This window comes from Orbicella franksi, chromosome 6, assembly GCF_964199315.1.
Source record: "Orbicella franksi chromosome 6, jaOrbFran1.1, whole genome shotgun sequence".
Lineage (NCBI taxonomy): Eukaryota > Metazoa > Cnidaria > Anthozoa > Scleractinia > Merulinidae > Orbicella > Orbicella franksi.
In genome coordinates, this window is record NC_138150.1 from 29,958,718 (window position 1) to 30,075,949 (window position 117,232).

General features: G+C 40.2%; 12 protein-coding genes and 1 non-coding gene across 16 annotated transcripts; 2 read left to right on the forward strand and 11 right to left on the reverse strand.

Moving 5' to 3' along the window:
• Positions 1 to 3,998: 3,998 nt before the first annotated feature.
• LOC145490644 (uncharacterized) lies at positions 3,999 to 9,662 on the reverse strand. 2 transcript variants are annotated; one of them, XM_081469724.1, is made up of 2 exons: positions 7,815 to 9,048; positions 3,999 to 6,210 (listed from the first exon to the last, which is right to left on the reverse strand). In XM_081469724.1, the coding sequence occupies exons 1-2, from the start codon at positions 7,843 to 7,845 to the stop codon at positions 5,312 to 5,314; spliced, it is 930 nt and encodes a 309-aa protein (XP_081325850.1). In that variant the 5' UTR covers positions 7,846 to 9,048; the 3' UTR covers positions 3,999 to 5,311. The 2 variants fall into 2 exon arrangements, with proteins under 2 accessions (XP_081325850.1, XP_081325849.1); XM_081469723.1 differs by lacking the exon at positions 7,815 to 9,048 and adding an exon at positions 9,061 to 9,662 and having other exon boundaries at positions 4,000 to 6,210.
• A 5,820-nt stretch (positions 9,663 to 15,482) lies between these two features.
• Positions 15,483 to 16,614, reverse strand: LOC145491416 (QRFP-like peptide receptor). The gene has a single exon (XM_081470602.1). It carries the CDS (start codon positions 16,466 to 16,468, stop codon positions 15,509 to 15,511), a length of 960 nt encoding a protein of 319 aa, XP_081326728.1. The 5' UTR covers positions 16,469 to 16,614; the 3' UTR covers positions 15,483 to 15,508.
• A 1,191-nt stretch (positions 16,615 to 17,805) lies between these two features.
• Positions 17,806 to 21,566, reverse strand: LOC145490837 (putative endonuclease 4). The gene is made up of 2 exons (XM_081469936.1): positions 20,472 to 21,566; positions 17,806 to 18,641 (listed from the first exon to the last, which is right to left on the reverse strand). The coding sequence occupies exons 1-2, from the start codon at positions 21,267 to 21,269 to the stop codon at positions 18,252 to 18,254; spliced, it is 1,188 nt and encodes a 395-aa protein (XP_081326062.1). The 5' UTR covers positions 21,270 to 21,566; the 3' UTR covers positions 17,806 to 18,251.
• Positions 21,567 to 22,650: 1,084 nt separating this feature from the next.
• LOC145490325 (anoctamin-4-like) lies at positions 22,651 to 29,469 on the reverse strand. Its single transcript, XM_081469452.1, has 5 exons — positions 28,925 to 29,469; positions 26,085 to 27,631; positions 25,492 to 25,616; positions 24,166 to 24,586; positions 22,651 to 23,397 (listed from the first exon to the last, which is right to left on the reverse strand). Exons 1-5 carry the CDS (start codon positions 29,258 to 29,260, stop codon positions 23,103 to 23,105), a joined length of 2,724 nt encoding a protein of 907 aa, XP_081325578.1. The 5' UTR covers positions 29,261 to 29,469; the 3' UTR covers positions 22,651 to 23,102.
• Positions 29,470 to 30,490: 1,021 nt separating this feature from the next.
• Positions 30,491 to 35,507, reverse strand: LOC145490327 (anoctamin-3-like). The gene is made up of 5 exons (XM_081469455.1): positions 35,051 to 35,507; positions 32,795 to 34,356; positions 32,273 to 32,397; positions 31,468 to 31,891; positions 30,491 to 31,164 (listed from the first exon to the last, which is right to left on the reverse strand). Exons 1-5 carry the CDS (start codon positions 35,336 to 35,338, stop codon positions 30,933 to 30,935), a joined length of 2,631 nt encoding a protein of 876 aa, XP_081325581.1. The 5' UTR covers positions 35,339 to 35,507; the 3' UTR covers positions 30,491 to 30,932.
• A 7,321-nt stretch (positions 35,508 to 42,828) lies between these two features.
• LOC145489214 (anoctamin-4-like) lies at positions 42,829 to 48,637 on the reverse strand. The gene is made up of 5 exons (XM_081468148.1): positions 48,219 to 48,637; positions 45,533 to 47,085; positions 44,624 to 44,748; positions 43,622 to 44,042; positions 42,829 to 43,189 (listed from the first exon to the last, which is right to left on the reverse strand). The coding sequence occupies exons 1-5, from the start codon at positions 48,504 to 48,506 to the stop codon at positions 42,874 to 42,876; spliced, it is 2,703 nt and encodes a 900-aa protein (XP_081324274.1). The 5' UTR covers positions 48,507 to 48,637; the 3' UTR covers positions 42,829 to 42,873.
• A 3,066-nt stretch (positions 48,638 to 51,703) lies between these two features.
• On the reverse strand, positions 51,704 to 62,613 carry LOC145490326 (anoctamin-4-like). 2 transcript variants are annotated; one of them, XM_081469454.1, is made up of 5 exons: positions 60,860 to 62,613; positions 54,168 to 55,699; positions 53,642 to 53,763; positions 52,837 to 53,257; positions 51,704 to 52,378 (listed from the first exon to the last, which is right to left on the reverse strand). In XM_081469454.1, the coding sequence occupies exons 1-5, from the start codon at positions 61,154 to 61,156 to the stop codon at positions 52,108 to 52,110; spliced, it is 2,643 nt and encodes an 880-aa protein (XP_081325580.1). In that variant the 5' UTR covers positions 61,157 to 62,613; the 3' UTR covers positions 51,704 to 52,107. The 2 variants fall into 2 exon arrangements, with proteins under 2 accessions (XP_081325580.1, XP_081325579.1); XM_081469453.1 differs by lacking the exon at positions 60,860 to 62,613 and adding an exon at positions 57,352 to 57,947.
• Positions 62,614 to 63,140: 527 nt separating this feature from the next.
• Positions 63,141 to 72,985, reverse strand: LOC145489513 (anoctamin-4-like). Its single transcript, XM_081468496.1, has 9 exons — positions 72,892 to 72,985; positions 72,115 to 72,493; positions 70,205 to 70,300; positions 68,361 to 69,461; positions 67,530 to 67,867; positions 66,558 to 66,685; positions 65,152 to 65,560; positions 64,235 to 64,494; positions 63,141 to 63,917 (listed from the first exon to the last, which is right to left on the reverse strand). The coding sequence occupies exons 1-8, from the start codon at positions 72,942 to 72,944 to the stop codon at positions 64,239 to 64,241; spliced, it is 2,760 nt and encodes a 919-aa protein (XP_081324622.1). The 5' UTR covers positions 72,945 to 72,985; the 3' UTR covers positions 63,141 to 63,917; positions 64,235 to 64,238.
• Trnas-uga (transfer RNA serine (anticodon UGA)) lies at positions 66,933 to 67,005 on the reverse strand. The gene has a single exon. It is a non-coding gene; the product is annotated as a tRNA-Ser (tRNA).
• Positions 72,986 to 74,293: 1,308 nt separating the features above from the next.
• LOC145490328 (anoctamin-4-like) lies at positions 74,294 to 85,563 on the reverse strand. 2 transcript variants are annotated; one of them, XM_081469457.1, is made up of 8 exons: positions 85,461 to 85,563; positions 82,084 to 82,384; positions 81,556 to 81,702; positions 79,440 to 80,950; positions 78,949 to 79,076; positions 77,489 to 77,732; positions 76,822 to 76,971; positions 74,294 to 76,275 (listed from the first exon to the last, which is right to left on the reverse strand). In XM_081469457.1, exons 2-8 carry the CDS (start codon positions 82,156 to 82,158, stop codon positions 75,918 to 75,920), a joined length of 2,613 nt encoding a protein of 870 aa, XP_081325583.1. In that variant the 5' UTR covers positions 82,159 to 82,384; positions 85,461 to 85,563; the 3' UTR covers positions 74,294 to 75,917. The 2 variants fall into 2 exon arrangements, with proteins under 2 accessions (XP_081325583.1, XP_081325582.1); XM_081469456.1 differs by having other exon boundaries at positions 81,556 to 81,705; positions 85,461 to 85,560.
• A 33-nt stretch (positions 85,564 to 85,596) lies between these two features.
• Positions 85,597 to 92,614, forward strand: LOC145490331 (pentatricopeptide repeat-containing protein 1, mitochondrial-like). Its single transcript, XM_081469459.1, has 7 exons — positions 85,597 to 86,244; positions 86,805 to 86,939; positions 87,745 to 88,578; positions 89,477 to 89,596; positions 90,055 to 90,150; positions 91,108 to 91,200; positions 91,401 to 92,614. The coding sequence occupies exons 1-7, from the start codon at positions 85,690 to 85,692 to the stop codon at positions 91,641 to 91,643; spliced, it is 2,076 nt and encodes a 691-aa protein (XP_081325585.1). The 5' UTR covers positions 85,597 to 85,689; the 3' UTR covers positions 91,644 to 92,614.
• A 624-nt stretch (positions 92,615 to 93,238) lies between these two features.
• Positions 93,239 to 105,335, reverse strand: LOC145490332 (uncharacterized). Its single transcript, XM_081469460.1, has 8 exons — positions 105,204 to 105,335; positions 103,233 to 103,469; positions 101,794 to 102,108; positions 100,843 to 101,037; positions 98,592 to 98,815; positions 97,192 to 97,546; positions 96,220 to 96,603; positions 93,239 to 95,582 (listed from the first exon to the last, which is right to left on the reverse strand). Exons 1-8 carry the CDS (start codon positions 105,241 to 105,243, stop codon positions 95,260 to 95,262), a joined length of 2,073 nt encoding a protein of 690 aa, XP_081325586.1. The 5' UTR covers positions 105,244 to 105,335; the 3' UTR covers positions 93,239 to 95,259.
• A 97-nt stretch (positions 105,336 to 105,432) lies between these two features.
• LOC145490329 (uncharacterized) lies at positions 105,433 to 109,584 on the forward strand. Its single transcript, XM_081469458.1, has 3 exons — positions 105,433 to 105,816; positions 106,881 to 107,274; positions 107,634 to 109,584. The coding sequence occupies exons 1-3, from the start codon at positions 105,488 to 105,490 to the stop codon at positions 109,152 to 109,154; spliced, it is 2,244 nt and encodes a 747-aa protein (XP_081325584.1). The 5' UTR covers positions 105,433 to 105,487; the 3' UTR covers positions 109,155 to 109,584.
• Positions 109,585 to 117,232: the final 7,648 nt, after the last annotated feature.

Sequence of the window (117,232 nt, forward strand, 5' to 3'; positions counted from 1 at the left end):
ACGCTCCAAAGCTTCCCTCTAAATATCGCCTTCAGCAGTCCGTTAGCAACTGCTCTAACTCTGTAGTTAAGAAGGACCCCCCTTACTCGTCTGCGCGATACTACCTTTAAGTTATTGGTACTTAATTTCGCAGGTACTTTATTTCGCGAATTTGGCGAGACAGTATTTCGCGGGGTTTTATTATCGCGATTTCAACAGGCAAATATGAAAAGAGGGCATTAAATTTCGCGATTTCGGCGGTGTCAACTTCATGTTATTTTTCAAAAGTCTGAACTTTTCAGAATTTCTAGATAATTACTGGAACAAGCAAAAGGCATAACGTTATTTAACAACAGAAGATACAAAATGGAACTTACCAGTAAAACCAGCAATAGTTTGTGTATTTGTCGATACATATCCTGTATATGTTGTTGTTGTTGTTGTTGTTGTTGCATGTTAATCATTTTTTTTCTGTGATTTGAATTTTCTATATGGGTGTTAAATTTCGCGTGTTTAAATTTCGCGAGGATTTTTATTCGCGGGTCTTTAATTTCGCGATTTTCGCGACTGTTAATAAATCGCGAAATTAAAGACCCGCGAATAAAAGACCTGCGAAATTACGTACCTTAGTTTCCTCAGATTTTATGGTGTGATTTGGAGCCTGCCAGATGAATACCATGCAAGAGTAACGAATGACGAGTATTAACTATTTGGTAGCTAGACTATCTTACTTAACTGAATTAAGAGGTAAAACATCGAGAAAAATAAATATCCTCACGGAAAATGGATACTGAATTATTTAACCAGCTTTTATTTCCGACATGCAATGGTGGAACGCTATGACGAAATGGTAACTGATACCATCAGAGCTAGGCGTTATCGCTTCATCTCAGTCATTGGCACCGATACCAGCAGTCTTTGCGGCAGTTCGTCAGATAACAGTTCTCTCGAAAGAGTGTTACCTGGCGACGCAGAGAAATAATTGGTCTTAGTCCTTTCACATGCATATCGAAAGTGACATTGACAATAGGAGATAATTTTTATTTTAATTACTACAATGGAATGTCTGGTCCATTTATACCTATGGCGTGGATTGCTAGCCGTTTTATTAACACTCGGACGTACAAGGGAATGGGACAGTGTGACATAGAGAAAGAGAAAAAGCTAGAGAAGGGCTGAGAGCCATTCTTGTCAATTTTTTCTCCCGATTACATGAAAGTGTTTCACTTTGGGATGCTGATATTTTCAGACGCATTTTGAGAAAGAACTGTTTCTCTATTGCTTTTAACGTTGCTATGGTAACCGTGTTTTGATTTTACCTAAAACTGCAAAGGACCGATTTCCTGGGATAGTGGTTCGTTCCAGTGATATTCTTGTCGCGTATACGCTGCGTAATATGCAACATGGAATAAAAAAACGGCTTTTTAGACTATACCAGGCATAAAACGAGTGTTTGCATCCGGTATAAGGCAATAAGAAACAGCACCAATGTTCATCGTCTGGTTTTCTCGTACGAAACAAAATCAAAGACCCCATGTTCATGAATATAGACTATCAACACAGTTACGCGGATCGGTTCTGACAAAACAATCTTAATATTTATCAATACCTGCCACAACCTAGAGGTTCTCAAGCTATTACAAGCAATTGCACAATACTTCCAAATGGCTGCACTGAATAAATTTTAATGGCCCGGGGTCACAGAGCTGTCTGATGCACAGGTTTTTGTCGTCAAGTCCAACATTATCTCCGCTAATTTAATTTTATTCCGCTTTCAGGTTCATCTAATCTCTATATCACTATCACAGATCAATTGTCATTGTAACCCCAATTGGGTTACGCATTATGCTTTAAGCAAGACGTGTTCGTTGGCATGATTCCATTTATCAAACCGATGTATGTAGAATCAGGTTTACGCGTAGAAATTTCCTCCGCCATCAGCGAATTTGTTGGTAGTGATTGATGGAGGCTAAAACCTTTATTGCCTTCCTTGACGCCTTCTAAAGGATATCGTTCAGCAAATGTGCTAAGGTTCCCTGTACTATAGCTTCTTTTAATCAAGTGTTTTGGTCTCGGTTCAGTTACTTGAACGTTCATGGTATCGATTAGATTTATTCCAGGTTTAATTGCAAATACAGACATTTTTATGGAACTCATTCTCCTCAGCCATTCTTGGGAGATATTGCCATCTGTCCAAGGCACCTTTTGAACTCGAGGGATTGTAGATTTAGCAGCCACTACTTCACCATTTGTTTCACTTTCTTCCGATATACGTGGAAGTGGATTAAAACACTTTGCCATCGTTCTGAACAACACCGGCTAAAAAGTCTGGAAAGAAGTGAAAAGCGAAGCTCCCAGTTCTAAACACCTGTGGTGTGTTAAACTATCTGCAAAATAAAACGAACATAGTTTCAATACACTTAGTTGTAGGCGCTCGATGCTCCCACGTGATTACATTTCTTAGCTTCTTACCAATTTCTGACGAATCTCAGTGAGTCGAGTACAACAACAACCAAACAAACACTGAGAAAAACCCGCAAAAAGTTGACTCAGATGAATGACCTTTCCAATGCAATTACGTAACGACGCTCACGAGGTGAACGCCACAAACATTCGCGCACCTCACTTGTGCCTGGTCTAACAAATAATTGGATGTGAGATAAAGCAAGACAATTACGTGCAAAGCTTATGGGATTATTTTCGATTTGTTCTGCTTTCCGTTACCAGTAATGGACGACCTTTTGATCACTTAAGCATTCCTGTAGTGAATTATAGATAGAACTGTTCTTTGCACTTTTTGTATGAACGTTATTAAAATACCAGCGCATTCTAATCCATTTTCACGCAAATATAGTATCGTTGCTTGTCATTTTTGTACAGCCAATATATTTAAACCTGCTTTTGCAATACATTTGCTTAAAATCTTTAGAGGCATTTTCAGACGTGGAGAAAGCGCCCGCAAAAACATGAGTCATAAAATATCATGTACAAACCTTAGTAAATTAACGTACAACCATGCACATAAACAGATATAACGAATGGTTCTGCTTTTCACGTTGTGGTCAGTATTAAGTTGTTGTTTTGCTGCCTGGATCAACAAGAACGATTGTGGTACGAGGCACGCGTACAGCAAATCTTGCTAAATCTGTAGTAAAAGCAGAAAAAAAGGTCTTAAACTTTTAAGCCGCTCACCCCTCTCAGATATAACTTGGCCGATAACAATCAATCAATCAAAAAAAGTAATGCATACTGTCTCTTAAAGGACTTGGTTCTTTTCAATTTTGTGCTTTACCTCCTGCTGAGAGATAAGTTTCAAAGCAAAGCCGTTATGCTCAATTGGCTGTTTGTACCTTCCATCAACACTTGTTTTGTTTCTTTTGTTCTCGTGTAACTTTAGTTTATCAACTTATCAGCACATACCAACAGAACTACAGGACCTTTTCAGCGACGACTGTTCCCTGTACCTGGTAAAAGAACTACTGAGACTCGTATGATTGTTATTGAACTGCTCCGATAACTAAAGGTGCAATATAATTAACGCTCACATCAATAGCAACCGATATTTTTGGGCTGGAATTCGAAACGACAAAAGAGACGCTTAATAATCCAACCGCATTACTGGACTTCATTGTAGAAATACAATGGCCACACAGAAACCTGCACAGACAGCGAGGAAGCAAACGAACAAAACAAACTATAACTTGGAATTGCACTGCTAAAGTAATCAGCTCATAAGTACTTTAATATCAGCTCACTGATATATTTTGTGCAAACTCTTTTATACTAGCCTAATATCAACTTGTGTTCACTTCGGGATATTGTGATCTACATGAGCATATTGAAAACAATTTGCGTCGTTTATACGAGGGAAAAATGCCATACAGACGATCCAAGCGTCCGCCGGTGAACCTCCGCCCTATCACAGCACAGCATAATTGCTTTATCAAGTTATCAACATTAGATATAAGTTGGATGTCATGAATTGTTTTCGTGACTTTAATATTTGTAAATGAGTATGTTTTTTTAGTTATTTCAAGCGTCCCAATAATTATAATTACTACTTAACTTTTTATTTATTTATTTTTTACAAGGTTAGGTACTTGACACTTCATTAACTTTTTTTTTTCATTTCATGTACTTTCAAAGTCCTTGTCTACACGAGTTAGATGTTCATTCCAATCTGAGGCCGGGACTTGCAGTTTGATTATAGTACATTAGACCGGCTACGCAAGCTTATGATTCTTAATTTTTTTTTTCCAGAGAACGCTATATTCAATTTTATAGATCATGATCAATCCAGTTAACGGATACTCGATATTTTTAAGTTTGATTATAGTTAGAGGAAAGGCATTAAATTAATTCAACGTGACCATACTTCTCTTGGCCACGAAGGGGCTGGAGGAGGCATGGAAACAAGTCAATCACTGCATGGGAAAAAACGTCAAACATTCAACGATGAGGGAAGCAACATGTAAAAAGGCAATCAACGACTACCAGTAAAATGCATGACAAATTCTTATGATTTATTCTTTGGTCAAAGCTTGGCAAACGAACATAGCCGGATCATTTCTTAATATACATTAACTCAATTTGATAAAATCTAAATTTCGTCAGATCTTTAACTGGTTTTACAACATTCGTGTCTCATGTTGTCCATGACTTCTAGATTGTAGCAAAGAACTGCACTTTCACTGAATATATTTGCAACTTAACCCGTAAGGGATATCACACGGCGGTCGACGATACGGAAAATATTGCACTTGAGTCCAGGAGGAGTCTCGTATTTTACGAGTGGTGAATTTTCCACCAAAACACTGGTGCCTGTAATATAATAAATTACAATATTTCACTGAACAAATTATTTGTTTATTTAAATTATATTTCACTTTACTACAGCAAGCATCTAAAGAAGAGATCTTTAGAACTTTATCAACTGCTTCGCATATGTCCATGATTTTTGTCCTGGTGAAAAGGCTTGGCAGGTGCGAACCCATCGGTAGTTTTCTATATTGTAACATGTAAAGAATACCTTTTAATGGAACGACAAGAAAGTTCACCTAGGAAATAATGATCAAAAAAGTAACAGACACCATAAAATCTACCCACACAAAGAAGTCACTGGCGTTGAGGATAGCATGATCACACACTATTCTAGTCCCTGATAATAACACCGTCATTCAAATTAATTCAATGAAACCTTGAGATGATTATGTGAAAATCGTCGTAAAATGAATGAAAAACAAAGGATTTTATCCACTAAATGACCTAAACCATTTCTCACTCTTATTTTACCAGGTTTTAAAACTGCCTGATCGCATTTTACATGTCGGAGCTAGCATCCTAGACTTGCTATTTGTTGAATATATTCGGAACTGTTCGACATTTGACGACGAGTGCTTCTTTGAGAAGAGCAGAAGAGATTTCTTGGAGCAAACATGTTCATTTGTATGCAATTCAAATTCTTACAGTTTTTCTCCTTTTTGGAGTCAGAGTCCTTTGTGTGATTGTGTGCCTCGTCATCATGACTTCTACGCTGTGATTCTTTCTGCGTGAATCCACTAATCAACGAGATGTAAGTAGAATCTGGTTTACGCACGTGATCAGTTTTAGAAATAGGCTTGTTCCTGACACAAGGACGATCGCGAATATGGTCTTCTTTAACAACTCTTCTGAGGCGCTCGATCGACACGCTTTTACACCCTGCAGGCGAATCTTGGTTGGAAGCTTCGAATGCAGCCCGCTTATCAACACTGCTGCGCTTTTCTCCCGGCATCCTCTCGGCGCGATCAGAGCCTTTAGCCCTGGAAGAATCTAACGATGTCAAAGTAGATCTTAGCGTGTTGATTTTGTACAGCCATTCGTCCGAGAGTTTGGTATCCGTCCAATTCAATGTTTGAACCTGAGGAACGCGTGTATGAGGCAGTGCCGGTTTTTCTATTTCTGCCGTTTCGTCTTCCTCTATTACCCGAGGTAGAGGGTTTAACCGCTTTATCAACGGATACGAGTTCGAGCGGGGGCGGTTATATTTGACTTTGGGCCAGGCCACGTTGCTGACTTGCTCCACGTACGCTCTTGACAAGCAGGAGGAACATGTATAGGATGATGCAGATTTCAGAACATCCTTTTGCCGGCGAAAACTTAAGACTTTCTCTGCCAGGGTGTCTCGTCTTAAACGCTGTTCTTCGTTGAGGCTCCTGTCGCCCGCAATATCGACCAGGAAAAGCTCCATCTCTGAAAAGCAAATAGCAGATTAAGTTCTGTACATTAACCATTTGCATCCAGGACTAAAAGCCTAGCTGAGACATGACTCTAAGAAAAGCCGCCTTCAAGAAGCCGTTTAAAGAAAAACCGCTTTCAAGAGGCCGTTTAAAATCACGCTTAACATCTTAGGCTCGAGATAACCTCAGCAGATATAGCCTGACAGACAAGACACAAATTTGACGGTGTGGCCGGTCAACGACTTTGGTTTCATCACCACTTCAGATTACACCATTCCAGAATTGCATTTTTTTCTACAGATAGACAAGGAACTCATTTGACCATGCAGGTAAGGTGGCCTGCCTGTGCAAAGAACAGGTGTCTTTATATATGACTCCAGGGCCTTATTTTGCCAGCACCCAATGAAATCTTCGGTAGTCCGGTAGAGTTTGGCCAACCGTTTAAAATCATTATTTTTTGTGATAATTTGTGGTGTTTACTAAGACTTGAGTCCTAAATAATTATAACCGTGAGACTATTCAGGCATATACAAAATATTATAATAAGGCATTAAAATTATATAAACATTGGTTACGTAATATATAATTGTATAACAACACTGTTATATAATAATGTAATAAGGTTGTCTCGTAACATTTATAATTAAGAGCATTACTAAGGGCGCTGAATTTTTTCGCTCTACTAACATTTTCTGCTGCAAGTTCTAAGCGTCAATTCTCCTCACCGAATTTCATATGCCACTCTTTACAACAATGTAAAACTAGCGCCGATAATTTGCCAGATCTTGACTTTTTCTATAGAGGAAGATTCCACTATTTTTTTCTCCCCATTACGGAAAAAAAACAATCGACATACAATTTTGAAATGTACTTCGGAGTGATTCGCTGACATTACTCCGCTTTGTTTTGAATAACAAACTAGCTCATCTTAACAGCATATTCAAGCCCAAAAACAAATCATGGAAATGTTAAAATGACGTTCGGCTTCAGACCAAAAGTAGGCGTTTTTATTATGGGAATAACAGAGAAAAACAATGACCGGGTTAAGCTTCATTCGGTTTACAATTGTATCAGATGTTTGTCTTTCAAATGAATCTTCCTCGTAAAACATCCATTGTCTGTTCCTAGAAGCACTTCCCCAGGCTAAAAGGAAAAATTATTTTGGGACCTCACCGGATCAAACAAGACTTACTAACCTTTCATTCCCTCCGACGCGGGTTTGGTGGCACTAAGCCAAACCGACGACAGTTAGGAACAAGTGCTCGAGCGAAGTCATTCGAAATGAAGATCCGAGATGGATATCTTAAAATAATTATTGTACTTTAACCTGATTTACAGTTAAGCAAGGCGGTAGATATGATGAGAGCGGTTTATACGGTTGCGTTAATACCGATTAAGAACACAGCGCGATAACACAGCAGACAAGTATGTTGAAGACCCCTCGGTCAAGGTAAATCTGAAATATCTCATATTTATCCCTAGGGCCAGGGTCAAACCACATCTCGGAAATCCATTTTTTAGTTCTGCAAATCCTGTTTCTTGTAAAGAATTTTCCATCAGATTAACGTTTTCATAGTCTAATATTCAGCGAAACCGGCTTGAAGAACATAAATATACCTGTCATTTTGATAAACTTCCTGTTTGGCATAAACCTGTTGGAATATATATCGCGTGAATCGTAGTGAAGCTGTTCTGCCAATGAATCACTTTTGTCCTGTTTTGAACACGCTATGACGAAATATTCACGCAGATCTCGGCAGAAGATCGCTACAACTGAAGACCGGCTTAACGATTGCTGAGATCGAGAAATATACTCATGTGATTTGCACGCATGAATATTTTATGAAGGCTGTTTAGTCCACTGCCAAGGGCAATATGTCACACTTTGACAGGCCGCATAATGGAAAGCCGAAATGTAAACAAAAGCAGAAAAAAGAAATTATAACTTGTTTAGACAAACTTGGCATTGAAGGCAAATATCGACCGTGTCTCCTCTCGCAAATTCAACAATGAAATTATCATGAGCATTATTTGCGTTTAATATAACATAGTGTAAACTTATTTTTCTTTATCCTGGTTTTATAGTTATTTTCCCGATTTTGTCTGAATACGGAAGTTGTAATCTTATGGCATCCTCCCTCCAAAACACTGGAACGAAACTGCGTCCAGTTTCTCTTGAGACCGGCTGGTACGAAACTACAGTGTAATATAAGTTGATCATTCGAGCGATCCTTCTCGATAGCGAATTTTCTGGTATTAAAAACGAGAACTTCGAGTTGATAATTTTATTCCATTTCGCCGACGAAAACATTCGCTATATGACAGGTGAATACATTTCGACAAATGTAGTCGACCGCTCGGAGGCAACCCTTTAAATTCCAAATAAGTATAAATCGGCTGTCTTGCACACGCACACACAAGTTTATAAGTGTCGACTATATTAACTCGTTAAAACCGTGTTCTCTACAATCTCGTGGCAAAATGAACGAAAGGTGTCTGGAACAGACTTAATTAAGTTAACGATTTTCAACACGTCATGTGTCGAAATTTCCAGCTATCCGCCTACACCTCCTAGCAGAAATTCCTAAATTGTTTACCAGATACTTAACGTATTTTCACGTAGAAGACTTGCTGCGATTTTAAGAGTCTTCCTCGCTACGATAGCGGAACAGATTCAAAGACATAAAAGGCTTTGAATAAAAGAAAAGGCCAAAAAATATCTGGGTTAGTTTCGACGATAAGTCACGCGATAGCTGGTTAGTTATGCTTTGTACACAAATACGGCTTAACTTGCGATGACTGCTGAGATATCTGTTCTAAATTATAAACTGAAAAGTCTATCGAGACTTGAGAAATGTATTACCTGCAAAGATATCTTCCACGTCTTTCTCTACAGCTTTCATGTCGACTTGCAATTGCTGTGACTCGCTCGAGCGGCGATCCGATAACGACTGAGGTGAACACTTTGCAACAACTGTTTTCAATTTGAGATTTTGCCGATAGTCAGTTTTGACATCGCAAACAATCGCCAGTGACACGTGTCTATTGAAATAACCCCGCTACTGGCTGAGAAGATTCCGCAGTCAGGAGAGCAAAGTCCTTGTCAGCCTCGAGTAACTTCTGCCCCGCGACGAAACTAATTTCTGTCAAAAAACCGTAAAATTCGTGTTTAAATCCACACTCGGGGAACAGATCCGGAAGCTATAGCGAGAGTGGGTTATATATAACAATGAAATAGTATTTTCGTTCTGTTTGTTTTGGAAACATCCAGCAGTTCACGGGTTTTAAGAATGCACGTTTGAAGTACCTTAACATTAATGCGCTCAACTAAATCTCCATTATTTTTTGATATTTTCTTTCTAGAAATATGAGCAAAGAAAAATAAGTACTAAAACAATGAAGGTGCCGTTAATTACACTTATTTTTTCTCTTTTGTACTTGCTTTGTGTCAGATGTTTAAAAATATAGATGTTAATTTCGGCCCACGCCTGATTGCGTTTTGCGATAAATGAATTTTTTTTAGAATTTCGGTGAATTTTAAAAATTTCAAGTCAGCGGGATATGATATTAGATCACGTACAAGTCGGTATAAAAGAAAAATAATAGCATTTAGCAGATCTTTGGGAAAATGTTGAACAGCACTTCAAAAAATCGTTACAAACAAAGATTTTGGGGTAGTTGTTTCAAAAGCATCTTGAAACGCAAGGCTCAACAAATTGTAAAAAAATATATTGCATCCCTGAACAGCTGTGAAAAAAATATGTCTTTGGTTTGTCAGTGTTCTCATATAATGAAACGGCAAAGATTGAAGCTCTATAAAATGCAAACCAAACGCTTTCTCGTTTTCCAAACTTTCATTTATATATACATATAGTTAAACTTTGTAGTTCTTCTCTCTAACAGTTCTCAATTCCGTCTATAACACTTTCTCAGGGTCTTGAAGTCTTCAAGTGCCGCTGAGAGAAAATAATGCAATACATAAATGCAATAGATATACACAAAGTGGTTTGTAGCTCACGCAATGAAAACCATGTCCTTTGAGTATTTTTTTTTTCTAAAAAATAATTTTTTTCATCGATAGAAAAAAATTTTTGCGACTTTCTTTTCTTTTCGTAAGAATGCGAAAAATGTGCGCGAATGTATGACATGATACGTGACTCATTTTTCGCGCCAATCTCTGTCAACAAAATCATGTAATGAATTGTTTGCCTGTCTCATCGTGGAATAACAAGAATCGGATAATCAAAAGCGCGTATTTCATTCACCTTTGAAATTGGCTGAGAGTTCTGCCTGTGTTGACAATGCGTCAAACTCACCGAGGAACGTGATAAACGCTCAACTGATATCACCGGGATTCAACGTAAACATAACGTAAGACAACCAATGATCAAAATCTGTTGTGATCCAATTTCGGACACACGCGCAAGGATATTTTGCATAGTTTGAAACATAATTCTGCTCATCTTAAAATTTTAAGTGCAAATATATCACACCCCTTGCTTGCGTTCAAAATCTTTGATTTCATGAGAGGAGATGCTATTCGTTAAGAGCATTTCGTGAGAGACAATGCTAAACGTTTGATGAAAGCATTTTCGTTGAATTATATATTCAGCCTGCAAACGCTACGAGTAACTAAATACATATGTAATACCCAGATTTTACTTCTGAATTATGTATATGTTATTTCAGTAAGAAATGAAAAACATGCTATTTAGAATGTTAGGAGGTACATGTTTAAGACTGCAATTCTCCGCTTGTAACTTAAAATTGATGTGTTCTCCTGTTGTTTCTCGTTTATAATAGCAAAATACAACTCCAGGCAAGTCTTTCAAAGGTTCATTTCCCATTTTTGACAGATGGGCTGACAACTATCACGTGCGTACATATTGCCGCTTGGCAGAGATCAATAACTTCAGTGAAAATAACAATTTAAAAATTAGACTTGTACACTGAGGATAAAAATAACTCGATTGAGCTATGATTGTCCCCTAAAAATAACGCGAAGATTATGAAATAAAATCCCTTTAGGTGCTTCCGCTCTGGAAACAAAGAACAAAACAGACAAAATAAAACAAGAGTGAAAAAAAAAAAAAAAAAAATCATCTCGAAAAACATGTCTCATACAAAGTATTTTACAAACTCTTGAACACAAGTGAACGTGTTGAGAAGAACGTTTTTAGTTTTTACTACTTGTCAGGGCATACAGCCAGACCAAGTTAAAGTTTCCTGTTCGGTGAAGGAAATGCGTGGGTCGATCAATTCTGTTTTATTTCAGGTAAATTTCGAGCCGGCTAATTAACGTTCAAGAACAAAATCAATAGCCGAGAGATCTACCATCGATAGTGAAGCGTACAAGGGACGAGTACATCTCCACGACTCTTTTCTCCATCATGCAGAGAAATAATCATATTTCACACCCGCTTCCACGTCCTGTTAGCCGCGTAACATTTCTTTAGAAATGCAACTATTTAGCGCATAAGGGGGCCGTGAAAAGCATGGAGTTCACAGTTTTCAAGAATAAACAGAAACGAACTTCTGATACTGGTAGTAGTGGTATTGCTAGAGTAGATCTGCCTGTCAGTTCTCAATTAAAAGGCGGGCAGGATAGAATTCGGTTTTATAGCAGCACTGAGCGAACCTTTGAGAGGGTTGGAATTCTCACATCATTTCCTTAATTTGCCATAGCGAAAGTCTTAGCATAAATCATAATCCCGCCCTCCTGAGGAGGGCTTAATCAGTGAAGTAAATAATTGCCTGGTTTGGAGTGGCGAAGAAGAGGAACACGAGATGTTTCGTCAGGTTTTCATTCGTACTAAATACACGTTAGACGAGTTTATTATTGTATGCTATTCCCGAATTTTCTAAAATCAATAACTTCCGTTTACAGAGAAACATTAAAAGAACGATTACATGTATGTGATTTCTGGCGAAATGCACCGTTCTATCGAGATTAAGTGTCGTTTTAAAATTCGTCGCTTTTTCTATACTACTTTTGAAAGTAAGCGCCATTATGAAAACTGATATGTGAAAAATTTAACGATTATTTTAGTGGGTCTGAAGAGAAACAGGCAAAAAATAATTGTCTATGATCTTAAATATTTTAATATACAGCCGAACCGTAGTAATTGCTTACTGCTAAATTAGCTCGGAAAGGCTAAGAAAGTTATGCCCCCTATGCATATAAGCCTTATTTTCAAGATAACCTCTCTTAATTATTATTTTAGGTATGGCTATTCGTGCACAGTGGTGTAGGATGAAAAAGCGCGTTAAGCCGCTTGGACCGGCAATCTACGTGGTTAGAAAATTCCCCTGAGAAAATAAGCTACCTGTATTTCTAGACTCTCTTGGGTGCTATAAAAATAACTCTCTTATAAACCCTTCATCCGGCCTCTTCATGTTCTAAATGAGCAACTAACGAAAGCTATCCTTGAAGTACTTGCAGCCCTATGACAAGAAGGTGCTTATGAAACGTTCTACTGCACACTCTTTAGATTGATGTTTGATGTTGTTTATGGGGGGATGGTGCATGGTTTAGAAGGGGAACTAATCGTGAGTGTGTTGTTGTTGTTGTATCTTTGGATGCATTACTTCTGAGAATTTTTTTTTTCTCCATTCAGTAATACGATGCATTGCAATATGAATTATCTAAAATCTTGTGCTGCAATACCTCCCAAAGAAGTTTAAAACTTTGTACCTGTGCATAAAACTTACCGTGAAAGAAGTTTCGTGATATGTGGCTTTCGTCCAAAACTTACAGAAGCTGTTGTTTGGGAGTTCAGAGAATTAACAATAGAAAAACCGATTTTGCATGCAATACTATACGTTACTACGTGACTAAACCATGTCATCAATTAATTACTCGCGTGTCCCATCAAATTTGGAGTTTACGGAAACAAAACAACAGCTGTGATAGGAAAAAATCTTTAATTTAAGGTTGAAAGGTTTGTCAAAATTGTGCGTCATGTTTCACAATCACGTAACAATACCTCAAATATTTTATCCGGTAATTCCACTCAAGCTTTTAAGAAAATTTCTTGCTGCCGGCAAAAATCAGGGTTTCGTGTGTCCAGACTGGCAATTTTAGCAATATGTAGGGCGGCGTGCACACTGCGCCGGAGAAATTCGAAAACCCATCTTTATTTCTACTCCCCGGGCCGTCACGAAAACGAAGATTTTCGAAAACGCTCTTGAAACCGAAGGAATCTGAGAACGCCGGCTTTTCGTTTTTCGTGTGCACGGCAAACAATTTGAAAACGGAACTTTTCGAGAACGCTCTTCAAACCAGAGGAATTTCAAAGCGCCGGCTTTTCGTTTTTCGTGTGCAAGGCAAACATGTTGAAAACGGAGGTTTCCGAAAACGATGGCGTCACGGTAATCCTGCGTTTTTAAATTCATCCGGCGTAATGTGAACGGAAAATATTTGATGCGTTTTCAGAGTAAAACCTCCGTTTTCAAATTCCTCCACCGTACTGTGGCCGGGTCCTAATTTTTCTGTCGCCAGGAAAATTTTGTCAGATTGCGACATAATTAATTAAAAACTTATTTTTCGTGTAGCTAAAGGACAACTTGTGTACGTGGGCATTTTTCATAAACTAGTTAGGGGAAAAGATATAACTGTTTTGCTTTTTTTTTTTTTCCACGGTCTAGCTTTAGGTGGCATGAACAAATGCCAATGGTTATATTCTCAGCCCGCGTTACTAAAATTCGAGATTAGTTTTACGTTATAAGCATGTGAATTGACTATGAAAAGCTCGATCTCTATCTATATATAGATTTTTTTTCTGGAAGCGTTGAGTTGTATCCCTAGCGATGAGGTCCAGGTGATACGATAAGACTATCTCGAAAAATATAAATCGAAAAACACTTAAAGTTATTGAGAAGACTATTTTTTAAAACTTGAATATAACTGGAAGCGTAAGTGGTAGAAGTTGTGATAGAGGAGATAAAAACGGCTTTATAGTACTCAAGCACCTTCACGAAGACTTGAAAGTTTATAAATTTTCACACCATTTTGACCTGCCGCATTATTGGAACTGCCTCAGGTTTCTTGAGATTCTATTGTTGAGCCGTATTAATTACTTTCAAAAGTTAATGATCGGACCTATAATGAAATAGGGACATGTAACAAGTCGTAACGAAAAAGTACAATCAAACATGAAGCAGTGATTGGAATGAATTTAGCCAAGATCCCTAACACAAAGCTCTTCTCTTTATTAAAGTTTTTTTTACTTGTATAGTTTACAAGAGCGTCGGTCAATCCGCCTATTCACAAGCGCTTATCTGAACGGCGGATCTTGACAACATATCCTTGATGATCAGACACTCTTACTACAGTTTTGTTACAAGATATGAACTTCCGCTAAAACTAGAGGTAAATTAACTTTCCCCCGACTGTCTAGTCTACTATTTTCATTAGTTCGTATAATCGTATTTTAAACGCGGCGGTAATGAAAAGAAGATAGCCCAGAGCCTGTTGAACTCAAAGTTTAATCTGATTTTGATTTCCGACTGTTGATTTATCGTAAAATCTCATATTCAGAACGATTGGTGGGGGACGCGGCAGAACACCAAACGGAGATTCGTGGAAAAGTCTGTCTAAAACAACAGGGGTCATTCCTCAAGGGAGAGAGGCACAGGGATCCCAAATAATGTTGTCTAAATAAAGGGTGGACCATTTGACTTTTGAGGGGGGATGGGTAATTTGGTAAAGTCTTTTTTTTTTTTTAGCCCTTTCATGCACTAGGATTTTTTTTTTCTTGTGACGTGTGCATGAAGGGTATTATTTTCTCCGTGTAACGGCCTTTTTAGGCTCACTGAACGTGTGTGAATTTGTTTTCTTGGCAATGGTCGTGAGCATGAATCCTCAGTTCTTTTGGTACAACTGTGCTTACAGGATGCTTTTTTTTTTCGAATCACTCCCCACCCCCTTTCAGTCCTTAAATCATCCACCCCTAATGGGACTTGGCAGACAAGCTCGAAAAGGTTTGCGTTTAATCAATCTCTCAATTATGGTAAAGGTAAATTCTCCTCACTGAAAACTGAAACACCCCTGACATAATGTTTATTTAAAGTATTTGCATTTTTGTCAGTCTCGAGAGTGTATAGTTAGGAAGAACAATTATTTCTTAGATTAAAAAAATACCATCTGGTTGTAAACGATTTTTGAAATGATGTTCAATTGTTGTTTGCTATTACATTAGCTGAAAGGGAGAGCTTAACGCTCGAACTTTTCAATCTAAAACTCTCCGGTAGTTAATTTATTAGAAGAATGCTTGCACTATTTATTTTACGATAATCCGTTCTACTTAAACTTAGTTTACACTAGAATTTTCCAGTCTAGTCGAAGAGCGCAATTCAATGGAATTCTTTTCTTTTGACTTGTTTGTAAGGTGAAAACTTTTGGTTTTCCAGTGTAACAGCCTCTGCAAAGATCGTCTGAATCTCTCGCTGCGAAGACTGTACAAAAATGGATTCACTGTTGAGTTCAAGCAGACCAAAACTGTGCCAACCTTGTACGCAATGGAGCCATACTTGAAGCCAAAGTACGAAAGAACATAAGTGACCGTGTCAGGCAGGAGAAACACTCCGTGAAGAACTGTGACAATCAACAGAAGTTTGGTGACGTTCTTTCTTTGTTGTAGCAGCACTACCTGGGTTGAGCTGGAACTTTGACGGTTCCAAAGCTTATGAATTACTCTTCCGTAGAGAACAGCCATAAAGGTAAACGGGAAAGCGAAGTCAATGAAAAATGTCATCAACGTGTAAGCCTTGGCATATCCAATGTCCGGCCATTCTTCAATACAAATTTCGTGTCGCTTGCTGTACTTCATTACTACAATTGCCGGGATCTCAGACACGACTGCCACTAACCAAATCGCTAAGATTCCTCGTTTTACTTTCTGTGCTGTGAACCTTCGAGTATTGCTATGTGGAAACAAAATGGAGTTGTACCGTTCAAAGGCGATTAAAACCAGTGTAAAGACTGCAGCGGCTGTTCCAATCCAACTCAGGCTTCCTCCAGTCGCGACCTTACATAGAAGGTCACCCAGTAAAGCACTAGGGTGCTGAAGGAATGGACGAAAAATATACTGCGGCGATACGAAGAGGGCGAATGCCATGTCAGCAGCGGCAAGGTTTATCAAGAGATAGTTCATTGGCATTCTCATGGATTTGGTTCGGAGCACAACAACACAAACCAAAGTATTCCCTAGCAGATTTACAGCCAGAAGGATAGAGAAAATTACCATGAGAATAACCTCTGTGTACGACATCCTATCAGAAGGCCCCTGGATAAGGCAAGGATAACTAAAAGCTGCTGCCTTTTCAGCCTTTGAGTTTCGGCTGTGTCACGATTTTCTCGTTCCAGTTGAAACTTTTTGACTATTGATTGTTGAGGCCTTCAGAGAATTAACCAAGGCAAACGCTCATTCTAAATAGTTCATCAGTTGAAACTGCTGATTTCCTACTGAGCAGTATTATAATTTTTCGCATAAGCTGTTCATTGGCTCTCCTTTTCTAGTTTCGATCAGTGATAAAAACGAAAGGCAACTGGACGAAAATGAAAATCTGAACGTTGCATTTATTTGGCCACCAACCAAATTTGAAGTTTTTGGCCAACTCCCTGGTATAAAGATTATTTTCTACCCCAGTGCTGTTTCTACGAGAGGCTTGGATTAACTCATCCCGAGCGCTTTGCGTTATGGCTAACACGTGAATTTTTTCGCCCATTTATTTCTTTTTTTGTTTTCCTTTTTTTTTAACACGCGACCGCAAGGATTCCATTTTCAACAACTAAAAAGGCATTACGGCCATACGCCTACCTTTATAACCAGTTCTTCAACAGGTGCTACCAACTGGAATCCAGTTATCATTGTAGAAAGAGTATGGATGAAGGTATTAACAAGTGAAGTTCCACCCTACCGGGAAGAAAGTAAAATATTTCCCATCGCGGCCAGCACCGTTGTCCAAAATGTTTATCTTACATGTACCTTCCATTGTTTTGAAATGTGACTGTATGTTGTTTGTTATTTTCGTTACATTTACCTTCATTCCTTTATTGCTAAATTTTCTTTTAATTTTCTACAAATTCGTCCTGTTTGGACACACATTTTACATTCTTGACATTAGAAAGCGTGCATCAAATCAAAACACAAACTAAAACCTCAGGCTTCAGTACTACACAGAAACACAAAGTATATATGATGACGTAAAGTTGTAACTTTTCACAATAATTTCAACACGCGAAATCTCTTAGCATGTCTCAATGTACATGTATACGAAATGTCTTAAAAGAATACAGCAATCTTACGTTCAAGGCAATTTGCTTTTATAATCTTGCAGTTCTTTGTTCTTATGACGCACATTACATATGGACCATTATATTTTTGAGGGAGGGGTAGGGGAAGTTATGCAAGCAGCAAGAAAAAAATCCTGCACAATAAAGTAGTAAAAAATGTAACATAAAAAGTGTAAAGAGAGCCACACAAAAGAAAAATATGGAATAAATATAACAAAAAAACAAACAACCACACACACGTGCACACACAGACATTGAACAAAAATAAAAACATAGTTGCTCGAAAACACTGTCCAACTCCAAACCCCCCCCCCCCCCCGGGAAATGTAATGGTCCATCTCTGGTGTTGATAGTAAAATCACTTGCTGATCGCTATCAGAGAAAAAATGATTAAGAGTGCATTAGGGCTGTGCTCTAGAAGCTCCCGGTTGCCACAGGCGACTAACTCTTGTCTTTGGGTGACTGGGAAAACTTACTTTTTAAACTTAAGCTTAAGTGCTGGGCACCCAGGATTTCATGGTTAGGAACCCTTGGGCTCATCGTAATGTTTCTTACACCACAGCCTTGGTGCATGATCTACTTCTAATTTCTCATTTAAAAAGACAGGCAGATTGAGGGATAGTCTTGATCCACCTCTGCATTCTCAGAACTGACATTAAACCAAATGTGTTATGGTCAGTAAGGAGAATTTACACTTTGAATTTAAGATGGAACTGTGAACTTATTTCAACTATGCAGTCCTCAATCCAAGGAACTGGTTACTTCATCATAGTGTACAACTGTTTGATCTCCTTCTTGTAAGTGTCTTCAGATGCACATGGTGTCTCCAAAATCATAGGGATACCATTAAACCTTGGATCTCTCATTAAACGTCGGAATGCCTCAACTCCAATCTTTCCCTTGCCAATATTTTCATGTCTGTCTAAATGACAGCCGATCTCTCCCTTAGAGTCATTCAAGTGAACTGCCCTCAGGTATTTGAGGCCAATGATAGCGTCAAATTCATCCATCGTTTTTGACAAACCTTTCTCTGAAGCAATGTCATACCCTGCGGCAAAGGCATGGCATGTGTCCAGGCAGACAGCCACTCGAGACTTGTCCTGTACACGGTCAATTATGTCTCGCAACTCTTCAAATTTGCCACCAATCTGTTAAAATAGAGGAGAACACTACTTAAACATATTACATACATAAATAAGCAATGTACTGTAGTAATGTTATTTCACACAGTTTACATGAATACTCTGGAGGTTTGACTATATGTTGATATATAAGGGATGTTTACTTGTCTATGGCTTGTAGGCTTTGCACTTGGGTCAATGATAGAATAGATGAAAACAACAACAACAACAACCTCCCCTGTATCATTTATGGAAAAATATTCATTCTGGTATTATGTTGTTCAATTACCCTCCCAGAGAGGTGGAGGGAGGGGGTGACCACCCTGATCTTTTTGGAAATTCTAGATTTGGCTCATACTTTCCTTTACAAATTTTGGCTTTTGAGACCCCCTCCCTCTCAAAATTCCAAATAATTCTCCTTAGGGTGGGTATGGATATTTTCTGAAGCAACAAATTATTTACATATGATGTTTTGTGCCACAGATATAGTTTCAAATCACTAGTATGACCTGCACATGTACATGGTACTGTACAGAGATTATAAAATATCACATGTATCACACCATTGGCAAGACATAGTAAGTCACACTAAAAACATTTACCATTTAACATTTAACTTCAGTCAGTTTCCATTGCAGAAAAATGAGAAGGAGTACAGTGGAGCCCCACCTTACACCCAGTTAATATGGCCACATCATTATTACGGCCCCTTTATTCTAGTCCAAACAGAAGCTCAGGTAGTCAGTTAGTTATTTAAAGAACCCCTTTAATATGGCCATCCCGTTAACATGGCCAAATTTTTGTGGCCTGTTGGTGACTGGATTGACGAGGTTCCACTGTATTGCTACTCCCCCTGTGTGGGACTTAGGGTTTGCAGGCAAGCCAGAGTCATATTTTCCAGGTTGGACAGACAATTCACTTTTACATGTACATGTACTTTATATCCCTGGGTCAAGAGAGGCACTGAGTGGGTCAAGTTACAGGTCAAAGAGAAAACAAAGGCTCCTGCCCAGTTCTAAGACCCACCCACACAATGCCTCTCACCATAGCACTAGAGGGCAGTAAGACAGGGCTGTCCAATAACACCTCCCACCATCTAGGTTAATAATGGAAAACTACTGACAATACTGTATATGCCTGCCTAAATTCTGGCTGGGCTATAAAAGCACTGGGTGCTGCGACAAATAATTGGGGCAATCTGGTAATTATGCTGGAGATTTTGAATTTTTGTAATCCCTTCTGGCAACAGAAATTAGAGTAAGGGCTGAAGTCAGTTTTCCTGCTTTATTGATCTCTAATACTGACCTCCCCTTGAGCAACCCTAAAACACAGAATCTGGAATTCAGAATCCGGAATCCAGAATCCTCATTTGCTAACTTGTTCGGTAGCTACTAGACATGAGGGCCAAATATATACCTCTGGCAAATTGCAGATCACTTAAACAAAATGGCTATTACCAGAAAACTCATTTTAGTCGCTCACAGAGTGCTGAGAATCAAATTTTGACATACGTTAGTATAGATTCTCATAATCATAGCCCTCACAAGAAATAACAGTTGCATGAATTTCCACAGGTGGAGGATCATTGTTTCAAAAGAGGTGAAGTGTGAGAAGTCGTTTTTTTCTTGGTCTCTTAATTTTTCATGTAATTGAAGAACTTGTTTTCTTTGATTTGTGGATTCCGGATTCCGAATTCCGAATTCCGAATTCCAGATTCTAGGATTCCGGTTCTGGATTCCGGATTCCAGTTTCGGGATTCCATGTTTTAGGGTTGCCCCCTCCCCTCACCCCACCCACCTCCTCATGAAGAAGAGAAAACTCTTATTGACTAATGACATAACAAAAGATACTACTCACAGTATTGCCTTGGCAGCTCATATTTTCTAAGACAGTAACAACAAATTTTGTTTCCTTGTGTGCCAAATTGATGCTTTCAGCTATCTTCTCAATGGATTCTTCAACTGTGATTTTGCCACAAGTTGAGCCTGGATGGAAATTGTACAGACAGAGCCCCAGCTTTTCACAGCGTTGCAGCTCATCCACAAGGGTGGATCGGCTTTTAGAGAGCGTTTCCTCGTCTGGAGATCCACAGTTCATGAGGTAAATACCATGTGGAAGAATCGAATGTGGAGAGAAGTTGGCTTTGGCACAAGCTTCTTTGAAGAGTTGGGCTGCTTTGTCTTCCAATGGTTTGCTTTTCCACTGGCGCTGTGATCTCAAGAAAAGCCCAAAAGCTTTAGCACCTATAGCCAGTGCCTCAGCCACTGCATTGTGGAGCCCTCCACCAATAGACACATGAGCTCCAACAAGCTTCTCCTGGTTAAACAATGACTGAATGTCATCTTCATATTTTATCGCCGTGTGCACATCCGAATCGTCTGTTTTCATTCTTTTGATTTTGGGTTTAACTTTTTCTTCAGTGATAGCTGAGCTGTTCAGTGTACTCACTTTCTGTTCATTTTCGTCTTGATCAGTAGTGCTTTTCTCTCGGGTCCGTTTCGTCGCCGTGGATTTCTGGGGCTTTCTCGTTCCCGCCTTTTCCTCTTTTCCCGTAGAGTTTGTTGCCGATGTCGATCCTGAGATTTGCGCAACTTCAGCAGCTCGAGAAGTTATTTCATCGACTGCTCTAGCTGCCAAACGAACACTCCGTCTCATGTTGAATACCTGGTCTCAAAAAGACTCAAAGAAAAGTAGCAGCCTATACAGTTCTGGCCGCCATCTTTTTTCTGCGGACGGCGGAAGATTGGATCGGGGGAGTGCTACAATAGATCCAGTCTTTCCACTGTCGTAATTTTCCGGACAGGATCAGGGAACGAGTTTGAGATCTTGCGTTCTTTCCGCGAATTTTAGGGCAAAACAGGGGCTGCTTGCAGTCTATTTGAGGTATGAAACAGAAATAATGCAGCTTTATGTCGTCATTGTTTGCTATCAAATAATCGATGCATCCGGAGAAGGGGGGATGGGAGGGGAGGAATTTGGCATCAAGGTTTGATACTAGAGTAGGAAATTTGATACTATATAGGGGGGGGGGGGTAGGGGGATTTAAAACAAATTGCCTCGAGATCATGTTGAAGCGTGGCATAAGACATCATCTTTGTATATGTTCTGGATGAAAAACAATGCCTTGAAACAGTTTATACATGTATAACATTTGACGGTCAATATTAACCTGTGAAAATTATTACTCACTTTTATAGTTTGATAAAAAAAATTATTCTTGTAACAGAGGATGTTGAAAGCAGGTTTTCAAGAGATATATTTTGCTCTTTTCCATTACTTATTACGTTTTATCGCGTGGCATGACCTTATAACGGTTGGGTATTTAAGCACTATTTTTGTCCTGGGAGATGGGAATTTGACCATGCAAGTGGAAATTCAAAATCTCGGAGAATACCAGGGGATTAACCAGAGGGGTGCGATGCTGAAGCTTCGAATTGACTTATGCACTAACTATGGTTTTTAATTGCAGTAGAAATTTCAATTAAAGACCAAAAGACCGGCAGTAGCTCACTAAACAGATTTTATTGCCTGTAATCCACAAAACAAGCTAGTTTAGAAGGTTTTGGAGTAGGAAACTGAAACTTCAAACGATAAATTCAGTTCGTTGTATTTGTCCAAACTGGTGCGTTTTCATTTGATATCATGTACATTTTGATGCATTTTCGTGAGTAAACGTATATTTTAAAAAAGTTCTTCAGAATGGAGACATATGAAAACGCTAGCCCTACCTCACCAGTTAGTGTGGAGAACACAAACGGAAGCTGTCGTAGCAAAAACGAACTTAATGTGTCGCGGCTTAAAGTTTCAAACTCCTGAAGTGCACCCACTCACTTATTTTCACACATGTTTTCACGTTCATGGTGCAGACCAAGAGACCTCTTACACCGCAGACTTACTCGGTTCCACTGTCATCATTGACAGAGCCCTATCGATTGAGACCCCGTTTTCACCATGCTCCAGGTGTATAGATAAACCCAAAATTAAATTGCCTCTTATAATGGATAGTATTTTACTACATTGAACCACTGACTATTGCTGGACGTTTTTTTTTTTTTTTTTCTCAGTAGCCTGATGAGTTTAAAGAGGCGTTTGTTTTGAAAGTGCAGCAAAACCTGATATTAAAACGCAGACAAGAAACCCAAATAACCATAAGCTAGGTTAAAGTTTTTCTTTTCCCGGCCTCTGCCTTATCAAAAAGATTAAATCTTAGCTATAATTTCAGTATTTATTGTTCGAAAATATGAAATTTCCGATTATGGTGAAATCCCTCCACTACTGAGCCACAACACTGTTGTGCTGTGTCAATCTACTCTCACTGATATGCAGTACAGTCAATCTACTCTGTATACTAGTTTGACCAACAAATACAGCTGTTACCCTTAGTCTTACGAAGTATTCCAAAGTAGCCGTGATATGCATGTTCACTAGACACCGTTTTGTTATCATGATATGATTAGGGAAAGGCATCGCCGGAGCATTAGGCCTTAACTAAATGTCAGATTTAAGCACTGGTTTTTGCGAAGTTGTACCCGTTTTATCTTCTTCATCTTCACTTTCTTCGTCATCACTGGCGACTCCTAGTTTTTCCTTGACCACTTGCTTCTCTCTTTCCATCTTAAACTTCAGGTTCTCAGGAACATCAGGAACGATCCAAGCTATCATGGCGGTTATTGAGTGTACCACGAAGAAGAACACCACGACGAAGGCGAGTCGAGCAGCAATCAGATTCCAGTACTGCTCGGAGTAGTTGTAAGGGTAGGTGCTGTCGTGGTAACCAGAATACCTGAGAGATGAGTGACACAACAAAGTTTATTTGTATGAAACATCAGATACATTGTTTGGTCAGGAGACACCCTTGGGTTGTACATGTAATTAAGTGATCAATAAGGGAAAACCTGTACCCTCTGTTGCGAGAAAGGCATCCGCATTTTGAGCAGAAAAATATCATACTGATGACACAGCTAAGAATTAAGCCTAGCGTCTTTGATTGGTTGTCACTTCGTACGAAAATTGGCAACCTAGCAACAAACAATGGGAGACACGAAACGAATCTGTGCAGTTGTAGGTCATTGGCACAAAATGTAAGTTAAATAAATATCTTAATTGACCACTCCCCCAGTGGAGCTTTTCAGGGCCAATGAAGCCAAACGATGAAACAAATAATGCGAATGAACATAACATGAACATAAAATCCCAACTGGCAGGAGATAGACTAGTTGGCTACTTCCAAGCGTGGCCGAGGAGTTGAACTGGGGTCTACCGAGAAACAACTCCAGCTTAGTGGTCAGAGTGGTACTTGAACCCGCGACCTCCGGATTTCAAGCTTAGTGCCCCAACTACTCGGCCACGCTGCTTCCTGTCTCAATTGCAGATGTTCTCTGCGTTGACAACAACAACAAACTTGATCGTACCCAGAGCCTCTGAACTGAGATATTTTTAATATAACTCAAGCAATACGAGTCCATTGGAACGTTATCTCTTGAGAATCATGTGGAGTAATGATTGGGGTGTATTACCACCTTGCTAAAGCTTCAGCTTAAACTACTGTTACCTGCAGTAGTCTCTGGTATAATTCACGTTTTCAGTAGGGTTCACAGGTTCTGTTCCAGGCTCCCAAGTGTAAAGGGTCTTAAGATCAATCGCAGCCAGGCTGTTGTTGAGGTATCCTTTTAAGGTGCCTCCTCCCGGTGAATCATGGTCCGGCGCATACTTGTATTTGTAGAGGAGCTTGGGAATGAAATCAGAGGTGAATGCCAATACGAATGCGTTCATTATGACTGCCACTTTGGTCACTGCCTCCAGTACTCCGTACCAGGCCCCTATATCTTCAACGCGAATGGTCTGTGGCCTTCGGTGGTAAGACACAAAGTTGATAGCATCCACTCGAATCTCCAAGACGGCGTTAATGAGTGCGAAGAGTGGTGCGAGCGGGAAGGCGGACACAAACATGGTCACAAAGCCGTACTGGAGAACTGAAAATAGCACCACATTATGTCATGATCACCTACTGATATGTACAGACACATTAATATGAGGGGAATAAATTAAAGGAGTGCTCTGAATGATAAGACAATCACGTGGACTGCTTCCTGTAGAACAAAGAAATTGCAGTCCCATCTTCAACTTCCATGGGGATGCGAACGTCCCATCCGCATTCAGCGGGTGAACATCGCGTCTGGTGCTCTTTAGGCCTTCACAATGTATCCAAATTGAACCCAACAGAACTTTTATTTGAGGAAAATCACAAAGGAAATTTACAATCGATGACGTTAAGATAAGCCAAAAAAAGATAGCTGGGAATGTTGAGTGAACTACCGTTGAGGACCTCCAAGAACAGCCACCTCTCTGCAACGGCCGCTTTTTGTTGTCCCGGCGGACGTTGCATATATTCACGCACCTCTTCACAACGGCAATAGCCACTAAAGCGGGACCCATCTGACCGAATAACTCCTCTACAGCGGCCAGTTAGTCAACGACTGACGAATTGTGGAAGGTCACGACACTCGATTCGTACCGCGCGCCTTTGGTCTCTGTTTCCGTTTCATTGCTGTATCTAGCTTGGATTACGGTTACAATAGACATTTTTTTTTTCAAAAAAATAAAAATGTTGCCATCCTCCTTTCAGAAAATAAAACAGGTTTCATACTACACGACTGCCTCCCAAGAATGGCCACCTCTGCCCCCTGCCCCTAGCGAGGTGGCCGTTGTGGAGGGGTTCGTTATTATGTCTAGCCTTTCTTCTCGTTGATGCCAATTTTAGTACATGTAAAGGTTTTGTTTTTAGCTCATTGAAAAGAAAATAACCAGTACGGTTAGCTGACACAAAACACAGGGTTCTTCTCCAATTAATATGAGTATCTTGACAAGTGTATCTTACCTATTTCAAGGTAGTCCCAAAACAAGAAGTGCTCCTCTAAAGCGCTCAAGTCATAGTCTCTGATGTGCTGTGGCCGATCACTGGAATCTTCTAGCTTTCTTCGTTTGTACCACAGCATAAGTGATCTGTATTAAGAAATTAAGATTACAAGCTAAGTTTTTAATTCTGACTCTAAAATTCCAATGCTGATAAACAGCAACAAAGTTCCGTCTCGTGGCTAGCGATCATGCAGGTTATGATTTTAATGCAGTCCGGTAATGAAGAACGCTCAATGGACCTTTTCGGCGATAAGGCGGCCATTTTGAATTCTACTGTTTCAGTTTGATATTGTGTGATGCCTAGGGTACAAATACGTACTAATTTGCCCCCTGACATGTCCGCCGTATCGCCGAAAAAGTCAATTACTCCTCTACCGCAAGAAAAACAATATTTCTTAAAACAGAATTTATGATCACAGGTGAAATGCTTTGGTATTATTCTAGCCCTAGATAATTACAAAGATTTTTCTTTTGTACGAGCACGAAGCTGAGTGACACGTATATTTGACTCAGCTGTGTATTCCTAACACGACCTTAATTGAGGACGTTACTTACGGAAGGCCAACTTCTATGACGTTTCCAATTATTTGCTGCCCCACCATGATGATGGCGATCTGGATGCAAAGCTCTAGGAAGCAACCCTGCTCACTGCAGCTAGTTAGTCGGTACTTGTCCATAACACGTGTGTATCTTCCAGGGGATCCAACAACCAGTTCGGACTTGAAGAATGCGATGTAAACTATGGAGGCGAAGGTGTTAACAAACTGGAACAAAGCCATTTTCACAGTGAAGCTGTCCTCATACGTACTAAAGGTTGCAGGATTCTCCCAGTTTGTCAACCAAACAGCCAACTTGTTGTAAACGTACTTTAATATCGTAATGGCCAGAAGGTTGATGCAGGCTGCAAGACCTGTTGTAAAAATACGAGCGCGCTTCTGGACAAGGCGATCTGGATTGCTGCTCAGGGTAGCGAAAGTAGCAGCACGGAACACCACCACACCAATGATGGCAGCTATGACTAGGAAAATCATGAAAGCGACTACGCTGAAAACTACAGTATAACGTCGGTACTGCTTCATTTTAGAGGCTCTGAAGATGATCTTGCCGGTTTCTGGATCTGGCTTGAAAGGGTTTCGTTCTTCTTCCGTGAGGCTCCTGACATATTCTGGTCGAAGCGGTTCATCTTCGTCTTCAAAATCCATTGTGTGCCATTGTTGTGCAATGGAGGCCTGCCTGCGCTTCCAGAACTCGAGGAAGAGCGTGGCCCAGATGGACGCGACTAAGGCCAGAATGACAGTGCCATCATTATCAAAGATGTGTGTGATGTATGCATAGAGGCAGGTAGTCGGAGCAAGGTTCCAGTAGCTGCACTGCCGATCACACAGGGGACACATGTACCAAACGCCTTCGTTCTTTTTGTCGCAGATGTCTTGCACTGGAATATATGAGCTTGCCGAAACGACTCCATACAGGAACACGATCAAGGCAACGATGGCAAGTGGAACCAGCATGGCGGTGTAAAACCCAAGCCAAGCAAAGTACAGGCCGATTTGATGACCAAAGTAATCTTTGATAGCATCGTAAGGCTGGTACTTGAAGCTTCTACCGAGTCGGGCCCAATCCCTCTTCAAGCGTTGGCGATCATTTGCAGGGGACTCACCCTCTCTCAGGTGAACAGGACCTTCATGTAAGGGATAGTGCGCGGTGTACGCACCATCCAATACAAGCCTCTTCAACCCCACGCACTGCGGATCTTGCGAAAATCGAGTGGTTTTCAACATCTGCTGAACGATGTACATTCGATCGACTGTACTGAAGAAAATCTCCTTGTCTTCGTGATTCACGTACTTTGTTAAATGCTCTTCTTTGAAGCGACCCATGAAATAATCTGGCTTCTCTCTCACTGTTGCATCATGGACGGTCAGTGGATTCCAGCGTGCCAGTTTCTCTAATCGCTTAGCGCCACAAGTAGTTTGTAAAAATGTTGTAAACTGGACGTCGCTTGGCTGAAGAGGCACTTTTAATCTCATCTCCTCGGCTCGTCTGGCCAGAACTTCCCAAGGTGCGTGAATCAAGACAAAATGTCGAACAACCTCAGGGTCCTATAACAAGTGAGGAAATAAAATGGTAATCATAATTAAGTAAATTATTTGGAAGGCACAACAAAATAATCTTCAGGCGGCTTCACAGGTTAAATTTTTAGCAGGCCTAACAAATTAATAATAATAAGCAAATCCCTGTCCAAAAATTTTGGTCTCGAATTTATCCTTATTTCCAATTCGTAAAAATTATTTGGGAACAGCTGCTATACTACCGCATGTGCAATATAATCTATCTACTATTCTCGTGATCAAATATCGGAAATTTATTTATTTTGAAAGTCCGTTGGCAAACTAACGTGACGTCTTTATGTCTAATCACCTTCAAACTGATTTGCTAGTTTTACAATAAAGACATGTACCGGGCGGGGTCTTAAACATTCCAACACGGTTTATAACCTAGCTACCAATTGAAAGGGTGGGAAATTTCCCATATATGTAACGCATAAATTTCTTGAACATTCCAAATAACATATCAGTGCCTTCAACCCAACCCGTTACGTCCTATGTTTGCTCACTATATGGCACGTCTTTCTGCAGCAATTTTAATAAATGTTCACTAACAACCTTCAGTTTTGTATTTCACATGTTTATCCTGTCAAAATAAACGTTGATATGCAAATCCTGATAACTTATCCTCCGGGTGTAAGGCAGGGTTATCATATCTAAATAATTAATATAGTTTTTGTTTCAATTTGTTTCGTCTTACAGAAATAATTTTAATCTAGGAAACATAAAATTTTGGTGTTTAATAAACGTTATAGGGATTTTTGTTGCTCTGGATGACAGGTACTCTTAATGACCCTCAACCTGGTTAACTCGGGATTAATTATGTTTTCTTACCTTGATATTGCAACTAACGATAACGAAGAACAAAAAATTACGAGTTATATCCATTTGTTACCCAAAATATTTACTGCTTCGTGCAGTACTGCTAGTACCAATTAAAACGAAAGATCTAGAAATTCAATGGGTCTCTTGACGTGTTTCAATAACATTAAAGAATGTTTTTTGGTTTTAATTCTAATTTTAGGTAATATCTACCCTTCTAATAGAAATATCCTATGTATATTGTTGTCAATGATGTCTCTGGCCCTACCATTGAGCAAAACAAACTGCTGATGCACTTATGATTTAAGTTAATATGCTAAGTTGTAATTAGTAAAACAGATAGAGACGACGGCCTTCAATCTGTATTGGGTCAACTCGGTCGCCCATGTAGTTTAGACGACAACCATTTGCAAATTACTCCTGATAATTTCGAGTATCAACTCAATAAGATTGAAGTAGCTGTACCTTTTCTGCAATGACACTATCGTGTTGAAGAACAAGACCTTTCTTTTGTAGTCGCTTTTCAAAAGACCTTCGTGATCGCGTCAGCGTCTTTGCGTCTTTCTTAGCGTCGTCGTCTTTTTCATCTTTCTCTTTACAGGTCTCGTAGACCAAAACGTAATCAATACGCCTGCTGTAGTCCCCATCGCTTATGTACGCCTTATCGGTCGATGATTCTGTTAAAGGCGCTTTTTCTACATCAAGTTCAACAGTCTCGGTTACATCTGTTTGACTCAGTTCCGAATAGGCACTTCTATCCATATTTGGATCGCTTCGTCGTTGCAAGAGTCGTGATAACATAGACACAACTTATGAAGTTTTACTTCTGCGCCTTTAAATATCGTAAACAGTGCTAGCTCTGTGAATCAATTACAGATTACTAGCTTCACCTCTATCCCTTGGGTTTTAATCAGCCACACCGAAAAGTGCCACTGAAAAGAGCGGGTTACGTTTCTCGAATTATCGCCTTGAACGGAGCTTTGAAGTGCTAGAACTACACCCCAATATGTCCCACCTCCTTCAGAATAATCAATTTGTCTGTAAATGATATAAATATTGATGAGAAGCATCTATCACTTACAATAGTGCGCTACATTGTCCAAACAACATATTGCATTCCGTTGTTTTGACACGAACATGTGTTGATGATTTGTGTTTTGACTCCTGAAAAAATATCATCCGTAGCATTATTTATTTATTGTCAGCTACGTTTTATTGCTAGCTCACCGACTAAACAAATGGGCTCTTGTTATTCAGAACTGACACAAATTTTAATAAGCACGTCAAGATTATGAACATTGTGCCTGAATAGTGGCTTTGTCTTCTTTGAAAAAAGTTGTACGTGTTATTGTTTCGCGGCTGAACGATTCAAACCTCGAGCTGCCAACGAATGTGATATGGTTTGAACGTTTACCACGCTATCAATAAAAAATTAAACTCTTTCATCATTTCACCACCACTGAGTTCGCTTAAAATGCGTTATTACACCAAAATTCGTGTTTTCGAGAGCTTAGGATCTCTATCGCAACAGTTTTTCTTTGGCTTGGTAACCAAACCTAGCTTTCCTTCTGGGGGTCAAGGGACGAGAGTAAGTGTTGCCTTGGTTGCCGTAGAGACTCGAGTGATTTTAAAAGACTTATTGCATTTTGTTCTAAAAAAAGTTAACACGGATACGAAATAAATATTTCTTAAAGACGGGCTGATGTTCAGAGGAAATTTATTCTGTAATGTAGGTCACTTATCCACTGAGTGAGGAAAATTTGTCCAAGTCGTTAGTCACGCTTTTATGAGAGGTTCCGTGGCCCAATAGATAGCGGTCTGGGTGCGAAGTGGTCACGAAAAGCATTTACATATGTTGCTCCTTTTCAAGAATAAAAAACAAAGTTCACTTCACTTTCAGTCAGTGTCATCTCCACACAGGTTGACAGGGTCGTTGGAACCCGATTATCACTTAAGGAAATAATTGATATACTACGCGCGCATGACTGATCAAAAGAGTTGGCAAACCTATGTATATATTCTTTAACATGAGTAAATAAACTGGAAGTCATTACCGCTGGTATATTTGTTTTATTACAAAACTCTCAGAATTAACATTTGAAGCAAGATCGATATGCCACAATACTAGGGTCCTGAAGGCATTGTTATTTGGACAGAAACATGGTTTTAAGCCTCACACTGAATCATAGTTTCAGTAACGTGCAGCAGCATCTAAGGATCTACAAAGGCCCAATCCAAATGTACATACACCAGAGTTAGGTTGTTAAAAGAAACTTAACCGATTGATAATGCATAGCCAAATATTTTAATATTGCCCCATTCATTAAATGAAGAGATTTTAAATGAAGACTTTCAAAACCAATCCCATGGGTTACAAAACGTACATGTATAAAACCAGTCAAAGGTCGAAATTTCGATTTAATTTCTTTTGCATGAATTATTTTACCCCAAAAATTGCATGCTGAGGTAAACGTTATATGTTTTCGTTACTGTGATCCTGAAGTAACGCCTTGGCAAGCTCCCTCTCTCGTTTCATCTTGTACTCCAGCTCGTCGGGGGTGTCTGGAACTATCCAGGCGATCAAAGAAGCAATGCCGTACACAACAAACTGAAAAACGAACACGAAGGCGAGTCGAGCGGCTAAAATGTTCCAGTACTCAGTGGAGCGATTGTACGGGTAGTAGTTGTTATGGTAGCCTTTATACCTGAGCAGAAAAAATAAAAACCCAAAATACCTCATCAGAGATAGTGATACCAAAAATCAACTGAGAAACACTATGCAAATTAAATCTATAGTTCTAATGGTTTTATGTTGGTGAGGGATATTGCCAGGTTAAGTTATCGTAGAAATGCTTATCCAAGGCTTCAGCTGTACGTTTGTTTAAGCAATATGTTACCACGGGGAAACGATGCTTTCTTATCCTCTGTTTGATGATTAAGAGTTTCCAGAAAAAATCTCAAATACGCTATTAGCCTACACGGCATTAAAATACTTGTAACTTACTTACCTGCAATAATCCCGAGTGAAGTTAAGATTTTTAGTGGGGTTCACTGGTTGAGTACCGTTCTCCCACGTGTAGAGGGTCTTCAAATCAATGAACGCAAGGCTGTTATTGACGTAGCCATTCAATGTCCCTTTCCAGAAAGAGGGGCCATTTTCTGATGAGTAAACCATTTTGTATACGAGCTTGGGAATAAACTCTGAGGTAAAAGCCAGCACAAACGCGTTCACCAGAACTGAAACCTTGGTGACTGTTTCCAGAACACTGTACCACGCTCCAATGTCCTCCACTCGGGCGGCGTCAGGACGACGGAAGTGGCACAAGAAGTTGATGGCATCCAGGCGAATTTCGATGACAGCATTGATGAGTGCAAACAATGGACCAAGTGGGAAGGCGGCAACAAACATCGTTATGAAGCCGTACTGCAAAACTAAAGGACAATATGATTCTTTTCGTAACTGCGAAGTTACAGGAAACTATCCGTTACAAAGCCGCATTCTATATATCTATGAATTTTTCGCATAACAGCCAACATTTTAGTTACTACAAACATTCTAGTCAAGTGCTAAAGCGCTAATTTCGTGAGTGTTTGTTTTTTTTTTAAATTAAATTTCACTTCTACCATAACTCAGAAATGGCATCATATTCATAATTATAACTTAAAAATAATTATGACTTAAAAACATTTTTCTTTAGAAAGGTAGGTAGACTAATAGAGCCCTTCTTAGATTAAAATGCCGGGACCAAACTAACCACGGAATTCTGATAACATGCCTAGCCCCCCTTATTCTGAATTGGTCAAGAGACTTACCAATTTCGAGGTATTCCCAGAACATGAAATGTTTTTCCAAGGGGCTCAAGTCGAAATCCAATTCAAACTGTGGTCGGTCGCCAGCGCTCTTTTGGTTACGTCTTTTTTTTAACAGCATCAGGTACCTTGAAACAGCTAGTTGTGTGAGTTATCAGTAGAGTCTAGTTTTCATGCTTTACATTACTACAGTAGAACCCTTGAAGGCTACCACTCGAAAAATATTTACTGGCCATTGTAGAGAACTTCCAATAAGGTCTAAGGTGGGGTGAGGTGTATAGTATTGATGGGCAAAGAAATCTTATCCGTGCATGTTAAGCGGTGACAATAGCTCAGATCTCCGATGTATAATTTTATACGCGTTTTAATTTGCCGGAAAAGCAACATCATCATCAACAACAACAAACAGATGATGCGAGTCTGCACCATTACCAAAATTAATTACGTCACTACCTATGATCTTTTCGAGGCGTTTAGAATCGAGAGCTTTTGTGTAACTGACTTACCAAAGTTGTCGATACTTACGGAATGCCAATCTCTGTGATGTTGTAGAAAATCTGCTGTCCAACCATGATAGTGGCTATTTGAATTGTCAGCTCCAAGAAGCAACCCTGCTCACTGCAGCCATCCAGTCGATACTCACCCAACACTCTTCTGTACCTTCCCGGTGAACCAACGATCATCTCTGATTTGAAGAATGCGATGTAGAAGATGGAGGTGTAGTTGTTGACGAATTGGAATAGGGCCATTTTTCTGGTGAAACTATCTTGGTAGGCCGTTTTAGTTGGCGGATTCTCCCAATCAGTCAGAAAAATAGCCAGCTTGTTGTACACGAATTGTAGGATCGTGATCGCTACCAGATTAAGTAAGGCAGCAGTGGCCGTTGTGAGGATCCTAGCACCCTTTTCGATTTTCTGGTCCGAACTGCTGCTTAAAACTGCAAAAACTGCCGCTCGGTACACAACCACACCAATCATAGCAGCTATAACCAGGAAAATCATAAGGGTGATGACACTACACACGAATCCCAGTCGACGAAACCGCTTGATCTTAAAGACGTTTGGGCGAATTTTTCCAGTTTGCGGATCAGGAACGTAAGGATTTTTCTCCCCCTCTGTCAATTTTGCCAAGTACTCGGGGCGAAATTCTTCTTCCTCTTCTTCAAACTCAGATGTGTGCCATTTCTGGGCAAGGGACGCTTGACGTCGTTTCCAGAACTCAAGGAAAAGTGACGCCCAAAGGGATGAAAGAAAAGCCAGGCCGACCGTCCAATCATTGTCAAAGTAATGGGTGATTTTAGCGTAAATGCACGTGTCTGGAGCTAAATTCCAGTAGCTGCACTGGCGATCGCACAACGGGCACATGTACCAGCGATCTCGGTTCTTCTCATTGCACATGTCAAGCACTGGAATATAGGAGCCCGTTGATAGAATTCCATACAAGAAAACGATCAAGGCGACGATGGCAAGTGGAACTAACATGGCGGTGTAGAATCCAAGCCAGGCAAAGTACAGGCCGATTTCATGACCAAAGTATTCCTTGATGGCATCGTAAGGCTGGTACTTGAAACATCTGCCAAATCGTGCCCAGTCTCTCTTTAGCTGCTGGCGCTTGTTAACTGGACATTCACCATCTGATGACCGTTCATGCTTAAGCTTGCCGTCATGCAGGGGATAACATGCTAGGTATGCGCCCTCGTAGACAAGCTTGCTCAGTCCTGCATCATCTGGTTCATCCGAAAACCGCGTGCTGTTAAAGATTTGCTGGATCAAATGTTGTCGATCAATGATCGAGAAAAACGATTCCTGGTTGCAGTTTTGTTGGAAGGTATATGCTGAAAGGCGATCCCTCTTAAACTGCGCCATGAAATGATCCGGAGTTTCTTTGATGAAAGGATCTCGAATGTTAAGAGGATTCTTCTTTCTGATAGCTGTTACTATCTTTGAACCAAGTAAGAACTCTAGCCAAGAAGTGAAGACGGTATCATTGACCTGAAGGGGAACTTTTAGCTTCGTGCATTCAGCGCGTTCTGCAAGTACTTCCCAAGGAGCGTGTATTAAAACAAAGTGTCGTAAGACTTCGGTATCCTTTCATAAAGAACAGAAATCGTAAACCAATTAGTCTGCGAATAACCTTAAGGCAATATAAAAAAAAGATCTTAAATCAAATACTCCAATCCGGATCTCGCCGAATTACTTGTTTCAGTGCAGTTGTTCTTTGGTATTCAGTTAGCATTAGTTTATGGGAGTTCAGTGCTGGGAATTGAAATACAATGGAGTAGGTAAAACAATACATTTGTTCTGGCAGTTTTTTAGTATTGACATAAATTTCTTTAATATTTGACCGCGTTTTTTAAAACCACATTTGCTGACTTCTCGAATTAAGAATATTCACCCGATTTAGAAAAACAGTTGTGAATCTACTTGCAAACAAATAATGTGACATCTTCAGGATTTGTGTCATACCCACGTCACCTAGCCATTTACCAGCATCTGCAAATTTGATAGATGCCATATCCGTATCGTTCAATATTCGAGGTCTGTCCTCATAATTTATACAGTTACTACACTGCGAAGGTGTTGTTAATTTACTGCATGAACAGCTTTGCATTTTGTTTCGTCGGTGTACATGACGTCCGCATAAGAATCGAGCATGAATATAGCCGAAAAATACATAAAACACATTCTTAGTAAAATTCCACCCCGACATTTATGCTAATATGGACGTCAAGCAACACGAGCGTATTACAAAGATGACTCAATAATAAACAGGTTGTTTTACCGTTTGTACCACGCGGGTTTGTCGCTGCAGGATTAGTCCTTGCTCTTCAAGCTGCTTTTCGAAAGTTGTTCTTAAAGATGCCAATCTTGCCACTTCTGCTGCGGATTCCTCGTCAGTGCTTTCATTCTCTTGGCACGTTTCGTACACCAAGACGTAATCTGTTCTACGCCTAGGCTGGTCTGCTCCGCTTAAATAAAGACCCCTGTTGTCCTCCGTACTGAAATTAACAGAATCAAGTTCATTTTCCTCCTCTTCATTCGACAATCTTGTAAACGGTATCTTACTCATTTTACGTTAGCTAATACAGTCAGAGCTCATCAACACCTTGAACGTGTTATTCAATGCTGGGTCCAAAGTATTGCTACGCTTCGCTGCTTTCTGAAGCACTGGTATTTTTGGAACACATAAGTGTATGAATTATTATTGTTTCGAGATCATTCAAGAACAAAAGAAAGCGCAAATATCATGCGTGACCGCGATAAACACAATTAGTTGACCTCACAGACAAATCATTTTGGGACACTAGATTGTTCGAACAGGGGGTACAACGTTTAAATGATATCAAAAGCATAAAAATTTCCAGCATAAGGTGACTCATGAATTTTTAATTTTATTGTAAAAGCTGGTTTTTTCACGACTTTCAGGGCTCAAAATAATTTTCGGACCATGGCCGGTCATGTTGACAGGCCAAAGTAATTTTAGCTCGGTCACGTCTCGTTTCTGAACGGTCAAGATATATATTTACTAAAAGTCAACTTTCAGAATTAGAAACTTGAAGCAGTGTTGAATCTGGTGTTATAACAAAAGTTTCAGTAATGGGTACCCAAGTTTCTTAGAAAATGTCTTAAAAATAGGGACTATTGAGCCACCTTAAGTAATGTTTGCATAATTGAACCCACAAATATAATTTGTTTGCTCGGTCAGTCGTTGCTAGACCGTTTAAAGATCGGTTTAATACAAAGAAAATCTTAAAACTCAACCAAAGATAGCCTTGGCAGGGCTCAGCAGCTCAGTGAAGTAGCACGCTGTCAGTGGAACTTTTACCATCTGCCAAAGGAAAAGCATTGAACGGATGAATTTTTCAATCGGCATATTGAATTCCATGAGCTGTTGTTTTGATGTTCTACAAAGTATTTATTATGTCCATCAAAACGTAAATGAAACCAAACATGCATCAGCAGATCCTAGTTTTGGACTTCAGAAATCATTAGGTAAACAAATATAGTTGAAGAAGAAGTTTCTGTTTCCTCGATTCTCACCCGTGCAAACGCAGAACAAATCAACTCGTTACTACGAAAACGGCTATACAGTTACACAACAAGTGTTGGGAAGTTTTGTAAGTGACTAAAATTAAGTTCTAAAGTGTAAGCCATAAAAAATCTAAACTCTGTTGAAGTCATATTAGAGAGAGTTTTCGTTCACGAAGAACTAATGGCCATCATTCGGTAGATTTTACCACGGATAGTGTTGGCCCGGCCGTCGCTTGTACTTAGACCCTCTCTGAGGGAAACTTCATCTGGACTACCCCGATCTTGTTGTTGTTGTTGTTGTTGTTGTTGTTGTAACGATGTCCTCGTGGTCGACCTTAAGAATAGACTGTGTTCACTTCAGTTCTCGGTATTGTCTGAGGCGTCTGTACCGCCTAACAATAGTGGCTAGATTTTGGTCACCGGCTACGCAAAGCGTTGAGAGTGTCTCAAATTTCATTCGCGAAGAAAATAGCTTTACAGATGCAGATACTGATAAGGCCTTAGACTCTTTTGTTGGTACATAATTATTTTCGTCCATTTGGTAACAGTAGCTTTTATCGGTTGGTTCTAAATTAGATACTGGGTTCGTGCTTAATGTTACATTTACGGCTTGATGGAAACGAAGCAGACTGCAAAATGCGTGTTTTGATGTCCCGGAGTCCCATAGCGTCAAAGTTGGAAACAACTTGAAAATCGAGCGAAAAGTTTTGTTTTGGCTTGTTCGTTGATTTTTGTGCAGTGAAAGTGAAAGAAACGACGAATATCTTGACATCTGTAGAGCAATACCTTGAAATATACGCCAACAAAGAGAGGGGTACTCTGTTACAAGAGGGTGACAGTAAGGTAAATCTAAAGCGTAACGAAAACCTGAATCTGATCAGATTCCCTTTGCCGAACGGAAAACCTTCGCTGTTCGAAAGGCTGAATGTATATTATGGAAGTCCGAAAGGGAACATCGACTTCTTATTGGTATTATTATTATTATTATTTTTTTTTTTTTATTTTTTTTTTTTTTTTTTTGTACATGGGAGTTTGGTTTCGAAAATGGGAGTTTGTTTTACGAAAATGGGAGTTTGTTTTTCGAAAATGGGAGTTCGTTTTTCGAAAATGCGAGTTTGTTTTTCGAAAATGGGAGTTTTTGTTCCGAAAATGGGAGTTTGTTTCACGAAAATGGGAGTTTGTCTTACGAAAATGGGAGTTTGTTTTTCGAAAATGGGAGTTTGTTTATCGAAAATGGGGGTTTGTTTTTTCGAAAATGGGAGTTCGTTTTACGAAAATGTGATTTGTTTTTCGAAAATGGGAGTTTTTTTTTCGAAAATGAAAGTTCGTTTTTCGAAAATGGGAGTTTGCGTTCCGAAAATGGGAGTTTGTTTTACGAAAATGGGAGTTTGTTTTACGAAAATGGGAGTGATGATAAAAATGATTGACAGGCCAAACAAACTCGTATTTTCGAAAAAAAAAACTCCCAATTTTGAAAAACAAACTCCCATTTTCGTAAAACAAACTCCCATTTAAAAAAAAAAAAAACTAACTCCCATTTTCGTAAAACAAACTCGCATTTTCGTAAAACAAACTCTCATTTCCGATAAACAAAGTCCTATTTTCGAAAAAACAAACTTCCATTTTCGAAAAAACAACTCCCATTTTCGTAAAACTAACTCGCATTTTCGTAGAACAAACTCTCCTTTCCGAAGAACAAACTCCCATTTTTAAAAAAACAAACTCCCATTTTCGAAAAAAAAAACTTCCATTTTCGTAAAAGAAACTCCCATTTTCGTAAAAGAAACTCCCATTTTCGAAAAACAAGCTCCCATTTTCGAAAAAGCAAATTCTTAATCTCGAAAAACGACCTCCCATTTTTCATAAGTGGATGTCCCTTTGGGGCTTCTACGATACTCCTCTGCCGTCCTAACAGATGAAACTTTTTTCGAACGGATAGCAGCAGTTGTTCGAACGGCTGGATATTTTTTCCGAACGGATAACCCCAGTCGTTCAAATCGCATTCCTGTCGATCTTGAATGCATAGCCGTTCGAACAGATACCCGTTAGTGTATGTTTTGTGTAAGAGGTCATAATAAAAAAGAGATTAAAAATCTAAGATTTGCATTTGAGGATTTGATTGTTTATTCAAGAATGAACAACGTGACCGTCTCAACATGACGTGACCAGTCAACATGACCGGCGAATGAAGTTGGCCGCCGGCCGTTATTTTGAGCCCTGACTTTAGAGACTAAATAAGGTGGAGAAAGAGATTATCATCTAAATCACAATCTCTTGCGTAAAGAGCTTCTGCTCAGCATCCCCCGCAATCTCTCGATCATGTCCAAGCTAATCGCTTGCCACTTGGCAAGCGTTCTCCTTTCCTAATCCCAGTGAACTTGTGACATTTTAATAAGAAAATCACTTGAACTAGTCACGTAGCGTCATACCGCTAACTTAATGCACGATTCAAATTTCTGAGTATAGAAGACTGTAAGCCGGCTCTACGTACGGTCGTATGCTCACGAATTACAGTGGGACACCGTTTATACGGTTACCAACGGGCTATGAAAATTTGGCAGTATTGACGGGTGGCCGTATTGACTGGGTAGGATCAAATTTGGCTGAAATTGAGTGTTATACTTCTGAACAACTTGTCTTTAATAAGCTTCCTAAAGGCAGATAATACTTTTTTAAAAAAATTGAAATTTTCCATCAGTGCATACAATGCTAACATTGGAAAGATGAACCGTGCCGTTTAAACGGGGTAAAATTAAAGAGGATCATACAGGTTGGGATTTTAGAATGTGGGCGTTTGTTGTATTAAAGGGGTCGCTGCATTAACGGGGTTAATGCGGCGACCCCTTTAATAAGAAAATGTATGGGCGTTTTGCCGGGACAAAAAAAGTGGTCGTAATAAAGAGTTCACCGTATTAACGTGATAACAGTAAGGCGGGGTTCCACTGTGGACATCCCCTCATATATTAATCTATCCGCCGACCAGGCGGAGAGAGACCTTGATCGCAGAATAACTTCAATGTAGTAAAGTTGCTAGTTAAAATCACAATAGTAAAGAATTCCAGTGATTGTTATAAATGAAAAGTTACTGGTAGCCACCTTGATAGCTCCCCAAATTCTCCCAACTATTGCATTTTAAAAAAAATGTAAAGAACAGCAAGGAAAAAATAAATGCCAGCATTAAGGCCTTAAGGAATTTTGCGCTTACCTTGTCAGGGTAAGACTATCTAGTGCAAGACTTTTTCGCCTCTTGTGCAAAGCTCAAGAAAATAAATTTTAATTTTATATTTATGATAAATTTTAATTTACGAGCCTTCTGTTATAACAGAGCTCGTAGGTTGGTAGAGCATGAAATGCCAATCGTCCTCCACCATCAGCCCAACCTTACAGTTAGGGTGAGGGTGGAGAAAATTCACATTTCAATTCAGGCCACGCAGGTCAGTTAATACTCAGGTCGAAATACGCCTTTTTATTGTCTTTGATTGTTAAATTAATTTGGCATTTTATCAACAATCCGCTCGCGCAGTTTGGAGCCTTATTGCTGAGTTCAGTCGTATTGAAACAGTTACGCTGTTAAATTTCGCCTCACTGGTAACAGTAAATAACTCAAAACTTCTTACATTTTCTTGCAAAGTTCAATTGTTTTTTCCCCTGGGTGCATGCTGTTTAAGCTACCCGTCATGTAAGCGGGTAGTTCCGCGTACCGGCCACAATGGAAGATCACAGAAGGGACACTAAAACGGTGAGGATCAATTAAATTAAATTAACACCGCGTTTGAAACCAAACCCCGCAATTAAACCTCGGACGTACAAAGGGGTGCGAGATTTTTTCAGAAGTTTTGCTTTTTTGAGATGATTTACTCGGTGATGTTGAAACTTTCAGTCGATGTTCATTAATTCCATGCCGAGATTTTAGCATGCCATTTGACATTGCCATAGCAACCGCATTTTCAACAGCAGGTCAAGCCAAATTTCGCCTTTTTGGACAGAATTTTTTTTTCCAGTTCTCCTAAGTAACATTGCAGAACTAGTGTATTTTCACATTCAAGTATTGTTTTTTGGATAATTTCCCAAGAATTCACTTTATTTACTGACTTTCGAAGAAAGTAGTGGAACCCAAATTGGTGGACAGACGTCATGTGACGCGTATGACGTCATCACCAACATAAAAGGCATCTGGTCATCTTTTAGGCTGTCTATTAAAAACAAAATAATTTACTTTTTATGACTTATTCCAACAAAAACCCAGGGGACAGGTTTCATTCTCCCTCCTTGCACCACGTTTGGGGCGTGAGTTAGCTTGCACGTCCGAGGGTTTAATGTCGTGTAGCACGGTTACATTTTCGCCAGCAGCACCATAAACCAAGAGCTTCTGTTTCAAAACATTTCTCCGAATGAAATAACTATCTTGCTATCGTCCCACTATATACCGTGGAGATGAATCTAACTGGCTAAGAGAGCGTTTCTTTCGGTCATGATCGAGACCATTATCAATGGTCCAACATCGCGGGGATTATGGTGCATCAATTAAGCAACAGCTGAATCCTTGTTTAATGCATCACGATCTGAATGATCTAGGATCATCGATCCTGGTCGGGATCATTCCAGAGAAACAGAATCTTTTATTGTGTTCGAAATTGAAGTAGGCCTATCATTCTAGCTATAAGAAATAAAAATCTATAACACTGTCCTAACGAAATTCAAACTACACTTTTTATGGATTTTGCCTATAAATAACCCAAGCAGCATAAAGTGCCGATCAACAATCTCTCCAATAGCACCACTAGAAATGAGTGTAGGGAATCTACTTCACTTCTAATTTCACTGAATTTAATACGCTAGCTTGCACAATAATTCCTCGCCTTCTAAAATCTGTGGTTAAGCTAAGTCTTACCTGTGTTCTTAGAGACCTCCTATCAACTGTTCAGTGGCTGGTTATGTTTGTATTTTGAAGTGGTATTTTCCAGAAATTGAATCGCTTAGACCATTCGCAGATTTCCTGTAAACGATTTGCTGAACTCGCATGCCGCACCGGCCGGGACGAGCATGATTTACACATTTGGAACATACATACATACATACATACTTTATTTGCAACTCCCCAAAGGGGCTTTTCAGTTACAAAAGGAATAAAAAAGATAAAAATACGTCAATTAAAATGAATAAACAAACTGGGAAAGGAGTCTAAAATTAATTACAGTATTAAAGATTTAAAAATTTACAAAGTTTAAAATTGAATATTAAGAATTTACACTATTAACATTTGAAATATGTTTGGTCAAGTGTCCCTTAAAAGCTTTCACAGAAGGTAAACTTTTCAAATCATCACTCAGCTCATTCCAGATTTTTGCTCCGCGATATGCAAATGATCTTTGTCCGGTAGCCAGTCGGCGACGTGGAATGTTTAAGTCATTACTCTGTCTGGTGTTTCTTGTAGCGATTTGAGATCGGAAAATGAATTTATCAATCAAGTAGTCTGGAACAAGATTATGAATACATTTGAAAGTCATCACAGCGTCATTTATGTAGAGTCTATCGCTGACCTGCAGCCAATTCAAGGATTTGATGCCTTGTGAGATGTGGTCGTACTTCCGCAGTCCTAATACAATACGTGCAGCAAAATTTTGCACCAACTGCAGAAGAATCCTTTTTAGAGGAATTTACAACATAGCATTTGATCTAGCATTTGACCGGCCTTCGTTACTCGTTATTGACGCGAGGTTCACTTGGCTCCAAGTTAGGTTCTCTTGTTCCAATTAGTGATATATTTACCTCTTGTAACAAATTAAAGTTATTAACGTGGTAACATAAGACGCTTTTCCATCGATCGCGCGGTATTACATACACGATACCTCAGTGACACAATGCTGTAAATCTGTGCACGAAATGATAATGAAGTTCGACGTACACTAGAGGTAAGTAACTCTCTCTTTATTGTTAAATGTTTTCGAATGATTCACCTTAAATCCAAATTAACCAGTAGACCCAATTACTATGTGGCATTCCATGTTAATGTTTACAGTAGCAATAGCACCACCACCAGAAATCTAATAGTCCTTATTGCCGTCGGCTCTTCGCAGCTCATTCCGACTGAATTTATCTCCTGCATGCGTGACCGCGATAAAAAGAGAGGAGGGAAAAAGGACTTCTGGGATCAGCGATTTGCAATTTTGTAAATGGCGCCTGATCCTTGCGAGCAAAATATATTTCACAGGAGATAAGTTGAACGAGGATGAACGCGCAAAGGGTGATGGAGGAAAAGTATTCAACCAGCCAAAATCGTTATACTTACCATTTTATATTCGGTTATTGTTATCGTCTTACAAATGTAAGTCCTTTTAAACAAACCAATGAAAATTAGAATATCCCGACCAGTCCGCATAAATAAAAACAACAACCAACGGCTACAAGCTAAGCTAAGCGACCAAAAGCTCCTATCGCGTCAGTTTTACAAGATGAAGACAAGAAGAAACCGACATCAGCTGAAACAAAACTAAATCTGTTACGCTCATGATTTTAAGGTATCAAGTACGGCTAAGGTTTGGACAGGAGTTTAGCTGAAATTGAAACGAAGTATCACCCTTGAGTTTCAAAGGATTGAAGGGATTGTTTGGCATCTTCAAATTCCTCCGTGTCATCATCGTTATCACTATACTCGTCAATGTCACTGTAGTCTTCGCTGTCTTGAAACACCATCTTGATGACTTGCTTCTCTCGTTCCGCTTTGAACTGAAGTTCATCAGGTCTGTCGGGTACTAGCCAGGCTATGAAACCGGTGATGGTGTACACGATGAATTGAAAAACGAACACGAACGCCAGACGAGCGGTAAGGAGATGCCAATACGTCCTGGAGTAGCCGTATGGGTAGATGTTGTCATGATAACCGCGGTACCTATGTTCAGTTGCAGGAAACATAAGAAACACAAAGATCATAATGTAAATTAGGTAGATAATGAATGCGCGAAAGGAAAGTAACTTGAAATCGGTTTATGGAGGTCGGTAAGTGATATAAATGTGTCTCATTGTCACGATTTTAAGTTTAAGGTTTTCCGTTAAGTGTCCGTCACCACATTTGCAGGAAAGCGTCAGTTTAATCTTGACAATGTGCATTCAAGAAATCTGAAATTCTTTTGCGTGATCTTACAATTCATACACACTCTTTCCATCTCACATCTTTCATAAAGAAGGGAGAAGTTTCTGCGCTTTGAATTCCATGATTCTAAGACGCTTTACTCCATGATTATAAAGGGTTCTTTAATGAATATATCGCTGAGAGAAATAAAATTGTCTCCTGTAAATCATTTAAAGCTGAAACTTTCCCTACCTGCAGTAGTCTCTTGTGTAATTTAAGTTTTCCCTCCGGTTGTCTGGCTGTGTGCCTTTTTCCCACGAGTAGAGGGTCTTCAAATCAATGAACGCAAGGGTAGAATTAACATACCCCTTCAACGTACCACCTCCAGAGGAATCGCGATCAGGCGCGTACATGATCTTGTAAAGGAGTTTGGGGATGAACTCTGAAGTAAATGCCAGTATGAATGCGTTCACCAACACGGACGCCCTGGTAAGTGCCTCGAGAACGTCGTACCAGGCTCCTATGTCCTCCACACGGGCGACGTCTGGACGGCGAAAGTAACACAGGAACTTGATGGCGTCTATACGGATCTCGATGATTGTGTTTATGAGTGCAAACAGTGGACCGAGGGGGAAGGCAGCCACAAACATGGTCACAAAGCCGTATTGCAAAACTACAAGCGTTTAGAAATATAAAAAAGTCATAGGTTACACCAAATCAGCCAGACCCATCGAGGCCATGCCGGAGTTTATTCCACCAAGTATCTCCAGAGTTTACCAAGACTAGGACTGTTTCCCACCCCGACAGCCGGTATACTATGTAAGATGTGAATCAGTCTTAGGTGATTAGCCTCAAGAGTATCGGGGAATTGAGAGTTCTGCGACATCTTCCCACAGGGGAAACGAAGTAGTTTTTTGGGATTCTATAACCTCATAAGCTTCCCTAGTGCCCTTACACATACGCCCTGGCACAGAGTTTTCAATATCATACTATACTTCTCGGCATTTCGTCAGGCTCTCTTAATTAACAGTTTGCAACTACTGATTTGGGCTTCTCGGTCTGAGAAAACAACACTGCGTTTCCATCCAGTGCTAAATCCTAACGAATTGATTTGATCTTCTTTGATCTTCTAGCTAGAATTGTAAAAGAGTGCCACCTTTAAACCGGCAGGAGCTATAGTTTTTTTTCCATAGTTTGAAAGGGGAAATGCACGGAATCAAAACTGAAATTGACTATAATAACTTTAAATCTTACCTATTTCCAGATATTCCCAGAACATGTAGTGCTTTTCACATGCCGTCAGATCAAAGTCTTTTTCGTACTGAGGACAATCGTCTAGATTCTTTTTATTTCGGCGATTCCTTATCAGATTCAAATATCTGGAAAATTATATAGAAAATGACTAATGAAATGTAATGAAACACTTACTTTGCTACAAAGAGCTATAAGCATAGCCGGCCATGGCCATTCTGGAATGTAAATCATAGAAAAAAAGTTCATGATAAGTTCGACGTTTGAGTCAACTGAGTTCGTCCGATTGAATTTAGATCGACCAACATGTTGGTTGGTCAATCTAAACTCGAATTAAGTTTGATGTTTGACCCAACGGTCGAGCTTCACTCGTTTGGACCGACTCATTGAATTGCAATTGACCATTGCAATTTAGTTCGTCCCATGTGAAGTTCGACGTTTGACTTGTTCCCCAGTCGACCAACAATCTCTTCTTTCGTTTTTTCCGATAACCAACCTGAAAATCTATGTGCTCACATGTTCTTTGTACTTAAATGGTTTGAAATAAATCTTGATTCTTTAGTTTTTTCAACGATTCCTGATCACCCACAGCACATGATTCATAAAATCATCTTGGCATTTTCGTCGACGAAATTTCAGGGCAGACTATAGATCACTTTGCTCTCAACACTTGTTGGTCTTCGTAACGAGAACTTTTATGGATTCCAACACAATTCCCTGAATCGCTTGACAATTCCAAACAAAAACCTCTTTTAAACTGTTCTCTTTTTTTTTTTTTTTTACAGATATCCAGGATAAGTTATCGTCAAAATTGGAGGTATAGTCGTTCGCATGGCTTACCATACAGAATAATTAGAAAAATACATTAAAAGGTGTGCCCTTATGACTGCAAACCAATGACTTAATACTTACGGCATTGCCATCTCGAATATATTGAAGAAAATTTGCTTTCCCACCATGATGATCAAAAGCTGAACAGCGAGTTCCAAAAAGCATCCTTGTTCACTGCAACCATCTAGTCGATACTTCCCTAACACTCTTCTGTACCTTCCCGGGGACCCCACAATCAAATCCGATTTAAAGAACGCGATATAAAATATGGCGGAATAGTTGTTGACGAACTGAAATGAAGACATTTTCCATGTGAAGCTGTCTCTATAAGCACTCTCTGTTGGTGGGTTTTCCCAGTCAGTCAGCCAGATTGCCAGCTTGATGTAAACTTTGGTCAGAAGCATGATTACTATAAGATTTAGAAAAGCTGCAGTTGCCGTTGTTATAATGCGAGCACGTTTTTGCACCTTGTTGTCGTCGTCGCTGCTCAAGACGGCAAAAACAGCCGCACGGTAGACAACAACACCAATAGCTGCCGCAAGAACCAGAAGAATCATGAAAAGAACTACTCCGATGACAGTGCCATATCTGCGGTACGTTTTAAATTTGGATACCGCTGGTTCTATTTTGCCGGTCTCGGGGTTTCTCTTAAACAGTAACAACTGCAATTGTTCATCTGGCAAACTTGTCTTGTATTCAGGGCGAAGTTGTTCTTCGTCTTCTTCGAAATCTGTTGTGTGCCATTCCTGAGCAAGGGTAGCTTGACGACGTTTCCAAAACTCAAGGAACAGCGTGGCCCAAATGGACGCCACGAAGGCAAGAAACACTGTTCCATCGTTATCAAAAAAGTGCGTGATGTATGCGTACATGCAAGTGTCTGGTACCAGATTCCAGTAGCTGCATTGTTTGTCGCACAGCGGACACATGTACCAACGGCCTCTGTTTTCTTCTTTGCATAGATCGCGGACCGGGATGTGGGAACCTGCTGATGCCATTCCATAGATAAACACGAATAAGCCCAAAATTGCGAGTGGAACCAACATGACGGTGTAGAATCCAAGCCAGGCAAAGTACAGGCCGATTTCATGACCAAAGTAATCTTTGATGGCATCGTACGGTTGGTACTTGAGACTTCTGCCAAATCGTGCCCAGTCTTCCCTTAACTTCTGTCGATTATTTTTCGGAGCCTCTCCTTCACCTCTTGAGTCCGGCCCATCATGAAGTGGGTACCCAGCGATGTAGACCTGATCAAGGAGAAGCTCCTGTAGCCCTACTCCATTTGGCCCCCTTGCAAAGCGTGCGTTTTGAAGCAAATTCTGAACAATGTAGTTGCGATCCGTTCCACTGAAAAAGCCTTCCTCATCCTCGTGGTTCACATATTCGTTCAAATGATCTTCCATAAACGGGGCCATAAAAAAATTAGGCTTTTCTTCCAAAGTAGAATCATGTACAACTAAAGGGTTTTTACTGTTCAGTTTCTCAACTCTTGAGGTGCCGATAATATCTTCCAGCCAATTTGTAAAGACCAAGTCGTTTACTTGAAGAGGAACCTTCAGTTTGATCCGTTCAGCGTTCTGTGCCAACACATCCCAAGGCGCGTGGATCAGTACAAAATGACGTTCTTTTCCTGGATCCTACAAGGACGAATAGTCAGTATGAGATCCTGTATGTAATGTTCGTTATGACCTAACCATCTGACAATGTCAACGACGAAAGTCATTCTCTACTAGACTGTTAGTCATGAGTGAGGAGCAAAACGTTGGAGTAAAAGTGGGGCTTCTGCGCTCCGAAGGCGCACGAGCGGAGCCCCATTTGCGGAAATTATAGAGAGTAACCCATTGAGCATAAATCATTTCGTTTGTCACGTGATTGCCCGTGCGACCGTGCGTAGTACGCCACTTCATGTAAGCCAACGTGAGCTTTAACATTCTGCAAGACACGATGGCGTGTAGTGCGGCAAAAATTCGCAAGCTTCCAAGGTATTGTTTCCGTTCATAACATGGAAAATTACCTCTAATGGCCTTAAAATGTAAAGTACGAACACCAAATAATGCTCCATAAAATTATGGAGCAGAGAGTCATAAAAACTTTGGTGGAGAATTTTTCTTTTCTTCGATTGCCACAAAGACATGATCATCAGTGCGTTTTCAACTGTGTTTTCAATACAGATCGCCGATTTAATGAACCTTGCGGAATTCCAACACGAAAATTGTAATGTACAATAATGTTCTTTCGAAATTTTCTGTGGACGGTAAAAATTTCGAAACGGAGCCATTCCAAAACGATGAAATCACGATAATTATGTGATTTCCCTAACCGAAATTTTCTCAGACACAAATAACAAATGACCAATCTTCCAGTCAAATGTCTCCAGCGTAGTGTGGACAGTAAATATTCGATACAGTTTCAGAGGGAAAACGCGGATTTCACACTTCTCCGGTGTTGTGTGGACAGGCCCTAACATTTCCTTCACTCGGCCAGTTTTCGTTGCGAATTTTAGACCTTAAAAGTGAACAGGATTTGTTACTGATTTAACCCAAACACGTGGTGATTTGCATATTGTTTACGGAGATTTCCTCGATTCATTCTGTTTGGTGAAACGTTTTCTATTTGCGAAATTCCTTTAAAGGTTTATATTGTGCAAAGCAAATGATAAGTATTTTATGGGAACTCCGCTTTTAGGCAAGATTAAATCTTTATATTATTTATTCTAAAAAAACGTAAACTTTGACAAAAATTATTCACGGGAAAAAAGAAAATAACCTACCTCGTCAATGACCTCCGTCTTGCGCTGCAAAACTAATCCAAACCTATTTTCAAGGCAACGTTCAAACGTATATCTCCATCCTGCACGCTTTCGCCGTTCTTGAATAGATTCTTCATCAAGCTCACAGATATCCCTTTCGTTCTCGTAAACAAGCACGTAATCAATCTGGTTTGCTTTTGCACTGCCAGTCTTGAACGATTCACGCGTGGGAGAGGATCGTGGTTGTTCAGTTAACTCGATCTGAATTTCGTCGACTCGGTCCAACCTTGAATACGATCCTCGCTCCATAAGGCTATTCGGAACTCAATTGGACGAGGCTTACAAGCAGTTCGGTAAATCTAGGACCTAATATTTGTACGTTTTGATTCTACTTGCAGACACCCAAACAACTTCCGAAATGTTTTGAGAAGTTAAGTGGATGCTTTGTACGGTCTGCAGGTATAACTAATTTACAATGTTTGTAATCAAACGGACCCATGACAGCCTTAATTATTAATCTATGTTGTAAAATTTATTTGGCAATGTTATAATGTCAGTAATCTTGAAGGAGCTTCTTTGAAAATAAGTTGTTGATGCCTACCTAAAAGGATAACGACAGAAACTTAAGCTTACAACAAGATCTCATAGATAATTATATAATGAGATTTTAATATTATTATTATACAGAGGCTGTAAACGATTTTCGTATTTAGAATGCATAATGTGATTAAAGGGCGATACATTGGCAAGAGTTGAGCGTTTTCTCCTCCCTGAATTATTTCCCTCTTAGTCTGGAAACTTACCAGGTTTTCTTAATGACAGAAAACCGTTTATCTATTTAGTAAAAATGTTATAGCGAGTCCTGACCAATGAACTGAACGAGCTTTGATGGCAACGACGGTACATTTTTAAAAAAGACCGTGGTGAATCCAAACAAACAACGCCGACATATTATAACTCGCGCTTTTTCACAACGCTGGTTGAATCTTCCACGCCGCAGGGTGGGAGGGTGGTGGTAGCATTGAGTTTGTGTCAACTATTGTGACTGGTGTGTTAGCCAGTGGCAATATTTAATACACCCAACTGGTACAGGCAACTGGTCTCACATTTCGTTGGATTTATATCAAATTCACAACAGGCATCTTGGGTAAAGGACCCTGCCGTCTTACCATCTCAAAATGTTATATAGCCTCAGAGTTTTTGGCGAAATGAGCGCGGGATACCTTAAAAGAGTATTAAAACTATGATTGCAAATTTTTAGAAAGCACTCATTTGTAATGTTATGTGAAATTTTTATCCCCGTTTTGATGTTGCTGTGCTACATTGTTGCTCTTCATAAAACCATCTATATTCTCAGAACTTTAGAAAGTCAAGTTCTTGGTTTCGTTGCGGTAGTGCAGTTTGTCTGATAATTTTCTTGCTGGCTTTCACATGTAGTTTCGTTTTCTACGAACGTTTTTTTCTTTGTTTGTTGGTTTTTTCTTTTGCTATGGTCATTACTTATGACTTCAGGGAGCTTTTGTAAAATATTTTGGTTCAGTAGGGAATAAGCTTGGTTCCGAGAGCAGGTCCTAAGCTGAGATGATAGAAGGGGCTTTTAACTGTGAAAAAACACATTAAGCAAGAACTTTGTCGTCCATTTAACAATATGTTAAACACGTATGTATATTAAGAAGTTGTTCTAATAACCTTTCTTTGAGGGGGTATTAAGAACTTAAGGGCAGAGAATATGTTAAATTTCAATTTATCAATTCGTGATATCACTGAGTGTTACTAATTAGAAGTCATCACCTATTTGGAACCTCCATGTTCTTTGGTTCATTAAATGTATCACCAGTGTGACGTTGTCATACATTAGTTTAGAAAACCAATGGGAATGATCGATACTGATAAATATTCGATAAAAATTTTTTCCGAGATCATCCGACACGTCTTCGAATGTACATAGAGTGAAGACGTTCTTCCCGCCATTATACGACAAGCGGGCGATTTGCACGGTGACCTAACCAGGCTTGAAGATTTTGTCTGAGATATTATTGGCGAATTCTCGCCCTCATGGAAGAGAGGATCTCTCGGTACATAATGCCTGGTATTGACACTGGGGCATTCTCCAAGGATGTCCGCTTAACACAGTCTTAATTACTCTAGCTTGGAAAATGAGTTAAGTTAGTCCCTGGAATAAACTTCAAAATGTGTTCATCTATCGTGAAATTTGTCACTTTTCTTCGCCTAAAAAACAGGTCAATAAAATATTCATTCACTGTAATGTCAAATAACTGTTAAACACCCGAACTGCGGTATAAGTGATCGCGAGCCAAACGATACCAACGCATATTTTAATGTTCAAGTTTATTTTAAAAGTTTATCACTATATGAAAATTCTAACGTTCTGAAACTAAGAATAGAAGAAGAATAGTTAGCACACAAAGCCCACGTTACAATGCCCACAATTAATGGAGAATTTAACACGTTCAACGCACGGACAACGTAGACGACAAAAATTGTCTTCGATTTTGTCTCCTTTTTCAGACTCCTTTAATTCTAAATCAATAAAACAACAAAAATAGGAAACAGAAGGCAAAAGTTTGAAGTCAAAAGTTTTGAAACTTTTGCCGTTTGCCGTCTGCCGTCTGCCGTTTGCCGTTTGCCGTTTGCCGTTTGCTGTAAACGTCATTTACAACCTCACTTGTGTCTCATACAAAACTTATTTTTTAAAATTGTTAAAATTCCACACAATGAACCCCTGGCTAGTGAGAGCGTTAAGATTGGAACTGTATGAATAATACTTATCTCGAACTTAAATTGCGAAAGATAAACTGCTGCTTGAAACGCTGTTTATGGCGCCTCGAGTACCACTACCACAGGGAAAGTGCAATTCCTTCCAATTTTTCGGTGGTCCGTCCTTTAGACCTTATCACGGTTTTCGACGCCATTTTGACGGGTGGGTAGAGCGGTCAGAAATTACAGTGTTTGGATGGGAATCCAATGGAAAATAACTTTTTCCAAAATTGAATTTTACACTTTGTGAATTGCAACGTTAAAATACTAGGTAGAATATTGTATTCACCAAGTTTAGAGTAAAATTCAATTTTGGAAAAAGTTATTTGCCATCGGATTCCCATACAAACGTGCTAGTTCCTGACCGCTTTGGCTACCCGTCACGATGGGGTCGAAAACTATGATATGGTCTATTACACTGTCACAAAAAGTATTGCTCAATAGCTTTCATTTGAAGTGTGGCGCTCTGTGTTTCATTCCAAAAGCATACACATGCCGCTTGGGGTGACAACCTAGGAGTGATCAATCTTGATCATTTGTATTCATGATTACCAGAAAAATATACAACAAATATTAATTTAACGCTTACTAAAAGATATCAAACTCTGCGTGGATTGTTCGATGCTGAATGGTATAAGAAAGGAAATGAAATAATCTAGTCCTCCTACACATTTCATTCGTAAAATACTGAAACAGAAAACATCCTCATCAAATGTTTCTGTATTGAATTCTTTTTTTTCAGTTGTTTTTTAATTTATACTACACTGTAATCATTTAACCAGCGTAATGATCATAAATGCTAGAAAATATTTGTACAAAAATAGAAGCCAATTTCCAAAAAGAAATTACATAACAATGGTATACAAATATGGCCCGGTGACATCATATACAATGATAAAGAGCCGCATAAAAAAAAAATGGTGCCCTTAAAATTTGTTAGTTGTTCACGCTAATGATGATTTCCTTCTGTCAACATTCCCTATTAGACCAATGATACTGATCTTTCATTCACTGCGCTCGCGAATTCATTGCCGGTGTTTTGGTCCTAAACTACCTTATTTAAAATGTCGACTTCTTGTAGCGTTAATATATGGGCATTGTAATCGCAGTGTTTTCTTTTCTTTTTGTCGCTCTACAGCATCTCGCTTCCATTGAGGACATCCTCGCCTTTTTCTGGGTAATCATCATTCTTCTTCTTTAAGGCCAGTTTGGCCAAATGTGTTTCCCGCTTTACCTTTAAATCCAGATCCTTAGGAACATCCGGGACAGCCCAAGATATGAAGCTGGTGATCAGGTAAACAGAAAACTGAAATACGAACACGAAAGCGAGGCGTGCAGCAATGATGTGCCAGTACTGCTTGTTCTGTTTGTAAGGTGGATTCATGTCAAAATAGCCCGGGTACCTGAAATACAGAGGACAAAATTTCGTTTTTACAACGAGAATAATCGGTGTACATACTAAATAGGCTCTGGTGACTTATTGTGCCCTGCCTTGTTTGAGACAACAGGCAGTGTATTGTAGTTCACATCCTTTTCAGTTTTCATGTAGCTCAGCGTCCAAAAATGTATCCCGTTCCATGGTATTTTGAATGCAACAGAATTCGTGGGGGAGGAGACTTTTCTATAACTTTGCGTTCTTGGTGAATTTTACGTTGTTATTGTTGAAATACATCGTGTAAGTGTTCCAAATTCTTTTATCCGAAATTTATGCCTATCACTTAAGAACTTTGTCCAGTTACCAGAGAAATCTCGTCATTACTCAATTTTATCTCGATGTGAAGAAACGCACCTCGCAACTAAATTACTAAATTACGAGAACATTGTTTAGTCCGAGATAAAACAACCAGGAGACAGTTCTTACCTGCAGTATGGCCTCGTGTAATTTAAATTTTCCAAGGGATTTTCTGGCTGTGTTCCAGGTTCTTGTTGGTAGATGTACGCAATATCAATATGAGCCAAACTGTTATTTAGGTATCCTTTAAGGGTGCCTCCACCTGGTTCATCGCGGTCAGGTGCATACTTCATCTTGTACAGTAGCTTGGGGATGTACTCTGAGGTGAACGCTAACACAAAAGCATTCACCAGGACTGACAGTTTTGTCACACCCTGAAGAATACGAAACCAGGCTCCAATATCTTCTGCACGTGCGCTATCGGGTCTCCGAAACTGGTCCACAAAGTTGATGGCATCTACACGAATTTCGACGATGGAATTGAGAAGAGCGAAAAGCGGACCCAATGGAAAGGCAGCCACGAACATAGTCACAAATCCGTATTGCAAAACTGCAAAACAAAGAAGATGATTACAATACTGAGGAAAGGACAGAAACGTAACGTACACAAAACATCTCTACTCTCGATTTATACTGTTATGATTACTGTTTAGGCTGACAGTTTTAAGCAGATGAAAACAATTGTAATCTTTTTGATGGGTTTTCTTGTGTTTTCTGTTGTATTTCATACACGGTCTCTAGGCACGTGCTTTAGAAAGTTCTACTATCTTGTGCTTTTTCCCCTCGTTTCCTGGGGAGGGGTGAATGGTGGCGTTTTGAACATGTGCATACGCAAGCTATCCTGGGTTCCCTCTTCTCCTGCTTGGATTCAACCACTGTATAGAACAGGGAAGGGATAGTTCAGGTACTGAACTACACCCAAGCTCATACCTACCAACTTCAAGATATTCCCAAAACATGGAATGGTCACCCTGGGGACTCAAGTCGAAATCTCGTTGGTATTGTGGCTGGTCTGTCTTCTCTTCCTTGCGACTTTTGAGCCAATACATGACCATCCTGCAGAGTAAATAGTACAAGTAAGTTGCGGAGAATCGTTTGATGGCTGAGAACATCCAGTTTCATTGCTACCTTTTGGTTAAAATTGAAGTTCCATTTCTTTTCTGTCTCTTTTTACCACCTCTTTCTTTAAGTTTGTGTCTCAACGACTCGAAGCATGCAATAATGGTAAATGATAGGTTTCGGCGGGGTTCGAATTCTTTCACACACTTTTAAACGTTCTTTCTGCAAGAATGATCAATCGTTAAATGCAATTTTAACAAATGCTTTAGTATGTTTTACCTGCTCTAAATATCAAATCACCCTTCATTGAATCCTCTCTTCGAGTTGTACGTGTGAGATTTTTAGTTTCTTAGAGTTTTAGTAAATTAGAACCTCATTTTGTGACCCTTAATGTTACTTACGGGATTGCAACTTCCGTAATATTTCCGATGATCTGCTGTCCCACCATGATAATAAGAAGCTGAACGCAAAGTTCCAAAAAGCATCCTTGCTCGCTGCAGCCATCCAATCGGAATTCACCCGCAATCCGCTTGTATCTGCTTGGAGTTCCTACCACGAGCCCAGACTTGAAGAAAGCAATGTAGAAAATGGACGCGTACGTATTTACAAACTGGAACAGGTACATTTTCCAAGTGAAGCTGTCCTCGTAGTCGGTGCGAGTCGGTGGATTTTCCCAGTCCGTCAACCAGACGGCCAGTTTGCTGTAGACGAACTTTAGCAGGTTGATGGCAAGAAGATTGAGTAGAGCTGCTGTTAAGGAGGTGATGATCCTAGCACGTGTTTGGACTGTTTTGTCTTCGTTCCCGCTCAAGGAGGCGAAAACTGCTGCTCGGTACACGACAACACCCACGACAGCGGCGATGACAAGCAAGATAAAAAAGATTATGATGCTAAAGACTCCACCGTAGCGAGAGTACAGTGTTTTTTTTGGGACGTACGGCTCCATCTTACCGGTAACTTCATTCTTCTTTAGGGTCGTCACTGTAGCTGAGTACTCTGGGCGAAGGGGCTCTTCTTCCTCTTCGAAATCATCAGTGTGCCATTCCTGAGCAAGGGAGGCTTGACGACGTTTCCAAAACTCAAGGTACAAAGTCGCCCAAATTGACGCAATTAAGGCAAGACCAACTGTCCAATCGTTGTCGAAGAAGTGGGTGACGTAAGCGTAAATGCACGTGGTGGAAGCTAGGTCCCAGTAGCTACACTGTCTGTCACACAGTGGACACATATACCACACATCCTTGTTTTTGTCGTCGCAGACATCTTTGACTGGGGCGTGACTACCAGCCGAACCGATTCCATACAGGAACACAGCAAGACCGATAATAGCAAGAGGTACCAACCACGCCGTGTAAAATCCAAGCCAGGCAAAGTACAAGGCAATCTCACTGCCAAAGTAATCCTTGATTGCTCCGTATGGCTGGAATTTGGCCATTCTTCCAAATCTGGCCCAGTCACGCTTAAGCCGTTGTCGGTCATTCGAGGGCTCTTCGTCAGGCTCAAGACGAACGGGACCATCGTGAAGTGGGTATCCTGCTATGTATGCACCTTCGTAGATCAGCTTTTTCAGCCCAACACCGTGAGGGCCCTCCGCAAAGCGGGCGCCGCCACAAATTTGCTGCACGATGTAGACGCGGTCGACGTTATCAAAAAACGTCTCCTTGTTTTGATGGTTGACGAACTTGGTTACATTTTCTCGTGTGAAGTTAGCCATGAAAAAGTTTCCTTTGTCTACAATGGTGGAATCATGTACAATTAGAGGATTTCTCTTCCTTAATGACTCCATTCTATCACTTCCGAGTCTCTCCTCCATCCAAGACTTAATCAAGATGTCGTTTTCTTGGAATGGGGCCTTTACACGCATTGCTTCCGCTTTTTTGGCCAGCACTTCCCATGGGGCATGAATAAGGACAAAATGTCGTTTGGTTTTGGGATCCTGAGGGCAGAAAAAGAGGAATAAAACTTTTGCCATGAAGAGGCTCGGCTTATGCATCCTTTGCACGAATGCCATTCAAACATATAAGTCTCCTACCTGTTTGTAATGAAGATTTTGCAAAGCATTATAATAATGATAATAATAATAATAATAATAATAATTTAACAACTTCTAGAGCGCTATTTACATTCACTGATCAACGGCGCTTTAAAAATTAAAATACTACAATAAAATTCAAATTTGTTAAACTAATTACATGTATATTAATAAAATAGAATATTTATAATAATGATAACAAACTTAATTAGTAGCACTAATAAGACTGAATATCAAGCAGGATACGCTTTAAAATCTACACGAAATAAATAAGTTTTCAGCTTACATTTAAAAATAGCTAATGACTGAATATCACGTGATTCAGCCGGCAAACTATTCCATTAAATAATATGGAGCAGCAGCAGAGAAAGATCTGTCACCTAAAGTCACAAGTATTTTCCCTTCACGAGGGTCTAACAATAAACTTTGATTTGGTCTAAGATTATAAATAGATCTAGGCATAATGTTAATTAATTCTATGATATACTTGGGCGCCAATCCATGACTAGCTTTAAATGTTAACATTAAGATCTTAAAATGATCACGATGTTGTACCGGTAACCAATGATGTTCGAAAAGCGCGGGAGTAATATTCGAGTACTTTCTTAAGTTCAGCACAAGTCTAGCCGCAGCATTCTGCACACGTTGCAGTTTAACTAATTGCGACTTAGGAAAGCCATACAAAAGTCCATTACAATAGTCTAAACGGCTAGTGATAAAAGCATGAATAAGCGAGATAAATACTTCTTAATCCTTCTAATATTATGTAGGCGATAAAACGCGGCAGAAATGACATCCTACATATATGTTGGTAGATTGATCGTCATTGCCGACTTAAGCCGATCAACGACTTCAGCTTTAGTTTAATCATATCGGAGTTGGACATATTCCTGCTTATGTAATTTTATAAGTTTGCAACTCGACTGTATTGCTCGCCGAAACGTCACAGCGTATCATTTTATGCATACTGTATTTCCAATATGAAATTCTAAAAGATAAAACTCAGCCTTTTCCTTAATCTAATGGCATTTTGTTTTCCACGTAGCTAGTCTTGATGCGAATACCAAGAGTCTTTGATCCCTATATAACAGCACTGTTTGATACTATTAATTCAAACAAGTATTAATTCTGAACGTAAAAACTTTAATTTAAAATCGGAATATATCGAATTGTCGGTATTTTAACTGAATGTTCCCCAGCCAGCCTTTTATTAAAAGGGAACTTGGATAAACAAAAGTAGCATTACTTGGTAAGAAGCAAATATGGGTGGCATCATTGAGGTCTATTCAGTGATGTATTCACTGATTTGTGAATTTATACGCTTGAATGCTGATAAAGACGGTGGAATTTGAGCCTGGATGGCTTGAAATCCATTCTAAATTATATTTATACACAAAAGATTAGTTTTAAAAATTGAAATTGCAGCTATTTATGCCAAAAAGTTCCTCAGAAAATATTCGGTTGGATCGCATCTTGTACGATATTCAATTTAGGGAGAGTGAAAATTTCTTTAAATGCCTCAACTAAACTGGTCAAGCATTGCATCGAACTCGTACCTGTGGCAAAGACAGCTCATCGTATTCGATTAGAAGCTTTTCCTTCCTCAAGTTATCTTCAAACGTTTTCCGTAGACGTTGCAGGCTTCTTTTTTTGCTGCTATCCGAATCATCATTCTGTGTTGTTTCATAGACCAACACATAGTCGATGCGTCTCTTTGGTTCATTACCGTTGCTAAAATAAACTCCTTTCGGCTCTGATCTTGTTGTCAATGTTGCTTGCTCCCTTAACTCCAGCTGAAGCTCGAGCTCGTCTTCATCTTGGCTTAACCTGGTATAGCGGGCGTAGCCATTACTCATTTTGGCCTCCTCGTATTTCAGTAGGCTCTTCAAACTAGCGGCACTTGCCAGACACTTGGGCTGTTTCGGCAAAATACTGAATGGGCGTGCAGAATTTGCATAACTCTCAGTTTGGTTTCGGCTCAATGCCTTTTATTCTGTATATACAAACAGTCACGGGTGCTTTGGCCTTTAAAAACAATTCGCATCATTAATCATATAAAAAACTAACCAAGTGATTGCTTCGTTCGCTCGAGCGTTAATCATTGATCAACGAACTTTCTAGTGTTTTGCAGACTTTGTACTTTTGGTATTTTTTATTTCTGTTTACCTGATTCATTTTTTATTTTTTTACACTAGGTGATCGAGAATACACATAACCACGAGGATTGACTGTTTAATTCAACTTTGATCCTTTTCTAAGCTGCTGTAACTGCTACTTTGAGGTCAGCCGATTGAAACCGCGTGAATTTGGCACCTAATGAATGAACAACTAGAATGTTGGTGAAAGTCGTACCGAGCCCTCTTTTCTTTGCAATTTCGGGTTATAGTGTAAATTAATTAAATCTTTCTTATCCGCCGTGGTGAAGATTTGTTTTTTGTTTGTTTGTTTGTTTGTTTTCATTAGAATAAAACACTGATTCGTCGTTGCCGATTGAAGTCGGTATACTTCCAGTGTGTGATTTATAATCTAATTTTTTCATCTCAGGTGGTGATATTGAAGCTGTATTTTCTAATCAGAGTAGCCCTTGTCCTTTAAAGCTTGTCTTCAAAGCTATTGCTTAAAATCAGTGTTAAAATTCAATATATACACTCGAGCTTACAATGAATAGATATTGAACCTCTATTTAGTCTGAATCGTGATGAATTTGGTGGACCATTTTCTCTCTCTGTTTCTAACAAATTCCATACAGATGCTGAGCCTTGAATAAAAACCATATTTTTCTTCAACTGAAGGCGGTTTAGATAAAGCATGATGGTTTTCCGGCCTTACTTCTCGATATTATGCCCTGTCAACTGGGCAAACTTTTAATGACCATATAAATACAGCAAAGATTATGCAGACTTGTTCTGAATTCCAAATGACGCGGAAGGCTACAAATTTCGGTCATTACCCGAGCTTAGCCTAGTGACTAAGGAGCTGGACCCAGAATTAGTTGTTACAATAGTGAGTAAGTACAGTGGAATCCCGATTTCTCGAACCTCCCGATAACTCGAACCAGAAGTCATTCCCCCTCCTCAGTCGAACACTGTAATTTTACCCCCGATTTCTCGAACTCAACGATTTTTCGAACCAATTTTCGTTTCCCTTGGAGGTTCGTATTTGTATTGTATTTGAAACAGCGCCTCGAACAAATAGTGCTGTATTTGAAACAAATGCACTTCTTTCCGTTACAAGAACAACACTCAGGTAAATTTACTTTCAAGTTTACAAAGCGATGACAAACAGTTCATTAAATTAGTCGACAATGATCAAAAGCGTAAGTAGCAGTAGTTGAGGCTGTGGTCTACAACAGTTCGAGTGACACTGGAATGTTCATGCAATATACGGTAAGCACATGCAACTTCTGGCCATCTGTTTCTAGAAGTACATTTGTAAAATATTTTGAAACCATAGCGCCACCCACCCTGTTTATTTCGAAAGTTTACCATGGAAACATGCATGTTACGATATTTATTATTATTATTTCTAAAAAGAAATTTTAATATTTCTGATAACTATTCAAGAGGCCAATATTAAAACGCACGTATTTGTATCCGTAATGTCTCAGTAGACGCTGTTTTTTTGTTAATCGATCTTACACTGTATGTTTCGTAATTGTTGATAGTTCTTTTAATCAAGGGAGTATTTATGTTACTACCTCCAAGCCTGAAACTGCTATAGTCAACACCTCCTTGGAAAGAATAACGGCTGTTTGGCCAAAATTAAGACCTCTTTATCATAAGCAGTAAATTAGTAAACAATTCGAGAGTGCTTAGTGTAAAATAACGTGTTACTATGACACTCAAATAACGAAATTACTATGCTTTGTAATTTGTTGTGCCAGATTTGGTGGCGCGCTATCCTCACAGATGTTTGACATGTTTGTAAATGTTTCATTCCAATTTCAGAGAATAAAAGTAAACAATCAGATATTGATATCTGGCTGTGTAAGGATGTATGCTAATTTTTAAAAGGATCGTTGTTTTCGGCTTTCCCTTGGGCTTTGAACCCAACATAAGCAAATTTCAACTAAGAAATAGCACTCAATTATTGTACCATCTTGTATCATATTTTTAATTAATTCTTTCTGTTTTCGGCACTTGCGCTGGTGAATGCTACACCTCAGTACTGAAGAAGTTTTGTAGAAATAGCTCTCATTTGCATTTCTTCTACCACCTGCCAGTAATTTCCAATTCTCTGGACACTTCTATAAAAAGACTGTCATCCCAATGGGAGTGACTATGTGTCCATATTCAAACGAATAGCGTCTTTCTAAAATAAAGTAAGCAGCCTGTATTGAATGTTCCGTTACCTGTAATACCGCGAAAGGACAGAATGAAACTCGTTCAAATCTGATAATTTATTCACAACTGTAATTGGGTAAATATGTTTGACAACTCTTTGCAAACCTATTCGTCGTTGGAAAGATAACCAAGCTTCGTTAAATTAGCGGAGCGAAATAATCACTGGCGTTCCCCCACCTTCAGAAATCTGTGTAAACTTGTTCCATGGCAAAATTCTGGCCATGAACTATAGAGTACAATATTGCAAAATATATAGTTATCGTTGCTCGGAATATTCGTGAACTCTCAACGAAGAAACTGAAATAATATTGTATCTTCCGCACTGTTTACTGAATTTGCTACGAGCCCTAAGAAATGTTATGCAAAGAATTTTCAAGAGTTTTCAATTTGTTTGGATGAATTGTGCAGTTACACGAAAAGATGAAGGTTTGACGAAATGGGTTACGGCGGTTTAGGCATGGAAGAGTCTCGCTTTAGTTCACCGCTGGAATTCATTCAAAATACAATATTGCCACTCGCTTCAGAAGTCAATCGATCGTCGTTACATTTAACATTTCTTTTGCATAAATGCATCCCCTACAATAAAAGTGTGCTTTAAAATTTAGAAGCGAGATGAACAAAACGCCTCCAAACGTTCAGTGTTGTCAATTTCTAGAGACACGTGAAGAATATATTTCAGTGCTAATCATGTTTTGACGGCCACTGCAAGCGATGGTCTTACCTGAGGTAATGTGTGCTCTTTACGTTCAATGACCAATCCAGCGCTGTCGAGACTGGCTTCAAATGATTTTCTCATGCCTTCGAGTTTCTCAGCTTTTTCCTTAGCCTCCTCGTCTTTATTTTCTTTTTCCTCACAACGTTCGTACACGAGGGCATAGTCAATCTTCTTGTTTGGTCCGGCATCCTCCAAGTACAATCCCTTCGGCTCGCTACCTTTCGCATGGAATGAGGGCTCAACCATTTCAAGAAGGACGTCGCCATCGTCTGGAGCTTTCGTATAAGAAAGGGGTTGTGCCATGGTTCGATCTTTCCCTGCTCCGCTCTACTGAAATTTAGAACAAAGCGATGCACTCAGAAAATCTACAGAGGGCGTGACACAAAGCATCTGAAATTTGCATAAAAATACAACTTATTTGGCTTGCAGATATTTTGTTGCTCTTTGTTGTGTGCGAACAGTTAAAACTTGGGGTTTGTAGGACGAACAATTATTGATGTTCGTTTGCGACACGAAGAATTCTAAAAACAAATCAGATAGATATACAGTGATCGGATGACAAAACTGTATTTGTATGCTGCACTATGTTTCTGCATGCATTTGAAAACGTGATTCTTGAAATATTTATAACTCTCTCGCTGTTCGAATAAATTTCTGGATTATTCCGCCTATAAATGTTCGTCAGTGTCAAATTTGAATGAAATTTATCGCGGGCTTTCGTCATTGAAGAAAATGAACAATATCTGTTTACAGTCTATCATCGGATTGGGTGTTCATTTCTGTGAAGCGGCGATTATATTTAAGGACATGAGCGTTTCTAACAGCAAGTCGAGTGTAACTGAGCGAAACTACAACGGCGTTACAGTATATATAAACAAGAGAAATTTTATCCTGATATAAATAGTTCGCTACTCGCCTGAACAATACAAGTTCGTCCGTTGTCGAGTCTTCTAAGGGCGAATATTCCAGGCGTAAAAACCAGTGGTTTTAAGACTGAATGCGCGTATTATTTTGTAATACTTCAATATCGGCGATGACTGATGGACCCAAAGAAGAAATAAAACTGTTGGTCAGACACTGGTACCAGATACTGGTATCTGAGCTACACTCTGTACCAGTACAGGACAGCGACGATTTAGATCTTTGACAGTAATCGAGTCTACCAGCGCCACCGAGTCGCCGCGATGAACTTAATGAATGCTCGAAAACGAACGAATAAACGAATTATGAAATGACGGAGCGATCGAACCAACAAAGTGCAAGGGAACGAGCGAAAGAAAAAATGAGCGAAAGACTTGCCCTTTTGTTTTGTGTTTTGTTATTTCATTGTTCCTGTTTGTTCCCCCAAGGTATGGCAGCCTATATATCATCCTCAGTTCGTAGTCATGGTATTGTTTTCTTAGTTCCCCTTTATTTAATTTTCTTTTGCCTTACTGTTGTGCTGATGTTGAATACCTTGGAACTGATATGTAAATGTATGAGAGCCTTCTGAGTTTTGGTCTGTTTTACGAGTTTGAGTCTTGTAGGTTTGGTTTGTCTTAAGTTATGGCGTTTGTTTAGGTAGGTGTTGCGTGTTTGCACATTTCGTTTGACCTTCCGCGGTCGCCATTTTTCTCCAAATCTTATACATGGAAGGGACTGCTGTCAATAGTTAGCTATTTCTAGTACGGGATATCATTTTGAATGCAAATTCTATTAAAAGGGGTTCCAAATTTGGAAACCCGGGCGGCACATACCCACCAAATTCATACCCAACTAGCCCCCGCCCCCCGCCCCCCCGATCTATTTATATCGCGGTGGTCATGGATTTATGAATGTTTTATTTATAGCAGGTAGGCGAAGTGGCAAGATGAAGATAAGTTCAATTGGTTTAACCATGGTCGGGCAGATGTCCTCTCGCGAAAAACTCGGATCAGCGGAATTACCATCATAAAAGGTTTCATGTCCATCGACTGACGAGCTGACTGACTGACCGAGCGAGTAAATGTTTCCTTACCCAATTACAGCTATAACTCGCTCTAGCTGAAAAAAAAGTAATTATGCGACAGATCAGAGGCTCATGAGAAATAACGAATTATACGTTATAGAACGTTTAAACATGACGTCACGACGGTCATATTAGTGTCCCAAAACAATGAAATAAATGGCCATGTTGGTGTCCAAGCCAATCATGCGCGAGTTAAACTCTTTTCTTATGTAGACACTTTCTTTTGTTCCCATAAATTTGCGTGGCTGCGTAGTGCCACGTGAGTGAAAGCGTTGTATACATCAATTTTCCTTCAAGTGAAAAAGTACCTCACTCGCAAATTGATAAATATAGGATCTTACTGAGCATTTATTAACATCTTTTTCGGAATAAATGTATTCCCTAAAAACTATCTTTTAATAAAGACAAAGAACATTTGTTTGCTCAAAAAAATATTATATTCATATAAGGCAAGGACATAGTAAGTGATAACTAAGCGGATATAATTCTTACATTCAATCTAGACCGAATTCTCACAACTGCTGTTATAACAAATGCAAGGCAAACGTTGGGGAGAGTTTATTTGTTGACATTCAGCAAAAAATCCTCATGACTTGGCGCCCAAGGATCTGTGAAGTGTTTGGATTGGTTGTTATTAGCGCGCCACAATAAACAGAGTTACGACCAATCAGAAACTCTACCCTCCATACGTCATCAAACGTCATCAGCATGGGATTTTTCAGGTTGAATCTCTTCCAGAAAGAATTAAAATGACGAAACTGAGAGACACATGTTTAGTCAGGTTACTAACCAGTGAAACAAACTACGAGCCGATGTCATAACCGTTTGATTCTCAAAGGCATGTTTACCAAAAGTAACAAATCGTAACAACCTAACGAAGTAAGTACAACGATGTAAACGTAAAAGCGTACAATAGTTTTTCACACGAACCAGTTATCCTGTTTTTTGTATTATTATGTTATCGAAGAACTTTAAACAAAACAAAATTCGGGCTGTTCTTTTAGGTGGTTTAGAGTGGTTTAAATTCCAGGAACTTTGAGGGACGGTTCCATTCAGTAAGTTGTCGGCGTAAAGAAGCTGTAAAGAAGAACAGAACAGTCACTACTCTTCGTTACAAGAGAGCTAAGCTAAAAGCTGACGAAAACAACAATATTTTTGTGAAATTTGCAAGAAAAAATATGGGACATGATTTGACCCCTTTAAAAAGTACCCTTTGAATCGTCACCAGCTAGGGGTTTCTTCTATGATAACCTTCAAAGTTAGAACTACTTTGGTACAGCATAATAGGCAGCATCAAATGAAGGTTATGCGTACTGCGTATCTATTGCAGAGCGGAAGGCCTGGTTTCACCTAGATATTGAGAAGTTATAAACAGCTGAAATATGTAAACCAACCTTGCTAAGCCACTACTTCTACACTTGCATCAATCTCTTCCACCTCCCTCTGTAGAAGAGCCTCCTTTGCCAGAAATTCTTCTCGTTTGATTTTCAGCTCAAGGAGCTTAGGCCGGTCAGGCACTAGATATGCCACGAACTTTGTGACGCCGTACACGATGTACTGAAACAAAAACACGAAGGCCAGCCTTGCGGCGATCACCTGCCAGTACTGTTTGGTGACGTTGTAAGGATATTTACGTTCGTGGTAGCCTGGGTACCTGCAAGGGCCAATGCGAAACAAAAATGATTGCAGAGATTCCAACTAACATTCCACTGTAAATACAGTCGAACCTCTATAATAGCAGATTTGCACGTTGGCGTCATTTGACTACAACTACCAGAGTTCCTTTCGTTTTTTCTTTATTATTTACATTTTAAATTCCCAGTGGGTCTAATTAAAAATTGCCCTGATTAGCATAACAAACAGAAAGAGTGAAGGATTCTGGTAGTTGTAGTCAAATGACGCCATCATGCAAGTCGCCTATTAAGCGGCCACCTATTAAACGGCCACCCCTATTAGGCGGCCACTAATCATAGTCCCGGCCGATTGAGGACTCTTCTATTGTTTTTACCTCCATCAAGTGGCCAACCCCCTTTACGCGGCCACTATCCAATTCCCCGAGGGTGGCCGTTTAATAGGGTTTGAAATATATAATCAAAAAGCATTCTTTCTATTTCTCTCCCTCTCTCACTCTTCACCCCCCCCCCCCGCCACCCCGCCTCCCTCCCTAAACCCCTCCCTACGTCCCTCTGTACATCACTTCCTCCCTCCCTCGATCGGCAACTCGTAGACGCCTCCTGCGCAAGACTGTTTTTAGCCTACTTACCGTCGTAAGTTAAGGCGGTAGCTTAGAGTACAGTGAACGTTCACTTACCTACAGTACTCACTGGTATAGTTCAACACTTGATACGCGTATTTATCTTCGGGTTTGCCTCTCAAATCGTAGGTATCAAAGTCTGATATGTTGAAGTAGGACAAACGGTTTTCCACGTAACCCACAAGCGTGTTGTCCGTTGTGTAGGAATATCTGTAAACGATTCTGGGGATAAAGTCTGAAGTGAACGCAATCACAAATGCGTTTACCAGGACTGACAGGCTTGCAATGGCTTCCATGATGCGATACCAGGCGCCGATGTCTTGAGCACGCTTGGCGATAGGGCGACGAAATTGGCAGACAAAGTTTACAGCGTCAACCCGCAGCTCCAAAGCGCTGTTAAGCAACGCGAACAGAGGGGCGAGAGGAAAGGCAGCTACAAACATGGTCACAAAACCGAACTGTAACACTGGAACAAGAGAGAAAAGCAAAGAGTTTTTCAGCATAAACGGCGCAATTCTAAATTGCAAATTGCAGCACAAGAGCAGCACTATTTTAGCAAATTGCTTGAGCTCAAGAGTATCAGTCGTTCAAATACTGTAATTGTCCGGGCTAGGGGAAGTTCAGAAAGAGCTTTGTTTTGGTAACTGACGTCTGGGTAGCTTGAAATGTCATTCATCTTCCGCCCTCAGCCTAATCCCTGGTAGACTACGAGCAGTCTCACTCTTCTTCCGACGCCCGCGCTACTAGCAGCTCGCGGCATTGCCGCTGGCACGTAACGCTCACAGTCACGCTTGGACGCTTACTTGTTTGCGTTCTTCCCCATGGATTTTCGAGGAAAAGAGAGACTTATCGCAGTCTAAATCCCCGGGCGATTAGGCTGAAGGCGGGGGATGACTGACATTTCAGGCTAACGTCTGGGCAACCGGAGCAAAAGACGTCTTCTCAGTCAATCGTATGCCTTCACTGATACACGAAACTCAAATATCTTGGTTGGCCATTTAAATTGTTTTACTCGGCTGATAGTTTTGGTAATCATGCTCAATCGAACTTAATGGATTAGATACAGGATTCTCAACTCGTTGATAAACTGGTTCATCAAGTTTAAACATGCAAAGGAAATCATGACCGTAACGGTGTCTAAATATCTAATCTTTAAAAAGCGCAGATTTTTACCTCTTCTTTTCCGCGGTTTTCTCCTTGGTTTCAGTTTTCATTGAGAAGATATAACAAACACTCGAGACAGTATTTGACTACAGTTTCCCAAAACTTCGAAGTTCGTCAAAAATACTCCGCTGCGTGTCGTATTTTCAACGCTCTTCTCGGTGTTTGGAAATGTCGCCAAACACGTTTTTGATATTGTACTGCAACACCGTGCGGTAAACGTAAAAACTGATCAACTTCTGGACCAGGAAAAACCTTAGTTTATTTCTAGAAGTTTACTGTAAGGAACAATAGAATCTTACCAACTTCCAAGTATTCCCAAAACATGTGATGATCCGGCAGAGCGCTCAGTTTGTAATCTTCTTCCCACTGAGGAATCTCCATTGCTTCCTTCATGGCTTGGCGCAGCTTCCACCACTTCATCAGCCCGCTAAGTAACAGTGAGAACAAAGTCAAAGATAAGTATGAGCTTCAGTACAAAAAAAAAAGTTCAAATGTTGTTGTTTACAGTGGTCAACGTGCTTAGCTACACCCTCACTGACGGGCATGTCACTTACATTGAAAGAAAGAAATATATCAAATATATAAACCTAAAAGGCTTAAAAATTCCAGGCTCTTTACAAGCATGACCGAGGAGTTGAATTTGGGTCTGCCGAGAAACAACTCGGCTAAGTCACTGGTCAGAGCGGGACTTGAACCCGCGATCTCCGGATTTCAAGTCCGGCGTCCTAACCACTCGGCCACACTGCCTCCTCTGTCTTTTAGAAAGCTCTGTCACTGAACTGTCAGGCTTAAGCTTCCTCAGCTGCAAGCGTCTTAGTTTTGGTCTATTGTTACTTCACAGGTGTTTTTCTACCTAATAAAACTATTAGTTGAGTTCTCCTTCGTTTGGAAAGAGATATTTTGCTTTGAAAGGCCTTCATTTTGAGTTGTTATTTTTTGCTGTTGCTTTTGTCTATTACGCCCTCTCTGTTATGTCCTTGTGAAGAAACTTTAGCTATGAAGGCAACAAAAGCAATAAACGCGAATACCTTATAATCCAGTTCTATGCATGTATGTACATGTACGTTACATATAATACAACGTAAATGACATCAAAACTATAAATTAGGTGACTTTGACGAAATAATGTGTTTATTTACTTTTAAAAAACCGACCTTATTCTTAAGGTTTTTTTTGTGTACTTTCTGTTATGTCTTCTGCAAATGACACAACAACAACAACAGCGCATTCAAAATTCACCACAGAGACCAGACCTGCTGGTCAGTACTTACGGGATAGCTACTTCAGTGACGTTGCCAATGATCTGCTGGCCGATCATGATAATCGCCAACTGAATGCAGAGATCAATCATACAGCCCGCAGCTCCACAGCCGTCCAGGCGATATCCTCCACTGCCTCCAAATCGCCGATAGTTGCCCGGTGTACCTATCACCAGATTCAACTTGAAGAAGGCGATGTAGAAAATGGATGAATAAGTGTTGACGAACTGGAACAGGAACATCTTGTAGGTAAAGCTGTCCTGGTAATCGGTTTCTGTTCGCGGGTTTTCCCAATTCGTCAGCCACAACGCCAGCTTCTCATAGAAGAACTTTAACAGGTTGATGAAAACCTGAATGGAAAAAAAAGGAAACAAAAAACAAAACAAGAAGACCATTGTGACAAACCGCCTCATTTGAAATGAAGCGAAAAGGAATCTAGTGTCAAATCTAGTGTACATGTTCTATACTTGACCAAAGTTCTTGATGACCTGAACGAGCAAGGGCCGCACCCAGAAAAAAAAACAAAGCAATGACTGAGGCAGTGTCCATGAAAAAATTATGACTGAGGCAATGTCCATGGTTTGATTCTGTTCCTAGGTATTAAAAGTGTTTATGATGAATATGAACAGTGAAAACAAAAAGCATTACTAAGGCAATTGCCTCGGTTTGCCTGTACCAAGCTATGGTCCAGACGAGGTTTTTTATGCAAACATATATCTTCCTGACAGTTACTGAAACTAATACTGGGAACTCAAATTAAAGCTGAGGAAATTGAACGATGGCTATACAGACTCGACTACCACATTAATAAAGAAACACATAGAAAGTCGGTTTAAACCTCACCAAGTTCAACAAGGCTGCCGTTACACTAGTGATAAACTTGGCATTACTGCGTGTAGATGGCGAGGAACTACCCACTAAAGATCCATACACCGAGGCCCTGTACACGACCACGCCCACCACAGCTGCGATTACTAGGAGTATCATGAACGAGATGGCGCTCCCCACCCCGGCGAACCTCTGGTATCGAGTCATCTTGGGAATGTGGGGGACCATCTTGCCCGTGATGGGATCCCTCCGCCAGGTTGGCGCAGTGGCGACAAACTCCGGGCGAAACTGCTCCTCGACATCTTCAAAATGCATCATGTGCCATTTGTAGGCAAGGACAGCTTGACGACGCTTCCAGAACTCCAGAAAAACCGTCGCCCAAACCGACATGAAGACGGCGAAGACCACCGTGGAATCGTTATCGAACGCGTGGGTTGCAATGGAGTAGTAGCAACTTGAAATCAGCGACCAGTAAGGGCACTGAGCATCACACAGAGGGCACATGTAAAAGATTTTCTCGTTTGACTTGTTACACACATCTATCACAGGCTGGAAGCTGCGTGCGTTGATGATGCCGTACAAGAAGACAACGAGCCCAAAAATAGCAGCAGGGATCAGCATGATGGTGTAAAAACCCAGCCAGGAGAAGTACAAGCCAATTTCAGTGCCAAAATAATCCTTGATGGCGTCGTATGGTTGAAACTTGAACCAGCGTCCAAACCGCGCCCAGTCACGTCTCAAACGCTGCCTGTCGTTAGTGGGCGGTTCGCCCTCGGGACTTTCTTCGGAACCGGGATGGAGCGGGTACGCTGCTGTAATGCACTGATCATGGATCAGCCTCCTGACCCCGACGTCATATCTCTCCTCACTGAATCTCACTTTGCTGCAGATTTGTTCCACCATGCGGCTTCGCTCTGTTTGGCTGAAGAACGTGTCCTTGTTTTGGTGGCCGACATAAATTTCTAAGCGATCCCTCTTAAAGTAGCCCATGAAGTAATTGCGGCTTCTGATGATGGAGGGGTCTTGAATTTCGAACGGGTTGTTGCGAGCAATCATGTCTCGTATGCCTTGCCCAACATGTTTTTCGTACCAGTTTTTGGTCTGGATGTCACTTTCCTAAATGACGAAAAGTAGATAAAATGACAAATAAATGACTGACCGTTTGTCTGCCTGCCTACCTGCCAACCTGACCGACTCATCGACGGACCGAAACGACCGGCCGACCTATCGACGGCGGACGAACTGGCCGACTGGCACGCTGGCTGACTGACCGACCGACCGACCGACCGATGGACCGGCAAATGGACCGATAGACTGTTCACAGTCCGCTATTTTTCCGTACGATCGTAGATGTCGATCGTTGAGCTCGACGGGCCGTCATCTTGGTCTCTTGATGCGAGCGAAACTGGGGAGAGTACAAAATGCCCGTGGGTAGTAGCGGTGGGGTTGATAGCGTGGGGGTCACGGCTAGCCGTGCCCTCCACCACCCCTACCCACCGTCATTTTGTACTCTCTCCAGTTTCGCTTGAATCAAAAGACCAAGATGGCGGCCCGTCGAGCTCAACGATCGACATCTACGATCTCACGGAAAAATAGGGGACTGTGAACAGTCCAATGGACCGACAGACAGACGGACGAACGGACAGACTGAAAATGAACGTATAAAGAGATAAAGGAAGGAAAGAAAAAGGAGATAAGAAAAATGAAGAAATCGGAAAGAATGCAGAGCAGAGAAGGAAAGATAGAAAAAGGGGGTTATGATCGAAAGAACGTTTTTAAAAAAACATTTTAAATTTGTCCAACCTCAGTGCAAACATATCAAACATGTGATGAGATCTAGGCTCGAAATAAAATGTTACCTTTATAGGCATCTTCATCATGATGTCCTCTGCAGTCTTGCTCAAAGTGTCCCATGGAGCATGAATTTTCCAGAAATGAGTCTTTGTCTTGTCATCCTATCAAATACAAAACACAAAATATATATTGTACTGGTAATGACATCATTATTTGCCCAAAGCGTGTTCAATTTTTTTTTACTTATCATTATTTTTTTCACAGCTATGAACCAGTAAAGCCTTTCTCCTGGTTTTGACCGACCAGGGGTCCGTTTCTCGAAAGCCCCGATGCATTTGAAACTTGCTAGGGCCCATTCTCGTCCCCAGAGGCTGCGCTCCTTTTCGTCAGCACTAAAAGGAGCGCGGCCTCTGGGAACGAGAATGGCTAGGGCTAACCCACTTTTTGCGCTCAGTTCTTCCTTCGCCTATGGAAAAGAACCAAGCAATTTTCCTAGACAGGGACTTCAGTAGTACGCTACTTTTCTAAAAGCAAGCTAGAAATAAATAAAAGGTGAACAGTCCCTCGATTCAGGTTTCGCTAACATTGCTCGGTCACGCTTGATGGTAGAGCCACAGCATCCTTGATTATTTGGCGAGAGAAATCCGTGATGAGTACAGACCTCCCGCCAAAATGGCGGCGGTTCCCCAGGATCGAACGTGACGGCTGAACAATTCCAGCCCAAAACATGGATAGACTGTTTACAGAGCGAGTTAAAAAGGTCAATGTTATGCTATTTACACGCCATAAGAGCGCATTACCCTTATCAGACGCAAAGCAATAGAGGTAGAAAATTCAACAAAGTAAACAATGGAAATATGTTGACTGTGAAAATAATAATCGAAACTTAACCACAGAAAATAAAATGCCCTCTCTGCACTTAATCTGTACTGGGCGTTTTAGTGGCATTTTCGGGATTCTTAGACTCTCAAATTCCTCCAGCATTGCATATACCAAAGAATATATAAATTTTTTATAATTGTTATTATTCTTTATATACTCTGACTATACATTTTTAAAACATGTCGTTGAACTTCGCTGGATCACAAAAAACCCAACACAAACATGAGGATTTTTTTAAACGAAAATTCAAGATATTTTTGGAAGTATTCCAAGATGAAGTCAAGAAACGTATATTATTTGAAAGTGTGAAATTTCTTATGCGGCTATGAAGACGCGAATGAACAAACAGATTGCGTGACACAACAACAAAGAAATTTAAGTCATGTGTAAATTTTCGTCTTGCGGTTAACAAACCATGAAAGGCGTGTAGAAAGAACGTCTAGTAAATTCGTAAACACGTAGAGCAGTCTTGGACATAAACTTAATTGAACAACCGACTTTCCCTCTCAGTCGAAAAAATAAGATTTCATGGTCAATGTCTGACTGTAAACATCTTTGTCTAACGGACAGGAGGAAACAGACTAAATTATTCAAAAACTGTGAAAACGTGTGCGAGAAATGAATAATTTTTTTTGGCTCAATCAGGGATTTACGAGAAAAAGTACGCCGCATATTTTTTTAGTAAATTGGAGCAGGTCACTGAACAAAGACAATACTTTGTCCGTCATACGAAGGAGCTTTTTTATCGTTGTTACAGGTAGAATGATCCACTCCCTATTAAAAATACGCTTAAACCTGGAGTCAATATTGGGAAATATTGGAGGGTTCGTACCACAAAATACCGAATACAAAAACTTCAACGTAAATCAGACGTAAATAAGGGAGTTACTGAATCGCTTTTACACTTGACATTTTATAGCATTTTTTAGTCTTGCGAAATGAACGGCGAAAAAGAAAATACGAATGCAGTTAACATGTTTTTCTTCAATATTTTGCAGACAATACACGTTGAAATTTACACTGAGATATTAGCAGGGGCTTACATCCAGCCTGCTCGATCATAAAATACAAACAGTTTATAAGCTGCACCTACCTTGGTCGTAACTTCCTCCTCGTACTCCATCTCAAGTCCAGCCTCTAGTAGATTTTGCCGAAATTTTTCCCGTTTTTCTGCTTTTTCGCTTAACTCTTCTTTCGCGTTTTCTTTCAAATCGTCTTCGTTCGACGGCGTCTCGTACACAATCACATAGTCGATCAACCTCTTGCCATCACGAAAGCACAGCCGTTCCTTCTCTTTCTTTTCGACTTCGACGTGTTCCAACTCGATCTCCAGGGTCTTCTCCTCCATCATCTGGTGTTTCGACAATACAGCTTCCTCGTCTAACAGCGGTGTTTGATCGGCAGAATCACCCTGCCGCCTGGAAGCTTCACTTTGGCTAGCTGCTGGAACTCGAGCGCGCAAACCGCTTGGACTGGCCATGGGGTGTGACAAAATAGAACAAATTTTAAAATAGTTAATTTTAAACTAGGATATAAGACCGGCCACAGAAAAAAATAACTCAAATTACTCGTGACATGTATAGCGGTTGAATGTCATGTGCTGCAGACTGCATATCATACAGCGTAACGCATGGGTTATTGAATGTGCGCGTGATCTTCACCATGACCAATATGCAAATTTGAATGAAAATTATGATGGAATGGACTCTTGGAATGGATTACCTTGATGATTTTGCTGTGTGGGCCAATCGTTCTCTCTTGGCGGCATAAATGTTTGGCAGTCGAGAAGAAAGACAGAAGTATTTTTTCTTTCTAGTACGTCTACAATGTATTTTACAAGCTTTTAATCGTTATACTTAAAAAACCTCACCTTTTGTCCGGAGACTTAGGGGTTGAAGTTTCTCCAGGTGTCATTGCGTTCATATTCTCGTCAACCGCTTCAAGATTACCCGTCTTCTGATGATTATACTGACTACAAAGACAACAATCGTTTACGAAAACTGGGAAAACGAGTGTATGTAAGTTATTTGGTTTCAGTTGAGCAGTTTTACTTACAAGATCTTGAGAGCTTTCTCAGGCATATTTCTGTTCTCGTCTAAAGCACCATACGAAAACATTGTTTCGTTCCTATGTAAAATGAATCAAAGAAACGAATAAGCAACAGAAATTAAAAATCAGCAAAGTTTGTTTTAAAAAAATGGTTTAAATTCCGTTTAATTCAAATAATGGCTGATTCTGAAAGGATGACGAAACCATAAGCAATGAACAACTCAGTTGAGTTTCGAAATCTCGCCACCCGATTAGAGGCGGTAAAAGCGATCGAAGATAGCGGAACCTGCTCCTCTGCTTAGATGTTGGATGTAGTTTCAAATTGTTACACAGTTTTCCGTAACTGTAGACCGTACAAGTGGAGGTTGAACTGACCGGGGAGTTGTACAGCTGTTCATGGAATTTTTCGGTGTACGTGGTGTACGTTTTACCAAAATCTCACTGAAAATAATGGAGGCAACGTTTATGGTTTGCAACGAAAATTCATCTTAACTTACCTATGGATAAGTTTCTTTTTCTCCATTAAACACAAGCTGCTTTGAATTTGGAACAGCTTGGTTCTTCTTAAGGTTGTTCAACAACATTCGGTCCAACTTAGTTCACTCGTAGAATCACATGTGATAGCAGAAGCTCTAGAAAACTAAATTCAATCAAAGATATTTGACTGGTCATTGTTTCGCGAAGAATTCACCTGTATGTGAATACTTCGCGTAAAAATGAGCCAATCAGATTCGGTAAAATAAAAGAAAAATAAATCGTGGAAAACGAAGTATGTCATGAATGATGGTGCACACAAGTCCAGTACACTGTTTGTAATTTCACTCTTAACAACAACCACAACAAAAACTTTTACAACAAAAGCTCTTGTGCATGTACGGTTTAATTTTAATTGTGCACGTCTACATTTATGGTCAGTCGATTATGAATGTCGAGACTTTGGACAATTCTACATATCGCATTTTTTTTCAATCAGGAATATTAAACTACTGACTGAGGCTTCCATCGACGAACTAAATACGTTGCAGCAAGAATTTGTGCTCGAAAGCGCTTTTTCTCACCCTTGATCAGTGGCCAAAGTCAAACCAGTCAGATTAGTCATACTTTTATGTGAGATCATGGACGCTTTCCTTTCAACTAAAAATTCCTGAACATATTGAAATAGAGGCAAACAGCAAATGGTACAGAAATTTCTAGGCGATGGAAGATATCCCAAATTCGAAAATTGTTGATGAATTTCCAACCATTCAACAAGGCACTGGAAATTTTGGGAAATTCAAACCGGAACTTTTGTTCGAATACAAGTCTCAGTTCATACTACGCGGGAGAAATTTGAAAACGCAACATTCACCGGTCATTTTGGATTTGTGCTGGAGGAAAACTCGAGCATGTAAATCTCGTCATTATCGTCATGTCATCGTTTTCGAAAAGCTCCCGCCGTTTTCGTGGAGGATTGGTCTGGATGGTAGGCCTAACCGTATTGTGGACGGGGCCTAAAGCGCCCTTGTCGACCAGTTTCGTCCCCAGAGCCCGCTCGTTTTCGATCATCGGCAACCAAACGTCCGACGCTCCGGTTGCTGTTGTTGTTTTTTTTATAGATCGACAACATTTTGCTCTCACAGCTAAGTAGTTGCCGATAAGTAACTCCCTTGCCTGTCGCTGAGTAACCTATTGCGATTTGCTCATGCCTGGTATTAATGCAACAACTAGCAACCTTTCTTACTAACATTTAATGATTTTCATTTATAGACATCGCATTATTACATTATTATCTTAATTGTACTATATTTAGACCTCAAAGGCGTCAGATATGCTAATGTACCTAAAGTCAGCAAAAAAAATACTTCCAGGTCATCATGAACACGTGCAACTGACTAGACAATTATCAACTCAATATTTGCCACCCACAAAGCCATTCTCTGTTAAGGGTTGTCCAATAGACCTTAAGATGGTACCGGAGGCTAGTTTGGCCGATTTTGGGAAGTTTTTGAGGGCTGTATCAGAAACAATTAATGAGAGTGAAGTCGTTTCCACATGACTTCTTTGTCGAGTCGTCTAACTTTAAAGATGTCGCCATTAACCGAAAGTTAGCTCGTCGTATTTTACTAACCGGAAGTCATACCATGTGATCATGTATAAAGAGGAAGAAAGGGTAGGAGGTGACAAGTCAACACGAGTACACATGGTTCGCCGAACTCACGACTGGTGTTGGTTTTGCACCTAATATGCCATTTCCGAGTTACCTTCTACTTCTGTGTCATAATGACTCTTCGTGCGAAATCATTCATATGAATGGTTTACACGGACTCGTTTTGCAAAAAGAAAAGCGATTCAGTTTCGGCAGTTAGAGCAGGTTTTTAATTGAGTGGCTAAGTCAGAACCAAAGCAATTGTAACCACCCATCACAACAAACGGAAACACCGTAATGAAACAGGTAGAACTCAAAGCAAATAAATACGGCACGTGGTGGCCTCCAAGCGCGTGACAAATAGCCTTTTCCACGGTTAGCTTTGCTTATTTACATTACAATGTAATCCCACGTGGATGCGCATTTTCGTTGAATTATATTGTCATGCAAATGAGGAAAGTTGCCCGTGAAAAGGGCTATCCTGTATTAGTTTAGACAATTTGGTATCTTATTGGTTGAAAACAAGGCGCAAGTTGATTTTTGAATTAATCGGAAAAGGTTGAATCAGAAAAGAAATACAAAACAGAATGAGATTATAACTGTAAACTGGAAATAGCTTTAACTCAGTCTCAATGAAATATTCCTTTGTAAGCCGCGGCGTTATCATAAAATTCTGAAACGCAAATCTCACTATTAAATTTCTTCTCCATTTCATGCTGTAATCATACTCTATGTATACTAAGTTTGCTTCCGCCAACATTTGAGTTCCTGGATCTGTTGACATTCTCACATGACATGTAAAGAGAGTTCGCAGAACCGGCAGTGTGTGGCTCGCGAGCGTGCAGTTCACGTGACGCTTCAGCCTCGCTTGCAGTCAGACAGGCCCTGGCAACGAAATTTTCCCGCTTTATTTTGACTTCAAGTTTGCGAGGGACATCGGGAATGAGCCAGTCCAGGAAACCAACGGTGAAGAACACAAAATATTGAAAGATGATGATAAAACCCAATCGAACAGCAAGCACGAAGAAGTATTGGCGGTTGAAATCGTAAGGCTCGACGGGATCAAAGTACTCCTTGTATCTGTAAAAACCAAAAACAAATAAGATACATTGTAACAACTGAAAGGTCATCCACATTGCGGGGATGGCAAACATGGGCTAAGATGGACTATTAGCTTTAAAATCGATCAATATAACGTTTTTTTGTTTGTTTTGTTTTGTTTTTTTTCCAACAGAAAGCGCATGTATCGCTGCATGCTGTTTTATCATCCCCGTCTGTATGTACGATAAATTTCGGAAGTGGTCAAGTTGTAAAATAAGAATTTTTAGCTTTAACAGTTTTCTTGTCAGAAAAGTATTTGAAAGGGCTCAATGCCTGAAAACTGAAAATTTGTTCGGAGCAAGTAAATAACTAATCTTTAAATTTAGGGCGGATTTTATCGGCGGGACTGAAGGCGATCGGTCTGCTTTAAACAGGAATAGCGCTGCAACTGAATTAAACGGATGTTTTTCTTTTTCCTTTGGAAAACGTCTTTCTTTTTCTTGGCAATAAAAGAATTAATCAATCTCAATAACTTTAATGTAAATATTCCACTCCATGGCCGGTAAGGCTGTGTTATTTACTGACCTGCAGTAGGACTTGTTATAAGGTAAATTTTTGAAAGGGTCCCGAGGCAGGGCCATTTCACTGAAGTCTTTAATGTTGAAGTAAGATAAGCTGTTATTGACATAACCAGTCAAACTTCCATCAGGGCTGTACGCGTATTTGTAGACTTCCCTAAGAAACAAATGACAGTGACAAATAGAACTTAGTATATACAAGTTATTTAAAGAAAACACCGATAAGACAATGAAGGAAACAATAAAGAAATAAACAAAACGATAGAGCAGCTACTCCCAAGAATTTTTGTCAGGTTTTTTTACAAAGATATCTCGATCCCCATTTGTACACTTGGGTCGGGAGAGACATTGTGAGGGTAAAGGGTCTTGCACGATGGCGACAATCGTTGAACACGATTTTCTCAGCGAGGGGCCTGTTTCTCGAAAGCCATTTTAGTTCATTTGTATCTAAAAACAGAGAGGTTTATACTCCTGAAACTTCTTGTATGGAGGGAAACCTCTGAATATTAGACTAAAACAGCTCTGTAATCATAAGGCTTGGGATTTTGCTATGGCTTCCCGGGTGCGAAAACGTTTCGGAACCTTCGAGAAATGGGCCCCAGGGCTCATAACCAGATCACACTGCGATTCTCGCTAACAACATACATTGTAAGGCGTGTTTGATTGAAATTTACCTCGGAATGAACTCAGAAGTAAAGGCGATTACAAACGAGTTCACTAAAACGGCAAACCAACTCATCGAACGAAGAATTCCAAACCAGATTCCAATCCCTTGAGCCCGCTCTGCTATCGGTCGGCGGAAATTCACCGCAAAGTTAATAGCATCTATCCGAAGTTCCAGGATGTTGTTGATGAGTGCGAACAAAGGGGCCAGCGGAAAGGCTGCGACGAACATCGTAACAAAACCAAACTGGATAACTAAAAAATACCTTAAAAATCAGTGTTGTAATAGCTGAGTGCCCTGCGAGCAGTTGGTTACTCCTACGCCGAACGAGAGAGAAACCACTGCAAGCAATAAATTTTGCATTCTTTGGACCGGCGTTGTACAAGCATTTCTTGGGAACAAATGGAATCGACGTCAAATGCATCACGTGGGGCGTGACGAACTCGCGTATGCTCAATGGAAATGCACACTTGCTCGCAGTGGATTCTCTCTCGTTCGGCGTAGGAGAAACCAACCGCTCGGAGGGTACAGCTGAGTGAAATATTTACAGCATAATAAATGTATGAAATCAGTTAACTATGTTAGCATTTTGAGGTTGGAGCAAGTTAGGCCAAAACGTGTTTTAACGAAAAATAAAATTCCAACAATTGACGAAAAACGCATCTTCCCTGCACCTGAGATGCAATCTTAATTTATACTTTGGCCTCAAGTCTACGCACGACTATTGCTTCATTAACAACCACATTGACTTCATTCAGGTATCTTCTCGGAAAATAATTGATCGATTCACGATTTCTCCTAACAGGAGCAGAAGTTACGACATGACGTACACGTATAAAGGCTTGACATTCTACCGTGTAAAGTTGCGAGCAACTTGTGGAAACTTTCCCACATTCTGCCAAGGTCATTTTTCAGGGCTGTAGCCAAAAAAAAAATGACTGTGGCAACGTCCATGAACAAATTATGACTGAGGCACTGTCCACGGTTAAATTCTCTTCCTGGGTATTCAGGGTGTTTGAGATGACTTTCTGAAACTCGTTAATAATTCACCAAGTTAAAACAAAGAAAATCACAACCGTGAAGGAGGTTTGGATACCCGGTCTTAATTAGCATAGATTTTGACGATTTTATACTTTACCGTTTACTTCTTAGTTTTTTGTTTCGATTGAGAAAATATATCAAACACTCGAGACAGTGTTTCATCGGCTATTCAAACACCTCGAATTTCGTCAAAAATACTCCGCTGCGCGTCGTACCGTATTTTCAACTCTCTTCTGTGTGTTTGGATATCCCAATGAAAAACTGTCTCTCGTGTTTGATATATTATATAAGTGTTAAAAACGAAAAAAAAGATGACTGAGGCCTCGGTTTACCTGTTACTAACCAAGTCCCTGTTTTGTCAGTGAACGAAAGTGTTAACAAACAAAAGTACGAATCGAACTAAACGAAGTGGCGAATTATTTCCCGTACCCATGTCATGGTATTCATAGAACATTCTTAGCTCATGTTCACTGTTTAGGAGATAGTCTGTTTCCCACTGGGTGGGATGCACGATCTTCTCGGCGCTCTTCCGGCCGTTCCACCAACGTAGCAAAGACCTAACAATGAGGACAACGCAATGAAGAATATAAGTGATCGATCAAAAACAAACGTCGATATATTACGAAGGAGACAAATTTTAAGGAGCTACGTCACGGTTTGTACATCTTAAAAAGTTTAGGCATAACTTCTCAATTTCGTCGTTTGTAATCCGTGTTAATCTTCTCCATCCTTAACCATGCTAACCATGTTTGTTCCTTAATGGTTTCATATTATCTCTTTGGCGCATTTCTATATCTTAGTAAACTACTATTTTCAGGTTTCCTTCCATTAAAGGTAATTTTGTACGCGGCCAAAATAACTCAAAATGCTGTGTCTGAACTCCTTTAAGAAAAGCGCGCGCAGGAAAGAGTAATACTTACGGTACTGCAAACTTGGAAATGGAATTGATGAACTGTTTTCCCACCATGATAACAGCCAACTGAATGCACAGCTCAATGAAACATCCTGAAGGATCACAGCCTTCCATTCGTCCTCCGGCAATACGATTGTAATTCCCAGGGTAACCTATGATATGACTGTTCTTAAAGAACGCTATGTAAAACAACGACGAGTACATATTGACGAACTGGAATGAAAATAGTTTCAGTGTTAAGATGTTATGATACTCTGTTCTGGTTCGTGGCGTTTCCCACTCTGTGAGCGCAACAGCGATCTTCTCATACACCAGACCCAGCACTGTGATAGCCAAGAGATTGAGCACGGACGCGGTCAGTGAGGTAATTATGCGCGCGCCCTGTTGCACGTCTTCATCAGGATACGCCGACAACACCGCAACCATGGCGGCCCGGTAGATCACAACTCCCACCAAAGTAGCAATCACTAGCAGCACCATGAACGAAACGATCATAAACCCGCAGGTAAACTTTCCCGCGCGTAGCGAAAACGGGATGTAAGGCTCGAGTTTTCCAGTGACGGGGTTTGGTTTCTTGTTCTGGGCTTTGGTGACAAAAGCCGGGCGTGGAGGTTCGAACTCTTCCTCAAAGTGCAACATGTCCCACTCGTAAGCCAAGCTTATCTGACGCCTCCGCCACACCTCCAGAAACACCGTTGCCCAGAGTGACATAAAAACAGCGAAAAACACCGTCCCCTCGTGATCAAACAAATGAGTGACTTTGGCGTAATCACAGCTCTTTGTTAGCGTCCAATAGCTGCAGTCTTTGTCGCACAACGGACACATGTAAAACAACTGCGAATTATTTTTATCACAAATTTCTTTCACAGGTGTAAAAGTCCTCACTGTTATGAGGCCAGCCACAAAGCACCACAAGCCAACCAAAGCAGCAATTACAAGCATGAAATTGTAAGTTCCTAGCCAAGCAAAATAAAAAGCCACCCGAGTTCCAAAGTACTTCTTCACCGCAGTCAAGGGCTGATATTTGTACCACTGGCTAAAAGAAGCCCAGTTCCTGCACAGACGTTGTCTTTCGTTTTCCGTCGCACCATCTTCGTTTTCTTTCCGAAGATCTTCGTGCAAAGGATACGCAACTGTGTAAGCCCCTTTGTAGAGCAGACGAGAGATTCCGAAGTCGTCCATTTCTGATGAATACTTCGTCGAGAGAAGTAAGCGATGTGTCATTCGACTTCGGTCGATGTCGGAGAAAAAAGTTTCCCTGTCCTCTATGAGAAAGCAGTCACTCTTTGCTCTGCTGAAAAACGCCGTGACTGGCCGCTCGGTTTTCCTGTCGGAGTCATCCTGAACTTGAAAGATATTGAGGACATTTTTAGCCTTTTTCAGCCATCTTTTCTTGCTGGAGGACTTGAAACGGGCCCCTTGGTGCTCCGCGCTAACAGGCACACGGATCATCATTTCCTCTGCGCACTTGGCCAGCACGTCCCATGGGGCATGAATAAGGACAAACACAACATTCTCCTGTATATAGTGAAAGAAAGCCTTATATTTATGTATCCACCGGGACTAGCGTATCGGGGTACCCGGTCACTCCCCCCTCCTCCGCTCTAGTCCCTAGTCCCTATTTTTTAAGGAAAAAAAAAAAACGGGCAACCTTCCCTGCTTATAAAGGATATACGCTTTGGAAATCTTTAGTGTTCTTGACCGGCGTTTCTTTTATGGCATTTCTCAAAATGTTTTGCTCGACATCCTTTCAAGCGCTTAGTTTCAAAAGGAAAAACTGGAAAAAGGTAATTTCAAGTGATCTCGTTGCGACATCAGAAGCGAGAGAAATGTAAAGAATTGAACGCACTCACAAGTCCACTGAAACACTTGATTTTCACAGGTACACAACAAATTGCACAGGTGCAAAATTCTTAATATAAACAATAGAATTTCTCTGTCATCATTTATAACATAGTACTTTGAACAACATACGATGTGTTCAAATCTGTTTCCCAAGTGCAATTTAAATCGCTTTAGCATTATAAAAATAGAGTTTGCATGCAAAGCGTCCATTGAATGTGTCGGGCAAGTCTAAACCACTACGAAAACAAAATTGACAGGTTCACAGCTGGTTTACAAACCTGCCCGTCCGATGTTACATGCTCTACCATCAGTCCTTGTTTTTTGAGATTTTCTTCGTATTTCTCCCTAATCTCTGCTTTTTCTTTTTCTTCTTCGTCATTTTCTTTACCCGACTCCGGCTCAGAATAAACCAGCACATAATCAATCTTCTGCAGCAAAGAAATACAGAATTCAATTAGCCGGCAATGATTACTTACATATTCTCCTATGGCATCGTCGAGAGTAAAACATGCAGGCAGCGTGGTGAGAACATGCGCTTTGATCACATATGTTTTGACGCGATGTAGAGCTTATGTGGCGGCCGATATTTCTTCCAGTGCTAAGTATATTTTGTCCTCTGTATCATAACATCATGAAAAGTGACAGTGTTCACAAAACTAAAGCTGTTTGTATATTGAAAGATTGTTTCACTTAAATTTTCAGGCCAAGATAGTGCACTTTTCGTTATATCATGTACAGTTTTCTTGCACTGAAAAGCGCGTTTAGCCTGACTGCTACACCAAAATATTTATAACACCGTTCCTCACCTTGGTTGAAATTTCATTTGCATTTACAGATCTCGTACTCTCTTTGCTTCTGTTCTGTAAAAGAATTTCTTCCATGGCCGACGGTTTCCCGCTCTTAGAAATGTTATCAAGGTTGATTTCCGAAGAACTTATCGCAGCGACATAACTGTCGCGTTTCTGCGAATTTTGACTCCAACGAAGTGTAGCGTGCCTGTCTTCAGATTCGTGGGACGCCTTTAAGATTCCTTCCGCTGTGGTTTTAGTGGGCACATGACTTATTTCTTCAGCTTTATCGTTTGGCCTTGGTCGTGAAATCGGATCACTGAAAATGAAACAATTTTGTTTAGTCAAGTGGTGCGTAAGCACTCAACATTTAACCCACCAATCGGCAAACAGACAATAATATCAAAACTCGCCTTACACTTCAAAACAAAATAGCGTTGTCTAAATGAAATACGCACAGGTTGAGTAATAATTACATGGTGGAATGCAGGTGGCTAACCGCTGGGTTATTTTTTATGTGTGTGTGGGAGGCTTTGCAAATACATGTATCCCTTAATTACTGGATTACCCCTGAACTCGCTTTTTTTCAAACTAACAGCCATTTTCTTTCACCGTTTGAAAGGAAGGACTTTATATTAGCATCAACTGCCGTGGCTTGACGGTAAAAAAAAAAATATATATATATATATTTTTTTTTTTTTTTTTTTTTTTTTTTTTTTTTTTTCAAGACGCTTTAATTTGATATTCCCCATTCCTTGTTTCTTATTCTAAAATGTACCGTGCAATTTTTCGGACCTCAAATGTAGTTGATCAGAGAGATATACTTCTAAAGAGGCCATAAGTTAAGTATTCCATCTTCAAAAGTATTTCCTTTTCAAAATTATAAACATTGATTTGTTCAGAACAGTCGTGTTTAACCAAACTTCTCGCCTTCCTGAAGTGACTCGAGTTGTACAGCACAATTGACTACATTAGTTCAATGTAAGAAATGTACGAACATGTACACTAAATTTCAAATGTCCGCACTGAATCGAAGCTGCTGAAACCAACTTACCTTCCAACAAGACAAAACACTCTTGAATTGTCCATTCCTTATAGTCCCAAAGGGAGGCAAGTAATAGATCTTTGTAAAATTTCGATTTCGCCATCAGATTGTAATTGCGTAGAACTGGATTTGCATTGTTAATAAGTAGTTGGGGGCTAATTAATTCAGGACAGAACAATAATTTACACGTCAATGCCTGGAAAAAGACAGAAAGCCGTCTGGTGTTTGATTGATTGAATACTACCTGTTAAAGATACCTTTTTACGGCGAATGGCGCATAAGATAAAGGAATAAGCATCGTTACACTATTTTCTATTCATTTTTCTTGCTTTTTTTTTATAATATTGTTTTCCCGGCCCAGGCTCGATATTTAACAAATTGACGTCAGTTTTTTATGCGTCTGTCCTTTTATTGATCATGAGTTCGTCATAACATTGTCAAAGTAGCTGTGGATCCACGAGGCGATAGCCGCAGCGCAGATCTAAGCAATAGAGCACTTTTTCCGTGACTGCATAGCCTCATCTAAACACGAACAGGGTTGGGAGAATTCGAGATAGTTATGCAAACCCGAGACGTAGTTGAGGGCTTGCATAACTTTCAAGACTTCTCCCAGCCCCAGAGTGTTGAGATGAGGCTATGTAAACATGGAAAAAGTACTCTGCTACTTTTATAACATAATTCTCAAAAATTAAATAGGCGCGAATCTACAACGTCACAACCGTGTTTCCATACTCTCATCTAAACACACCTATCGACCAATAAGAGCGCGCGTAGTAGCTCAGTTATTTTATTAAGCCTGATATGACACAGATAACTTCTTGCAGAAATTTAATTAGCATCGGACCCACGACTAGTGTTACGTTGTTGTTCAGTGTTGTTGTTGTTTTGCCGTTTAGAAAAGGGACGAATTTTATACTGTTTAGTTAAAAACCTATAATTGCATTGTAGATACAAAATATCCATAAAACTTCCTAAATTTCAGCTTCGATATGGCTTATAAAATATATTCTTAATTTATATATCTTTAAAAAAGTGTATTATTTTTGAGGCATTTTTGTCGCATCCGCCTTTTTTTTTTTTCTTTCACTCGTATTGAACATTTCGCATGAGAATCCACCGCTAAGAACTGATTTTCTCCATAAAAAGAAATAATCAATATTGTGAAAGTCAAGAAGATACGTGCGTGGTTTAGTCAAAACCAGTACTTCATCAAACTACTTCTCCTAGACACATCTCAATGAATGACGTCCCCAAATACCTGGACAAAAATTGCGTCAAACAGCGAACAAGATAACTTTTAATTAATCAAAAATTGCCCAGTTTATGCATCTCTCACTGGCTCGGGGCTAGTGCATCCTTTGCAGGAAGTGAATATTGAGAAAGTTAGTGTGCGAGAAAACAGTGACATTGAGATTTGTGGCGTGACTTCGTTGTTTATTAACAGCGTATGACAGCTGATTGGAAAAAAAATATGGTCGGTTCAAAGGGTCGTTTTATGTGATATTGTGGGTCCACATGTCGACACATCGGATTAATTTAGTTCACACTATAGTTGTAATAATAGAATAATCAAGATGCTCGCCGAATAATAAAGAGCTCAGGCTTAAGCAACGACAACGACGACGTCGACGACGACACCTAGTCGAGAATTACATGCTCAGGCTAAATATGCAATGACAGCGTTCAATTCCAAATGGAAATACGAAAAATTAGCCGTCACCGGTCGCGTAACTCAGACTACGCAGAATTTGGTCATATCGTGTTGTTGTTTTGCTGAGGACGCCAGCGAAATGTACAAAGAAGTATAACGCGCGTGCAGCCATTGTTTTGCTCATTACATCTTGTGTTTAATTTGGTTGTGTTCTCGTTGCCGTCGTTGCCATCGTCGTCGTGATTTGCTTAAGCTCCCTAATGTTGGACATGAAACCTCGTGCGTCGCCATGAGATTCACAGTAATTTCGAAAACGTTTTTCAGCGCATTCAAAAACCCAGACAAACCGGAAGTTGGTCACAGTGAAGTTCAGAGTCTTCAAACTTCTTCCCCTTGGATGAAAGCGAAAAATTACACATTTATTACTATTATTTTTCTTTTTAAAAAATAGTGACTTTGAAGAAAGCCTTAATGGCGACTAGCTGAATTAAAGTAAATCACAGGTCGAATTCATCGTGTCAGAAATAAAGAAAAGGTTGAATATCTGTGCAATCTCTTCACAATATAAGCTTATTGAAAGCCGTGCAATGACCATTCTCGCAACTAACAGCGCGTACATATTTAAGATTGCTGTGGATATTACCGCTTTATAAAATTGTTATTTTCGAAATTGAATCACGTACTAATAGTTCCTCTTACCTTGAGCCTTCCTACAGGTGCAAAGGAGCGAGAAAATAAGCTGGAAGGGCTTTTTGCGAAATTAATACGGTATTCCTTAGCTTACATGCCGCAACACATTGACGAGACAACACATGGGCAGTGATTGACAGGAGACTGGGATGAGGTCAATGGGCTAATACCCCACAGTGCACCTTTGGCGTAGAAGGAGTGCGTTCAGCGGAAACCCCCATGAGTAAGGAAATCCAACATGGCGGCTTCTTTTAGAAAAGTGCGCTACGGCTGTTTTTTTCGCCATTTCAACGATTCTGGACGATGTTTATGGCACGGATTTGTCGCAAGAAACACGCTGAGAACTAGTGCCTTCCATTCATATTCCAAATATTTACCACTCATGGCGAAAAAGTGGAATGATTCGGGACCAACTCGTGGTTTGGCTAAACCTCGACCACTCGCTCATTCATTTCGTGGGGATAGAGTAGGTTCAAAGTCACATTCTAAGGACAGTAGGTATAGAAGAGAAGAGACAGAGCTCGATTCCGACACAGAGACAGAAAGTGAGGACGAAGAAGACTTGAGCGGTAAATCTTGGAAATCAAAAAAGGGATCTGGGAAGTCTAGGAAGTTCAAAAGTCAGAAATCTGTTGGAAATGTCACTTTGAGTCCTTCCAGATATCTGTTTAAAGACTTTCTACCGGGGCACGGGGAGGTAAAGCGATGGGAACGAAGGTATGCTTCAGAGCACAGAAAAGGAAAAGTGAATTGGTATGCGAGGCAAATGCTACGCCTTACTCAAGAGGGCAAGGTGAGGAAGAGTGTCATAAACCTGTACACCTCACAGTTATTTATCACATAGCGTTATTTTGTTTGCCCTGAGGGACTAGCACTAACAGAATTGAAAAAAAATGTTTTAATATCAGCATACCCAGGACTGTTCTCCAAGCCCCAAACAAATGTGGAGAAAATCCCAACTTGAAGGGGGCAGACAAGTTGGTTCTTTACAAACATGGCTACAGAGCTGAACTACCACAGATAATGGTCATAATGGGAGTTGAAGCTGCAAGGTCTATATTTTACTCCCGGCACACTTAACACTCGGCCACGCACACAGTCACAACAATAGCATAAGACTGACAATTTCTCCAGTATTCAGTCTGTTAAGCAATGTGCAGCATACATGAAGTATTAGTGTTAACCCCGAGAAAGGTCACTGAAAGTACCAGGATGGAAGCTAGAATTTTTTGAAGAACGGATGAAACTACATGTATACTCAGTCTCTGTTTTTTCAATATCCCCTGCCCCCCACCTGTTTATTGGACAAATAGAGATTTGAAATATTACATATTTTATTCTACATGTTATCAGATTGATGAAGCCCTTAATCTCTTAGCATCTATGAAAGCAAACAAACTTCATCCTCCTGTAGAGGTTTACAACATCTTCATTTCTGCATATGCCAAGAGAGGTCAAGTCAGGAAAGCTTTTAAGATTTTCAATGACGTAAGTAATCATTTAATATATAAGCAATGGAGCACTTTTTCCATGTTTACATACTAAGCCTCATCTAAACAAGAGGAGGGTTGGGAGAATTCAAGACAGTTGACCTGCATATTAACTTTCAAGAATTCTCCCAGTCCTGTAAGTGTTTAGATGAGGCTATGTAGACACAGAAAAAGTGCTCTATAGACCCTTTGCATACATGGTGCCTATATTTGAGTAACAATACTTATACAACCTTAGCCTCACATTCATGTAAAAAAATGCTTTGTCTTGAAACATTAGTATGAGGCTAGGGATGTATAAACTATTGTTATTCAAATTTAGACACCATTTATGCAAAGGATCTATTACTGCCACAAAATAGTTCTCAAAAATATGCACGAACCTAAAATGTCACAACTGCGTTTCCATACTCTTATCTAAAAACACCTATCGACCAATGAGGGTGCAGGTAGTAGCTCATTATTTTAAAGATAAGTGTTGTATTATGTTTTAGTATGGCTGATTACGTATCCTGAGAGAATAGCTCCGGTATTTAAAGTACATTGTGCTTCTGAGTGTTTCAGTGCCAATGTAGAAATTTATAAATGGTTTTCAGTTGGTTTTTGGTTTATTAATAAAATTTCAATTTTACCTTTGTGTTAGTTGGGTATATTTACTAATTAAGAACAATAAAGTGTAAAAAAAGAACCATTTTCTTAAGTCAACATTTTTTGATGGATAATTTTATAGATTGTAACCAAGCAAAGTAATTTTGGCTTTAAGTAAAAATGTCACTGAAAATGAATGTTTTCTTATTGTTCAGGTGAAGAAGAGAGGCCTGACACCCACAGCTCACACCTTCTCCAGCTTGTTCAGTGCTTGTACGAAGGCGTCAACTCCACAGCATGCTTTACGCCATGTAGAAAAGCTTCTGGCTGAAATCAGAAAAAGGACTGCAAACCAGGACTTAGAGATGAATGTCATCACTTATAATGCCACTATCCAGGCTTTAGTTATTTGTGGTGACCCCCTCCATGCATTTGACATCTACCAAGAAATGCAGGACAACAATGTTGAACCAGATGGCCACACCTTTTCGTCATTATTGGCTGCCTGCTCGTTTGATAAAGTTGAAGGACCTAGCACAGCTTTTAAACTTCTTGAAGAAATGAAATCTCTTCAGATACAACCAGATATTTATATTTTCAACTCAGTGTTAAAGGTGATGAGAGATTTTAAAGTTTCTACTGAGGAGAAAAGGTCACAATTGTTTAAGTCTATGCCAAGTGCTGATGTTACAGAAGAAAGTTCATGTGTGCATGATCCAATGTATCCTCTTAATGAAGAAACATCAGAAGGTGAAAGTAGCGAACTGCATTCTGAAGAAAGTGTTTTACAAGAAGGGCACAACAATGACAATGATTTACAGTTGCACCATTACTTTCCCGGTGTAGAAGAGTTTGTTCAGATGATGGCTGTTGAAAATGTGTCTCCTGATGTACGGACCTTTCACCTGCTTCTTTACATGACGTCATCAAAAGAAGAAGAAGATTACTTGATGGAGCTGATGGAAAGCTGTAACATCTCTCCTGATGCTACTTTCTATAACACTCTTATCAAGAAGAAAGCAGCAAAGGAGGGTGTAGAGGAGGCAAAGGTATCAAAGAAATGCATGTATCTGATTGTAATAGAATTGAACATCTGAGTAGTGAAAAAACAATGTTATACTGTCTCTTGTTTAGTATGTAATTATATATCAAATACGAGTGAAAGTGTTTCATCAGGATATCCAAACACTGAGAAGAGAGTTGAAAATGACGACGCGCAGCAGGGTATTTTTGACACAATTCGAGGTGTTTGGATAGCCGGTGAAACACTGTCTTAAGTGTTATATATGTCTTCTCAATCGAAACAAAAGCTGAAGGAGTACACGGAGAAGTAAAATCTTCAAAATCTATGCTAATTAAGACCAGACATCCAAACCTCCACGTTTGTGATTTTCTTTGTTTTAACTTGATGAATTGTTAATGTGTTTGGGAAGTTCATTTGACTACCTCTTGACGTAGGTGTGCGGCCTATGTACATGTAGTAATTACATGAAATATCCCCTAAGTGCTAGCCCAATTTGGGCTTACATCGAGTGCTAATTAAAACAGATCATTTCTCTTCCTCATTACTTTCCTATCCTCTGCAAAATGCAATGCAGTGTGTTTCAAAATTAATTAGAGTTCTGTGTTATGTACAGTTGCTTGCACATCTATTTCAGATAGTTAGAAATATTGCATTATGGTTAGTACTATTAACAGTAACGTGAAAGTCCTAGACAGGCTAAGGAGCTAGTACAGTGTTTTCTGCTTTACGCTACAAAGTAAAAACTTAGTATACTCAACTCTCGGCACAATCATATAGGAACAGAGAGACAAATCACATGTTGTGATCACCTTGAATTAGCCACACTTTCTTTAATTTATTGATTTGAGTCTATATATAAATTATACAGGTACTGTATGCACTTTCAACTGCATATAATCTCATTTTTTTCCCCGAATTTCCAGGTTTACATGCAGGAATTGAAAGAAACATTGAAGATTTCCCCATCTGAAAAATCGTACCACGCCTTGGCACATGTCTGCAAACGCCAAAAGCAAGGACTTGCTCTGCTTGATGAAATGAAGGTGTGAAATGGTTCAACCTTGCAAATATTAAAGAAAATAAGTTGCCCTGTACAAGCTTTGGTCCTGAGGGTTGCAATATGCATGAGTTCTTGAGTTCTTAAGATCACAACCTTACTTCATATCTGGCAAGGTGCAAAGTCAAGCCATTCAAATCTAAAGACAGTGTATCATCCCTTCTTCATTGACTGTATGATTGAAAACTGCAGCAGCTTTTTTTGTGTTGTCAGTTGAAAAACCACAGCAATATTATAATTTAGTTTAAGTATTAAAAAATATTACTGTGGGTGTTATGATTTGTGAACCATTTTCTATGATTTGTGAATCTGTAGTATAGGTGTTGGCCATGGCATTTTAGTGTTTGCCAACTGTGCCATTTTATGTTGGAAATTCACGACTTGTATACGATGATATCATGAACATGTCTTTTTCTCTTTGTTGCTGTTTATGATTTGCTATAGTCTGAGGGAATTGCTGCAGACCAATCTGTGTATGGAATACTGATTTCTGGAGCAGCTAAAGACAGACAGTTTTCTTACCTCATCCAGTTGATCAAGGTTTGTCTAAACTGCCTTGCACAGCTGGTAGTTTTCTCTGTACAATGACAAGAAAACCACCAGTTGTGCAAGCTGAGACCTTCATGTACAGTCTGCAACAATTACAGAGTTGAGACATCTAAATTTGTAAGATTCCTTTTCCATTGTTTTCATTGTTTTCGTGACAAGTTTTCCCCCTCCATCAAAATCAATGTTGATATGCAGTACTCTAGACTATGAGCAGTCCCTCTCTCCCTTAGTCCGTCGAGCGAGACTGTAAATAAACTGCGAGGAAAAAAGCGGCTACATGAAATCCCTGGGGCAAGATGCGTGCTTCTCGCCCCCTGTACTTCTCACAGCCATTTTTTTCTAGCGGTTTTCTTTTGCATCTTTTCGACTACTCATAGTCTAGTAGGACTCAGATCCGGTTGAAAATGTTCGGAGTTGGAAAAATGGGACTGCCCGTGAAATTGATCATAAAGACGAATTCCAAATTATTTTGTTATAATTTGACAATGCAATCTGTTGAAAACATCTGAACTACTTTTTACTGACGATTGCATGTCATACAACCCAAAGTACCAACTGAAATTTATTTTATTTACCTTGTGCAAAGTTGCTTTGAGAAGAGTTACGTATTATCCTGTTGGATATTTTAATCACTGGAATGGATAAACAGTCGACTCCCGATAACACGAACCTTCAGGGAAATAGTAAAAGGTTCGACTTATCGGAAGTTCGAGTTATCGAGGGTAAAATTCTTCAGAAAATGGCCTGAAGGGAAATGAAAATTACTTCGAGTTAGCGAGGGTTCGAGTTATCGGGAGTCAACTGTATAACTGTTACTATATCCATGTTCTGACGTAAATGATATTTAGGTAGGTGGGTAGGTTCATGCACTACAGACTGTACCTACCTGCCTGTCTCTTGTTAACTATTCTGTTGATTTATTTATTTATTTTCCATTCTCATCACCAGAGGATGACAGATGATGATGTCCAGCCTAATCAAAGGATGATGGAAGTGCTTGAGCGGGCTTACAGTTTACCCTGTAACAAACCTGTTCTTGCGGTAAGCAGTTGTCAGTTAGTTAACTCGCTATCAGCTTCTGAATCTAACAACCTTTCGCAACAGTACTTTGCATTGTGAGTCACAATTAATAGTTACAGCTCAGTTCAGTTTGTTGTTAGTAGCTCCCCCCTAGAACCCACTCCCCTCCCATCCTTTACTCTAATCAAGATTGTTGTCATTTATTATTTCCCTGTCTTTAGAGAACGATGGATGACCATTTGGTGAAACTGAAGAAATTCCGGTTTGTAGAACAGCGAGGGTTCCAAACCTTCTTTGAAAACTGGAAAGCGAAAATACTGGCAAGAGAGACTGCGATGAGAGAGACTGGAAAGAGTCCCCACATTGAACAGTATGATAAAGACACTGTTGAGGAGACAAGAGATGACGTCAGTGATGACGAAACTAGCGATGATGACGAAGACTCTAAATTTAGCCATCTCTGAAGTGTAGGTTTTTTTGAAACAAGAGAGTTTTCGTCACGAAGACAACATAATAACGTATGTTATTATATGGCCAGCTCCGTGAGCGGGCAAGATGAATCAAATCCTGCGCTGTGATTGGCTACCCGAGCGGGCAAGATGGAGCTGTTTTGCCCTCTCGGGACTACCCGCCGTGTCCCGCAAGAAAAATTTCCCCGAAAGCCATATAATAAATCCTTTATTGACCAAGCTTGTTCGGTCAAGATGGCTGGATATTGGCCTCGTTCTTTTTCTACGAGTTTATGGACGTCGACTCCGTCTCGGTCCATAAACACGCAAAAAAAGAACTTGGCCAATATTCAGCCATCTTGACCTCACACTTGGTCAATAACCCATACACAATATGAATGAGCATAACAAAAACTGCGAAAGGATATTTGGAGGCTTGCTAACAGCGTTAACTCCATTATGTGTGAGGAGAGTGTTATATAAACCATCACCCATAATCCCTCACCCTCCGGCGTCCTGAACAGAGACAGGTGAAAGCAAACTTCATTTCTTGCTAGGTGTCTCTTGGTGTTGCCATGGTAATTGCCTTACCCTAACTGATCTTCAAGCCGCGCCAGCAACGTGAGATTCGACCAATCATATTTCAGAAGCCTCTTCCCTGGGTACCAGTTTTTTTCCTCTTGAATGCCTCCGGCCAGGGTCCCATTTCCAGAAAGTCCCGGTAGCTTAACGGACCCGAAGCCATATTTTAAGATCTTAATCTAAGAAACAGAAGTGCGGGTTTTAACTCAAAAACCAGTCCATTGAGTTCCATTTCCTGATATTTTGATTGTTTGAATATCAAAACCATTTAATATCTCGATCTTGAATGTAAACGCGCCGAAAAAAGAAACAGCTTTTCGGGACCGGTAACTACAGGGACTTTCGAGAACGGGTGCCCAAGACCTGAAACCAGGCAAGAATAGCCTTTAGCACCCAACAGAAGTTGGGAAAGAATTAAATACATGAAAAGAGGTGTCTTGCTAACGCATATACGACGCCCTCGCGATATCAGCCCAAGACTAGCTTCATTCCAACAATCCACTTAACTTTCCCAAAACTCACTTTATTCAAGTATTAATGGGATGATCCATAATCCATGTGCGAAATATTTAAAAGAAATACATTCATATGTTTAAAAGTGATAAAATACATTTACAAGGCATTCACTTAAATTTTGTTTACACATGGTAACATTTCAATAACTTCCATATAAAATCAGGGTAAAAAAGCAACGTCGCAAGAAGACTATCTAAAATAAACAATACTTGGATATAAAACTCGTAAAATTTAAGAATTGTTCTGTAAAAATCCATTGACTATTAAGAATAGGCCATTTTCGAATCATCACTGATTAGATTGCCCGAAAGAATAGCCAGATTACACTGCTTTAGTACCAGTAATAATCGTGACCAAACGTACATAAATATAAATTGAGCATGAACGACGTAAGCCTGAACGCTGCGGCAAGCATCTCGTGACGCGTCACACAACGCTAAGATGTCACGTCACCATTAACCTCGATAACGGCCACACTGCCAACACAGATATGAATAATTCATTTTTCCATTATATCTCCTAGCTACATACAAAAATATTTACTTATAAAATCCTGTGAGGTATATACTTTAATATACTAAATGTATGTTAAATTCAGGCAATTTCTGTGCCATTTGTTTATTTATTTATATCAACAACCTCATACTCTGAATTTCTGGGAGTTCGAACCCAAGTTTAGGCTCGATTTCCAACCGTTTTGGGAGTTCGGTTGTTTATCCTGGTGTTGGGCAAGGAACGCGGGCTCACAAAACGGCTGGAAATCGAGCCTAACCCAAGTAAGACTGGGCCGAAAGCTTGGATTCAAACGGTTCACCCGCCTCATTTTCATAATCTACGAAATTTGAAGTCTTTTACAATACTACAATCTCAAATCATGTCTGAATCCACTCAGCAATTTGATAACCCTTTGTTCGACATACACTAGAGTACACAGTACCCAAATTTTCTTGGGTCGGTAAATTTTCTCTTATTTCAACGGAATTCGCAAAAATATGTCATTTCATATCTATCTTACACCTGCATTTTCTGCTAGAAATAGCATTGTACTCTCCTTTGTTTGATTCCAATGTAGCACAGTCTAGACAAGCATACATTACTTGCAAAAAATTTCGGACGATTATAATTGTGGACAGAAAAGTATCCGAAACTAAAACCGTCCGAAATTTGTAAGCGTCCGAAATATTTACAGTACAGCATAAAACTTTTAAATAGCTTCAAAACAGTTTCCTTTATGGAGCGAGCTCTAGTTGAGACACTTGCAGAGATATATTACGGCTTGACAGAATTTTTCTTATTTTCCGTCAGTGTATCTGTAAAACTTGAGCGTGCAGTCGTCTTTATAAATGCTATTTCTATTAAATGCTAATTAATTAAATGTTAATTTGTGTTTTGTAGGCGTAAATTTACGCTGGCTAGGTTTCAGCAAAGTGTCCGAAATTCTAACGTCCGAAGGTTTTTTTTTTCTTTTTGCAAGTAATGTAGTCAACATAGAGGGATACAAGTCGCAGTTTTGGTACATATATACTTGGCATTTCGTGCTTCGAGTCCTGATTGAACAGTCTAGCTTTGAGAAAGGCAAGACAAGACCGTTAAATAAAATGACCAAAGACTCATCCGCACAGTTACCCCTCATGGTAGCTCACTCCGAGGAATTAATATTTGCAAATACAAGCAGAAAGGAGTTGAAAACTAAACTAAGGGTTGTGGTGTTCTGCTGTAAATATCTTACTTTCGAGTTTAGAACAGAGTACTTTTTTATCGCCAGTATGTCTGTGAAGTTGAATTCACCCAATTTCTCAGTCATGCCTGAGGTCAATACCTGGAATAGATAGCGAGGCCAGCGAAAAATTTCCTCATATACCGTAACAGCGTCCCAGGTCATACCAGCGGCTGTCCTAAGTTTTTCGCGTATAAGAATCAGCCTACACACGACGCAGATGAGAAGTCTTATCATTTAAACAGTTTTGGTTAACTCAAAACTGTACTCGTCATGTCTTAGTCTTTTACTCACGTACAAAAGATTGTTAAACGTTTGAGAAAATAGCCAGGACGACAGTTAGGTATGTTGGTTATGACTGAACGAAATTTGGAAGTTTCTTTTTTGGAGAAATGTTTACACAACAGGGACGTCTAAAATAACGCGGCATTGCTTCTTCGAAGGGACTGTGTCATGGCTGAGTTTAGTCAAATACTCGCAAATACTCACCCTGAATCATAAAATGTTAGTGAAGAAACTAAATGACAAAACCACAGCTACAATACAAACAACTATGTCTCCAGGGCGGTTTAATTAAAGGTGAGAAAACAAACGAGATTAACTTTGAAAACTGTTCAGTTTAGCGTTTTTTTCAAAAACCCATATCGCAATCCGTTTCAATCTTATTCAAATTTTGTGCATCCGCATCTCCTTTGGTATTGGTTGTGTTTACAAAATGTTCCTTCACACTTTCAAGTGGTTATTTTTTATATTTGACTTAATTTGGTGGTCATTTTCTTATGTCTCAATTTGGCTAAGATCCGTGACACAGTGCCTTTAAGATGCAGTCAATTCATAAGCCTCCATCACATACTGTTTCGGTACCAGGCCCACACTGTACCCTTGAGGTTTGAACAAGGAACCGATCCACCAATCAGGATGCGGCTTTTCGTAAATGTAAATGAGATCACCGCGTCGGAATCCCAGTTCATCCTTGTCACCAGCGTCACAATTCCACAAGGCTTGGTAAATGTTGGCGTAATTTATTTCGTTAGTTTGATTTTCTGAGGGACTCTGCGGTGGTTCGTCTTTTCGTTGAGGTGGAGGCGGAAGTTGTGGCTTGGCACCAGGCCTAGCAGGTCGCTCCGGAATTTTCTCATCTGCAAAAGTCAGAGAAATAAAAATTGACGTAGGAATATATACCCGCATGGTTACGGACCCTTTTTTATGTTGAATTTCTGAGAGACAAAAGCTACAACCAGAATGGAACTACGTCACGGTTTGCGCATATTGAAACACGTAGACTGAATTTTTCAAGTTCATCGTTTGTAATCCGTGTCAATCTTCTTCATCCTTAACCATCCTTGTTCCTTTATGGTTTATTATTACCTCTTTGGTGTTTTTCTATCTTAGTAAACTACTATTTTCAGGTTTCCTTCAAGTTAAGGTAATTTTGTACGCGGCCAAAATAACTCAAAATACCGTGACTGAGCTCCTTTAACAAATGGAACATGTAGTAATGCGATTCACTAAGAGATTTGCGTTCAAGGGTGACGGCAAAATGTCGCGATGACACGCTCTCGAATTACCAGCCTATGATTGGTTCAGAACTGTAACTGACACGATAGCACTTTATTAGGTTTCTAACGTACATATGATACGTCGAATACAACTAATACTTTGTTTTACGTGATGCTTCGCCGATGATTTTGTACTAAGCCTGGTAAATGTCACGCAACGACAACATCACGTAACGATATCATAATATCGTAACCTGCAAATGAAAATATAACTTACGAGTCTCTTTTTGTGAAACATCTGGTGACGGCTGTGGGGTCGGTGGTTGAGGTATTCTGGGAGGTCGCACGGGGGCTGGTGCTGGTGGTGGCGATTCGCCCGATATTTCGTAATTTTCCTCTTGTCTCAGCGGCGCTGGTGGTTGTGGTAATTCTGAGGAGGTAACCTCAGGACTATCGGCAATTTCGTACAATTCATCTTGTTGCGGTGCGGCCGGGGACGCTGGCTGAGCTTTGGAAGGCCGTGGAGGTGGTAAGTCAGGGGGGATGTTTTCCCTTGGTGATTGGGGTTGTGATTTAGTAGGTCGTGGGGGAGGTGGCGCGGGACTGGTTTGTTCCGGAAGCTCGTAGTCTTCTTGTATTGGTTCAACTGGTGAAGGCTCAGCTGAAAAAAAAAAAAAGTTTAGATACTGTTACATAAATAAACGAAGTCAAACCAATTAAATAAACCACATATACGTCTGGCTTCCTGGCTTCCGTTGACAGCCGTGATCTGAGTAGCTACGAAACAGAAAGAGACACGTTGCATGACGGGAAAGGAATCGATACACACACAAGGGAGGAGACGGGTTCTGTGACGTAACGGCAATCCAAACACAGTTACTATAGCGCGACGGGTTTGAGCGACCGATCAATTCTATGCTAGTGACTGTCGTTTGATACATTTACGTGTGAAGTCTCTGACTCACTGGTTGTTTCTCGGTTACGAACTTTGACGTGCGTCACAACCTCGTTCCCGGTCTCCTCTCCTTCCCGGACCATGGGAACGAGGTTGGACAAATAAAAACTGCTACGTGATCAACGGGACAGTGTTCAGGGTAGCCTACTGCGCTGACCCTCTTTGGGATTGCGTGACGAGCCCAAAGAATGTCTGCGAAGGAGGGTATGTTCAAGAGAAATCTCAGAGGGTTTTACAGCCGTGACGAGGGGGGCGGGAGAAGTTAGAAAATTGCAAACAGCCAACCATGCTAACCAGGAGCAGAAGCTGGCGTCGAGGAGACTGCAGCGGCAGAAATCTCATAATCAACATCCTGCCTCGGTGGTTGCGACTGCTGGTTAGAGGCAGCGGACTGGGTAGCAATGCCGACTACTTCATAGAAATCTTCATTAGTGTCATCATAGACATCGTCACCATTGGACTCGTCCGCTACCTCGTTCTTGGCTTGTCCTGTGTCATCGTAATGCAAGCTGTCCTCGTCACCTGATGGCTGTTTGTTGTTGCGGAGTTCAGCTAACAAAGCAGTTTGATCCTCTGACAAGGGAGCGTCGCAAGCGGCATTTATGGCTTTTATCCACTTTTCTGTTTCTTCTTTAGAGGTGCCCTCGAACTAAAAGAAAATTGTGAAACCAAAATACGTTGTGAATATTTCATTAACCAATGCATTGACTGCGCAGTTATCTCAACATGATTTTGAGTGCAATTTGGAAAAAATAAGCACGAGTAAATATTTCAAAAATTAACAACTGCTCATATATTCCAAATTGCACGAGAATAATTGTGATTACTTGTCAATAATACACTTAAAAACACACAATTTCAGTTCTTTGTCTACACATTGTTTCCTTAGGCAGGCTGCAGTGTGCTTGGTATTCCAAATATCTTCAAACATTAATGAAAATACTTGCAAAGCTCCCAACAATGTTCGAAAACTTCGGAAAGCTTCGGGTGATCTTAACTAATCTTCGGCAATCTTCGGAAAGTTTCGGGTGATTGACGGAGGTATTCGAAAATGTTTGGGTTTGGGTGATCTTCTGAAGTGCTCGGAAAACGTCTAATTACCTTCGGCTATCTTCGGAAGACTTCGGGTGAACTTTGACCACCTTTGAAATACCTCACGACCGTGGGTAGTCCTCGATATCTTCATACTAGTTACGGAAATCTTTGTTGTAATTTGCATGCTCTGGTGTTACATGAAAAATGCACTCCTCTTTAGTCAGTCAGAATCAAGTTATTTTTTCAAGTGTATTATTACAATAATCATCTAGAAAATAAGCTCGAGTTACCCTCTATAAGCAAAGGGTCAACAAAGCAGATTAATGTAGACGAATGCTTGTAGAGCTTGGCATGACAACTTACATGTACAGTATGTAAACATTTTCAGGTTGAGGGCAGATCTCTCTCTCTCTCTTAAACCAACAACGACCTTTAAAAAATGAGTCAGCGTACAATAGCGTGTAATGCATGCGTTTAAAACTTTTAACAGAACCCGGAAACCCTTGAGACTACGTAAAATGTCCACCTAAAGGAGATCTCCACATAGCATGCAGCTGGAGGTGAGGGGAGGGTTTAAAAATGAGCTGTCTGCATACGGCTAGCAGCATTACACTGACTTGTCCTACAGGAGCTGTCCATTTGACTTTACAAGCGCGTACCTGATATGCCCTAATTTCAAGTTGTGAATGTGTCAGGCTGAACTCGCGACCTTTCCTGTTAGCCACTTGTGCTTTGTAACCCGGCAGCAGAATTTGGCCTGCTTGCTCTTTTGCTTTCTTATCCTTGAAGTAGTAGAGTACATGGTTCCGCACCACGCAGTAACGTTTCTGCCACTTACTTCCCACATATATTTTGCCTTCCTTGCGGAGTTTCTTCAAGAAACCTTAGGAAACAATTGCAAGTTCACACTATAAAATCATAACTTCTGAATATAAGCCCCTCTGCAGGATTGTATAACCCTTTAATATAAATACGTCCGTCTAAACCAAATTTCAGCAAGACCTTCTGATAATACCATCGCCCAGCCCATAAGTGCTAAAAGAACAAATGAATATAATTTCTTGTTTATAAGCCCCCTTTGTAAAACTTGACAGTGCTTTTACCAAGGAGGGGGGGGGGGGGGTACTCCCTTATATGGGCTCTGTGTGGCCCCAAAAGATATGATTATTCAGCCGTTTTGGTCATAAATAGGGGATGGTTTTTGCACTCTAGTCTTGAATTGGGTATATGTTTTAAGAAGAAGGTACTGACACTTTTTCATCATTGTCGATTTAAGACCATCAACAAAATCCCTTCACAAATTATGTTTACGGCAATTTAACATTGGTCTGACCGAGCGAACTAATTCTAAAGCAGGTCTGAAACAGGGTATTGATTTAAGGGTTACGTCATAAATAGGGTATCAAATTTTTGGTAAGGTCATAAATAGGGTAGGGAAAGTCGCAGATTCTGGTAGGGTAAGGGTTTTAGGTAGTGGGCTGCATACCCCCACCCAATTGTTTTGAGAGTACCCACCCCAGGGCTTTTACTGCCATATGTTAAAGTACAAAAGGAGACCTATGACTACAGACTCTTTTCTGGTGTATGTTAATATCCGTATATTTATTTGGAAAATCATTTGCCTTTTCATTTTCTTTCACTTGTCATGGTGATTAACCTGTTTAGCAGCTTGTTCACTGACAAATATGTAGCTATGAGCCTTTAAGAGAATAATAAATTTTGGTATATATCTCGATATTATCACACAAGTGAATAAGTGCTTTCACGCATTCTGATTGGTTACCTTGGAGGAAGCAAAGTACTATTTGCCTCCATGCAGAAATTTTGAAATTCCCAACCATTTGTTGGTTTATTGTTAGAAATAGACTTAGTTAAGTAACGATTTGGTATACTAATTATCAAACTTGTGTGGTATACAATGTACACTAATTAAAAACAATTATTCCCTCAGTGTCGATGAAAGTGGTAGATATTGGGCGTGTTCCACTCTACCAAAATTACTGGAAATTCCGGTTCAAAATTGAATGAGACAGAAAGTTTCTGGAAACTCATTTCAAAAATTTTGGTCAACCTCTTGAGGTTGTCCTTTTTTGGAAATTTGGAAATTCTGGAAGTTTTCTGCTCCATTTGGCCTTTCTAACTGGTATAAATTGGCCCTAGTTCCTCTAGCCCTGAATATTGCCTCGACCAAAGCTACAAGATGGCGGCCAGTCGACACTACACTGGATGCAAAACGATCTGCCACAGTTCAAGCCTTTTATTGATTGCCTATCCTCCACAAAAACGTTAGGATCCACTTTTCTGGAAAATTTTAGACTAGTCATTCCGAATTTCCTGTGGGTATTTGCCTGGTTTGCATGATCTCCCGCGAGAAAAGTTCGCCAGCGTCCTATGACACGAAAATAATTCTTGAGTCGGTCTGGTAAATATCCCAGAAGTCTGAAGAGTGATGTGAATGCATGTTAAATTTCTCTACATGGAGCTTACAGCTCTTAAGACAGCCACTTCATTATTATCCTTCAGCATTTTGTTGAGTAAATCTTGGTGGGAAATGAGCCCAAGCGGGAATAGAACGAGATCGGTCTGGCCTGGTAAAAAATAATGTTCCATTTGACATACAAAAATTTTGGTAATTCAAACTGGAATTTTTGGTCCAATGGAACACACCCATTCACCTCCACTTCTGTGAGTAATATTGTAACAAGTTAAATATATTCATGAATAAATGAGGCTGCAGATAAAATACAGTGAGTTTAACTTCATAAATTTATCTAACGTGTCAAAATTGGGTTCTTAACTTCACACCCTTCAGTGACCATAAAAATGTATGAAAGTATGAAGTACAGTACCAACAAGTCAAATATAGTCAGTTATATAGTTACTGTTAACAAAAATCTGCTTAACATGTACCTTCACAAATGATGCCCTCAATATTCTCAGGTTTAATTTTCTTCATGTAATGATCCAAGTTGGCCGAGCCTGACCTTTCCTTTGCTGTCATATGAGGACCATCAACGGAGCCTTCTCCCATGCCTGGCTCAACCCCTTCATACATACTATCAGTTTCCACAGGAGCAGTTTTTGATGGAGTAGACTTGTCTGCCTCTAAAATAAAGAGGAATCTTCTGATGAAAATCAAGTATGCAGAGGCATTATGAAATACCATACAAGTCAGTGTGAAATATATAAGATTACAGTACAACAGGCTGACAAAGCTGACGCTTAATTCTAGCTATACGTACACTTACAGGTAGCACACCTCCAACCCCTGGCCCCAAGAGAGATTATTATTACTGTCTTAAAAAGCCTGGTTCACACTTGTGAAGGCACACCCAGACGTATTTGAACAGTACATGTACATGTACATGCAACTCTCCCTGAGATTAAACTTGGGGATTCCAAGAGGAACTATTGACTGTCAATTGCTTCTCAGATATGATGAAAAGTGCTCAAAATATGTATGACTTTCACCTCCGATCTTCGCTATTATTTTTGGAAGGGAGGGGGTAGGAGGTAGGGAATGGATATTTCAAGCATTTTTCCCACTGAATCAGCAGAGCTTGTTTTGATTTGTGGGGGAGAGGAGGCTGGGGGGGGGGGAGGGGGGGAAATGTAAAATGTAATGTTAGCAGTCTCCTGGATTTTCTTTCCTTTTGGCTGCCATGGCTTTACCGCATCCCAGCTACATATAGGGTTGTCGAATTTCTAAGATTAAAATAGAGTTCAAATGAGCTAACATTTTGGCCACTACTTCTCCCTTGTCAAATGGATTTAGTATTTAGAAATTGCCCCAATCTTTTATTAATTAAATTAATTTAAGATATATAACTATTGGAAAGAAAGCTTGCTGTTGCTTGATACCTTCATAGTCTGAATCAGCATCTGGCAGCTCATATTCCTCATCCTGTGATGGAGGAGGTTGTTTATTGCTTTCTGTTATTTCATAATCCTCATCCGCAGTGTTTTCCTGTTGAGGTTCTTCATAATCCTCTTGAACTTCATCCTCCATTGCCATATAGTCCTCACCAGCTGCAGCTTCACCTTGTGACGTCCCATCTGTCTGCTCTGCTGACATCACCTCGTAATTTTCACCAGACATATCTGTTGCCTGACGCTGATTCTGATTTCCTCCAGCACCTTGGTCCATCCCACAATAGTCGTCCTGAGGGATCACACCTACATGTATCAAATATAACAACTTAATAACAATTCAACAGGTGCCATCTCTCTTGAAATGCCTAATATCACCCACTCTGAAGGTTAGTCACCTTAAATATCCATACCAGTTATATAAAAAGGTGTGTGGTGTTTAAGATCAGTTCTTAAGATACTTCAATGCAAACACTCAAAACTGAGCAAAGACCAATCCAGGATACTAGTGAATACAGCAGACGTTCTTGTAAGCGGACACCCACTGGACACGAAAAAGCTGTTTGTAACTGGAGCTGGCCACTTGTGAGAGTAGTTCTCGTAAGCTGCCACTAGAGTTGTAATGGAAAGATGGCCACCTATGGGAGCTTGCTCAGCTCATAAACACTAATAAACACTGGGAGTGCAAATTATATACCACCAAATTATTATTTTTTGTTTTTGCCTGGTGCAATGCTGCAATAATGGTGATAACTGCATGTATAGAGTACTGCCTACAGTGTTTACACTGCAATACCAGCACTGGCCCTTAGTGATTAAAGAACAAACCAACTGCAGCCAGCATTAACGTTAATTAGCACCAGTCCCACTGCAACAAAAAGCAGTGATACAGTTTACAAATGTCTACGAGTATCTTTCAAAGTCAGGCCCAATTCTTTTCAGGGGTGAAAGCCCCCAAGAACCTAAAAACAAAGGAAAAGTCTTTGTTGGCAGTAAGCCCTCAAAGAGTCCACAGCCACTTAAGAGACTTGTCCACTTATGGGAATGAGTAAATTTATACAGAGTTTGCATGGAAGTTCAAACAGGGTTTTGTGAGGGCGGTTGTTTCTAGAGCTGTCCACTTTTGAGAGTGTCCATTAAGCAAGGTTCCACTGTACACTGATATACTGACTATGCTTGTATCATAAAAGAGTTGAACTTAATGTGACTCAAAACTTAATGACAGCCCTGTATATATAATGTATGTATCTTGTGACAAAATGTTGGCTCACTGCGAAAATGCCAAGTCATATATTGGATAGAAGTGGATTAACCATGATGGCTTCATGGGAAACACACTAAATCGCTAGCACACAAAAAAATATCATCGTTGCATATATCACAAATTAACTATGAGATACCAGGCTTGAAAAGTCAAGCTTGACATTTACCTGCCACATCATCATACAATTCTTCACCATCCTGGGCTTCAGAAGCTTCAAGTCCAGGTATAGCTATTCCACCCTTTGGCGGCCGCAGCGGTGCTTTGCCTCCACCTGGGAGATCATTTTTGCAACCAAGTTGAATTTTTAACTTCCTGAACTTATCTGCTAGCAGGCTGCGCTCTTTCTCTGCTCCTGGAGATAGATTTTCTTGGGCCAATGTAACAGAGAAAAACTTTTCAGCCTCTGCAAAGAAAACAAGCATGTACAACCTGGTTAATTATCCATTATTGTTTACAATACATGTACAAATTTAGTATCTATAAAATCAGAAGTCTTTACAACTGACCATGGTATTTTTTCTTGGCTACCTATGTTAATTTATTTCTAAGCTACATGTACCAAAAATTTTGAAACTTTCAGCATTTTGGTCAAGGGAAGGTTAAGCAAGTGATTTAACAAATAGCAAGCTTGGCATGCTATGTAGTCAAAGCATTAAGGCTGGTTTTTCACCAAAGACAGAGTCACAATCAGAAGCTTAGAATGATATGATCTAGTGAAAATCAAATCAATGGAGTCAGAAGCAGAACACCCATTCCGCTTATGACCTTGTCACTTACAATCTAGTGAAAACTAGATTGCCAGAGGAGGAAGCAGAAGCAGAAGAATATTAAACAAATTACAATGTTCAGTTCCGGGCCTTGTGATTGGTTGGTTCTTCTGCTTCTACATCTGACTCTGACAATCTGTTTTTCACTAGATGATAAACAACAGAGTTGTAAATGGAATCAGAATAAATGGAAATGCTCTGTTTCTTCTGACTCCAATTCTGTCGAACTTATAACTTTGCTTACAACTCTGAGTTTAGCACTTCACTAGGTCGTACACGCTCTTACAACTTGGACTACATTTCCGACTCCAGCTCTGTCCCTGGTGAAAACCAGCCTTTACCAGCATCATTATCATTCTTTATCCTGTCAGTTTCTTAGATGACATGCAGTAGATTTATTTAGATCATGCTCCACATGAACAATTAGTTTGATGGCATCTTGCAAATTTTGGGCTGTACTATCATGGGTGCTTTATTGCTTTCCTTCGCATGATAATAATTATCATAATTACAACAGCAACAGCTTAATTATTAAGCTGCTGTTGTTGTGAAAACTAGCCCTTGGTTGCACTCAGATCTTTTGCTTAAAAACTTATGTCATGGTACAAAAAGCATAATTAACATGTGTCAGAATGAATTTTGTTCAAATGGCATATTAAGGCGGCTGAATAGCCCTTTTCACGGTTACCTTTGCTCATTTGCATTACAATAAAATCTAGCATGCATGTATGTGAGGCAATTTCGGGCTATTTTGTAGTTTTAGCCCGAAATTGCCTCGCATCCACATTGGATTACATTGTAATGTAAATGAGAAAAATTAACCATGAAAAGGGCTATTGGGTTCGGCTCATGTGAAGTACGGCGTTTGACCCGGGCCTAAGGTAACAAAAAATAATTAGAATTCTTGAAATGAATTCAGCTTACCCCGCCGGCTTACTGCAGATGGACTTAACTTTTATAAATATAGTCATTTATCATTAATATATACAGTGCATGAGGTATACAATGGAGGAATACCATGGATTAGGATAACAACAATTAAGTTAATGCACTGAGTAAATGTCCATTGTAAGCTTATCATTATGGCAGCCAGCTAACAGTTGTTGATCCGGTTTCGTTACAAGCCTCTACATAGATTCTCATCAACAGCTTGCCTGCTGCATGAACGTTTACTGATGCATAATGCTCCCCAGTAGAAAGTGTATATCAAGGCCGTTTATATCGCTTTGGCAAAGGAAGAAACTCTGATACAATCTACACGTTTCACTTTTATACCGGAAGCTACTGTAGCCGTGCAGGATGTCGCAAACGCCACCTCGATCATGATCGGTAAAATAACGAAGAAAAGATCTATTAAACTGACAGCTTACCACACACGGCCTCCTTAACATCCTTGTTAACTGAATCCATTAAAATTTAGCTGAAATCTTCCACGTTTAGCAATCAAGCCTAGTTTCCGCACCTATGAAGGGAAGCAAATAAACACTCGACTTGCGTTTCATTTCGCTGAGACCAAAGTACCTCAACGAATCATGGGTAAGCGACTGAGCAAGTAATTTCCTTGTGCTCAATCCCTCTCGGTCAAAATTCTGGGAATTCGGAAAATACAAGGACTTGAAACAAATTCTTAGAATTGGAACCTAAGCTGGGTAAAATGTCGTCTTGCAAGGATTTCTTTGAGTCCTTCGATGTTTCAGCTTGGCAGCCTACGACTAACAATAGAGCACGATACACGCATAGTGAATTAGGACATTTCTCCATCGACGGAGAGAGGTATTTCTTGCACAACAAATCTAAACTCGGCACTTTGAATCTTCCTCAGGACTGCAGAAGTCTCGATATAGATTTGAATACGGGATTTGAACAATGGAGAGATCTACCTAACGTGCAACAACACCTGGATTCCATGTTGTACTGGATTTTACTTAACAAGGAATCTTTGATGGTACCAGGTGATATCCGGTCTAGCAACGAAGGAGACAGGTATAGCGCTTAACCCTCCAGTCTCAATACGACTAAATCCTGGTTATTTTCTTCACCCGTAGTTTAAACGGACCACCTTCGGTATTTTAAAACGTGACTTTTCAGAGTAAAATCCCTGGGCCAGGGATTGGATTTACTCACCCACCGAGGGATTTCCACTAGGGAGGTGAATTTTTGTAATTTTTCCCACTGGGTAGCTGTTCTCAGCTGGACGACTTACAACATAACGAAATTTAAAACCTGCAATTCAAAGATTTCACTTGTCCGTCACAAATGTTTCTGCAGGTCAGAAACTCACAAACCCATCGTCGATCTTAAAAGTTCTACGCGCAAAAACAGGGTCGAGAAACTTCCACCAACAGATCACGCACTATTGTAGAGTCAAACTTTTAAAGTGATCAACAACGAAAGTTGCAGAATCCTTACAGTAATTGACTACATAAGCTTATGTAGGTGACTACATAAGTGCATTTTTTTAATTCACTAAGGAGCAGCCATGACATTAAAGTGCATTTTTACCTTTCACTCCCCCGCCATGAAAGCTGTCCTTTTATACACTACTTCAACTCAACTATAATACAATGTTACTAGTAGATGGTCCAGCATAGGGCTGGTGGAATGCCAGATGGACCTTATTTGTTTTCTCAAACTTAAACTTAGTGTTGTTTAGCTCGAACAGTGACCAAGGCAACTTCAAGCGTCTGTGTTAATATAGCACGTTAGCTCGGCAAAGCTCGGTGTCTCATCAGAGAAAAACATCGTCTTGTCAGGGTGAAAATACTTTGGAACGCGGCGGGATCGGGATGACGCGTCCAAAGCAAGCGGGATGGCGGGATGAAGGAAAAATTGCTGGCGGGAAGCGGGATTTACAAATTCTATTTTACACCCTATTAGAAGTCAAAACTTTTGATTTTAATTTCTTCCCTTCAAACTGTTAAAACAATTAGAATCGCTTCCGTCTAATATAAACTGACAGAAGAAAAAGTTCAAATATCAAGTCACCCTTGAGTTGTCAGAATTCTACCCTAAACTACACTTAGCGTTTATCACTGTTACTTCGCCAGGCTTGATGTTGACTTCGTAACATCACGAGGAAATCTCGCGCGTATTCTAGACGTTCTGAATGGCAAAGACGGAAAGGGACGTAAATGGACTTTGTTGGCCACGCGCTTCAGAGGAACAGTCTACCTGAGCCACATTGAAGACGTCGATCGGGATTACCAACAGTCCGTTTTCTCCCGGAGGGTGTGTTACTGGGGAAAGAGGTTTGAAGTGGAAGTGACGGAGAACTGGGCACCAGCAACCTCGTTCCCAGGTTCTTCATCCGGGCCACTGCTTACAAACGAGGTTGAACGGCATGGTCCTCTCAAGGCCTACCCAGGATTCTTTTCAGTCGTGAGGTTTCAGCTGGAAAATCACAGAATTGCTCTGCGAGCAGAAGTTGATGCAGAAATGCAAGTAAGAGGTTTTGTTTTGTTATAGATTCAGAACTAGAGTTCACTTTGCCGGACGTTCGTGAGAGAAAACGCGATACAACATACATGTACTACGTCGTACTAGCTTCGAATACAGCATAACCCCACCCACAAGAATAAACACCCTCACGAACAGAAGGAACTTTGATTATTAGCCTTCGATCACTCGGTTTAGATTTCTGAGACAATTGACGTTCATTTGCTAAATGAAGAGCTTGTGCTCTTTTGGCTTACTTCCGGTGATTCCACTGCCGGATGGGATCGGGAACTCCAGTAGTTGTTACGATTTAAGGTCATGTCAGTCTTAACCCACTTCGCCCATTTTTCATTTTGTATTTTTAGAGCTTAGATGAAGCGCAAAACCCACGTTCAAACTACGTGGAACTGAAGGTAACAACTGAAACAATTGTCCGTGCACCGTGGGCTTTCGAACGAAAGCGGTTGGTGCCCTGGTGGTGTCAATCAATCATTTCAGGCACGCCCCTCATTGTGTACGGCATCAGAGACTACGATGGTCACGTGACTAGCATTGACCACGTGAGAACTGACGACATTCCCGATCGAGTTGGTCGAGAAAATCTTGATCCAGAAAAATACTTGCTGTTCCTGAGCGATATACTCACTTGGATAAAGAGTATCGTCTGTTTAGAGGACGTGACATCGGTGTACGCATTTCAGTGGGATCCAAACGCGCCTGGCAGAGGCGTGACAGCTAACGCGTTGTTGCGTGACGCCGGAAACACATTTTTGCATGAATGGTACGTGCGTGAGATGGAAGATTACTTCGCGCTGGCGGGTGAGCAGCGGCAAAGGAAAGGAGTGGAAAGAGCAATGGAGGATGAAAAGCAAAGAAAGGGTGAAAAAATTAAAATGAAAGGAATTCGTAAACGCATGGAGGAATCGTGGCCAAGAACGAAATCCTCTCGCGAGCCGGATGTTCGTATTGAGAAGCCACCTGCACGAGGACAGGATGTAAGATACACTCGCTCTAGATCGCCAGGTTTCCATAATGCCACTGACCGCGGGACAACAACATTTAAAATTCGTGATTCAGAGGATGAAGAACGCTACTCGAGGAAGGAATCATTTGGAAGTGAAAGGTACAAGAGAGAGCACCCGCGCCCTGCATCGCCAGGTTTTCATAACGACAGTGACCGCGGGAGAACAACATCAGAAATCCGTGATTTAGAGGATGAACAACGCTACTTAACGACGCAATCATTTGGAAGTGAAGGGTACAAGAGAGAGCACCCGCACCCTAGATCCCTAGGTTGTCACAATGCCAGTGACCGCGAGGGAATAACATCAGAAATTCGTCATTTAGTGGATGAAGAACCCTGCACAACGAGGGAATCATTTCGAAGTGAAAGGTACAAGAGAGAGCACCCGCGTACTACATCGCCAGGTTTTCATAATACCAGTGAACGGGGGAGAACAACATCAGAAATTCGCAATCCAGCAGATGAAAAACGCTACTCAAGTAAGAAATCATTTGGAAGTGAAGGGTACCCGCGTCCCAGCGCAACAAGAGAAGACAATGAGAGACGACCTTTGCTATATGAAGACCAGTTTGATCGTGATCGAACAAGCCCTCGCGTTTATGATCAACGGCCAGAGCTTTACTCTAGTCGAAGTAGCAGAGACAAGAGTGGCAAAACAAGGAGGTATGAAAGAAGGCGACATGGAGATCAAGTCCAACAGCAAGCGAGGGCGCGGTCGAGAAAAACCTTTAACGAGTCGCGTTCCCAGAGGTTTAGTGAAAGAGAATATCCTTCGTCCACTGACCGGATGCCCACCAAACGAGTTAAACGCGATGCAGAGTATGAAATTCGTGGAATACGTCACCAGGACTCCACTAGATAGATACAATGACCCACACTGGAACTGAAAAGGAAACTAAAACTACAGTACCCGCTACCATCTTAACTACCTTGACACAATTGCACCAAATCCAAAAACAAAAAGCCTGTAAAATAAGTAGAAGTAACATGTCAAAGGATTGATCACGTTTTGACGGACACGTCTTTAAGAATGCGCTACGCAGGAACGGAACAGAAAATATATGCAGAACGTCAGGTTGGATTGAACTTGTTTAGTAGTTAGCTGAAGATGAACGAAGACATATTGAACAATTCAGCAAAGAAGTCTACTGATTGGATTCTTGCAGATATATACCAGATTTTTTGCGGATATTCCTTTAATAACCGCTCATCATGAGATATTTTTATAAGCACCCAAATTTTTCGACACAGATATCAGTTTCCTTTTTCGATACCCCTTTCCCCTCGCCACCCCCCCCCACCCCCCCCCCACCCCGTCCCTACATTAGACCTCTAATATAAGCCCACCAAAATAGGAAAGTCAAGATACATATGAAAACTTTTTTAAAGACGTACTTATTTCGGCATGACCTTTTTCAATTTTGTTGAACCAAATAGTGTAGATTAGCCAAAAAAAAAAAATTCTTGTCTCTTTCGACTTCGTGTGATAGGAAAGAATTACGTTAGTTCCAACCGTTTGAGTTTTCGGAGATATAAGCACTATTCTGCTACTTTTAAGTCCGAAGCAAAATAAAGTTTATGTATGTATATGTACTATAATTAAAGATAGAGACCGTACGGACAGTTACTAGAGTTTCACGCACGAGGCGATCATCGGACTGTGCCGTTAGAGGTGGGTGGAATACAATTTAAACTAAAGCCCGGTTCATACGTCGAATTTCTGCCGTGTCGAATTCAATTCAATTACGTGCGGCAGAAATGCGACTGTCGGTTCATAAGTCGCACATGTGTCGAATTTAATTCAGAATTAATACTGTCGGGTGTGTCGGTCAGCGGAAAATGTTTTAAACGTAGAGTATTCAATATGGCGGACGGAGATACTGAGCCGGACGAAAGAATTTAATTTTGCGAAGAATTGTCAGCCAGTGGAATGAGACGGAGAAGGCTGACAATGCAGCAGTTTGTTTTGCAATATTTTCAGGTCGCATTGGGTCGAGAATAGCCAAGTTTCTCCTTTCTTTTTGACAGGACCAAATTTACGCCTGCTCGATACATTAACATAATGTATGAATTAGACTCGACACGGCAGAAATTCGACGTTTGAATCGGTGTCGCATTTCTGTCGGATAATGTGACAAAACCAGTCGAACGTGCGGCAGAAATGCGGCAGCCGATTCAGACGTCGAATTTCTGTCGAATTTAATTCGTTGAATTGAATTCGACACGGCAGAAATGCGACGTATGAACCGGGCCTAAGCTCATGGAGGACGGTTGGAGCGATCTTGTTTTTGATTGGCCGCGTAGAACTTGTTTTCGTGTCTGCACTTGGTAACAAGTTCAGATCTTTTGTTCAGGAGAGTAGATCTGTCAGCTGATAGTATGCAGAGCTTTTCTGTCAGACAAATTGCAGCGTGACGGGTTTCCCTTGTAAGACTGAGCTTGCTCGCGTGATAATCGGGACCACTTGATCGAAAAGTCGGTGTTATTGTCTTTCAGGTCCCAGATATACTTTGATAGTACAGTGTCGTGTGAATGCTTGCGATGTTTGAAAGGTAGCTTATAGTTATTGTACCGAGATTTGAAATTATGCTCAGTCATGCCAATGTAAACCTTCGTTTCGCCAGGTGTTGTAGCGACAGTCGCTTTGTAGAGAGGCATCCACCATCAAGAGGGCAAAGGTCTTTATTTCTGCAGTTGCACGACTTATTGGACTCGACGTGAGTGCCGTCCTTAGCGAGAATTTTTGAGTAGTGGCTCTTGATGATGTTTGCCATGTTGTTAGTGCAGCTGTAGCTGATCTTCACATTATTAAATACCTTGTGCAATATGTGTGACCTAGGGAAATGTTTATCAACTAACTGGAGGAACGATCTCGCAATATTCGTCTGGACATTCCACAGGCGGCCCAAGCTCACAATGCGAGGAGTTTTTTTTTTTTTTTTTTAATCTTTATGCGAACGTTCAGCACGCGAAACGTGACACGGTTACCGCCGACATCTACTATTACATAACGACCGAGTTTGGTTACGCGAAACGTGACCTTCGCCTTGCAGTATGTGGTGGTGTTGTGTTACAACGGTTTGAATTTATAAAGGTTTGTATGGGGAAAAACGGTAATCGACATTATAGCTGAAATTTCGGTATTTTTGCAATAAAAATGACTCACCTCAATGCCTTGTTGTCTTTTCTATTGTCATCTCGCTTCTCAGCTCGATCCGAAGGTATTTAAGCAAGTTGTCGCTTTTTGGTTTTCCTCTACTAAGAAAGAGTAAAGGCTACACACTCGATTCTGGACTGACCCCCGCTCGAAGCGAAAAAAAAACACTGAAATCCCGCCAGCCGCCCCAATTCCTCCGCAGAATCATAGTACAGGTTTAAGCGCTCCCTTGCAGTTAAATTCCAAGCCAAATTCATCTCCACAGCGCACGATACAAAGCTCTGAATCGAAGAAAGCTAACCATCCGGAATCAGTGATCATGCTGCCGGCACCATTTGTGGACACATTCGAAACCCGAGCGGAATGTCGGGCTAACAAATTGACCCTGACCAGGGGAAGGGAGCGCACAGTTCTCGACAAGCCAGGTACTTTGCTCCACGGTCCTCTGGAAAGATTTTTGTCCAGGCCGCCGACGGAGCATTGTTGTGACAAGCCAATCAAAGCAACGACTAGACGTGTTTACAAATGTGAGATATTTTGATAACTCTCAGAGAAAACCCTTCGTAATAGCTAAGGAAATTTGCTTTAGTTTTGTTGCATCACAGCCATATTATGTCTTACTCTAGATTTAGCAGTTTTTCAGTATCAAATTTTGTCCTTTAACGGTGTACTTTTCCGTAGCAAAGAAAATACTTGAAACAGGTTTCAGGACGGACACCGGTGCCAACAGATCGCGTTTAAATTTTCGCACGTCTAAAAATCGTTCGCATCTTGATTTCGTTCAAATGCTTTACAGGATAAAACTAAACGCTGATCAGAAACGAATAGTTACATTTGCTGCCAAGGGGCACAACCTTCTGATCACCGGCCAAGCTGGAGTTGGGAAAAGTGAAGTGATTAAACGAATCCTATCAGTTGCAAAAGCACGTGGAAGAAAGATAGGTGTAAGAGGTTCGAGCGGTATCGCCTGCCAAGTTTACGACCGTGGAGTTGCGTCGACGGTCCATTCATTTTATGGGTTGATGACAGCCGAATTGCCTTGGCGGCAGGTTATCGACCGATCTTTGTGTAACTCTCTGGTTTGCGACCGTGTGAAGGCTATTGATGTGATTATATGGGATGAAGCTAGCATGCACAGTAGGAGAATGTATCTATTCGAGATCGCGTGAAGGGTTTTCTCTGAGAGTTATTAAAGTATCTCACATTTGTAAACACGTCTAGTCGTTGCTTTGATTGGCTTGTTACAACAATGCTTCGTCGGCGGCCTGGACAAAAATCTTTCCAATGGACCGTGGAGCAAAGTACCTGGCTTGTCGAGAACTGTGCGCTCCCTTCCCCTGGTCAGGGTCAATTTGTTAGCCCGACATTCCGCTCGGGTTTCGAATGTGTCCACAAATGGTGCCGGCAGCATGATCACTGATTCCGGATGGTTAGCTTTCTTCGATTCAGAGCTTTGTATCGTGCGCTGTGGAGATGAATTTGGCTTGGAATTTAACTGCAAGGGAGCGCTTAAACCTGTACTATGATTCTGCGGAGGAATTGGGGCGGCTGGCGGGATTTCAGTGTTTTTTTTTCGCTTCGAGCGGGGGTCAGTCCAGAATCGAGTGTGTAGCCTTTACTCTTTCTTAGTAGAGGAAAACCAAAAAGCGACAACTTGCTTAAATACCTTCGGATCGAGCTGAGAAGCGAGGTGACAATAGAAAAGACAACAAGGCATTGAGGTGAGTCATTTTTATTGCAAAAATACCGAAATTTCAGCTATAATGTCGATTACCGTTTTTCCCCATACAAACCTTTATAAATTCAAACCGTTGTAACACAACACCACCACATACTGCAAGGCGAAGGTCACGTTTCGCGTAACCAAACTCGGTCGTTATGTAATAGTAGATGTCGGCGGTAACCGTGTCACGTTTCGCGTGCTGAACGTTCGCATAAAGATTAAAAAAAAAAAAAAAAACTCCTCGCATTGTGAGCTTGGGCCGCCTGTGGCTTTGAGAGCATCATTGTAAACCTGCGAGGCCTTGTTGAATTCGTCAGGGTCGCAAGATAAGCCTGAGATTCTGGTATCCACTATACATCAATGCGAAGTCCAACCACCCACCTTCCATAATCAAGCATCTACCGGCAACGATTAGTACCAGAATCTCAGGCTTATGGAACAGGAACAGACCAAGAAACATCATTTGGTTCAACCCGCCGTACCGTGAGAATGTCCAGACGAATATTGCGAGATCGTTCCTCCAGTTAGTTGATAAACATTTCCCTAGGTCACACATATTGCATAAGGTATTTAATAGGAATAATGTGAAGATCAGCTACAGCTGCACTAACAACATGGCAAACATCATCAAGAGCCACAACTCAAAAATTCTCGCTAAGGACGGCACTCACGTAGAGTCCAATAAGTCGTGCAACTGCAGAAATAAAGACCTTTGCCCTCTTGATGGTGGATGCCTTGTCAACAATGTCGTCTACAAAGCGACTGTCTCTACAACACCTGGCGAAACGAAGGTTTACATTGGCATGACTGAGCATAATTTCAAATCTCGGTACAATAACCATAAGCTACCTTTCAAACATCGCAAGCATTCACACGACACTGTACTATCAAAGTATATCTGGGACCTGAAAGACAATAACACCGACTTTTCGATCAAGTGGTCCCGATTATCACGCGAGCAAGCTCTTACAAGGGAAACCCGTCACGCTGCAATTTGTGACTGACGGAAAGCTCTGCATACTATCAGCTGACAGATCTACTCTCTTGAACAAAAGATCTGAACTTGTTACCAAGTGCAGACACGAAAACAAGTTCTACGCGGCCAATCAAAAACAAGATCGCTCCAACCGTCCTCCATGAGCTTAGTTTAAATTGTTTTCCACCCACCTCTTACGGCACAGTCTGATGATCGCTTCGTGCGTGAAACTCGAGTAACTGTCCGTACGGTCTCTATCTTTAATTATAGTATTCCGCGCTGCATGTATTTGCATCGAGCACTTCTACGATTGTGTGAAACCTTTTACATTTTTCTGTATGTATATGTATGTATGTATCAACCTCAAAGACTTCACTCTGAGCATTTCACTCTGTAAAATTATGTGTTGGTGCACACTGTTATTTCTCTCAGTATTTCGAATCGAGAGTACCAGCATTTTCCAACAGTAAGCGTCGATTTGGCATGGTAAAATAGGTCAGGTGTAAATTAAAAATGTACCGGGTAGCTTAATAAAATGCTGAAAGACAACACCCACACATGTATGCACTGCGGACCTATCTTTTGGACACAAACGAGATTTTCACTATTTTCAGGTATCCCGACACTTCCAGTTGTGTTCTTTAAATTAACGCCCAAAGTACAAGGCAAACGATTGGTATTATTTTAACGAGTTTGTGAAAACGTCTTCTTCACGAGTTCGCGAACATTTGTATTCCGACCGTAAACCTCACAGCCTTAAGAATTTAAAGGATTCTGAATCATGTCAGATGGTCGGTTAAAAACGCTAAAATATGTCTATGGAACAATAGGCGATAAAAGTTAAAAAAAACTTCATGTGAATGGTATGCATAGCTGTAAAAAAAATAAATAATAAAATTATAATTATAAGCTAAAAAAAGGTGAGAATTATGGTTTACAGACTGATAAACCACGCGGGATGTTGGAAGAACACGAGAAGAATTCGTAAATCACGAACTGCAGGCGAGTGATTTACGAATTCTTCGAGTGTTCTTCCAACATCCCAAGTGATTTATCATGCCTCTAAACCATAGAAAGTTGTGGTCTATTGCTTTTATATAATAATGCAGAAGACACGTACGCGAAATTTCCATGAGTTTACTGGCACAATAAACCATAGCTGATTGACCAATCAGAGCGCGCGCATTCATCTAATTATCATGTAAAAGGTGTTCACTCTTACATATAACTGACGGTTATCCACTCAGATTAAACGATTCAGTTAAAAAGATAACTCGTGGGAGTGAAATTGCAATTTCTCGAGTATTTTCAAATGCAAAGACGCGAACAGTGCTAAAAGCACTCTGCTGATAATAATTGACAAAAGAATTAGCCCAGATTGGCAAAAACTAGACTTTATCGGACCGGTGTTACCAAGTTCACAAAAGAACCCGGCGAACTTCAAAGACAGCTATATTTCTTCCCACTCAATATTGAACACGGAATTAGGAATTTTGCATATGGTGCTGTCTATTTTTTCCTTCTAAAAATTGGCTATACTGAATTATGTAAGCTGTAAGCTAAGTTACTAGCTAGAACTTAATTCTGTGCGCTGAATTAGCTTTAAGTTACTTTGATACAAGTTTAATATAAAGCTGTAAATGTATACCTTAATTTGATTTAATTTTGACAGACTCAAGATGCATGGCATAAATCATGTTGAATTTCTCTATATAAATTAAAGTTATACCGTGTTTTCAAATGTTTAATTTTCCGAAAACAGTTATGTCACATTACATTCAATTCAAGTGATATTATCACAGTGCTAACTAGATCTGTCAATTTCCACCAAGCTGCAATTAATGCGGCTTATGCAGTCGTGCATAGTCGTGCATTGCCAATGCGAAGGGAACCACCTTACCTAATCAATGCTAAGAAAACCAGAAATTCATTTCAAAGGCAAACAGCTGTTGATTTCAAATTTGTTTTTTTTTTTTTTAGTTTGAAAGCAAAGGTGATCTTAATTGACAGCGAAACTCTCAACTCTGTCACGCAGATAATCTTGAGTGAGTCAAAAAAGACGACGTATTGAAGAGAGCCCGGAAGAGTTTAATAGCACTAAAATCAAGGTGATACGGATTTTCGCCAACTTAATCTTGACAAATTGATAACTGTACCTGCTGCCGGGATCGAGAAATACCAAGGTACGTTTGTTGAAACGTAACGAATCTTGTGTACAGCACAGTATCTTAAGTAGTAAAATCGCCCTTCATAACAGAAGTGTATGCAATGATCGATTTTGGTCTTCGCGTTTTGACAAACTACTGAGTTCAGCCCGCCGCCAAAAAAATATTTATCTCAAACACAAAAAGTTCATTATTTTAACAATTCTTGATGAAACCTGTCGAGTGTTGCCGTCCCCAAAGCATTTCAACGTGTTTTAATGACAAGATGTTAGGGATGTAGATTCTAAACACATCAACTCAAGGCTCCGTTTAAGGTTTCATGTTATGAGCACGACAAACTAAGAAAGTAATTTCAAAAAAGTAGATGAATGATTTTTTTAGCGATCAGAAAGCGATTCATCTACTTCCCTACAAAACATGGCAGACTTTTGTTCTAACGCGAGAAAAATTAAATCCAAGAAAGCAATGTTTTTCGGGAGCTTAATGATTGACAAATTTGAATATGTCGTTACCACTTGTAAGGTCTTCAGTTCAAAACAGAAAAACTGATATTTATAGAAGTTATGCAATTAAAATCAATATTTAGCCTTTTGGTTTTATTGCCAAAACATTCGTTAAATGATCGACTCAATTATTGGAAGAACACGACCGAAATTGATTTCATCACGTATTTAGGTGAAAAGTTTTCTTCGATTATTCACAAATAGGTTTAGTTTTTGGTCTGCGAGCCCCATCTGTTGTTCATTAGAACTGGTAACTTTTTCCGATCCGATTAGTAAAACTCGACGACAATCTCTTCTTGAAAGGTTATATGACATCATTTCAGCAAAAACATTCGGCTAAAGGTGCGTGTAACCGAAATCTTGTGCTGAAATTTTGATGTGTTAAAAAAAAAGCAGTGCGTGTAGTTACAAATCAC

Bases quoted from the DNA above. Each gene is read 5' to 3' on its own strand.
- LOC145490332 (XM_081469460.1), bottom strand. From the start codon at position 105,243: ATGGATTCAGTTAACAAGGATGTTAAGGAGGCCGTGTGTG. The intron at 103,470-105,203 runs GTAAGCTGTCAG...TTTTCTTTGCAG, and splicing joins TGTTAAGGAGGCCGTGTGTG to AGGCTGAAAAGTTTTTCTCT. The intron at 102,109-103,232 runs GTAAATGTCAAG...TGATACATGTAG, and splicing joins ATTGTATGATGATGTGGCAG to GTGTGATCCCTCAGGACGAC.
- LOC145490328 (XM_081469456.1), bottom strand. From the start codon at position 82,158: ATGGAAGAAATTCTTTTACAGAACAGAAGCAAAGAGAGTACGAGATCT. The intron at 79,077-79,439 runs GTAAGTATTACT...CCTCATTGTTAG, and splicing joins ATTTCCAAGTTTGCAGTACC to GTCTTTGCTACGTTGGTGGA. The intron at 76,972-77,488 runs GTAAATTTCAAT...TTTGTTTCTTAG, and splicing joins ACTTCTGAGTTCATTCCGAG to GGAAGTCTACAAATACGCGT.
- LOC145490325 (XM_081469452.1), bottom strand. From the start codon at position 29,260: ATGTTATCACGACTCTTGCAACGACGAAGCGATCCAAATATGGATAGA. The intron at 27,632-28,924 runs GTACAGCTACTT...CACTTGTTATAG, and splicing joins ATAGTGTCATTGCAGAAAAG to GACCCTGAGGTTGTTCGACA. The intron at 24,587-25,491 runs GTAAGATACACT...TGCTATTTTCAG, and splicing joins TTGGGACTACCTTGAAATAG to TTCTCCAGTACGGCTTTGTG.
- LOC145490327 (XM_081469455.1), bottom strand. From the start codon at position 35,338: ATGAGTAAGATACCGTTTACAAGATTGTCGAATGAAGAGGAGGAAAAT. The intron at 32,398-32,794 runs GTAAGTATCGAC...AGCTGTTTCAAG, and splicing joins ATCACAGAGATTGGCATTCC to GTACCTGATGCTGTTAAAAA. The intron at 31,892-32,272 runs GTAAGTCTCTTG...ATTGTCCTTTAG, and splicing joins CTGGGAATACCTCGAAATTG to TTTTGCAGTACGGCTTCATA.
- LOC145490331 (XM_081469459.1), top strand. From the start codon at position 85,690: ATGGCGGCTTCTTTTAGAAAAGTGCGCTACGGCTGTTTTTTTCGCCAT. The intron at 88,579-89,476 runs GTATCAAAGAAA...CCGAATTTCCAG, and splicing joins AGGGTGTAGAGGAGGCAAAG to GTTTACATGCAGGAATTGAA. The intron at 90,151-91,107 runs GTTTGTCTAAAC...TCTCATCACCAG, and splicing joins ACCTCATCCAGTTGATCAAG to AGGATGACAGATGATGATGT.
- LOC145490837 (XM_081469936.1), bottom strand. From the start codon at position 21,269: ATGAGACGGAGTGTTCGTTTGGCAGCTAGAGCAGTCGATGAAATAACT. The intron at 18,642-20,471 runs GTGAGTAGTATC...CTATTTTAACAG, and splicing joins TGAGCTGCCAAGGCAATACT to ATTGGTGGCAAATTTGAAGA.
- LOC145491416 (XM_081470602.1), bottom strand. From the start codon at position 16,468: ATGTCGTACACAGAGGTTATTCTCATGGTAATTTTCTCTATCCTTCTG.
- LOC145490329 (XM_081469458.1), top strand. From the start codon at position 105,488: ATGTCGTCTTGCAAGGATTTCTTTGAGTCCTTCGATGTTTCAGCTTGG. The intron at 105,817-106,880 runs GTATAGCGCTTA...TTACTTCGCCAG, and splicing joins TCTAGCAACGAAGGAGACAG to GCTTGATGTTGACTTCGTAA. The intron at 107,275-107,633 runs GTAAGAGGTTTT...TTGTATTTTTAG, and splicing joins AAGTTGATGCAGAAATGCAA to AGCTTAGATGAAGCGCAAAA.
- LOC145489214 (XM_081468148.1), bottom strand. From the start codon at position 48,506: ATGGAGCGAGGATCGTATTCAAGGTTGGACCGAGTCGACGAAATTCAG. The intron at 44,749-45,532 runs GTAAGTATTAAG...ATAATTTTCCAG, and splicing joins ATATTCGAGATGGCAATGCC to ATATTTGAATCTGATAAGGA. The intron at 44,043-44,623 runs GTAAGATTTAAA...AAACGCTTGTAG, and splicing joins CTGGGAATATCTGGAAATAG to TTTTGCAATACGGCTTTGTG.
- LOC145490644 (XM_081469723.1), bottom strand. From the start codon at position 9,100: ATGAAAGCTGTAGAGAAAGACGTGGAAGATATCTTTGCAG. The intron at 6,211-9,060 runs GTAATACATTTC...TTTGCTTTTCAG, and splicing joins CGTGGAAGATATCTTTGCAG to AGATGGAGCTTTTCCTGGTC.
- LOC145490326 (XM_081469453.1), bottom strand. From the start codon at position 57,651: ATGAGTAATGGCTACGCCCGCTATACCAGGTTAAGCCAAGATGAAGAC. The intron at 53,764-54,167 runs GTAAGTAACATT...TTTACTCTGCAG, and splicing joins ATTACGGAAGTTGCAATCCC to GATGGTCATGTATTGGCTCA. The intron at 53,258-53,641 runs GTAGGTATGAGC...TTTGTTTTGCAG, and splicing joins TTGGGAATATCTTGAAGTTG to TTTTGCAATACGGATTTGTG.
- LOC145489513 (XM_081468496.1), bottom strand. From the start codon at position 72,944: ATGAACGCAATGACACCTGGAGAAACTTCAACCCCTAAGTCTCCGGAC. The intron at 65,561-66,557 runs GTAAGATTCTAT...CTCTTGTTCCAG, and splicing joins TTGGGAATACTTGGAAGTTG to TGTTACAGTTCGGTTTTGTG. The intron at 64,495-65,151 runs GTAAGTGAACGT...TGGCCCTTGCAG, and splicing joins TATACCAGTGAGTACTGTAG to GTACCCAGGCTACCACGAAC.